The 130043-nt window shown below is 35.1% G+C and overlaps 15 protein-coding genes and 1 pseudogene across 20 annotated transcripts in view; 8 read left to right on the plus strand and 8 right to left on the minus strand.

Moving 5' to 3' along the window:
• LOC106352304 (purine permease 2) overlaps nt 1-3575 on the plus strand; it is a 4769-nt gene extending 1194 nt beyond the window's left edge. Inside the window, exon 1 of the mRNA XM_048745919.1 lies at nt 1-3575. This exon is cut by the window's left edge and continues 1194 nt beyond it. Coding sequence (XP_048601876.1) covers nt 2325-3458 — 1134 coding nt within the window. The 5' untranslated portion in view covers nt 1-2324 and the 3' untranslated portion in view covers nt 3459-3575.
• A 6373-nt stretch (nt 3576-9948) lies between these two features.
• LOC106349064 (CRM-domain containing factor CFM3B, chloroplastic) lies at nt 9949-13743 on the plus strand. The gene is made up of 9 exons (XM_013788960.3): nt 9949-10964; nt 11037-11511; nt 11594-11724; nt 11804-12163; nt 12268-12424; nt 12516-12808; nt 12897-12956; nt 13046-13144; nt 13236-13743. The coding sequence occupies exons 1-9, from the start codon at nt 10125-10127 to the stop codon at nt 13455-13457; spliced, it is 2637 nt and encodes an 878-aa protein (XP_013644414.1). The 5' UTR covers nt 9949-10124; the 3' UTR covers nt 13458-13743.
• Nucleotides 13598-16052, minus strand: LOC106349065. Its single transcript, XM_048745920.1, has 6 exons — nt 15424-16052; nt 15089-15260; nt 14704-14880; nt 14526-14609; nt 14341-14422; nt 13598-14270 (listed from the first exon to the last, which is right to left on the minus strand). The coding sequence occupies exons 1-6, from the start codon at nt 15912-15914 to the stop codon at nt 13846-13848; spliced, it is 1431 nt and encodes a 476-aa protein (XP_048601877.1). The 5' UTR covers nt 15915-16052; the 3' UTR covers nt 13598-13845.
• An 8387-nt stretch (nt 16053-24439) lies between these two features.
• LOC106349061 (phosphoinositide phosphatase SAC8) lies at nt 24440-28745 on the minus strand. 3 transcript variants are annotated; one of them, XM_048745921.1, is made up of 21 exons: nt 28483-28744; nt 28302-28376; nt 28076-28203; nt 27883-27974; nt 27698-27755; nt 27524-27580; nt 27412-27445; nt 27248-27328; nt 27063-27169; nt 26737-26742; nt 26623-26703; nt 26464-26541; nt 26278-26342; nt 26036-26134; nt 25771-25870; nt 25439-25547; nt 25270-25342; nt 25103-25196; nt 24934-25020; nt 24761-24827; nt 24440-24691 (listed from the first exon to the last, which is right to left on the minus strand). In XM_048745921.1, the coding sequence occupies exons 1-21, from the start codon at nt 28631-28633 to the stop codon at nt 24564-24566; spliced, it is 1770 nt and encodes a 589-aa protein (XP_048601878.1). In that variant the 5' UTR covers nt 28634-28744; the 3' UTR covers nt 24440-24563. The 3 variants fall into 3 exon arrangements, with proteins under 3 accessions (XP_048601878.1, XP_022550632.1, XP_013644405.2); XM_022694911.2 differs by lacking the exon at nt 26737-26742 and having other exon boundaries at nt 26623-26649; nt 28483-28745; XM_013788951.3 differs by having other exon boundaries at nt 26623-26742; nt 28483-28745.
• A 6394-nt stretch (nt 28746-35139) lies between these two features.
• On the plus strand, nt 35140-37950 carry LOC106349059 (chlorophyll synthase, chloroplastic). Its single transcript, XM_013788949.3, has 14 exons — nt 35140-35492; nt 35565-35609; nt 35694-35782; nt 35871-35958; nt 36103-36188; nt 36283-36369; nt 36451-36516; nt 36595-36678; nt 36748-36809; nt 36898-36973; nt 37052-37196; nt 37271-37347; nt 37424-37471; nt 37606-37950. The coding sequence occupies exons 1-14, from the start codon at nt 35342-35344 to the stop codon at nt 37666-37668; spliced, it is 1167 nt and encodes a 388-aa protein (XP_013644403.1). The 5' UTR covers nt 35140-35341; the 3' UTR covers nt 37669-37950.
• A 123-nt stretch (nt 37951-38073) lies between these two features.
• On the minus strand, nt 38074-40471 carry LOC106349060 (em-like protein GEA1). Of its 2 annotated transcripts, XM_048745923.1 has the most exons (4): nt 40205-40471; nt 39273-40120; nt 38986-39198; nt 38074-38686 (listed from the first exon to the last, which is right to left on the minus strand). In XM_048745923.1, exons 3-4 carry the CDS (start codon nt 39101-39103, stop codon nt 38346-38348), a joined length of 459 nt encoding a protein of 152 aa, XP_048601880.1. In that variant the 5' UTR covers nt 39104-39198; nt 39273-40120; nt 40205-40471; the 3' UTR covers nt 38074-38345. The 2 variants fall into 2 exon arrangements, with proteins under 2 accessions (XP_048601880.1, XP_048601879.1); XM_048745922.1 differs by having other exon boundaries at nt 39273-40459.
• Nucleotides 40472-43457: 2986 nt separating this feature from the next.
• LOC106349058 (ERBB-3 BINDING PROTEIN 1) lies at nt 43458-45922 on the plus strand. The gene is made up of 9 exons (XM_013788948.3): nt 43458-43752; nt 43832-43916; nt 43999-44148; nt 44257-44410; nt 44765-44980; nt 45054-45190; nt 45260-45351; nt 45432-45608; nt 45713-45922. The coding sequence occupies exons 1-9, from the start codon at nt 43659-43661 to the stop codon at nt 45787-45789; spliced, it is 1182 nt and encodes a 393-aa protein (XP_013644402.1). The 5' UTR covers nt 43458-43658; the 3' UTR covers nt 45790-45922.
• A 1512-nt stretch (nt 45923-47434) lies between these two features.
• LOC106352303 lies at nt 47435-49136 on the plus strand. Its single transcript, XM_013791959.3, has 2 exons — nt 47435-48393; nt 48882-49136. The coding sequence occupies exons 1-2, from the start codon at nt 48099-48101 to the stop codon at nt 48938-48940; spliced, it is 354 nt and encodes a 117-aa protein (XP_013647413.1). The 5' UTR covers nt 47435-48098; the 3' UTR covers nt 48941-49136.
• A 23605-nt stretch (nt 49137-72741) lies between these two features.
• LOC106349057 (probably inactive leucine-rich repeat receptor-like protein kinase IMK2) lies at nt 72742-76258 on the minus strand. Its single transcript, XM_048745925.1, has 3 exons — nt 74095-76258; nt 73361-73996; nt 72742-72901 (listed from the first exon to the last, which is right to left on the minus strand). Exons 1-2 carry the CDS (start codon nt 75878-75880, stop codon nt 73377-73379), a joined length of 2406 nt encoding a protein of 801 aa, XP_048601882.1. The 5' UTR covers nt 75881-76258; the 3' UTR covers nt 72742-72901; nt 73361-73376.
• Nucleotides 76259-77294: 1036 nt separating this feature from the next.
• On the minus strand, nt 77295-81674 carry LOC106349056. 3 transcript variants are annotated; one of them, XM_013788944.2, is made up of 10 exons: nt 81495-81674; nt 80940-81191; nt 80579-80764; nt 80334-80426; nt 79904-80086; nt 79717-79825; nt 79445-79630; nt 78166-79151; nt 77737-78101; nt 77295-77646 (listed from the first exon to the last, which is right to left on the minus strand). In XM_013788944.2, the coding sequence occupies exons 2-10, from the start codon at nt 81159-81161 to the stop codon at nt 77586-77588; spliced, it is 2391 nt and encodes a 796-aa protein (XP_013644398.1). In that variant the 5' UTR covers nt 81162-81191; nt 81495-81674; the 3' UTR covers nt 77295-77585. The 3 variants fall into 3 exon arrangements, with proteins under 3 accessions (XP_013644398.1, XP_013644399.1, XP_013644400.1); XM_013788945.2 differs by having other exon boundaries at nt 80940-81188; nt 81495-81672; XM_013788946.3 differs by lacking the exon at nt 77295-77646 and having other exon boundaries at nt 77848-78090.
• Nucleotides 81675-89800: 8126 nt separating this feature from the next.
• On the minus strand, nt 89801-91043 carry LOC106352302 (annotated as a pseudogene).
• A 1487-nt stretch (nt 91044-92530) lies between these two features.
• Nucleotides 92531-94523, plus strand: LOC106349055. Its single transcript, XM_013788942.3, has 9 exons — nt 92531-92829; nt 92911-92973; nt 93048-93103; nt 93402-93495; nt 93589-93649; nt 93850-93931; nt 94054-94109; nt 94206-94269; nt 94351-94523. Exons 1-9 carry the CDS (start codon nt 92677-92679, stop codon nt 94412-94414), a joined length of 693 nt encoding a protein of 230 aa, XP_013644396.1. The 5' UTR covers nt 92531-92676; the 3' UTR covers nt 94415-94523.
• Nucleotides 94524-96465: 1942 nt separating this feature from the next.
• On the plus strand, nt 96466-97242 carry LOC106349054 (non-specific lipid-transfer protein 5-like). Its single transcript, XM_013788941.3, has 2 exons — nt 96466-96953; nt 97073-97242. Exons 1-2 carry the CDS (start codon nt 96607-96609, stop codon nt 97080-97082), a joined length of 357 nt encoding a protein of 118 aa, XP_013644395.1. The 5' UTR covers nt 96466-96606; the 3' UTR covers nt 97083-97242.
• A 1260-nt stretch (nt 97243-98502) lies between these two features.
• Nucleotides 98503-99402, plus strand: LOC106352300 (non-specific lipid-transfer protein 12). The gene is made up of 2 exons (XM_013791958.3): nt 98503-98872; nt 99144-99402. The coding sequence occupies exons 1-2, from the start codon at nt 98532-98534 to the stop codon at nt 99160-99162; spliced, it is 360 nt and encodes a 119-aa protein (XP_013647412.1). The 5' UTR covers nt 98503-98531; the 3' UTR covers nt 99163-99402.
• An 876-nt stretch (nt 99403-100278) lies between these two features.
• Nucleotides 100279-102541, minus strand: LOC111207230. Its single transcript, XM_022705069.2, has 5 exons — nt 102162-102541; nt 101955-102084; nt 101575-101871; nt 101282-101509; nt 100279-101192 (listed from the first exon to the last, which is right to left on the minus strand). The coding sequence occupies exons 1-5, from the start codon at nt 102464-102466 to the stop codon at nt 100929-100931; spliced, it is 1224 nt and encodes a 407-aa protein (XP_022560790.2). The 5' UTR covers nt 102467-102541; the 3' UTR covers nt 100279-100928.
• A 1256-nt stretch (nt 102542-103797) lies between these two features.
• LOC106432249 lies at nt 103798-108371 on the minus strand. The gene is made up of 5 exons (XM_048745926.1): nt 105672-108371; nt 105042-105573; nt 104869-104968; nt 104392-104781; nt 103798-104312 (listed from the first exon to the last, which is right to left on the minus strand). The coding sequence occupies exons 1-5, from the start codon at nt 107791-107793 to the stop codon at nt 104106-104108; spliced, it is 3351 nt and encodes a 1116-aa protein (XP_048601883.1). The 5' UTR covers nt 107794-108371; the 3' UTR covers nt 103798-104105.
• Nucleotides 108372-130043: the final 21672 nt, after the last annotated feature.

The following is a 130043-nucleotide window of genomic DNA, read 5'->3' on the forward strand; positions in this document are numbered from 1 at the left end:
GCGTTGATAGCAGAAAATCGACGTTTGGCTACTTGTTCCTATTAGCTGGGGGAGAAATATCATGGAAGAGTGGAAAGTAGTCTCTCATTGCTACTTCCACTATGGAGGCTGAATTTGTGGCATGCTTTAAGGCCTCAATTCAGGCACTATGTCTGCAGAACTTTATCTCAGGGCTTTGGATTGTCGACACTATAGCCATGCCGCTGAGAATTTACTGCGATAATTTTGCAGCTGTCTTCTTTTCAAAGAACGACAAGTACTCGAAGGGTACTAAGCACATGGAGTTAAAGTACTTGTCTGTTAAAGAAGAAGTTCAGAAACGAAGAATGCCATTTGAGCACATAAGGACGGACATGATGGTAGCGGATCCGCTAACTAAAGGTTTACCACCCAAGGTGTTCAATGGCCATGTAGAACGTATGGGTATTATAGATAAGCTTTGCTATTTTAGTTATGGGATGCTCATTATGTATTTGACACTGAGAATTCACATAAAGTTATGTTTCTGATTTATTTACTAATTATGTTATCATTAAAGTATGTGTATATACTTATGGTTCGTAGATAACATATGGTTGGTTTGAGAAATGAAAATTCTTCTCATATAAGGATTGATATAAAATTTGAATTGATTTGTGATACATGGAAGGGGCTATGTCGTTTAATGGCATACAACCGCCATGATTCGATCAATTTAAATTTTAGTAAAGATCAAGTGAACTTGATATAAAAGTTCACATTAAAGTTAATGAACCCTTAAATCAACAGAGGGGTTACGTGGGAGAATGTAAGGAATATTTTATATTCGTTGTGACCTATGTGTCTATTGGTTTAATATAAAGTTCAAGTTCATGTTAATGTTTTTAGATTCTAATATAAAAGGTGATACCTTGATGGATCGGTTTCATGAGTTAGAATGCGGATGTGTTGATAACCCTCATACTTTTACCTTATATCTATAAATGTCCTTAATCTCATGATCATATATACGTATATGTAAAAGGTAATAATAATGGAATATATTACCAAAGTTTTGATATATATGATGATACATTATTTAGCGCTGTGCGATTAAAATAATGAAGTGTTATGTCCAAGAGTTGTGTTGGTTAAGACACATCTCTTTGATTATTATAAAAGTGACTAGTACATCATTTTACTTGTACGTATGAAAGAGTCTCTCTAAAACACAAAACAACAATACTGATTATCAAAAGGAGAGATTAAAGAAGGTTTGAGATTTCTTGTCCATCAAAGAAATCACCAAAGAGAAGGTTAAAATGGAGAAGATCAATTGGTGGAATTGCATCCAAGCATGGATCAAGGTTAGTGTTTCTACTTTCTTTAGAAATGTGTTAGGATTGAACTAAATCAAATCTAGATTAGGTCTTGGTGTAGATTTCATAATTGAAATCATAAAATTAATTAACAACACTGACTCCAATCTCTTTTCTATTTAAATCAATCAAAAACATAAAAATAGGTACTCTAAACTACCGTGTTACAAACAAAAAAAAAGTCTAAACTACCAAACAAATCTTGTGTTTTGTTCTCTGGTTGGATCCCTTAACAATCTACAGACGGGAACCACAATAAGACATGAGGACACGAGCCCAAATTCATCCTGGTTTGTGGAGCTAGCATACGCCGCAAAACCACAGTTACGCCACCATTGCGACGATATCCGACACTAAGAAGCACCAGAAACCCGATGAACACACCACATAAAATGGGGCTCATGCAGAGCAGAACTAAAAAGAAGATGAGTTCTTTCACAGCATCGCGGGAGCGCCAACGCCGAAAAGACAACGAAAAAAGATATTGCTTCTTGTACAAGAGAGAAGAAAGAGTTTTTGAAATTATAAGAGAGATGTACATAAAAGGATATCCTTCCAAATATTATATCACATCGATCAGTGGGATATTATTTCAAAGTTTAACTTCGGGTTGCACTTATACTGAGTAGCAAACTTTCAACGGTATGAAATTATTATTAAATGATTAATCTGATAATTTGTCTCACGCAACCACATGTGTTACTCCGTATCCTAAGAGCAGCATTAACGCAAACTCTTAGTGAGTTTTAAGAGCTATGGGGCTCGCAAAAAAACTAAAACCCAGCCATTTTTCCTCTTCTGCAAGAGGCGAGTACGGTGGAGTATTTATACTGTTCGCGGGCCCCACTGGCACGTGGCAGCCCGCGATTGGTCCATTTTTAATTTTTTTTTTTTTTTAATCGGACAGAACAAAAAAATAAATAATAAAAAAATAAGAACCCACTCTCCCCCTTTTGCGTTAATGCTGCTCTAAGGGCCAGCTATTCAATGGTGGGTGACTTAGGCTCAAAGCGACTTAGACGTCTATTAAACCAAAGATTACATGAAGAACCATCTAAAACGCAAACACATGTTATGAGCAAGAAGAAGATGAAGACTGGTCTTGTAATCATAAACTGTATAATCCTGGCCATTGGAAACTGCGGAGGCCCTCTAATCACGCGTCTCTACTTCAGAAACGGTGGCAAACGGATCTGGTTCTCAAGCTTCCTCCAAACCGCAGGCTGTCCCAGCATCCTCTTCCCTCTTCTCTTCTCCTTCCTCCGCCGTAAAGAAGCAACAACGACTCCTTTTTTTCTCATAAAACCTCCTCTGTTCTTGGCTTCTATTGTGATTGGTCTGCTCACTGGCGTTGACAATTACCTCTACGCTTACGGGTTAGCTTACCTCCCAGTTTCCACTTCTTCTTTGGTCATCTCCTCCCACCTAGCCTTCACTGCTTTCTTCGCCTTTTTCATGGTGAAGCAAAAGTTCACGCCATTTATTATAAACGCCGTCGTTTTGCTTACTCTGGGTGCCGGAATCCTTGCCCTTCACACCGACGGTGACAAGCTTGCCAAAGAGACACACAAGGAGTATATCGTTGGGTTCTTCATGACCCTTGCTGCGGCTATTCTCTACGCGTTTGTATTGCCGCTTGTGGAGCTCACTTACAAGAAAGCTCGTCAACGAATCAGCTACACGCTTGTGCTCGAGATGCAGTTGGTCTTGTGCTTTGTCGCCACTTGCTTCTGCCTCGTTGGGATGCTAGCTGATGGCGATTTCAAGGAGTTAGCAAGAGAAGCAAGAGATTTTAAGCTTGGAGGGTCTACTACGTATTACTATGTGGTGGTTGTGTTCACGGCCATCATCTGGCAAGGCTTTTTCTTGGGATCTATTGGGATGATCTTCTGTGCATCGTCTCTGGTCTCTGGAATTCTGATCTGTGCTCTGCTTCCGTTGACAGAGGTCTTGGCCGTCTTTTTCTTCCGGGAGAAGTTTCAGGCGGAGAAAAGTATCTCTTTGTTTCTCTCCCTTTGGGGATTCGTCTCTTATTTCTACGGACAGATTAAAGCCGAGAACAAGACTGAGACTCCGGATCAGGAGGCACAACTCTCTCAGCTTCCAGTTATTGATTCGTAGCTTAAAAGCACCTAACTTGTTACACTTAAGTTTTTCTTTACTTTTATTAATGATGTTTCTCATTTGTCTACTGTTCTGTAACATCTATGGTTTTCATGATTTGCCCTTGGTTTTCAATAACCACACGAGAGTGTGATCCATAGCAAACTCCAACCGTGACGTCCTTTAGCTCATTGCCTCATTCTTTCCTTTGCTGTAACTCATGGTCATATGTAAACCAAAAGGCTTCATGGCAGTGTGACTAAATCCGGATGTAACCCAATAAATGTGAGAAATGAAATGAAACACTTTTTTCCGTCATCTATAATAGTGTTCTGAGAAAAAAATCAATGTTCAAAAAATAGCTAAATGATAAGTCCAGAATATTGGAGTCCGGTCAACTTATAAATTTTGATAAGTCATCCATTCAATTTGGGCACAAAATTGATGAACCGTTTAAACAGGAGTTGCGAAATATTTTAGGAATCCAGAATATTGGAGGCATGAGATCTTATCTAGGTCTTCCAGAAAGTTTGGGGGGATCCAAAATACAAGTTTTTAGCTTTGTGCAGGACCGGCTAAATAATAGAGTTAATGGCTGGACATTTAAATTTTTCACAAAAGGAGGAAAGGAAGTAATTATAAAATCAGTGGTTACAGCATTACCAAATCATGTAATGTCTTGCTATCGTTTACCTAAGGCAACCGCAAAAAAACTGACAAGCGCGGTTGCACAATTCTGGTGGAGTCCAGGGAGAAACACAAGAGGCATGCACTGGAAATCATGGGATAAAGTATGTGTAAATAAGGAGGACGGAGGTTTAGGATTTAAAGATATCACTGATTTCAATACAGCGATGCTTGGTAAACAGTTATGGCGCTTGATAGAGAGGCCAAATACTTTATTTGCTCGAGTTTTCAAAGGTCGGTATTACAGGAACGCCTCACCCCTGGAACCGATTCGTTCATATTCTTCGTCATATGGCTGGCAGAGTATTGTTTCTGCTAGATCTCTGGTTAGCAAAGGACTAATTAAAAGGATGGGATCAGGATCATCTATATCTGTATGGAATGACCCATGGCTCCCAACCACTCGCCCGAGACCAGCAAATAAAAATCAACAAAATTTTTACCCAGACCTAACAGTGGATTCTCTTATTGATTCTACTTCACGAACCTGGGACTCCCAGGCACTCCGGGCTTTGATGGATCCCCATGATGTGAAAATTATAGAAAGCATACCACTGAGTAGAACCCAGATGGTAGACAGGGATGGCTGGTATTTCACAAATAATGGGAAGTATACGGTTAAATCAGGATATCAGATAGAACGGGTCTACCCAGATAGGGAAAGACCACCTTTAATGTTTGGACCTACAGTTGATATATTGAAGGCGTTCTGTTGGAAAATACGGTGCCCCCCCAAAAATGAAACATTTTCTATGGCAATTAGTGACAGGGTGTATAGCAGTAAAGAAGAATCTGAAAGCGCGAGGGATACAAGCGGATATATGTTGTGCACGATGTGGAGCGGATGAGGAATCGATCAACCATGTGTTTTTTGAATGTCCTCCAGCACTTCAGGTTTGGGCTCTCTCCAAGATACCATCAAACCCAGCTATTTTCCCCACTAGCTCCCTTTTCACAAATGTGGACCATCTCTTTTGGCGAGTCTTCCCGCATATGGAGGATCATCAGTTTGCGTGGATACTATGGTATATCTGGAAATGAAGGAATAATAAAGTTTTTAGTAATTTAGATATAGATCCTCGAGATACGCTCAAATTGGCAGAAACAGAGTCAACACTCTGGGCTAAGGCACATGTACTAAAGGAAAACAAGAGAGTATTACCGGTCGAGCCTACAACCCTTCCATTGATCCCAGGAAGATGGTGCTTCACAGATGGCTCTTTGAAGGAAAATGATACTTTCTCAGGACAAGGTTGACTTAGTACTTTAGAAGGTTTTGATGGGCTGTTGGGGGCGAGGAATGTCCGGGCTTGTCTCACTCCTCTGCATGCGGAGATAGAAGCTCTATTATGGGCAATAGAATGTATGAAAAACTTACGTCAATTTCAGGTTACATTTGCAACAGATTGTTCTCAATTGGTGAAGATGGCTTCAGAACCAGAAGAGTGGCCAGCATTTGCAAATTATTTGGAAGATATCAAGACCCTGAGAGAAAGTTTCGTTAGATCAGAGATCATCTATGTACCAAGGACGCAAAACTCAAAGGCGGATAGTCTAGCACGCAGTGTTAGGAAACAACCGTCTTTCGTCGTTCACATGGATCAGGATCTCCCGGTGTAGTTCACAGAGTCAATATGAGTCCGTAATTGATGACAAAAAAAAAAAAAATTCTAAGCCTATGGAACAGTCCTTCAAATACATATGCAATTCCAAGATATATGTTTTCTCCGGATATTCAAATGGACCGTAAGCAACATGCCCATATTTGTGTAATCACATGTAGAACTAGTAATTTCGCACTGAAGGAAAATCGATCTCTGTTCTTGACCAAAATGACAAATCCTCATTCAGTGAAAATCCATGTTTGTTAATGATTTTTATTTATATATCATATTTAAAGAAGCATAAATTTACTCGTTTCATATTTGAAAAAGCAAGTGAACAAATAAGAAAACCTTCATATAAATTAGAGAACGATGAGTTTATTCACCTGATATGAAAGAACCCAATGAAATTGAGATAAACTTAAAACCAAAATGTATTAAAAGACTTCAACTTTGGTGTAATTTGGACAAATCGTATGTACTGCTCACCAGGTCCTATTAGAGAGATGTGACCAATTGTATCATCTTCTTGTATAGTCGCCAAAACATATAAAAAATTTATAGTCTGGTCTCTTCACAAACTTCGCGGACAAAACCGTAAACTGCAAACAGCTCCAACAACTATCTTGTTAAGATAATTTTTTTGAAAATACGGCTTCACGTTCTCCGACTCTAAAGTAATTTGGTATTGTTAAGGACGAGAAGAATGCGTATCTGAGTGTCCCTGGCTCAATATAAGTTTGATTCGACCACACTTTGTGTACAATCCCTTGCAAGATATCTCCTTTTGCAGGCAAAAATATGCAGTAGATGAAGGAGACTGGAACTGTGAGGACCTGTTCTTGATGATTGGTGTCATCTTTTCTTGATGTTGTTACGGTGATTCTCAAATAAACTCCTTTCAACGCTATTGAGCGGAAGGTTTAAATCTTTTAGGGTTTTCAAAACTTCAGCGGTAAAAACCTCGATATTTTTATCTTTTTCTTATACTATGTCGGCGGGGTACATGGACATACGTTATATTGTTGTCAATTCATCCTCAAAATCTTGCAACAAACAAATAGTTGGGATAAGTTCTACCTAGTTATACCAGTAGTACAAAGCAAACAAACTAATTTTAGCTACTTCTACTTGAAACCAACAAACACATCATCAAACTATGTACATTTACTTAATTACGATCACTCACTAACATTTTTTCCTATCAAAATGAAGTAGTAATCTCTAGTTCTACCAATGTGTTTGCCAAACTATGACGAGAGTGAGGTAGAACTACTAACTGTTGTGTCTCCACTGTTTCTTGCGGTTCGACTGCTACTTCCATCTTCCTTATCTCCTTCTTCTACATTCACCTGGACTTTGTTAAAAAGTCGAGTGCCTGACCCAAAGCTCTCCTGAGATCCTCTCTCTCCTTCGCATGAGTTCACCTCTTACTCTTCTTCTGCTTCTTGTACTTATTCTTCTACTTAGTTCACGTTTCTTCTTCTTCAAATGAGTTTTCTTTTTCACTTGAGTTCACATCTTCTGATTCTTCATTGGAGTTCGGTTTTGTTTTTTCTTTACAAGATTTCAAGGTTTATTCTTCTTCTTCACAAGAGTTCGTCTTCGCTACTTCTCGAACTTTTTCTTTAAAAAAATTTATTTTCATCACATGCTTCGCTTTTTTCTTTCTCGTCTATTTTGTCTTAGTCATTTTATATTCGCTGCTATAGTTAAGGACAAACCGATTATCCACTATATACACGAATCGAGAGAGAGAGACGACATTACCTCAGATCGACTTGAGAGGATACAACTCTCCCTCATTGAAATAAGTGAACAAACTTACCTCGTTTGTTCTTTCCTCATTTCTCAGCTTTTCCTAATTCTCCATGTTTCGTGAGTTTCCTTTTTCCTTGGTTTAATTTATAAACTAGGTGGTAATCCCGCAATAGGAATAAAAAAAATTGCATTTATATTTTACTTCATTATTTCAGCTTTATATGTTGGTTACATTCTTATATTAGGTTTGTATTATTTGAGTTGTGAATTTGTTATATTCGTAAGATTTCTATCATAACGAAAGACATAATAAAAACTCATTGCAATCTTTTTTTGTCAACCAAAAAGCAATCTTTCTTTATACCTTTCTTTTTGCATATATTTTTATTTCTATTGCCCATTAAGAAAAACTTTACAACTAAAAGTTTACATGTTAATGGAATAGATACATAGGAGGTTAAAACACTCATTGCTAAGAACTTGGTTAAGGATTTAGAGTTATATAACACGAACAATTGCTCAAAATATCAACAATATTCGAAAAGATTCAATTAGACTAATGTAACAATGAACAATAATGAAGATCAGTTATATTTTCATACATGAATCATAGTGATCATAGTCATACATCACGAACAATAGTCACAAATATAATGAATGTACACTCTTTTTCAAATAACTTAAAAATATATCTAAACTGTTTTAGTGTTATTCTCAACTGTCTTTAACAAAGTGTGTGTAAAATCTACACAACAAAGCTTGAAATGCTTATGATATGATTCAGTTAGAACAGAGTAGACAATGGACCTTGTTGTGTAGTTCATTAACATAAATTTTGATGGTACATTGCGCATTATACCACATACCATCAAGGTTAATAATTTTTAGTGATTTTGTTTAGTATTATAGATAAATGAATGGACATAAAAAATTATATTGACTAAGAAATCCATAATTGCATATAACCCTAAAATCACGCCAAAAAATCCATAATTGGTCGCATATTTATTCAAAATTTTGACCATAGCGATTTAACATCTTATGTTACTATCACATATGTCACGATTGATCAATCATTACGAATATTATCCTCTAAAATTGGAAAGAATACAATAGACTTCCCATAATTGAAATACCACAAACACGAAAGTCAATCATTCCGAAAATATTTGATTGACTCAAATTTCATGACCAATTTTCATTAATATTTTGAATTGGAGCATTCAATATTTGACACCGAGATTTACTCCATTAAGGAAATATAGCTTAATCAATATCCAATGACAGTGTTTTTTTCCGATTCATTCAAATATATCATGGACTATATGTTTTATTTTCGAGTAATATCTTCATATTGTATCTAAGTGTTTATAATCAGAATAAAAATACGATTATATTGTTGATGCGATCGAGTATACACAACTATTATGCTAACATATTACTAATAATAACTAACTAATATACAATAACACATAGACAAATCACACAACATAGTATATCATCTTATTTCTGGTTTATTCAGCATAGTATATTATATAACATAAATTAGAAAAATTATATAATATGATGGCCAATGACATAATATTTTCTCGAGTTGATAGGGATGTTAAAAAGTATCGATATAACTTAACAGGGCATATAAATTATATTATCCATAGAGTTCACATTTTATACAATAGTGTCGTGACATGGATGTATGAAAAGTTTCAATATTCTAAATTTAGTGAACACGTTCATTCATGAAATGAGACTATATGTTTTTGGCAAGATGCTTAGAATAAATCCTTAGAATCAAGATGCATAAAATGAAACATATATTATATTTTCTTGGCAATGACATGACATGTAATTAGTCTAGGTCAAAGAGGGTTATTTAAAAAAGGTTGTGAAGTGGAATGTGGTGTTGACACCTAAGAAATTGCAAAGTTGTGAATCACACATGTGATAAAGGTTTATTTATAAAAGTGCTCCTCAAATAATAGGAAGGGGATAACATTGTACGTTCTCTGGTTTCAATGTAATTTATTTTTATTTCGAAAATTAAATAAATGAAAACAATATTACAATTAGAAAGGGGATATTTCATCTTTTCATTTTAGATATAGGGGTTTCCAAGATGACTAATTCTTTCAAATAGTTTTAAAAAAATTTCATCAAAATAGCCTTAAAAATGAACAAAATAGTCTTTTTTTTTAGTTTTACAAAAAAAAAAATCTGTTTTGTTTTAAAATTTTTAATATTTTTCTTTACTTTTAAAAATTTAAAATTTAAAATTTCACCCTCAAAACTTGGTCTCTAAATTATATAACCTATGATATAAGTATATATTTATCTTTTAATAAGGCTTCGTTTAGTCATTTTTAAGTTATTTTGCTGAAAATAAACTAAAAAGATTATTGGAATTTTTTGTTTTAATTTAAATGGGCCATGTTTGTTAAAAGTGTTGTGCTTGGCCTGGTTACGAAAGACGACGTATCCAAACAGCGCTCTAAATATCTATAACCATCTTTCCCCGCCATGGATAACATTGAGTTCGAGCTTCGTCTCGTAGCCGAACGAATCCACGCTGAAAGCGTTGAAGCTTTTCTGATATATTCTGTATCTCTGTGAGTACCCAATTGGAGAGTAACTTATGTCAGAAATGGCGATGAATTCAATTCGCCATCTTTATCCAGCAGCCGCCACGACGGCGACTACTGCGGTCGATTCGTTGGGAAGCTCTTTCTGTAAGCTCCACGGAAGCACATCCCTCCGATTCTTAAGGTACAGTTCATCAATTTCACTCTGGTCCCATAACGGTGATGTCAGGAGATTCGGTTTCTGTTCTACAAGGAAGGTTAAGCTATGTAGCGGTAGGGATGAGAATTGGAACATAACCCAGAAGCAGAATCAGTTTAATCCTGTGCTGAATCATCGGAAAGGAGAGAGATTTTCTGATTTAGGGGTAACGAGTGGTGAGAATGGTGATGGTGGTGGTGGAAGTAGTACAATGGAGAGGATTGTGGAGAAATTGAAAAAGTTTGGATTTGTTGACGATGATCAGTTTCAAGATGAAAATATTGAACACGAGAGGAGGTTTGTGGAGGAGGAAGAAGGGAATGTGCGGAATAGGAGAGGCAGATTCTCGGAGGAGTCACCGTTTGGTGTTTATGGAGGTGATGGAGAAGTTAAGTTTCCTTGGGAAAAAGTAAATTCTAAGGAGAAGAAGGAGGAGGAGCTAGTAAATGGAGTGTGGACAGCTAAGAAGGAGAGTAGATACTCTCTTGCGGAGATGACTCTTCCGCAAGCAGAGCTGAATCGGTTGAGGAACGTGATGTTTAGAACGAAGAGCAAGATGAGGGTTAAGGGTGCAGGTGTTACTCAGGCTGTGGTAGATGCAATTCAGGAGAAGTGGAAGAGCTCAGAGATTGTGAGGCTCAAGATCGAAGGTACAAATGCGCTCAACATGAGACGGATGCATGAACTTTTGGAGGTATTTAGTCTGCATTCTACTCTTTAGATGTGTTTGCAAAGTCTTGATGTCTTTTCTTCTTCACTGTGGCAGAGAAAAACTGGTGGTTTGGTGATTTGGAGGTCAGGGACTTCCATCGCCTTGTACAAATACAAAAACGACACTTACAGGGATGCACCAGCACAAATGAACAAGCAAATATACCGAAGAGCAGAGACGTCGCCCTCTTCCTTACCTACGAGTAGAGTGGATCATAGTGTTGAACATGTGCATCATCCTCAGATAGAGAAGGAGACAACAAATGTGGGAAATGAAGACCGGACATCTCATCAAGAAGTTGAATACGAAGATGAAATAAATGAATTGTTAGAAGGTCTTGGTCCTCGCTACACGGACTGGCAGGGAGGTTATCCATTACCTGTTGATGCCGATATGCTTCCAGGGATCGTACCTGGTTACGAACCTCCTTTCAGGGTTCTTCCTTATGGAGTGAGATCAACTCTGGGACAAAAGGAGGCAACCTCTTTAAGGAGGCTTGGCAAAGTTCTTCCTCCACACTTTGCTTTAGGTATTGGATTTTCCTTTTTAACTTTTTTTTTGTAGAGCCCTGATAAGGTCTCTGAGAAGTGAAATTTTCTTTGGATCTATAGGTCGAAGTAGACAGCTGCAAGGGTTGGCAACAGCAATGGTTAAGTTATGGGAGAAGAGTTTGATTGCTAAGGTTGCCCTTAAACGTGGTGTACAATTGACTACCAGTGAGAGAATGGCTGAGGACATCAAGGTAATAAGGTTTCACAGCAGAGTAACATGCATTTATAGAAAATGCTGAATGTTTGATATCGTGATCTTGGTGGCTGCAGAGATTGACGGGAGGTATGCTGCTCTCTAGGAACAAAGACTTTTTGATTTTCTACAGAGGGAAGAGTTTTTTGTCACCAGAAGTAGCAGAAGCATTGGTGGAGAAGGAGAGACTTGCAAGGACTTTCCAAGACGAAGAGGAACAGGCACGTCTAAGAGCATCATCGGGTCTGGTTGTCCCACGTGTTAAAGCTAACCAAAACCACCTTGTTTCTACCGGTACTCTTGGAGAAACTCTTGATGCAGCTAGTAAGTGGGGAAGGAATCTGGACGACGATGATCACGTGGAAGAAGTGAAACAAGAGGCTGAGAAACTGAGGTCTGCAAATCTTGTCAGGAAGTTGGAAAGAAAACTTGCTTTTGTGAGTTCCTGCTGCCTTGAGCCTTTACTTCCTACCTGTCAAGTTATAACTCGCATTTTGTCTTAAAAGATTGCTTCTTGAACTAGTTTGTTAACCTCTTATAGGCTGAGAAAAGGTTGATGAAAGCTGAACGGGCATTAGCTAAGGTAGAGGAATCTCTGAAGCCATCAGAACACAGAACAGACACTGAGGGCATAACTGAGGAAGAGAGATTTATGTTCCAGAAGCTCGGATTAAGGATGAAAGCTTTCTTACTTCTTGGTAAAATTTATTGTATCAATCTGTAGGCTGATGACTTATGTCTTCTCTGGGATGTGGCCTCGTCTGAGAAACTTGAATTTGATTGCTTCAGGTCGAAGAGGGGTGTTTGATGGTACTGTGGAGAACATGCACTTGCACTGGAAATACAGGGAGCTAGTCAAAATTCTTGTGAAGGCTAAAACTTTTGAGGGTGCGCAGAAAGTGGCATTGGCCCTTGAAGCCGAGAGTGGAGGAATCCTGGTTTCTGTTGACAAGGTTTCCAAAGGCTATGCCATCATCGTGTATAGAGGAAAAGACTACAAGCGTCCTTCCGAGTTAAGGCCTAAGAACCTCTTGACAAAGAGGAAAGCTTTGGCGCGTTCTGTTGAGCTCCAACGACGCCAGGTTCCGTGATTCAAACATTTGCCATTATAGTTTAATCTAATCAAACGATAATGGGTAACACTTAGTTTTGTTTCTTATAATCCAACAGGCTATTATAAAACATATTGAGGTGGTACAGGCGAGAACAGAGCAGTTGAGAGCTGAAATCGTATGGATCTACATTTGCTGATTCAACGAAAACGGTTTTTTTTTTGTTCTGCAATGAACTAACATGAGACCCTGAATCCATTCTGGCAGGAACAAGTGGAACTTGTAAAAGACAAGGGAGATCAAGTGTTATACAACAAGCTTGACACGGCGTATTCTTCAAGCGGCGAGGAGACAGAGGAGGCAGATGTATGATGGGTTTACCCTATACTTGTCTTGAATTTCACCACTGTGACTTTTGGTGTTTGAGGTCTCACATTCTGTGGTGCTCTTCTTGTAGGGAGAAGGAGATGACATCTATTCAGAGACATATGAAGAGGAGGAAGAGGATGGTGAAGAAGGTGGGGTTCAGGCCAAGGGTTCACTATCTGATGTTGAATTTGATTCAGATGATGAAGACTGGGATTCCGATGAACTAGAAACCGAGTTTGATGATGACTCCGCAACACCAGAAGCAACCGTTGTAGATCCGGGGAACAAGGAACGTCATCTGCAACCATAGAAGGTAATGACCACGAGTTAGTAGTATGCACCGTGTTGTGAGTTGATGCAGGAGAGAAGTTTTGACATTATCTATCTTCTGTGTACTCTCTGTTGATCAATGCAATGAGAGAGATATGCTAAAAGTGTATCACATGCAAAGATTGTAAGCTTTTAGGAGCTTTGTAGATTTACATTATTTAGAAGATACATGCATATCTAACTCTCCAATGTAGTAAGATAGGTCTCAAACAATTTAGACTCCGCAGCTTAATGCTACTACTATACATGGTTCACCATCAAAACCACATTCTCTTCTCATCGGAAAGAAAAATACATTTGCCTTGGTTATATGTAAACGTTTCTCTTTTTCTGTCAAGGGAAGATAATAAGAATACGACCGAGGTTTTTCACCTACGAGCAAGTCTCTGCCCAGCGCCGGCCAGTAAAGCCTTACCAATGACCCCAGTGTGCAGGCCACAAGCCAAGGCGACACCTCCTACAACTACCCATTTCCAGTCCATTCTCAAATTGTCCCGCTGTCTCCTTGCATATCCCATTGCTCTGCTTCTGTCTTCATCTCCTGTGGATGATTCTGTAGAATCCATGTTCAGTACTGTGGTGATCCTTGCCATTTGAGCAATTCGGGATAGACTAGAGTCTGATTTTCTGGCGGTTTGGTAGGCTCGTAAACCTGAGTTTAGCTTCTTGACTGCTCCCCACATGCCATGGCGCACGCCTAACTTTGCTACGTCTTTTGGGATTCCCATGTCTTCGTAATGGACTAGAGATACTTGACAAGCCGATAGCTGTCCATCTCCTTTTCTGGATTCAACTGCATTTGTTTTGTAATTTGCTTTAACATTCAAATTACATGCCAGCTTTAAAATAATAAAAAGGCTTACCTGCTCGGATAACCCAACTTGAGAAATAAAGCTCAACGCGCCTAGGCTTATCACGCTTGGGTAGAGCTGGATAAGGAACTCCCTACAATATCAACAAAAGTGTAATTTGTCTTTCTTTGAACAATGTTTGACAACACTGAAAATCTAATAAGAGAGAAATGGGTTAATGAGGCATGAAATTATACCTTTGTCACACAATAATACTTATTTCCAGACTCCCATATTCTCCGACCAATGATATACTCTCGGTCACTACAGAAAAAGGGAAACTGCATGCAAACTAATAAAATTAATAAAAGACAAGAAACAAATGGGGGCTTGGATTATAAAAGAAAGAGTAAAGAATCATTAAGCTGCAGAGACCTTTCTTCGCCAGTGAACAATCATAGTTCCTGTGCGAGTGTCGTCGTCCAAAGTTTTGAAGTTGGCAAGCATGAAATCCCATTTAGGTCGAAACTCATCATCCCAGAAGAAATCCCTAACAATATCTGGACTTGCATCCTCAAATATGGTTCGACTCCGATAAACAACAGGACCTGTCTGACAAAGAACAACACAACCTTTCAGGCTAAATGAAGCATTGCATCAAATCGGAGACAAAAAGGATAAGATAGTATCATTAAACTTGATCTTTCCCAAAGAAAAACATTGCGAACCGAACCCATAATTCGTAACAAGAAAACTATCTCTCTAAAAAAGATTTCATATTTGCCTACTAGTCAATGACTTGGATTGTTCCTTGCGTTACCTCAGGCTCATGACGCCAAGCTTGGTAACTCATATTTGGAGTAGTCTTGTCCATCATGGATTGCCATTCCCTGGTCGCATTTCCCACTTCAAGCAGCTGTAACAGATGCTCTAAATCATTCTCTGTTACAATCTCCTGCTCTCTCGCCGTCGTGTTATCATCGCTACTAGGTCTGCAAATCATTTCTCTCAGATTCTAACCAAAATCGTTCTTTACCTTAGACGTGTTACGTTTTTGAACTCATCTCTATCAATTCAGTAAACCCACAACTTCTTTAATCAAACTGGAAACAAAAACAGAACAGAGAAACAACACATTTTCTGTAATAAACTGACCTGGAAACTTCATCACTTTGAAGACTCTCTGTCTGCTGCGATGAAGCTGAACCACTCGTCGATTTGTTGGCTCTCGTGTCAAGCCTTGACCATAGGGTACGGCACACGGAGAAAGCCGAGAGGGCTGTGAAAGCGAGCCAAAGCCGCCGCGCGCCGAGCCCAGGCGGCGCAGTCCATAGAAACCGAAGCTTGGAACGGAACCCTAGATAGATCAACCCGGTCCATCTCGGACGCCAAGACCATCCGATCAATAGACCGATCATTACGGCGAGCCAAATCGGTACTGCGCAGAGTATGATGTCGACGAACGTCTCTGTAAAAACGGGGAAATACATTATATCGGATAACATCTCATCCATGGCGTTTCTTGATTGGAGAATCTTTATTCCGATCTGACGAATTTTCCTGAGACAAATGTTAGTTTCCCCAAGGAAAACCAATACTATGACGAATCGAAGACGAAGACGAAGAGCAATTTCCTTTTGCGTCATTTATTATTGATTTATTAAGTTTGGTGATGATTTATTTGATTAATGAAGGAAATTTTGATTTTTTGCTGTGTCGAAAATACGCGTTGGCGGGTGACAGAACGATAAGAAACAGCACTGTGAGAGATGCCAAGTACACATCCCACGCCTCAATTCTTGTTCGTTACCCCAGAAAGAAAGAATATCCTCAAATCTCAATTATTGACATTGTGAAACACGTTTTGTCAACACGCAGGGCCGGTGCCTAGTCAGTGGAAGCTCGTGTTCAATTAAAAAAACAAGTCAGTAGAAAGCTCATCAGGTTGAGAGAATTTTTTTTTTTTTTTTTTTTGACTCTATGTTGCACGGAAAAAATATTTGGACCCCCGTAATTATTATTTTTAAAAAAATTTACATAAATTAAATAATCTTCCTGTTTTTTTTTATATGAGTTTTTTTTTTAATGTCGGATAATTATGCTATTACAAACTATAAAAAATATTACAGACGATTCTACAGCCGAAAATTCTACCTACTTTACGAGGATTCAAGTCTGACTGCATTTACTGAGTCGCCCTATGGGATCCACGTTCGACGGTACTCTTTGTGTCATATTCCAGATCTTTTGTAAGCCTTATCTCCATTAATTCGCATATGTCTGCGGGGATCGAAACTCAAACCTCATATTGTAGAAGCATTAATGAATTCTTAATCAACCCTTATATGAGTTTTTAATCAACATTTTTATGTTTAATATATATCAAAAAGATTTAAAAAAATATGTCAAAAAGTAATAAAAAGAAAAAAACTGGAGTGGACCATAAACTGAACAATACATGGGTTCACTCCTATGGTGAATTGTTAAATTCAACTCACATTTTTATAACCAACCAAAAGGTTATGTAAAATTAATTAAAAAATGTAATAATTTTTTTTTTAAATGACTGAGAAAAAATAACACCGACATTAACACCGTTTGCAAAACCCGAAACTCTAAAAATCTAAAATCTAAACCTTAAACTTCAAACCCCAAATCTTAAATCCTAAACCAAAAACTCTAAACCCAAAATCCAAAATTCTAGCCATAAACCCTAAATCCTAAACTATAATCTCTAAATCTTAAATCTAAAACTCTAGACCATCAATCTTAAACCCTAAACTCTAAACCTTAAATCTTAAACCCTAAACCTAAAACTCTAAACCATAAACATGATCCCTAATCAAGTGATGAGTTTAGGGTTTAGTATTTAGGATAGTGTTTAGTGTTTAGGGTTTAGGGTTTAGGGTTTAGGGTTAGAATTTAAGATATAAAGTTTATGGATAGAGTTTAGGGTTTAGGATTTTGGATTTAGAGTTTACGATTTAGAGTTTTGGGTTTAGGAATTGGGTTTAAAGTTTAGCTTTTAGGTTTAGGATTTAGATTTTACATATTACATTTTCAGAGTTTTGGGTGTTGTTTTTTCTGTCATTTATTTTTTTTGATTTTATTATTTTTAAAACTAATTCTACATGGTACTTTGATTGATTATAAAACCTGAAGTGAATTTAATCATTTACCATACGAGTTAAACCTAAATTTTGTTCTTAAAACATATGCGAACAATGAATCTCACATTTTGAAAGTGGGTAATCCTCATAATAAAATTTTGAGTGTGGCCAACAAAAATTATCAAATATATATTTAAAATCCTATTATATATTACCTTTTAATCTTAAATCTTCATAATAATTAATTATAAGAACTAAATTTTATAAATAGATAATAAATACATATTAAAGTACAAACACATAAATTTATAATTCATATATATACTTTAGTTTAATCAAATAAAAAATTCTTTAATTTTATTTAAAAGGTGCATTAGCTAGAAAAAAATTGTTATGAAATTGTTAAATTAAAGGAAAATTGCACGCTATAGCGTCCAAAAAATTATAATTCACTATCTGACATTTTGACCTACTTTGTTACAATACAATGTATATTTTCTATAATAATGTAATTATGCCCTTCTCAACTACCGACGAAACCTGCAACCAGAATTAATTTAAAATAAATAATTAATTGCTGTAAAATATAAATTGTGGTTCCTCGTTATCCACATATGTCTCTCAAATTAGCTTTTAATAGGTTGAAAAGGCAACACAACCGTCTGAATTCCTGTCGGCGAGAGAAGAAGACCGCTTTCCACGTCTCGTGCACTGAGAGAAGGGGAAGCTAGCTTCCAGGATTTTGAAATTGAGACGCGCAAATAAGACAACATCGTAGCAGCGGCGAGGTGAAGTCACGATTTCCAGTTAGACTTCACAGATCCATATTCCAGAAGAGAATTTCAAGCCAGTAAGATTTTGGTGCTCTCTTATACCCTCCAAATTAGAAATAACTTTTTGTTGCATGTGTGAATCGCTATTGAAAAACTCAGAAACCCGAAAATTTGTTTATTTGCGTTTGGATGCTGTGTTCATTCTATTCTATTTTTGAATCTTGTATCTTGTACATAGAATAGATTTGAGAACACATGTAATCGAATAGACTTATGTATTCTTGTAAATAGAATAGTGTATTATTGTATGTATAACATTGAAATTTGGCGTATGGCTCGTTCTTCTATTAGAATAACACGCGTTAGAAAAGATCTTGACTTGTGTAAATTTCGCATAAATTTCTATTATTCTATTTATAATGATTATATTTTACAGTTAAATGTAAATTATTACTATGAATAATCTATATTGTATAGTTCAATATTACATAATATAGTTTAATACTACATAATATTATGTACTATTTTCCGATTTTTCAGATTTTGATATTTGGGTTTGGGTTTATTGATTAGAGTTTAGGGTTTAGTATTAGGAAGGTGGGTGTTGAAGTTGGAGTTATTATTAATTTCTTTCATACAATCATAAACATTTTATAATTTCACCAATATATACTATATTATTTATTTGGTTCCATTCTATTTGGGTTAAAGGTTTATATTTTGGTTTAAGATTTAGGGATTAGAGTTTAGGGTTAAGTATTTAGGGGTTTGGGTGGGGTTGGGATATGATTTATATATTAGGGATTGAAATATGGTTCGTGTGTTATACTATTTTGGTGATATGAAATAGAACATTTTGGTTTGACTGCGAGAAGTAAATGGAATACACCATTTATTGAAATAGTGTTCTATTTGTATCTAGATATTTTCTGAGCACCGTAAAAACATTATGATTATTGGGTATTTCCTCAGTCTTATATTATTTTAATGATATGAATATTTTTATTAAAAAGTTTTATATTTTTATCCACTCATTTTATTTCATCCCGTGAATATGGGTAAAATAAATTAATATGTTACGTGGCTGGCTTTGCATAATTTGATAGTGGATAATGCTGCTTATCTTTTTTCCATATCTTCTATCTTTGACGTAATCTACACTCTTTATCTTTTACCGGTTACTTGCAAATGAAAAGGATATAACCGACTCAAATGATGCTTAAATGTTAGTTTGTTAATAATGTCAAAATCAATAACATATTCTTAATATCTATTCAGAATTTTGTTATTCAGCAAATTAACCCTAAATTAAGTATACATAAGAAACTGCAGAGCATTTCACGCGCAAGCTTCATCGTGTTCTCCACCGCGAAAAGACATAGAGTCTGAATGTGAGGCAGAGAAAAAGCAGAACAAAAGCGGGAGAAATTGTTATGCAGTCCGATCTGCAATTAGTACTCATTCACTATTTTAAAGGGAGGACAAGAAAAACTAATAAAGGCTTCGAATGGTATGCAGATCAAGAAAACGCATAACAAAACCCAAAACGAAGATCAAGCAGAATAAATGCAGATCAAACAGATCACGCAGAACAAATGCAGATCTAACTCGCTAAGCTAATTTATCGAATTAGTGTATTTAACCAAATATTAAAAATAATTTTGTAAATTAAATATCTAAAACAAAAATACAAATTCTTATAAGTTATTTTTTTATTAATTTAATAAATATAAAGAAAATTTAAAAATTATATAAAAGGTAAACACAATTACAACAAAAAAACCATAAAACAAAAAAAAGTATTATCATTCTAATAAATATTTTGAAACTTAAAAATTAGATAAAATTCATTAAAATGACAAAGAATATTCCATTTCCCTTAAATTATTTTTATAATCCCGATTAAAATCCAATTAAGAACCAAAGACGTTAATTAGGACTCGACATAAAATCCTTAACCTGAATTTCGTTCCAAACCCTGTTTTGACTTTTTTTAATTAGTTAAATATTTCTTTTGTCTACTATTAATTAACTACGTGTTATGATTTTTCAAACTAAAGATTCTCAAAATATGGTTTAATAGTTTGTCTTTTCACTTTGTAAAGATATATTATATACTATAATATTTTCATATACAATTATTTATATTCTCATTACATATTCATAGTTTTTACATAATAACTATTTATGCTGTTATTTATGTATAATAGAAAAATATATAACTTCACTAAATAATCATATATAATATTTTGAAAAATATAAAACATATATCTTATAATTATTTTTATTTTTATTTTTGATGATTAATAAATTAATTAATTAATAGTTGTGTATAAAAACCAAATCAGTTAATGAATTCATGCATGTTATTGATATTTCATATATTGATTGCATATATTGGAAAACTTGTAACAACTAAAACTAAAACTAGAAATTTAATGAATGCATGCACAATGAAGAATATCAAACATATTGTTTACTCTTACACCCTGTTCGGGAACGCGCTAGGCGCTAGTCGGGCGGTCGGGTTGGGCATAGCGCCTAAAGAGAAAATCGGAAATTATGCGGGGGAGAATTTTTAGATTGTTTACTATGTTATAAAACATGTTAATCTTTAATTATGTATAACATTAATACATTTTCATGTTTAAGATTGTATAAAACACACAAATTGAATATATAAACTTAATATAGTGTAATTTTCATCAAAATTATGAATATAAATGATATTTATAAAATTTTAGATCAAATAAATAAATAAAATATTATTAAAAATAAAATAAAAATAATAAAATAATAATAAAAATAGATTAGGCGGCTAGGCGGTCATTTAGGCGGTTTAGCCGGAAAAAATTGGATATTCGATTTTTTAAACCGATTTGGCATAAATCAGGACGGAAGAGTGACGCGTACCGCCCAGACGGCCGCTTAGGCGGCTAGACGGCCGATTTTTAGAACAGGGCTCTTACAAATTATTTTTTTTTCATAAAGATAACTTTTTTTAATATTTTCACATATACTCAGAAAACACGTTAAATCAATAAAATAAATCTGACTATAGAAAATAATATATATTTATTTTGTATATTCACAATTTTCTTATAATTTAGTTTCAGTATGTTATGCATGATATTTATTACTTATATATAGTAAGTTGTATTTTGTTTAGATATTTTTTGCTCTTACATATTATTCAGATCGTTTTTCCAGATATTTTTCAGATTCTTCACCTGTTTGAGTCAGTACTTTCGGTTCGGATATGTTTTATAACACCCTATAAAACTCATTCATGTATTTTTTTACATTTTAGACACTGTATAAGTCAGTTTTTCGGTTCGGGTTTGGAATGAAATTCAGGTTAAGGATTTTATATCCAGTCCTAATTAACGTCTTTGGATCTTAATTGGATTTTAATTTGGACTATAAAAATAATTAAAGGGAAATGAAATACTCTTTGTCATTTTAATGAATTTTATCTAATTTTTAAGTTTCAATATATTTATTAGAATGATAATATTTTTTTATGGTTTTTTTGTTATAATTGTGTTTACCTTTTATATAATTTTTAATTTTTCTTTATATTTATTAAATTAATAAAAAAAAATTGATAAGAATTTGTTCTTTTTAGATATTTAATTTACAAAATTATTTTTAACATTTGGTTAAATACACTAATTCGATAAATTAGCTTAACGAGTTAGATCTACATTTGTTCTGCATGATCTGTTTGATCTGCATTTGTTCAGCTTAATCTGTGTTTTGGGTTGGAACTGCGTTTTCTTGATCTGCATACCATTCGAAGCCATAACCATCTTTAACATAATAATTTCTCGTCATCCACCTAGTTACCATATCCTTCTCGTATATTGAACATAATAATTCATAATTAAATTATTATTTTATAGTTTAAAATTATGTTTTATGATTGATAAACTGATTAATTCATTTTTATAAATTAATAATTTATAGTATAAAATTAGTTTATTTGTACATATGTAAATGATTGGTTTTATGTATATATTGAGTGGTTATAATTTAATTTATGGATTATAATTTAGTTACCTATTTATATTTTAAGGTTTAGGCCCTAATTGGCAGAGCATTAGCATTAGCGGAAGCAGTATGCTATAGAAGCAGTGTGCTGCAAGACCTGTATGTTTTTGCTAACTGTTTAATATGATGATTGGTAGAGCAGTATGAGTATGCTATTTAAAATTATTATAAAAATTAGTATATAATATATAATATATCTATTTTAATTAGTATATTAATATATTTATTTTTAATGAATATATTTCTAATATATATATATAAATATATTAACATATAAAACTAAAAAGATATATAATTAATTTATTTTATTTAAAAATTTAAAAATTATGTTTATATCGAAAATATTATTTAAAAATAAATTTTATAATTAAAAAATATATATTTTAAAATAATATTTCACATTTAAATTAAATTAAATTATATAAAATTAATTTATATATTTTAAACGTGAAAAACTATTTTTAAAAAATATAATTTTATTATAAATTAATTTTAGAAATCAAAATTTTATTTTCTAGATATAAAAATAATTTTATGATATTATTAAATAAAATAAATGAATTAATTATATATTTTCCTTAATTTTATAAATTATAGATGCAAATGCTTTTATAAAAGCTTCATGTGAAAGCATTGGCCATAGAGCATTTGGAGAGCATTTGCATTTAGTAAATACTTCTCTGAATACTTTTCTAACAATTGTTGATTGGATAGTGTAGAGCATAATGCTAATGCTCTACCAATCACGCCTTAGTGTTTGTGTATCAAAAAGATCATACAGTTAGTAATTTTGCAGAACCTAGCTTCTTACGATAAGATATGGTACAAATATGTATGATCAATTGAATTAAATTAAAAATTAGATCTCGATCCGCGCAACCGCGCGGATTTTGTTTTCATTTATTTTTATATAAACATTTTGTTTTCAATTTTAAATTGGTATATATTATAATATATATATGTCTATCAATTTTTAAAACATAATAAATTTACGGTATATTTTTTTCATTGAATAGATTGTTTCAAACTTTCACATATATTTGTATGTTCTTCTATATATATTTTCGGATTATTATTTCATTATTTAAATCGTAACTATATATATAAAGATTAGTAAAATATTGTTTAATTATCATATTCAAAGATATTGTAACATTTCACAAATTTATAAAGTTTTTAAAAAATTAAAATTTTCGCTTCACATATTTATATTATCGAGTAAATAATTAAACATTTAGTTTTTGTTTAATTTTTAAAATAAACTATATAGTTTAAAAAAAAATTGATTGGTTTTAGGTAGTAAAGATTAATCATTGTTAGATAATATGATTTTTGTTATTTAAAAAAAATCTTTATAGTTTTAAAAGTTAACATCGACAAAAAATTAAATATTTAGCATATAGAGGTATAGTATTACAACATTAAATTATATATATTTAATTTATAGTATCTATAAATCTAATGGATCATCTATTGTTTAAATCCAATTATTGATAGTCCAATAAAAATTTATGGTAGGCCCGAAATTTAAATGATAAGATTAGATATTAAATGTAACATGACTTTCTAGGAATAGGTCCATTAGGTCCATTTTTAAAAAAAATCACACATGAATCAAGGTTGTGACTTCTGTTTTAATATATAAGATATATATTTTCGGATTATTATTTCATTATTAAAATCGTAACTATATATATAAAGATTAGTAAAATATTGTGTTATTGTCATATTCAAAGATATTGTAACATTTCACAAATTTATAAAGTTTTTAAGAAATTTATTTTTCGCTTCATTGATTTATATTATCGAGTAAATAATTAAACATTTAGTTTTTGTTTAATTTTTAAAATAAACTATATAGTCTAAAATTTGTTTTCATTGGTTTAAGATAGTAAAGATTAATCATTGTTAGATAATATGATTTTTGTTATTTAAAAAAATATTTATAGTTTTAAAAGTTAACATCGACAAATATTTAAATATTTAGCATATAGAGGTATAGTATTACAACATTAAATTGTATATATTTAATTTATAATATCTATAAATCCAATGAATCATCTATTGTTTAAATCCAATTATTGATAGCCCAATAAAAATTTCTGTTAGACCCAAAATTTAAATGATAAGATTATATATTAAATGTAACATGAATTTCTAGGAATATGTCCATTGGGTCTATTTTTAAAAAAAATCACACATTTCATGTTATGAATTCCGTTTTAATATATAAGATTCGGTGGAAATGTTTATTTAATTATTGTAAGAAGCTTGTACGACGTTTAACATGGAAACAGAAGATATGAATAAGAAAAAGAATGTGGTGCACAGCGAATCCCTTTATATATAAAAAAAGGAATCAAATGAGATGGCAAAGACGAGGCCTTGAACACAAGTGCCTTCCGTTGGCCTTGATCATGGCCACTACTCCTGCAGTCACTCCTGCCCACAAAGCCGACGCCAGATACTGCTGCGTGTTTCTTCCCGCTGTTGTTTATATCATCCAATATCAACTCCAACCCCGTAAGTCATATAAAATTAAAAGCCTTTCTTTACCTTGATGAATAGTGAAAGATGTCACTGTGACACCACCTATCAACAATGCTGATGCTACTGGCAGAAACTGTTTATTCTCACCCAACAAACAAAACAAAACATAAACGAAATCAGATCAGTATCATCTTTCCATTTTTAACAGACTGTTTGAGTGCATTTCAGGAGGAACATACAGACGGTTGTGATCCTCCAATAGGCTGGAGTTGTGAAGGGCTGTTTGTGCCCACTGTGTAGCGACCACTAATGAGATCCAAAGCATCCTGCAACCAATTGAAAAATCTGTTTTTCTCATCTTTTACATAAAAACATCGAATCTAATCTTGTAAAAAAGACACTACTTGCCTGCCTCACACCATCCTGGAAGTTATTCAGATAATATCTCGACATAGCACTGATGCCATCTTTGATTGCTCCAGATACAGTTTGTTTCCCGTACCTGCCATGTAACTATTAACATCCTCTTTCTAAATTAATATGATAAAAGAATCTTAAGGCGGACAATTTCTCACCTGACGAGGTCGCCCTTAAGAGCATATGTCCCTGCGTATTGCAAGCTAATCTCGTCCCCTTGCTCAGCCCAAACTATCAGAAAAGCCAAAAAGGATTTTAGCTTTTTGATGAAAAGGCAGAAAATATTATACAGCTAAGAAAAGTTGCAAGTGAGTGACATTCACTTACTTGTTCTGAACTTTGTGTAATCATCTTCAAACATGGATACACACTCTGCGGAATCAAGCACTCCGATCCTTTGAAGTTGTAGATTCAGAGACTTTTGGGCCATGTAATTCTTTTCACATGAAAAAGTTTTTGAATGCAATCAGAAGCAGTTCAGTGATAATGTTATTTTTAGCAAACAGAGATGAAGTTAGATATGCAAGTAGTGATTTTCTCCCCCGAATAAATTAGTAGCAAAAGCTCTCAAAAGCGGAGGCTTGACCACTACTTGTACCAATCAAGATGGCTGGTGGAAATGAAAAAAAAAAAAGAGTAAGAAATCAAATTGAACAAACCTGGGTAACATTTGTGCGGTCAAGACAGTCGATGCAATTAGATCTAATAACTCCTTTCTGCTCTTCCAGGATGTTCCCTTCTGCGTCTACAAGGAAGTATCTGCTCAGCTTGGATTAGTGGCAGCTGAAACAAAAATAATCTCTGCACATAGCTAGCATCTACCTAACTTTAACCAAACAAACAAACAAATCTGATCCGACTGCTATGCAAATATTAACTCAGTGTCTAGAACTGAACTAAAAGAATAATAAGTTGTTTGCTTACCCTTGCATTTCAAATTCATCCCCAATCTGTTCATAAAGTATCCCCAAGTTGTCGAAGTTTGTAGTTCCACAGATGTGATGGAAGTCGAAGGCGACATATCTGTGTCAAAACAACCTCATTAGCTAATAATACCTCTGATTCAACTTGATGTAAGAACAGATTAAATAAAGAGAAAGGTGAAAGACATCCAAACAAACGAATAATTGATTACGAAGTGTCAGGAAACGGAAGAAGAATTTTACCTCACGTTTGGAAGCCTGGCCATTTCGGTGGCGTATGCTTTGCTTAATTCACCTTCAGCTCCATGCTATTTGTAGACAAGGAAAGTAAGCAAAGTGAATATTGCGTAGCAGCAACCACAAAATAACTGAAGCTAAGATGTCATAGATGTACTTATGTTATCTGGAATGAGGAGCAAGGACATCTACCTGATCTGTTAGGTTAACTACCATAATTTCTCCATATCTTTGGCTAAGATCATGGAAGTGGCGCTGCACGACCTTCGGCTGGAGGCAGAAAATAACTTAATCAAAGTTGAGGGCTGGACAGTGAATGAAAAATATGTAACGTTGATCATAAGAAATTACCGTGTCTTCATGCTTATTTATCTTAAGCTGTGGCTTATAGCTCAAATCAACGATTTGCTCCCAAAGAAGTGGAATTGAACCGATGTCAAAAAAAAAAAAAAGTGGAATTGAACCTCTAACCTAGCAAGTGAAAGCAAGACGGTTAGAATCCACAAGAAAAGAAAAGAAAAAACTTTAAACTGAGAAAAAGAAAAGCAAGGTGCGTTATATAAACCAAGAAATCTTATGTAAGCGAAAATAATGAAACAGTGAGTTTCAAGCATATCCAAAACCTTAAAACAGTAACCATTCAGTTGAAATGAGCATTTTATAGCAACAATGGAATGTAATTCCACATATATTACAGCCAGTACAGACATATATTACAGCCAGCACAGTAACAAGGAAAGATCATTTTAACAGCACACAACACATGAATGAGCTCTTAACAAAGGGTATACCTGCAATAAAGAGAACTTGAAACCATTAATCTCCACTATTTGTTCAGATTCCACAAAATTAGCAGTGTCTCCCTCAAGATTGGCTCCTCTTCTCCACATACGTGTACCTGGAATGCCAATTCCACCATGAGTTATCAAACAAGCATTTAAGTGAATTTTCCAAAAGTCACAAAACTAAAACACACCTAGACGACGTGTACATCGCCTGGAAATTAACGATATCACCGAAGTAGAATTCTTGAGCTGTAGCTCAGCAACTTGGTAGCTTAACCGTTGGTTAATTTTTAAACAAAAACGTTGAAAGACAACAGTCGAAGAAAAAGCGAAACAGAAGATAAAGAAAGGATATTTCCTTGAAGCAGAGGGGTAATAAAACCATCCAGCTACCACAAAAAGAGAAGATTAGATCTGTGAAGTTTGACATGGAATGAGAATATTCAACTTAGAATGCGACAACTTACTTTGCATTCAATCAGTTCCTCCAATAGATGCCAGTTCCAAACATATCGAGGGTCAGCCTGAGACGCAAGTTAACCTTCAGCCTAACTTTTACTAGACCAATTAAAATCAGACAAGAATATAGTAATAGAAAAAAAAAAAATACAAAATGCACAATGATCAGATGAACAACCAACCTGCTTCCACATGGGCTTACTCGTCCAACCAACAGCTAGCTTGCACCTTCTTTGCAAGCTGTAACATTGGATAAATGTATCAAATATATATATATATATATTCTTAAGTCTAGGATTCTAATTATACCACACATATAGAGAATGACACACTATTTACCCAAGATAACCAGACAGTGAAAACTTACTTGACAGTTAGATCTGTCTCATATGAAAAATAAAATCCTGGGGTAGTCTCAAGTGCCTGTAACAGAGTCCTGAAATACGCTTCGTCCTTTTTCTGCACAAGCCACCAATTCCAAGTAGTGGTGAGAAAAGCATTCCAGACAACTTAAAAAAAAGCTCCAAAAAAAGAAACTTTACAGAAGAAAAAAAACTTACTTCTTGAGCTGTAGCAAACCTCAAATTCCCATTGCAAGGAAGGAACTTCATAGCCGTGACTCGAAAAATGGGAAAACCGAGGAAAGTCCCAGCTTCCTCCCGAGATGTTATAACGAGCAAGTACGTTCCTAAACTCCCATTGAGCAGCAGCCAAAGACAGTGAAGGTTCCAATTTAGAAGAAACCAAAAAATAAAATATATAGAGAAAGGTTGAGATTAATCTCACCTGCTAAGAGCCTAATAGTTCCTCCAACGCCAAAGACAGTAGAGACTCTCGTAGCGTCTCCAGAACTAGTGTTGTCTGCACACACAAATAGTAACATCAAACAAACAGCTCGCGAAATGAATTACAGAATCCTCTCCGAAATAGTTTTCTCCTTGAAATCAAAACATAGAGAGGGTGATACCGTCGAGAGGTTTGATGTTGCCGTCGCGGCGATCGACGGAGAAGCCTTCATGAGGCGAATCTACGGGTTTGACGACGTACTTATCGGGAAACTCGAGAAGCTCGAGTTGATCGTAGAGCTTGAATCTACTTGAAGATGGAGCGATCTCCATTTGCGCGATTACGAGGATTATTCGAAAATAAGATTGAATGAATTGAAGGATTTGATTTGATTGATTGATGTCTGGAGTTTGATGGTTGGTTACGGGATCAGAGAAAAGAATGTCAAAGATGGTTCTATTATTTTTCTTCAACGTTGACTGCTGACACGTGTCTAGTGTCGAAACTAATTGGCTTTTCTTACCGAAAACCTGTTTTGTTGATCACGCAAGCAAAAATGGCAAAATCAACTCTTACACTTTGGGCTTCTTCAGGTATTCAACTATAATTGAGAATTTTAATTGTACAAATCAGAAACAATTAAAATAATTGGATGAATCAAATAAGAGTACTCTATGAATTGAGATGATTCATTTCAGATTATAAATTCACATATAATTTGGATGCAAGCAAGCAAACAAACATAATTAAAGTTTATAAATTATTCAGAAAAAATAAAATTTACATATTTCCTTTAAAAACAATATTACCTTTTCCTCGTTAAAATGTAAAACATATTTTCACTAAAAATGTAAAATTTTAAAAAAAATTCTTCACAATTGTAAAATATATTTATTTCAAAAATTATAAAATCCTATTTTTATTTTTTGCTAAAACCATATCATGTTTTCTTATACACCTCGAAATCAAATCCTAAGCATCGTACATTTTTAAACAATCTATTATGAACCAGATTGTGGATGGCTCATAACCAAGAGATTATGATTTGTAATCTTTCCATTTATCTATGACAGTGTAATCTCCTATATAAGGAACATCTATGTTATGAATAAAGATAGACTTTTCATTACTTTTATAACACGTTATCAGCACAAAACTCTAAATCCCTAAGCTAATACCCAAATCGAAAAACCCTAAAACCCTAGCCGGCGATCCGACGAACCCTAAAACCCAATCGCGTCTCTTGTTCCCGCATCTGTTCCAGCTCGCGTCGCCGATCAGCTTCAGCCCAAGGCGTTACTGATCCTAGCTCAGACGTTCGCGACCCGAGAGCAGCTCCAGCACGCGACCTCTTCCTCGTTCGCGACAGCATCAGACAGCTCGCGTCCGACGATCAAGCAACAAAGGACGTCTACGACCCGATAGAAGCGACTCGATCCATTCTAGCTCGCGTCCCGTTCGTGTCCAGCTCGCGGCTCAACTCCTTTGGTGGTCCGATTCAACAATCATCTAAGGTTAAAAGGTAATTCAAAACCTAAAAACTCATAATCAAACATAGATTGATTGATAAAGAATGAAACCCTAAAACCCTAATCTTTATGAATTAAAACCATAGGGTAGTGGATCAAAAATCCTAATTGAGTAACTCGAAGCTCTAAAATTTCGATACCCCAAACCCTAAATCATGTTCCTACATGATTAAAACCCCAAATCGGTTTTTACAAGTTAAAATCCGATAAATCCTAACCCTATATCTATAAACCCTAAATAATATAAGTATCATAATTAATTATACTATAATTATCAAATCACATATTAAAACCCTAATCGAATATTTTGAAATCAAAACTGTTTTCGGTTTTGATCATTGAGGTTTTAAATCTGATTGAATATGATGCTATGTTGCTAGAATTGTTTGACCGTTAAATTAATAGATTTATTTTCTCATCCTGCTTGGTTAATTGTTCATCTGATTTAAAATTGTTTAAAACAACCAGCCTGTTAAAACATTGATTGAATCCGATAGGTTACTAGCTTGCTTTGCTTATATAATCCGATAGGTTGATAGATTGATTGAGGTTTACTTGTTTAAAATCTGAATGATTTGATTGCATGATTCTTGAGGTTTAATATCATCTGCTAGGATTGATAGTTTTGTAATCTGATCTGTTTTAAATAGAAACCCTAAATAATCCGTATGATAGGTTATATTGATCGGATTTGGATGTCTTTAAGAATAGAGAATCCGTATGCTAGGTTGATAGATTCATGATAAAATCTAATGTCTTGAGGTTTAAGATTGTATGCTAAGTTCGATTAAATTGATTGATATGATTATATGTTTTTGAGGTTTGATAAATTCGGATATTAGATAGATTATTTACACATGGTTTATGCTAAATACCAATCAGCCTTGAAACTGATTCATTGAAATTCATGCTTGAAATATATATTCTAGTATTGCTAAAATCAGTCTTGAAACTGATTCATTGAAATTTATGCTTGAAATCTATATTTTAGTATTGCTAAAATCAGCCTTGAAACTGATTGAGTGATTAATAAATCTTTTTACTAGTCTTGCTAAAATTCATTGATTGTTAAACCCTAATTGCATGATTAATTGAATCCGTTTTTGCTAGTCTTGATAAACCATAATATTATGAGCACATAGAAATAGTATTGCTGAGACTTGCTAGAAATTGACTGATTGATTAAATGCCTTTAAGATTGATAGTCTCATTGTCCTCACAAGATTGAAATCCGAATTGATTGTTTTTAAGAGTAAGGCCGCATGAAAATTATACCTAAATATTGAGTGATATATGATTTGAGATGTCGAAAATCAACCTGGATTTTGCTGCCCTAAATCTCTCTGGAGATAATTATTTACGGTGGGCATTGGATACAAAGACTATCCTAAAGTAAAAAAAAAAGACTTGGTGAATGTATCATAGAAGGCAATAATGCCAATGAGAAAAATTGATACAAGGCAATATTAATTATTAGCCATCATCTTATTAAGAGTCTCAAAGATCAGTATCTGATTATAGAGAATCCTCTAAACCTTTGGACATAGTTAAAAATCGAGATATGATCACCAAAGAACGGTGTTATTACCAAAAGCCCTATTTAATTGGAGGAATCCCAGAATCCAGGACTATAAGTCTGTGGATGAGTCTATTGCTAGCTGGGCAAAATAATGGATTACTGATGAGAAACAATGAATTGAGACCTCCTGGATTAACCCCATTACATGATACCAATAAGGCCGCAGAAGAAAAAAAAAAATAGGTAACCACGTCCAGAATGATAGACCACACGGTCATGGCCGTGGAGGGTGGAAAGGACGTGGCCATGGCCACTATAACACATTTGGCCGTGGGAATCACTAGAGAAGAGGCCGTGGGTATCAATCCAATTTGAGCCATGGTCAAGGCAGTGGCCGTGGTATATCCTTTAAACCACAAAGCTCGACCAAATCAGTGTGTCATAGATGTGGAATGGGGAACCATTGGCCTAAGATATGAAGGACTCTCAAACATTTTTGTGACCTCTATCAAAAAGAGTCTGAAAGGGAAGAATCCTGAAACCCACTTGATCTATAAAGATGGTGAAAATAATTTCGAACATGATCAAGATGATCTTATGGAATATGAGATTTATGATTGCCTAAAAGAATCAAGTTGATAATCTGATTTCAACATCAAACTTGTGTGATTGTTTTGCTTGTATATTTTCTCTGATTTTTTATCTCCTTGAATTTATTTCTATTACATTGTCTGGTTAGATTAAATGAATGAATGATTTTTCTATATGAGTACACTGAAAAACACCAATATAAATACTAAAACAGGTATCACCAGTCTGAAAGAAGACTATGGCTAGGCTAATATATTATTGCCTAAGGGTATGCATCTAGAAATCAGTGATGCCTTATATTCACCCAGCTCTAAGAGCAAGAGCAGCCTATTGAGTTTTAAAGATATAAGAATGAATGGTTTCCATATTGAAACAATGGGCGAAGGAAACAAAGAGTTCCTTCAGATATATGTATAAAATCGCCCAAGGCCATAATAAGTCCTAAAGACTATACATGCATTCTCTACTGACCTAGACTATGCATAGATCAGTATGATAGAGGCTAAAAGCCTGCGAAAATATACACTTTATGGCACGACCGGATTGGCCATCCTGGTCCAAACATGATGCGAAAATTGATATTCAAAAGGCACACATTAAAAGATAAGAAGAGTTATCCCAAAGAATCTCACGTGTGTAGCATGTACACAAGGGAAACTCATTAGGCCATCACCAGTAAAACGGCTACGAGCCCCTTTTTCATAAATAAAGACTATATGTCTAGATAATACTGGTGAATACATGTCCCAAGCGTTTAAATGATTATGGTATGTCCATGGGGGTAAGTGTGGACAATTCTGTGATACATGTCCATACCAAGAACGGCTTGGCCGAAATCTTTTAAAACGCAAATAGCTGATTGATAGACCATAACTTATGAGGTCAAAACTCCCATTCACAGCTTGGGCCACACAAAATTTACATGCACCTAAGTTAATACGCATCAGGCCATTTAGTGAACATAGATATCCCCTATCACAATTATTAACGGGTCAAGAGCCAGACATACCCCATCATAAGACATTTGGATGTGATGTCTATGTACTAATTGCTCCACCACAGAGAACTAAGATGAGACCTCAAAAGGAGGATGAGGATATATGTTGGATATGATTCTCCCACAATAATAAAGTACCTTGAGCCAACAATGTGTGATTATATTTGAGGCCAGGTACACGGATTATTTTAAGACCAGGAGGAGAAAAATAATAAAGCTGGTAAAAGAATGGTAAAAGAAATAGAATGGAATCAATCATCAATGTCTTGGCAAGATCCTCGGACTAAAGAATGTGAAAGAGACGTCCAAAGATTATACATTTACAAAGCTAGCTAATCAAATGCCATACACATTTTCTGACCCGAAAAAGAATGACTAAGTCATATATAAACCAGCTTGTAAAGCACCAACGAATTTGATGTCCAAGAAGAGACACAGTCAAGTTGCTACAGAGTCTAGACAACGTATGAAACGTGGTAGACCAATAGGTTCCAAAAGATAAGAATCCTCGGAAACAAAAGAAAGATGCAGAGAATGATAATCAAAATCCAAATCCGAGGTTACTAAGGAAACCATCCTTGACATGGAGATAAGGCCGGCCAGCTCAAAGGTACATGTATCAAATAATGTAGCTTGGGACGCCAAACTGCAAAGTATTAAAGGTCCTGATAATAATGAATCTCAATCGATTATATCATGTCTGGAACATAATGGAACCAATAAAGAATGTCGACATAAGATGATTTATTTGCATAAAAGGTAGCACTTGAATTTATGAATATAAGCGAGGATCATGAACCCACATCAATATAAGAGTGCACACTCGTATAACAGATTGGATTGAATGGAAACGTGGGGCTAGATAGTTTAAGGAAGAAAGACGTATTTGGCCATATGATGAAGACGTCATATGATGTTAAAACCAGTGGATATAAATGAGTCTTGTGAGGAATAGAAATCGTGAGATATAAAGTTGATGTTGCACAAGTATTCTCACAAAGACCAGTAATAGATTATGAGGAGACATACTCCCATGTGGTGGATGCAACTACTTTTAGATTTCTCATAAGTCTGGCTATATAAGAGAGAAAATTAGACTTGCAGCAAGTTGATGTAGTGACTGCATATTTATATGGTCCACTGGATAATGAAAGTACTAGAGGGTATTGAGCTGAAAGTACAACAAGTTCTCGAGAACAATATTGATAATCATCAAAGTATAATCTGAATATCCTAGGAACCTCTGGATACAATTTCCCAAACAGTTGAATATCTCAAGAAAGAGTTTGAGATGAAAGATCTTGGAAGACAAAGTTTTGTTTGGGATTACAGCTTGAGTACATTAACAATGAAATCCTTGTGCATCAAATAGTATATACAGAAAAGGGTACTCAAGAGATTTAATATGGACCAGTCTCACCCATTATCTAGTACATGGGCGTGAGATCACTTGTTTTGGACACTGATCCATTCAGTCCAAAGGTGGACGATAAAGAAGTCCATTTAGTCCTGAGATGGACGATGCAGAAGTCTTGTTTTAGACACTGATCTGATTGGTCCATAAGAAGGACGATGAAGAAGCCTTTGATTTTGGTTTATTTTATACTAACCAGTCCAAAGAGAAGTTATTTGGTTTTGTTGATTTGTTTTCAGACAGATTATGTTTTACACATGGTGGTACACACATATCACATCAACATCATCCAAGATTTCGTGTGTGTGTATTTGAGGTCGATGATTCAATATGTTCGATCAGATTGTGGCATGGCCGATGGTAAAGAAGAACTAATTATCATGTTCGAGGACGAATCATATTCTGCCCAAGATCTTCATCACCCACGGATTGCAGAAAATTGGAGAGGTCCAAGGGACCTTCAGTAATGTCCAAATCAGGGGGAGTAATGTGTGTTGTACTTTTTTTCCTTCACCATGGTTTTGTCCCAATTGAGTTTTTTTGTAAGGTTTTAATGAGGCAACATTAAAGCACATCACAAGCTCTAAATGGTTATGGGGAGTGTTATGAACCAGATTGTGGATAACTCATAACCAAGAAATTATGATTTGTAATTTTTCTATTTATCTACGACGGTGTAATCTCCTATATAAAGAATTTTTATGTTATGAAAAAAGATAGATTTTTCGTCACTTTTATAACACAATACATTTTTTTAATCAAAATCCATTTCTTATTTAAATGGTACTTTATACAATGTGATTACCATACGCCCAATAGAATCACCCCACGTGGTAACACAACAACCTAGTCCGACAAGAGTTGTGACGTAGACTCTTATCGTCGGTAACTTACAACCACTGATTTCCCCAAACAGCATACTGTCCGAAAATTCACACCCCTCCCATCTCCGGCTAACAGCCACCAGAGACGATTCTCTCCGCCGTTTCTATGACTTCCATTCTCAACACCGTCTCCTCCATCCTCGCCTCCAGAGTTTCCTCCGTCGACCGAGTCGGAGCGCGCTCTCTCCGAAACCCGGTCTCCGTCGAGTTCACTTGCCAGCGTTCCGCTTGGTCGACGTTGGACTCCGAATCTTCTGGTACATTACGTTACCTTACTTGGATGCTGAACACGTTCTTCTAATTTCTAACTGGGTTTGTTACGTTCGTAGGGAGGAGATTTGTTGTGCGTGCGGCGGAGACTGATACAGATAAAGGTTTAAACTTTTGCTTGTTCTACAAGTCATTCGTTTGGACACAAGCTTATTTAACTAGGGTTTTGAAATGAATCTCTACTGCAGTAAAATCTCAGGCACCGGACAAGGCACCAGCAGCCGGTGGTTCGAGCATTAACCAGCTTCTTGGTATCAAAGGAGCAGCTCAAGAGACTGTGAGTTTCTTCATCTTCTCCGATCCGACCATTTTATTTATATTTCTCCGCTGGAAGAAGATTCACTTGTTTCTTTCTTTGTGTTCAGAATAAATGGAAGATTCGTCTTCAGCTTACAAAGCCAGTCACTTGGCCTCCATTAGTGTGGGGAGTGGTCTGTGGTGCTGCTGCTTCAGGTAACATATATATATGAACCTCTTTTGGTTTAAGGCAACACTGTTGTGGGGGGTTTCTTTACAATCTTCTTGACGTCTTCACCAAATATCTTTTTACTTGTGTTCTCTAGTGTACTTATGACTAAAATCTTCGGTTGCTGGCAGGGAACTTTCATTGGACTCCAGAGGACGTTGCTAAGTCGATTCTTTGCATGATGATGTCTGGCCCATGTCTTACTGGCTATACACAGGTCTGGTTTCAACAAAACAAGAAGCAGAGTTGTTTCTTATGCTAGTACATCTATCTTAGTGCCATACATAGTCTTAAGAAGTGTCGATTTCCAGACAATCAACGACTGGTATGATCGAGAGATTGATGCAATTAATGAGCCGTATCGCCCAATCCCATCTGGAGCAATATCAGAGCAAGAGGTAACTGACAACTGATGCAGGATTTTGAGCTTTTTTAAAAAACCATTAGTTTGTTTGGTACTGGTTACTCCTTAAATGCAGGTTATTACACAAGTCTGGGTGTTATTACTGGGAGGTCTTGGAATTGCTGGAGTCTTAGATGTGTGGGTAAGTTGGTGGTTTTTGATCTAACTAGTACAGTTAAAAGCTTACATCAAAATTGCTAAACCCTAAACCCTTTTTCAGGCAGGGCATACCACTCCCACTTTGTTCTATCTTGCTTTGGGAGGGTCCTTGTTGTCTTATATATACTCTGCTCCACCTCTTAAGGTAAGCTCTATATATACATTCCAACGCTGTTTTGGAGTTTAGCACTTTTATCAAGACATCTATTTGCAGCTAAAACAAAATGGATGGGTTGGAAACTTTGCGCTTGGAGCAAGCTATATCAGTTTGCCATGGTAAGATAGATATATTGTGCATATCATTCATTATATGCTGTGCTTTCATCTCATTGATCTGTTCTTTTATTGTTCACTTGATTGATAGGTGGGCTGGGCAAGCATTGTTTGGCACTCTTACACCAGACGTTGTTGTTCTTACACTCTTGTACAGTATAGCTGGGGTACTCTTCCTGCAAACTTTTATGATGTTTATTTTATTATCTTCTTTAACATTCTGGTTTCACATAATGTACTTGCAGTTGGGAATAGCGATTGTTAATGACTTCAAAAGTGTTGAAGGAGACAGAGCAATGGGACTTCAGTCCCTCCCAGTGGCTTTTGGCACTGAGGCTGCAAAATGGATATGCGTTAGTGCTATAGACGTTACTCAACTCTCTGTTGCCGGTATGTGGAGTTTTGTTCAGTACTTGAACTTATGAACTAGATGATCCTTAGTGAATTGTCTATTTTGGTTGCAGGATATCTATTAGCATCTGGCAAACCTTACTATGCGTTGGCGCTGCTTGCTTTGATCATTCCCCAGATTGTGTTCCAGGTAAAGACATAAAACATATTCATTAGCAACATTCTTGTCACTTGTCTGGTTTATAACACTCTTCTTCAAAGTGCAGTTTAAATACTTTCTCAAGGATCCTGTCAAATACGACGTCAAGTACCAGGTAAAGTCATCCATGTGCAGAGTGTAATTAATGAAACTGGGATTGGTAACACGTGGAGTTTTTCTTGTTTTGAAATGATCTAAAAGGAACCTATAGGGTCCTTTTTAATGAGAATACACTGGCTTTATATACAGGCAAGCGCACAGCCATTTTTGGTGCTGGGTATATTCGTGACGGCTTTGGCATCAAGTCACTGAACGAGCGTGTTATGATGGGAGTTTTGGCCACAAAGTAAATGCGCTACTGCGTACCACAAATCTGGGCAGGTTGTAGCATCGTCTAGCCTAAGATTTTGTAAACAATATGTGTACCGTCGCTAGAAGTTATTTCTGTTGTATCAAGTTTAGCCATATTGGGTGAAATTGGACAAATCGTTTCTTATGCCCCCGTTTTTGTTTAAATGTCTTCTTATCTCTCTTAAAGGACTCGTGGTGTTGAACGTCATGAATTTACTGGGTAGAGTACGTTCGGTCTTGTTACTTCACGTCTGCTTATACATTTTCTATTGACTGTTATTTGTTTTGTTTCAAAACACAACTTAACTGCAATCTCAAATATATCTCGTTGCATGTTATTGCCTCATTCGTGGTAGCAAGTAGCAATGACCGAAACAACATTGTCAAGACATATATTATTTGATTGTACCCTCACCAAAACTTCAAAAAACTTCCAGAGCGGTACAACACTGCCGTTAGTACAAGCCATGCATAGTTATATGACACATGAAAATAAGACTAGCTAGGGACGCTACATTAATCCTAGATTAAAACAACAAAAGACCTCGCTGCAACTTACGGAGCCTAGAGGCTACTTATTAAGACTATATAATACAAAACGTTGCAGCGGACACTAGTAGATAGTTTGCAAGCTAGTATCACTTGTTGGTGAACTTGGACTCATCGATTTCAATCCCTTCCTCCTCCGCACGCTCTCCACCAGACTTGTCCATGGTACTGAGTCCTCCTTTACGTCCCATCTCCTTGTAACCCTCGTGCCCCAGTTGCTCCTTCCTAGTCTCTCCTCCCTTGTGTCCCATCTCCTGATAACCTTCGTGCCCCAGCTGCTCCTTCCTCGTCTCTCCTCCTTTGTGTCCCATCTCCTGATAACCCTCGTGCCCCAGCTGCTCCTTCCTCGTCTCTCCTCCTTTGTGTCCCATCTCCTGATAACCCTCGTGCCCAAGCTGCTCCCTCCTCGTCTGCCCTCCCTTGCTCCTTCCTGAGTAACGTGTATACATTTCATTATTAAAGCACGGAGACTACTTCATATTCACGTAGAACATTTTATAAACCATCTTATATTCTAAGATATGTTAGTGCTTTAATGGGTCTTTCTTCTCAGCAAAAATAGTAAGATTACAGCGTGTATACTATTTCATAAAATCATTCTGAGATCAGAACAAACAATAGTTTATATATATGCAGGTCCAAAGGGTTTATTAGTAGCTTTTATAATCTAATAACCTAAAGAAAAAGAAGAGAGCGGCAAAATTTTAAACCGAAGTACATATATAATACCTTCAGCTAGACGCTCTTGAGCTTCGACACTTTTGCCACCGGTGCCACCTGGGACGACCGTCTCTCCTTGCTTGGCCTTCTCATCAAGCTCCTCTCGGCTTTGTTGCTTTGACGCCATTTTGAATGAGAAAAAGAAACGATATGTAACTAAGGTTTTTAAGCTCTTGTTTGGTTTTATGCTCCGACACAGATACAGACGACGTAATAATATTCCTATAAATAGAAACATTGTGGTTACAAAAGGAAAGGTGAGGAGATGTCTCGTGGAAGAGAAGACGCGGCGAAACCTGAGAGAGTTGGCTGTGTGGAGATGACACGTTGATGCTTACTCAGTAACTTACTACAGTTATTAACGAGCTGCTTGACACGACTTCAGTTTTAGTACGCAGCTTAATCCATTTCTCTGTTTCTCCAAAACATCAAAGGACTCAAAAGTGTTATGAGAAACATATATAACTATAAAGTTGTATAGAGTAGCTGTCATTACTCACTCAACTTGCTACAGTTATAAACGAGCTGCTTGACACGACTTCGGTTTAGTAGTAACTTAATCCAATTTCTAGTTCTCCAAGACATCAAAGGACTCCAAAGTGTTACAAAAATATATATAAATTCTAGGCCTATTTTGGTGTATATACGTGGTCAGTAATTAGGTAGATGGTCATAACTTTTTCATATTTGCAGATTTGGTAAGAGAATGGTGGTGTAATGACGTTAATATCCTTTTCTCCGGATCATACTAATAATAGCCACGAAAATGAAAAAAATAGATAATGTTATTCAGATTCATCACAAATTTTCCATTTCTCACATCAAACGAACAAAAAAACAAAAAGATAAAGCAAAACAACCACAAAAAAAACAGTAAGTCGCATTTCTTCCTCACCAAACGCAGTGCCGAAGCAAATCAAACATCGAATAGATATAAAATGAGAAGAAGAATGAAGACGAGGTTTCAGGAGCACGGCGGTGGAGCTAAGGATTACAATGATGACAGCAGAGGCGAAGGTAGAGGCTTACGGGAATACGGCAGCGGAGTAGAGCAGAGGCTTACGGAACACGACGGCAGAGCATATGCGAGCGAAATACTTGTATTCTTCACATTTATAGAGAGATGAATCAAAGGATATGTCACCTGAAAAATAGATATCTAAACCTTTGGATTTTTACCAAAAAAAATAGAGAAAAATTCAGTATCGATTGAAAAAATTTAGAGTACATGATTTCTTCAGAACTTTCGTCAATAAAAAAACAGTTTCCTTATTTAGGGAAGATGAATGATCACATCAGGAAGAAGAGAGAAAGAGAAAGATACAAAAAGAGAGAGAGCTAAAGAGACGAAGAGTTAGCTTCTGTTTCCAAAAAAAAAAAATCTATAGTTAATTAGAAGCATGCACGAAAGATAAAGACAAAAGTATGAGATTTATGTTTGTGCATATCTACAAGATAGAATAGGGTTACTACTGGCATTATGAAAAAATCAACAGTGACATATCCATCTACCTAATTAAATTTGTTTTTGTGGTCATCCACCGCAAATTCCCATTAAAGTTGACGGCCTGGAGCCTATCTATCATTATCACTCAGAAAAACACTGAAAAATTTTCAATTTTTTTCGCTATTCTATTTAAAGCATATCGATTTATATTTAATTAACATACACATTGCAACCTAACTGTCATTTTATTCTAACAAAATTGTATAGAATATATTATTTAATTACATACATAGACAATTATAAAAATAAAATAAATATTATATTAACTTATATAACAATAATTGTTAAAAGTTTATTTTACTGCAATTTTAATTATCATTCATTTTCTGGTAAATTTATTGTATCAATTTGTTCAAAGTTTAGTACCGGCATACCTATTATAAAAGATGACTGAATGATAATCCGCGTGCATGCACAAAGTGAGTTTTTATACTAATATTTGTTTATTAAATGGTTTTAACATTTTGCAACACTACAATAATCATCGATTATAAAATGACGAATACAAATGTTGGTTTTTTAAATATATCATATTGTTGAAGAGTTAACATATTACAACTCATTTAAATTATTTTAAAGACTTCATATGCACAAAAGAAAATTAAGTTTTACGGCTAACACAAATCACAAAAACCAGATAGGCAACCTCGTTTGTAAAATGACGAAAGGAGATTAGGTTTTCTACTCTCTGTTTGTTTACCATTGACTCTCCATAAGTGATTTCATTTTTTACTCCTATAAAATTATGCTTTCGTTCTCGTTTATGTTTCACTGATATGAGTTTTTTTTTCTAACATTTTCCGTGAATTCAGTGAATTACATAAGTGTCAATTTAAAATGATGGACATCTGTAAAAAAACATCTGTAAAAATTAGTTCTACTCCAGATACATATGTAAGAATCAAATTTTTGAAAAAGTCACCGGCAAACTCTATTCAGATGCTAGTGTTCAAATCTAATATATCAAGCTGTTATAGAATATAAGTGGATACTCGAAATATAAATGTCTGTCTAGCATATATTCATCAGTTCGGTATAAAAATAATCTAATTCTAAAACAACAAAATAAATTACTTATTTTATTAACCTTAAATTACTTAGTTTATTAACTACGCTTTTGAGGTTTAGTTACTTAAGAGTATACCAGTAAAAAAAAATATAATACTTTATCATTCTAGTATATGTAAACTATGTATAAAATAATAACTGTTTGATTTATTAAATGATAAACCATAAAATTTATAATAAATAGTTCAAATATCTCATTCGTATAATTATAATAGCTAGATAAGATATTAGGGATAAACAAATATCAGACGAATGATCAAATCTCTCATTCTTCGAACAAACTAAAAAGAAGGTGATTGGAACATTGTCATGATATTTCATTAAAAGCTTTTTAGGAATAAAAATCAAGACTAATATATTTAATCTGAATGAAAATAATATACATATTGTTTCCAATATTAAAAATCACTTCAACTTGAAGAAGTGTATTTCTGGGATTATCAGGATCAAATAACATATTAGAAACCACATATTTAAAAAATAATTTGTATACATAACAATATATACATTAGAGTAAGCGCATAAATCAAAATCAATAAAATTTTTTATTAACAATCATGTTTGGGTACATTAAACCTTAGTGATATTGACATATATATATTATATTTTAAAATAAATATTTATTATTGGTACTTTATACTCATACGATTTTATTAACATTTGTATATTTTCTGTAATTAAAATTTAAACCGTTAATCACAAAATTTTTAATAAGAGATTTATCAATACAAATTTCAACATTAAAGTATTAAGATCTCAATAATTTTTCAATGCAAATTTTAAAATTAACATATTTTTATATTTTTTATATAGTATATAAGTTAATTTAAAGAGAAAAAGACAAAAATAGCACTAAATCAAGTTTTTGTTCCTAAACTAGCACTCAAAGTCAAAAGTCACAAAAATAGCACTTAATGTTTTATCAAAAGTCACAAACTTAAGGTTTAGAGTTAAAGGGTGGGGTTTAGGATTTAGGGTTTAGGGTTTAGAGTTTAGGGTTTAGGGTTTAGAATTTAGGGTTTAGGGTTTAGAGTTTAGGGTTTAGGGTTTAGAGTTTAGGGTTTAGGGTTTAGGATTTAGGGTTTAGAGTTTAGAGTTTAGAGTTTAGGGTTTAGAGTTTAGGGTTTAGGGTTTAGAGTTTAGGGTTCGTGGTTTAGAATTGAGAAATGAGGTTTTGGGGATAAGATATAAACTTAGAAAGGTGTTATTTTGGTCATTTTAGTTTTTGAGTGCTATTTTTGTGATATAAACTTAGAAAGGTGCTATTTTGGACATTTGCCCTAATTTAAATGATATTAATAATATATATATATATACTATGAATATCTATTAATGAAGCTTCATATTTATATGATTTATGATTATTTTTATCTTGCATGAACAAAAAAAGTTAACCATTGATCACAAAAATTTCAATGTGGTGCTTTTATCACTTTTAGTATTTTATAGTCGTTTTAAAAAATTCAAAATATAACATATAAGAAAAAAACAAAATTTTTTAATTATATGCTTAATGTGATTGTTTAATTTCTTTTAATAATATAAAATTAAACAAAAAGATAGAATATACAAAATTGTTATAAAATATATATTATTTATAATCATTAATTGTTATATATATGTTAACTATATTATGTAATTCCATTACTTTTATTTATGGAAAGAATTGAGAATATTTTTTTGCACTAATAATCAATTTGATAGTTAGTTAATAAAAAATATAATATATACTTGTATAGACAAATTTATTTTTCTAAGGATTTAAGAATTATTCTAGTGATAGACACGTTGCAACAATTGTTTTTTAAAACAATTTTGTTTTGTAATTTTAAAAGAGTTGGTGAGTGCCAAAGATGGGCCAGCGAACGTATATGCTACCGAAACAGCCACCGTTTAGCCCATGAAGGAGTGAAAAAGAAAAACGCAACGTAAACAAAACAAGAGTTTTTGTCTTAAACGGTGTCGTTAAGAAGAGACGACACATAGCGAAAACCCTAGTGTCTTTATTTGAGCCAACGTCGTCTCTCGCTTCACACCCTCAATAGCTCTCTCCACTCGCCCCTTTTTACCAATTCCTTAAACCCCTGCGAGTATCAACCTTCGAGAGATGAGTTCAGACGATGAGAGAGACGAGAAGGAGCTGGATCTTACCTCTCCTGAAGTCGTCACCAAGTACAAGAGCGCCGCTGAGATCGTTAACAGTAATAATCCCCATTCACGATTTCGATTAGGTTCTGTATTCATTACTTGTATTCATTTGTTTGGGTTTGGAATTTGCAGAGGCGTTGCAGGTTGTTTTGTCTGAGTGCAAGCCAAAAGCCAAGATTGTTGATATCTGCGAGAAAGGAGACGCCTTTATCAAAGAGTTAGTTATTGTTTTTAGGTCCTTGCGCTCTGCAATAAAGTTTACTTTGCTCATATGTATGTTTGTTTTCTGTATATAAAAGGCAAACAGGGAGCATGTACAAGAGCGCCAAGAAGAAGATTGATCGAGGTGTCGCTTTCCCAACGTGCGTTTCTGTCAACAACACCGTTGGTCATTTCTCACCGCTTGCAAGTGATGAGACCCTCTTGGAAGAGGGTGATATGCTGAAAATGTAAGAGACTTTTTTTTTTTTTTTTTTTTCCTGAAGCAGAAGTAAGTTTGTGTGTGTGTTTAGATGTTTCTGTGTGATTCATCACGTTTTGTCTTTTCTCCACTGCAGTGATATGGGATGTCATATTGATGGGTTCATTTCCCTTGTTGCCCACACACATGTTCTTCAAGATGGACCCGTTACTGGACGCAAAGCTGATGTTATTGCAGCTGCTAACACTGCTGCTGAAGTTGCTTTGAGGCTCGTTCGTCCTGGGAAGAAGGTAACCTGTTTTTTTTTTTTTATGGTGCTACTGTAACTGTTACATTTGGTTCTTAATGATTAGGCTATGGATTATTATCCGTATGATGCTTTTTGTCATAGTTACTCGGATGGGAAGTTTATAATTCTCATTTCTAGTAGAGTCCTCTGTAGACAAAATTGTTAGTGAGAACAACTTTGCTGAACAGGTCTTATCGGTTTGCTTATTCTGGATATCCAAATGAGGCTTTTACATTATAGTTACTCTGACGTGGGGATGATATATTTATAGAATTTATTGTTATTGAATTTACTAGTTTCTTGGAATTTACTACAATCAAGACAATTAAAATTGTGTTTATCTTTCTTGTGGCAGAACCATGCTGTCACTGAAGCTATTCAGAAGGTGGCCGAAGCATATGACTGCAAAATTGTGGAAGGAGTTATTTCCCACCAGATGAAACAGAATGTGATAGATGGAAGCAAGTGTTTCCTAAGTGTATCCACTCCAGAAACAAGGGTTGATGATGCTGAGTTTCTAGAGAATGAAGTCTATGCCATTGATATTGTGGCAAGCACTGGTGATGGCAAGGTAAAATTGCTTTTCTTGATTTGCAAAGCTTCGTCAAATTGCCATCGTTTCTCATACTCTTTCAATTTTGCAGCCGAAGCTTTTAGACGAGAAGCAAACAACTGTTTACAAGAAGGATGCGGATGTTAACTATCAGTTGAAGATGAAGGCCTCCAGATTCATATTCAGCGAGATTAAAGAAAACTTCCCCCACATGCCATTCACTGCAAGGTGTCTTTTGTACCTTCTGAAGCACTTAATACATATTATGTCAGCTGCTAACGTTACCTGAGAATACAGGTCACTGGAGGAGAAAAGGGCACGTCTTGGACTTGTGGAGTGTGTGAACCATGGCCATTTGCTACCATATCCTGTACTTTACGAGAAGCCTGGTAAGGATTATGAATCCTTTAGCCTCTTTTAGATTGATTTTGAGAGTGAGACTCATGATATATTTTTGGTTCATCAACAGGGGATTTTGTTGCTCAAATCAAATTCACAGTTTTGCTGATGCCAAATGGATCCGATAGGATCACTTCACATTCACTTCAGGAGCTTCAACCTACGAAGACCGTTGATGACCCTGAGATCAAAGGGTGGTTAGCCTTGGCTATCAAGAAGAAGAAGGGTGGTGGAAAGAAGAAGAAAGGTATGAAATTTAGAAAATTATGTTTGTAGACTTTTATTTACCACGAAACTCAATCCACATTTGTTGAGAAAAGAATCTATAATGACTTGTGATTGTTTTTGCAGCCAAGAAGGCTGGAGAGAAAGGGGAAACCTCAACGGAGGCTGAGCCAATGGAAACAAGCAGCAATGCTCAAGAATGAGAAGGCGATGTCTCTTTTGTTTTCTTTTAAAGATTTTTTTTTTGGAACTTTGAGGTACTGCTTTATTTGTATGTTTGGGGGTTTCAGAGAATCTCTGCTTAGAAGTAAAAAAGAACAAAAAGTTACTTTATCATCTTGATTTCTCTTTTTTTGCACAAACCCTTTCTTAATCATTGGTTCTGTCGTATTGTTCTGCTCGGCTTTGCTCATGGATCTCTTGAAAGATGATCTTGGATAGTAATAAGTTCATCTTATTATCGCGAAACTTGTGTACCTCAGGTCTCTCATGAAGTTTAGCGGAAATATAATGTATATAATAAAGAAATGAAGTTAAACTAAATATACATTGTTAATTGAGAAAATAACCAGACATTTTTCTATTCTTGGAATGTCGATATGAACTTTTTAGCTTATGAAATATGAATACACATGGTTTGCTCGAAATGTAGTTTTTATGTCTTTGAAGGGTGTAAAATGGATGCTCCAATAGTTTGCATTCATATATTTGATGGACCAATAGTTTTTTTTTTTTTAAATACTTAAATCCAAGTTAACATGTAGCTAATCCAAATATTGATTCCAATCCATATATAAGAAAACAATATATAATTTAGCAGTAGCAGTATGCTGCAGAAGCTGTATGTTCTAAACTGTTTAATAAGATGATTGGTAGAACAGTATGAGTATGCTATTTAAAATTATTATAAAAATTAATCTATAATATATAATATATTTATTTTAATGAATATATTTCTAATATATATATTAACATATAAAATTAAAAGATATATAATTAATTTAATAATTTAAAAATTATGTTTATGTCAAAAAATATTATTTTAAAATAAATTTTATAATTAAAATATTTATTTAAAAATAATATTTCATATTTAAAATATAATTTAATTCATATAATTTAATTATATTTTAAATGTGAAATACTATACTATTTTTTTTAGACATATTTTTATTGTAAATTAATTTTAGAAATCAAAATTTTATTTTCTGAATATAAAAATAATTTTATGATATTATTAAATAAAATAAATGAATTAATTATATATTTTCCTTAATTTTATAAATTATATATGCAAATGCTTTTCTAAAAGCTTCATATGAGAGCATTGACCAAAAAAATATTTGGAAAGCATTAACATTTAGTAAATGCTTTTCTAACAATTGTTGATTGGATCATGTAGAGTATAATGCTAATGCTAATGCTCTACCAATCAATGCATAAGTATCATAGACTAGAGGTGTGATGTGGATGTCCTTTTAATCAAATAACATTGCATTCTATTTTGGACAATTATCTCAAATAGAAAAATGATCAAAACAACTTCTTTTTGTTTTGAAAATTTTAATTTTAATTTTTTATTTTTTAAAAAATTTGAAACCCTATCCTCAAAACTTCATTACCTTAACTAAACCTAAGTCTAGATTAGTTAACCGTGGAGTATAAATATATTTTTACTTTTTAATAAAATTTATTTTGGTCATTTTTCTCTTTAAAAACTATTTTTGTGACAAAAACTTAAAAATGGCTTTCCTAGATTTTTTTTTTTTAATTCTGCTATCATTGAATATTTTGTTTTTAATCCAAAAAGTTGGTCTCATAGATGGATTTTCTCAAATATTAACGATATATAAAAGCTAGCCGTTATGACTCGTAACAACTATATGGTGAATTCTAACTCTCAGAGATTTGAGTTTTTTGGCTTAAGTTATCAAAACACACATGGACAAGTCTCTAAAACCACAGAATAGTTATTAGTTTTATATGTATTGAATTAATCTTGCAAAATGTTCGAGATTGGCATGCCATCCCCTGGAATATTGGGATGCATGGAATCCGAGATAAAAAAAATATCAATATGCTTTAATGGTCACGTGTATTGCAGTATATGGGTACCGGTGTACCACTGACACAGCAAGTTACTAGGTACGTGTAAGAATTACATGCATGACTCTGCTTGTCTAGAACAGTGGACGTATCGTGTGTCTTTCAAGATTCGATTTGAATAACATAAAAGTTTAGTTAATTAGCTAAGATATATTCTCCTTTTCTTTTTTTTTTTTTTGGGTGTAAATATTCTCCTTTTCTTATCATCAAAGATATATTATCTCTTTCTTTTTGGATAACCATACTGTCTTCCCTTCTTTTTGGTCGGTTTTGGATGTCGATAAAATGTTTGTTCTTTTTTCATGGAATTAATACAACAATATAGTTTATTTATCACTGATTTGGCTGAATAAAGGGACTAGTTTTACTTTACCACATGTAGAATGGTACCGTCTCATGGAAAAGAATGGAACCAATGGTAAGCAAAGAAACAAAAGAAAATATGAAAGAGGGAGTTCCAGAAGCAGATAATCTCTTAAGTAACAAAGATAAAACAAAAGAAGAAGAAGAGGAGGAGGGAGGTAATGGTGGGATTTTGAACAATCTGATATCCAACTTGATGGGTGCAACAACAACAACAACAGCAGTAGATGAAAAATCTGGTGAAAATACTCAGAAATCTGAATGTGAGGATGAAGATGAGAAGAAGAAAGAGGGTTCAGGAGCTGGTATCTTAGAAAAGATCATTTCTCATCTGCCAGGTACGCTTTTGTTCACAAACGGGCTTACACAGTTTAAGCTATTGTACTAAAATGTGTGAGATGTATGATGGTCTCAGTTTTAGTAGTATATATGTTTGTTAAACAGTTTAGATATCTAAACTGTTTGATTTGTGGAAAGTAATCACCATTTTGTCTCTCCCCTCCCATAATTAGTTAGATAGATGCTTCCATGAAATACGGATTTTTTATTTGTTATCAGAGGAATTCCAATCTTTAAACTCATAGTCGTCCACAGATTTGAAATCAATTTTTAGATATTTCTGATTTAAAGAATAATCCTTAATACTAAAAAAAATGATTTGAATCTGGAGTATAAAAGAAACCAACCCCTTCCACCAACACCTTGATTGAAGTCCGGATATCTAACGTCAAATCTTTCTAAGAGAACTTGTTTTGGGGTTTGTAAAGCATTTAAGTTAGACAATTGTTAATTAGTTTTAATTTTTAACTATTTTTTGTAAATGCAGAAGATGCAGTTCCAACGACAGAGGAAGCATCCATTCTGATCCACTCTGTGATTGACTGAAGAAGACTTAAACCACAAGTCATTTTCATCGTTGTTGTTGTTGTTTATGTGACTTGTGATTTTGTTATTTCTCTTCACAAACTCTTTGTTTTCCTATCGGAATCTTTTCAAGGCTAACGTTGAAGCCATCATCGTTTTGTCTATTTTCTTAGCTCTATATTTAAAAATAATAAATAAAAAAGTCTGTAGTTAGATCTGTTTATGTTCTTGATGCCTATTCTCACAAACACAACAATGCACGTAACTAAATATCTACAGTTTAATATCTTCAAGATTGCAGCTCTAGAAATTCATAGATAAATATAAAAAATCTACCCAAGAAAAGGGGATAGACTAATCACTGGATAACAGATTCGATAGATTTCGCATACAATGAAAGAGGAAACATATGGTTCTTATAGTTACAAAAAAAAAAAAAAACATATTGTTTTGACCATTTGGACAAGAAGCTTACAACGAAAACAAAACGAGTTCTTCAACTATTAAACAAATTATGTTATACATTTCCCATTCAATAGTTATGTTCTATAGTTTTTGAGAATAATTTTTCTATTTAGTAAAACTTGAGTTAATGAAATGGGTAATCAAAACTTAAGTATTACTATGTTCTATAAGAAATATAGGTAAATTCATATAACAATTCATTTTGATTCGTTATTATTTATTATGAAAAACATATGTTTTATAAGTAGTGGCGGAGCCAGAATTTATTTTTATTTGGGTCAAATTTAAATATTAGTATATTTATATTATTAAATTTATTAATATTTTAATAGTAAAATAAATTCTAAAATATGAGATTTAAAATCATTGATGAAAAAAATACCATTGTAAAATATATTTTATAATTTGCTATTATTTTCTATAAAATTAACAAATGTAAAAAGTATAAAAATATTATTTTAGTCATTGTATTTTGATTATTTAGTTATATGTTTATCAAACAAACAATATTATACTAAATATGATGAATTGTGTAAAATTATTTTAATTTTTTGTTGTAATATAAAAAATGTTAGTATATCAATTAAAAACAATTAATTCTGCAAAAAAATAATTTGATAAATTTAATTGCTGCAATCTATTTGAAGAGTAGAATTAAAATTTTATAAGTTTTCTACATACAAAACGAAATGTATTAGTCCAAAGTCTTTTAGATACCGTAAGATATCATATGGTCTGTATGTATCACATTCATTAATTAATGTATAAAATAAAATTATAAAAATAATCTAATTAAACAAAAAAATTTAATAAATTTACTTGAATATATTATGAGATAAGACTAACTTTGGATAATGATTATCCATTAAGCAAAATATCTTGTTTTGTCTTTTTGTATTAAGTCGGTTAACTTCTTCCCTTATATATATTGAAAAAGATTCATCCTTTGACTCTTTCTTACGTAATACATATATTATAAAAGTCAGCATCTTATATCTCTCTCTCTCTCCACCGATCCACCGATATATATAAAGAAAGAAGAAGAACATCAGATCCTTACTTATTTTTCACAACACGTTATCAGCACGAAGCTCTGACCAACTAAGGTTTATCAATCCGAAAGTTCTTAAACCAGCCGAGGTAATATTTAAATTTTTGTATTTCAATATATTTAATTTATTTAAATTTTATTATTATTTCGGAGTGAGAGACTAGGCTTTCTCCGTCTATTTATCGGGATGATAGACGCTTCCTTTCCCGACTGATCGTTATGGTAGGCTATGCCTTCACGATCAGAGATCACGTGATAGGCGTTGCCTCCGTGAATAAAAAAAAATGGGTCAAAAAATGGTAGACAAAGTCTCCTCGTACCTTGAAATAAGTAAAAGTCAAAATGGTAGACCATGTCTCCTCGGACTTTGAAAAATGATCAATATGGTAGTCTAAGACTCCTCGGATCATGTGGTAGGTTAAGCCTCCAATTTTATTTATTGCTCTTTAAATTTCTGCAATTTAATTTATGCATTTATTTTATGCTTTTAATTTATGCATTTAAATTTCCATCTTTATATATTATTATTCTATGAATACGGTTATCATGTCAAATTTGACAAAGATCAAAATAAATGCCCTTGATATTACGAGAAATAATTATAAGACTTGGGCAATGGGTGCAAAGATGCATCTTAGAGGAAATGAGCTTTGAGAAATCATCGATAAGTTAAAACTATATCGGATGAGAGAAAGATAAAGCCATGGTATTTACACCAATTCAATGATGGTTTATATGATAAGGTGTATCATGAGAAAATATCTAAAAGATCTTTGATAAATAAATCCTTGAAAGAAAGGATTCACTAAATAGTCGGAGTTGATATAAATCCTCCGTGAAAACTGAAAAAAAATGAAATCATGATACTAAACCATCAAGTCGGTCCTACTAGAAAAGGACGAGGAATTGGATGCGGTAGAAGCCGCTATCATGGTCGTGGAAGAGGACGAGGAAGAAGATTCCGTCCATATGAAATAATTAGAACTTCCACGAAAATTAAAAGTGGTCGGGTGATAAAAGGCAAAAAAAAAAAGTTTGCTATAGATACGGCCAGAAAGAAAATTTGGTACGTAGTTGTCGTACGCCAAATATTTAGCCGATCTATATCGAGAATCAAAAAGAAAAAGAGAAATGAAGTATATTAAACTTCGTCTCTTATGAGCCCGAACCATTTTTCATAGCTTGAATACTCATCTTGATGATTCAGATTTTCTGGTTGGTCCAAAAAATGAAAATAAAATATCGATGTGATATGAGAATTATTTTCCTGAATAAGATTTTGAGATTCAGGATGAAGAAAAATATACCTGACAGGTATTGGGTAATCGTCATGACTACTAAAGGTAACAAATATCTTTCCTCTTTCAAATTAAATAAGTATAGTATCTAGTAATATAAACATATTATTGGCTCTAGAAGAGCTTATGATAAAAAGATATGCATAAGAAAAATATGGCAAAATTATAAATGAGTGGTAAACCTGAAGTTTACTGATATATAGCCATCTCCAATAATGTTATCGACATTATTGTGAAATGTTGAAAAACCAGAAGTTTTTCACATATAGCATGTCAAGAAAATAAATGAAAAGATCATGGGTGATGAATCATCAAACAAGTTCACAATATGTGATTTCTTTAAGCATGCCCCAAATTAAGATCTCACTCTAAAGGATTTGAAACATAATTCATTCCAAATGGGAAAACTGAATATGTTATTGGTTCTTGAGTGGGATTCAGTACGAGATTTTAGACATGGAGTGTCATCATCTCGAGGGGGAGAATTAAAGAATCCTAGTGAGTGGAACATTGAAAAATTATGTTCGCACTAGAAAAAGAACTTGATAAAGTAAATTCAAGTAAGATGATCCCCATGATCGGGTGTAATCCAGTTGTGCATGTAATAAAGACATATACAATCCAAAGGGATAAAGTATATGGATAATTAGAAATATGTTCGCAAGTTTGCTAGAAGCATATGATAAGCTGATGGAATGAGATATGTGAAATGGATTACAATGAAAAGTAGAATAATCCATTTACAAAATGCCTGCCAGACATTTTGATGAAATAATGAAATCTCATATTCCAGCTTAAAATGCTCCAATAAGAAAATGTGTCCTAAAAGGACGATATATGAGTCTATAACATGCTGGAGACGTGATAGACCACTTTGGTTCCAAAGAGTCCTCGAAAAGGAGCAAAAATATAAATAGAGGATGAATCTCATGATGAGACCGTTGATATGGTTAATATAATAGTCAGGTACCTGGGTAAATCATCGATGATGATAAAGAGATCTCGATTAACCATATCAGTACGGGTAAAAAGATGGAACCAAAGAGAAATTAGACTGTCGACAATAAATGAAAAAGCGCTATATAAATAAGGATTATGAATCTACCTCTATGTGTGAGGGTAGAGTGAATTGATTGGCCATCAATTCGATATAAAGCTCGTTAGAAAAATGATAAATGGTTGGACCAAAAGTCCAAGGTATATATTTCTCCAGAGAATGAAATGAAAGATGACCTTGAGGTATGAAAAACGGCTTGTTCCGAGGTCACTGGAGAAAAATTAAAATAGATGCAGTATATTGATATGTCTGGCAGGACACAAAATATTTGAGTTGCATCTAGTTATTTAGTAGTCCCTCGAGAATTAATGATGTTCTCGGGAAAGTATAAAACTCTGGAAGAGTTAGAACAAACCGTATATAAGGTATCTTGAACCGGTAACTGGTGATATGTTTACGGCACGATTTGCCGATTGTCATTTTAATGAGGATGAATTTCTAGCGTTAGGGGGAGGAATTACAGAAATTCCTAAAGATATTATATGGTGTACAAAATCGTTGTTACACCTTGGCCCCTCTATGAATTAAAGAGAATAGGAAATTCAGGAAATTGTGCATTTTCATAATTTGACAAACCAGTTACCAAATGGGTTCACAGATACGACATGATATACCCGCTGAAAATGTTCCATCAAGAGTTGATGTTCCTAAAGAACAAACTGATGGTTACAAAATGAATGAACCTAGGGTTCAGTTAAAGAGGGGGAGACTAGCGGGTTCTAGAGAGAAAAATCCCCGAAAGAAATTGGTTGAGAAAAGTTGCAAGGTTCCTGAAGAACCTGATACTAAAAAATGTCTGAAAGAAGACATAAGTGGAAAGGTTCAAAGAGAACCTGATACTGAAAGATGTCTGAAAGAAGGCATAAATGGTAAGGTTCCAGAAGAACCTAATATTATAAGATGTCTGAAAGAAGGCATAAGTGGAAAGGTTCCAAAAGAACCTGATACTGAAAAATGTCAGAAAGAAGGCATAGATAAAAAGGGTCAAGATGAACCAAATAGAGATGATCCAAATGACGAAAAAGGAACAGAAAAGTATGAGATTTCCATCAACTACACCCTTGATAAAAAGTTATAAGATAAAAGATGTTGATGGAATGTTCTCCTTTTCTGTCCAAAGAGATCGATCATAAAAGTGATGATCCCGATCCAAGGTCCATTTTGGAATGTTAAAAAGACATGATTGGGAGGAATGGCAGAAGGCCATTCAAATTGAATTATTCTCCCAGAATAAAAGAAATGTCTTTGGACCTATAGTCATAACACCTGAGAATATAAATCCTGTTGGGTATAAGTGGGTATTCATGAGAAAAGTAAATGAGAAAACTGAAGTAACACGATATAAAGCCCGATTAGTTGCCCAAGGTTTTTCTCAGAGACCGGGAATTGATTTTGAGGAAACGTATTCCCGGGTAATGGATGCAATTATATTTAGATTTTTGATGAGCCTAACGGCATCTAAAAATATTGAAATGCATCTCATGGACGTTTTGACTGCATATTTTTATGGATCGTTGGATAACGATATATATATATATATATGAAACTCCCTGAAGGATTGAAAATGCCAGGGGCATTGAAAGAAAAATCCAGGGAGATTTGTTCGGTCAAGTTACAGCGATCACTTTACGGATTATAGCAATCCGGACGCATGTGGTACAATTGCTTAAGTGAATATATCTTGAAAAAGGGATATGTTAATAATGTGATATGTCCATGCGTTTCTATAAAGAAATCGTCATCTGGCTTTGTGATCATTGTTGTATATGTAGATGACCTGAACTTAATTAGAACTCAAAAGGAGGTTGATGATGCTCGAACTCATATGAAAGAGGTGTTCGAAATGAAAGATCTCGGAAAGACAAAATTTTCTCTTGGGCTCCAGATAGAGCATCTCCGAGAAAGAATAATTGTGCATCAATCAAATCATACGAAAAGGTTATTGAAACGCTTTTGTATGAATAAAACTACTCCTTTGAGTACTCCAATGGTTGGTAGATCTCTCGATGTTAAAAGAGATGTTGTTTTAAAAGATCCTCGTAAGATCTTATATAAATAAGTACTTTGGAGATGCTAATGATAATAAAACATATGTGAGCTTATATGTCTTGCGAGTTGTATTTGATTAAATATACTTTTAAACTCTAATGTCTTTGTGAGATATATCTTATTTTCTATTTATGGAAATTAGAACGGCGTCGAGAACATATTCGTTCTCTCCAAGGTACGTATTGATTTAGGATTGATTTATCCTAGAAACCCCGAGTTTGGTATGGTTTTGCAGATACATGCTATTTATAAAGTCGAATGTAAACCGGATATGGTTTTACAATTGGTGGAACCGCGATCTCTTGGCGGTCCCATAAACAAACTCTGGTTGCGACATCTTCAAATCATGCATAAACTATTGCACTTCACGAAGCATGTCGAGAATGTGTGTGGCTTCGGTCAATGAGTCACCACATACAAGAATCAAGCGGAATAGTTAACGAGAAAGAGCTGACGAAAATATTTAAAAATAATTCGGTTTGGGTCGCTCAACTCAAAGAAAGCTATAACTAGAGTGAAGTACATCCCTCCAAGATTTTTCTCATACATATGAGAACTCGAGAAAAATAAAGAAGTGGACATCGAGTATGTATGGTCATACGACAATCTGGCTGACTTGTTCACAAAAACTCTTCCGACTACAACATTCCAGAATGCAGCATTTGCGTGACATGTGATGAGAAAGCTATGTCCACTATTCTCAGGGGGAGATTACGGCAGTGTACTCTTTTTCCCTTGTCATGGTTTTTGTCCCAATGAGTTTTTCCATGACCAGGTTTTTAACGAAGCACTACGTAATACAAAATGGATAATCAAGGGGGAGTATTATGAGATAAGACTAACTTTGGATAATGATTATCCATTAAGCAAAATATCTTGTTTTGTCTTTTTGTATTAAGTCGGTCAATCTAACCGACTTCTTCCCTTATATATATTGATCTCATGTTCATTTGTAAATGTTAAGTTAATAAGAAGAAAAAGACTCATCCTTTGACTCTCTCTTACGTAATACATATATTATAAAAGTCAGCATCTTATATCCCTCTCTCTCCACCGATCAACCGATATATATAAAGAAAGAAGAAGGACATCAGATCCTTACTTATTTTTCACAACAGAATACACAAAAATCAGTTAAGGAAAAAGAAAACCGAGCAAAGAGAAAATGTGCTGGGGGCAAGTAAGATATTTGATATGGGAGGAAAAAATATTTTACTCTATAATATGTACTAAATTAAAAAAAAAATTATTGGGGGCAACTGCCCCCCTTCTCAAGTACGTACCAAACGTTGAATAGATTTTTCTAATTCACTACAAGAAAACATGCCTATAACGAGGAAAAATTACGAGGAAATATATTCCTCGTAAATTTAGGAGAAAATTATTACGATTTTACGACAAAAATAAATTTCGTCGTAAAGTCGTAGTAAAGTTATAAGGAAAATGTTTCGTGGTAATTTACGTGTAAATTTACGTCGATCTTACGAGGAAAGAGAAAATTCGTTGTAAAGTCCTTGTAACTTTACAAGGCTTTTACGACGAAACATATTTCCATTATTTTTTGTAAAAACATGTTTTAAGCATGCTTTACCAAACTGATACCCTCGGTTTAGAGATTTTGGACTAACTTGATTAGCTGCTATCAAAGTTACACCTCGTGGACGAATAGTTGCTGGAGAAGAATCACATTTGCAAGAAGAAGTGTGTATCACTGAAGTCGAAGTATCTGAACAACAAACTAAGGACATCCTTCTTATTAATCTGGATAACCGTCAATATGAAGATCTTTTCGACGATATGACGGATAAAGAAGGTGAAGAAGAGTTTGATGCTAGCGATGATGATCATTGTACTGATATTGATGAAAACTCGAATGATTCATAATGATGTAATATATGTTTTAAATATTTTTTTTAAAAATATGTAAATCAGTTTAAAACTTAATACAAGTGTATATTGTTTGATTATAATAATTATTTGTTGGCTTTTAAGGATTTAATTGGAGTTTAGTGTTGAAGAGAAAATAGGATAAATGGGAGAATGGGGTAAAAGGGACATGATGTTATAGGTAAGAGACTTTGGGGTTTAGGGATTTGATTTTCCTGGATTCAGATATAGTCATAGTAAATTCGTCGTAATGGAAAACACGGGCCTGGTATATTCCTTGTAATACACGTGTCCTTGTAAATTCGTTGTAATCATTTCCTTGTAAAGTCGTTGTAAAGATTTCCTTTTAAATTCGATGTAATGCTTCCTTGCAAATTCGTTGTAACTAAAAACGCGGGCCTGGTAGATTCGTCGTAAACATGTGTCTTTGTAAATTCGTTGTAATGCTTTCTTTTTTAAATTCGTTGTAATGCTTTCCTTGTGAATTCGTTGTAACTTTACAAGGATTTTTTTCACGAAACATGTTACCATTATTTTTGGTGAAAATGTGTTTAAGTTGTTTTACCAAACTGATTTCGTTGTAAGTATTCTCAAGCCAAGCAAGTTAACTTCATTTCATACCCTCGGTTTAGAGATTACGGAATAATTTGATTATTTGCTATCAAGTGCTTGTTTGATTATAGTACTTATAACTTGTGTTTTAAGGATTCAATTGGAGTTTAGAGTTTAAGAAAAAACGAGATAAAGGGGATGATGTGGTAAAAGCGTATGGTGTAAATAGATAAGTGATTTTGGGGTTTAGGGATTTGATTTTTGGGGTTTCAGATATAGTCCTAGTAAATTCGTCGTAATAGAAAACACACGGGCCTGGTAGATTCCTCGTAATACATGTGTCCTTGTAAATTCGTTGTAATGTTTTCCTTGTAAAGTCGTTGTAAAGTTTTCCTTGTAAGTTCGTCATAAATATTCCTTGTAAATTCGTTGTAATTCTAAAAACGCGGACCTGGTAGATTCCTCGTAACACTAAAAACGCGGGCCTGGTAGATTCCACGTAAAATTACAACGACTTTACGAGGAATGTTGTTTTCTTATATAAACTCGAAACATGAATGAGGAATGCCTCCTTCATTCCTCTCAAACCACTCCTCTTCTTCTCTCAAAGGTATGTTTTTTTTTAATATTAATTTAGGTTAGGTGGTTAGTTTAGGTAATTAGTTTAGGTAATTAGATTAGGTGGTTAGTTTAGGTGGTAATTTTAGGTAACAAAACTATATTCAAATATTAGGTTGAGGTATTTAAACGACTGATTAGATTTTTTTTAAAAAATATAAATATATTTTATTTTCTTATAATTTTATGTAATTAATTATATTAATATGTTTCTTTTTTCAAGGTGGCTCCTAAAAAGATGGAACTGACGGTAGAAGCCACAAGGACGACTTCATCCTACTCTTTGAGACAGACGAGACTCTCCATATGAAGTACGAGACTCTCCAGGAAGAAACACATCCAACAACTACTTCGACGGCGTCCTCCCTTAGCTTTTTATTTTTCAATTTTTTTGTTTTCTATTATTAATTTGAATATTATTTTATGACATTTATATATTTTTCTAAAAAATATTTTAATTTTCAACATTTTATTTTATAATTTATATATTTTGATTTTGAATATTTCATAATATTATAATAATATGATAATGAGATGTAAATTTCTTATAATGTTTACAAGGAGTTTACAAGGACGTACTTGTAAAATCCTCGTAATCTTTACAAGAAATTTACTAGGAAATACTTGTAAATTCCTCGTAAATATTACAAGGACTTTACATTAAAAGACTTGTAAATTCGTCGTAAATTGTACAAGTACTTAAAGACGACTTTACAAGGAAACTATACGAATCTTTTACGATGAAGCGTAACTACGAAATTACGACGAAATACTCTCTTTCGCTTTTACAACGAATTTATTTCGTCGTAAATTTCACGTGAAAGTTACGACGAATTTTGCATTACGACGGACGTTTTATAACGAAACGCTATACATTGTTAATTCGTTGTAATCCTTTTATTACAACGAATTAACAAAGAATATGACCCTTGATAAATATGTTTTCTTGTAGTAATTAGTGATAAGTGAATTGTTCCTAACTCTTTATATATTAGTTAATATCTTATTAAAATGATGTGAGATACTTTATTTCTAATACATACTATATCAACATGGTTAAAAGCTTTTGTATCATATTCAATAAGAAATTAAACTTGAGTTTGATACTTTTCATTCATACATAGCAAAAGCCTGAACCTTTTTCTCTCGTAAGAGTAGCAAATTTATGAAGCATTAAGCTTCTTTACTTTCAGTGGATTTTTGTTGCCTAATTGCTCAAAAAATTAGTGGTTCATTCATCTTAATCTCTCTACCTATCTGTAAATTTAGTGTGACGTAGGAAAAATATATTTGTAGATTCTTCGAGATATGATCATGTGGTTAGATTGATGTTTTGATACTTGCCACCCAAGTGTCACGTCCCAACTTTTGAAGAAATAATGGGTCGGGACCGAGAGGTTTCAAACCGACCATACTTAATATTTTTCTTAAGTGTTAAGCTTGTAAAATATCTAAGTAAGGATAATATAAAATAATGACGGAAGTGTGTAGAATACTTTAGAATGAAGTAACTTAAGGGTGAAGTACTTCATAAGAAGGAAAAGATCTGAACCGTTAGATCGGTTCGATCTCCACCGTCTGTTGAGGAGGTGATTTTGTATAAATAGGGGGTGAAGCCTCATTTGTAAAATCATTCACCAAGTTATAAAACAAGTACTTCCTAAAGCTCTGACCTCTCTCTAAAAGTATTCACACTTTCTCTCTCTAAGTGCTGATCGAGTTTATCCAAAAAGCTAACTTAGTAACCACAAGGGTGAAAAGGTACTAAGACCGCACGTCCTGATTGCTGAGATAAATCAGTCCGTGATACAAGACTGCTCAATATTTCCGTTTTAATGTAAGAGAGTAAGATGCACCAAACATTCTAATTGGTGATTAGTTTCATGAGAGAAAAAAGAGGAAAATTTGCCAAAACGGAACAAAAAACAATATAGTTGTCCATTTGATATATATCCATCGTTAATTATCCTTTTAGTATATTTTTCATAATTTCAAAACTAATCCTTGATTTAAAGATTTAATTGAATTTTAAAAAGTTTAATAAAAAGGAAAAAATGTTTTAAAAACGTTAAAATTTAAAAGTTTATTTTTTTTACTAAAAAGTTTACAAACGTTTTAAACTTTTTACAAAAATAATTTTTTATAAAACGTTTTACAAAGTTTTATTTTTATTTCTTTACAAACGTTTTAGAAGTGTTAAAATTAAAAAAAAAATTTAATTAAAAATGAAAAAAAACGTTTTTAAATAACTTTTTTAATAAAAAGTCTAATAAAAAGAAAAAATGCATACACGTTTTAGGGAAGTTATAATATTACAATTGTTTTTGATATTTATGACAAGATAAATCGACATATACACGTTTTAGGGAAGTTAGAATATTATAAATATTTTTAGAATATTTTTTTAACTAAAACTGCTATAATTTTCGCCAAAATCAGGTTTTTTTTATCCGTAGAATACACTTTCTACACTGCGTAAAACCAAAACAAAAATCCCATAAGAAGATTCTATTTCATGTAGCTGTTTGAGTAGTGTCTAGATTTCACATTCTTGGAATTTTAGAATACCTCATAAAAGTAGAAACTGCATTCGTAGAAAAAGTAGTTAACTTTACAATTAGTAGAATTCGTATTCTCCATATTTAAAAGTTTAATTAAAAGTAGATTGGTCGTTCTAAAAAAAATTAGATGAACTTGTTTAGTCTGGAATTCAATTTCTACTAACCCATTTTCTGTAGAAGACAAAATCTACTTTTAGTATAACGTAATTTAAAATTTAAATTTATCAAGTTTTTCAAAAAAAAAAACTCCCAGTTTGTGTATATGAGTGTTTTATCAATTGTTTGTATTTTTTTATAATTTTTTGATTTATTTTATTAAGTTTTAGAAATAGAAAGGGTAAAAAAGAGAAAAAAAGACAAAATTTTTTTAATACCAAAGAGACAACCATGCTGTTTTTTTGTTCCGATTTGACAATTTTCTCTAAAATTTTTAACCTCTAATTGTCAACTCACGTTTTGACAAAAAGTTAACAGTTTTGATTCAGTATAATTTAGAGAAATTTCATTATCAAAAGAAAATTTATTTTCTGTTTGAAAAATTAAAAAAAATGTCGTCGTTGGGTATGAAAAAAAGGATTATGAATGTATATATCTCATTGTGGGAAGTCAAAGATTTGCTTCTTTTTAATATCCTCCATTTTTAGTCAAAATCTTTTTCCATATATTCTACGTTGTAGTCAAATAAAAATATAAACAAAATCTCAAATTCTATTTCAGTCTTTTCATTCTTGTGTTTTTAGCCAAAATCTTTTTATATTATTCTAAAGAAACTCTTGTGTTTTTTAATCAAGATGGAAGGAGAATCCTCTAACAGCCCTCTCAGGCTTGGTGGAGTTTCTGAAGTGACCTCGACATCTAGTCAACTTGGTGATGGTGCTGACAAGGATGAAAGATACGCTTTAAATATACAAGATGCAGAGAGTATGAAATCTATGCAACGGCCAAAAAGAAGAAAGAAGAGCTCAAGTTTGAAAATAGTAGAAGTTGAGCTCATCTTTCTTGGCTGTTGCATAGATTTCATACTCTCTGCATCTTGTATATTTAAAGCGTATCTTACGTCCTTCTCAACACCATCACCAAATTGATCAGATGTGGAGGCCACTTCAGAAACTCCACCAAGCTTGAGAGGGCCATTAGAGTGATTCCTTTTCCATCTTGAATAAAAACACACAAGAGTTTCTTTAGAATAATATATTAAAAGATTTTGGCTAAAACACACAAGAATGAAAAAACTGAAATGGAATTTGAGATTTTGTTTATATTTTTATTTGACTACAACGTAGAATATATGTAAACAGATTTTGGCTAAAGATGGAGGGTATTATAAAGAAACAAATCTTTGACTTCCCACAAAGAGATATATACATTCATAATCCCTTTTTTTCATACCCAACGGCAACATTTTTTTTATTTTTCAAGGGGAAAATAAAATTTCTTTTGAAAATGAAATTTCTCTAAATTCTACCAAATCAAAACTACATTAACTTTTCGTTAAAACATGAGTTAACAATTTGAGGTTAAAATTTTTATTACATTTTGATCAAATATCTTCAGAGTCTTCCACCAGAAACAAAACTATATTGTATCGCGGATGCATCCTGGAAGTCACCAACTGAAAAGAGTTTGAATAGGATGGTCCTTAACAAGCAAAGAAGGCAGTCTCAAAATTCAAGCACTCAATAAGTTCTACCATGTCACCTTTGGTAGCAGAATCTATTGTAACGTTGCTAGCTGTTCAACAAATGAATCGACTTGGATATAAACAAGTTGTGCTTCTAGGTGACTGTGTGGAATTGCTAAAAATTTTGGATCAAATAGCGATAGCTAGAAGCGGAAAGGAAGCAAATATCATGACACAACACCTATAATACAAGATATCTTAGCTCTAGCAGGATTGAATAGATTTAGTTTTCATCAAGTACCTAGAAATTTGGTTCAGTATTGTTGATCATCTAGCTAAGAAAGCCAGGTATAAAATTCAAGGATATGTAATAACCTGGTTTTAAGTATAAGCCATTGTAAAGGAATGAAATGGTAGCAAAAAAAAAACACTGAGAAAATATATAGCATAACTAGTGGCGGAGCCAAAATTTATTTTTATTGGGGTCAAAATTTAAATATTGTTAAATTTATTAATATTTTAATAGTAATATAAATTTTAAAATATGAGATTTAAAATCACTGATGAAAAATACCATTGTAAAATATAGTTTATAATTTGCTATAATCTTCTATAAAATTAACAAAATGTAAAAAGTATAAAAATATTATTTTAGTCATTGTATTTTGATTATTTAGTTATATGTTTATCAAACAAACAATATTATACTAAATATGATGAATTGTGTAAATTTATTTTAAATTTTTGTTGTAATATAAAAAAAATGTTAGTATATCACTTCAAAACAATTAATTCTGCAAATATTAAATTTTTGTTGTAATATTCTTTTGTTAATAAGGGGTTTGGCAAACATATGTTGTAGTAATGTATGTATTCTTAAGGTTAGATTTTGGAAAGCTGAAATATTTTTTTCAAAAATTAATTTTCACCTATATGTGTTTATTTCTGTGTATAGTAAACACTTTTCAAGTTTGATTTGATTTTATGAAGTTTTTAATTAGATAATTAAGTTTAGGGGTTATGTTTAGGGTGTGGACGACTTATATTTCAGTCGTCTGGTGAATAATTTTGCCCAGACGACTTATATTTCAGTCGTCCACATCGTACCGAGCCTTTAATTTTACCAATGTACGTTTTAACCCAACCGGATCATTTACCGGACATATAAAAGCTTTTTTTTCAATTTTTCACAACTTTACGAAACCCTAGCGCTGTTTCTCTCCAAGGGCGATTTCGAAGGCGATAAGAAGAAAACCCTACCGTGATCGTGTTCCGCCGTTCTCTTCGCCGGTAATCTCTCCGATTACGACAAATCTCGTTTCTCCTTCATGCCGTAGAGTATTTTCGTAGTTTAAACTGACCATCCGCTTCTTTTTTTTCAGATCTGAAATCTCGTTTGCCAAACTCCGCCGCCGGTATGTTATTTCTCATGTCTTTAGGAGTTTAGCCGCCAGAAAACCCTAAAAATTGTAGTCTTGATTCTTCTTTTCCCTTCGATTTGCAGATCTGTAACCGCTAGGGACCACATCTTCTCCGACCAAATCTTCTCCGACAATATATTCTCCGGCTGTAAGTCATTCGTCTTTTGTTTAAAAGATGGTTTTTCTATTTATTCAGATATGCATGCTCAACAAGATTTTGAGATCTGTAGGAGGTCGGTTGTGACGATTGTTGTAGTCTTTTACTGAAAGACTACTCAGACGACTTCTGGGAAGTCTTCTACGATGTTTTACTCTTTGGACGACTTACATGTAAGTCTTCTCACTTCCTGGAAGTCGTCCGAGTAGTCTTCTCACTTCCTGGAAGTCGTCTGCAAGTCTTCTATAGTATTTAGAATAGTGCACTACCTATGTGTTTGAGATGGTTGTTTGTGATTGTTTGCAGACCTTAAAATGGATTTACCAGAACTCCCGCCGGGGATGTTTACAGTAGGAGAAGAGCCCGCTGCGATCAGGAGCATTTCGTATCATTCTGATAACACGAAGTTGTTTACAGCTCTATGTGATTGTCTCACAGCTGACGAATATGAGGATCTGAAGGCGTCAAAGTTGGGAGTGTTCATCAAGTTCAAGGAGCTTGGCTTTGGTTGGACTTCAAGGCTGGTACATTTTATTCTCTGTTTCCAGCTGGACATTAAGAAGAAGTTTGAGCTCTGGAGTCTTGTCGTTTCAGAACCTGTGAGGTTTTCGCTAATAGAGTTTGAACACATCACTGGTCTGAACTGCGATTACATCAAGGACCTGGAAAATCCAAGCGGCTGGGATACCTTGCCATCTACGCAGGATACATTGAAGGGAAAAAGTTCTCAACCGCTACACGGGCTAGTCTTGCAAGGCTAGTGATGGATTTAGAAAAATTTGAGAATTATCCATGGGGGAGAGTGGCGTTTAAGGTGCTGATGGATTCTCTGAAGGCAAAAGACTTGACGCAAATAGGTTACACTATTGATGGGTTTATACAAGTTATGCAGGTGTGGGCGTACTATGCTATGCCAGAATTGGGTGCTAATTATGGGTCTCCCGTACCAAACAGACCGTCTCCACTGTTGCTGGCTTACAAGGGTGGCCAAGGACGACGCAGATGTTTTAAGTCGGCTATCAATAGATAGGTACTTAACTTCACTCCCTAAGACTACTCAGAGACTTAAAGTTAAGTTGTCTAGAAAGTCTTCCAACAAAAAGACTTCTCAGATTACTTAAGTACTTTAAGTCGTCTGAGAAGTCTTCCAACAAAAAGACTTCTCAGACGACTTAACTAAGTTTATATCTTTTATTTACTGCAGATTAACGTGAAAAACTTTGTTCAGAAGGACCTTGATGAAATGTTTCCAGAATGGGACGGAGACGTAGAGGACCCTGCCGCGGATAACATAATTAAAGTCATGTTTAATGATCCTGGATGGAAGTGGACCATGGACTGCTGGCAAGTCACCGGTACTCACAAGGTTGTGAAGATGGATGTGAGTCCAGTGAAGAATGAAGTGAGTCCAGTGAAGACGGAAGTGACTACAGTGAAGTCAGAGAGTGTTGTGAAGGAAGAAAGTAGCAGACCTCGGAAGAAAGCTCGTAAAGGATCTTATGTTTCTGCTGAGGCACCTGCAGCGGATAGTGATGGCTTTGGGATGACGAAAGAGCATATTGAAAGGGCCTTCAAGGACATATCTGATGCCTTTAGTGATGGCTTTGGGACGTGCCTTAGGGAGATCAAGTTGCTGGGGGATAGGATGAGAGCTGTGGAGACGAAGGTGGGAATCACCAAAAAAGGGAGTTCATCTAATGATCTTCAACTTACAACCACTTCAAATCCACCAAAACCTGTGCACGAACCCGAGGTTAGTACCAAAACCTCTCCCAAAATTGCAGAGAAGAGAGTCCCTGGGCAAAGTGTTAGGAAGAGTCAGAACTGATGTGCTTTGTTTCTTGTGTGCTTTGATGAACCATTGTATGCTTTGATTCGGAACATGTGTGCTTTGTTTCTAGTGTGCTTGGATCTTTGTTGTATGGATTTTGTTTCATGTGTGAATTTGATCTTTGGTTAATATTTTATAAACACATTGTGTACTCAAATTGCAGAGTGAAAGTGTGAATGAGGCGAAAGCATGACAGAATGAAGCCAAAGAACAGAGTGTTACTATAGAACCGAGTGAGTTCCTCGACAGAGCTTTGTCTTGTGAAACCTGCAGCTGACTTACCGAGTGATGAACCTAGTGTTCTTATATTGGACAAACAAGTACCCACTGCTTCAGATTTATTCTTGGAGGAAGCTAGAAGGCAGACAAAGAAGGAACTGCTATGGTGAATTTCCGTGAAAAGAGTGAGCGAGAAAGGAAACTTGCTCCCACACAGCAAACTCCTTTTAAGGGAAACAACACAGCCAAACAGATCATTCCAAACAAAAAAGTTGGCCAAGGCTATGATCCTTTTGCACCCTATGACAAAAAGAAGTCGAAGGCTGGAACAAGATCCGTAAGTTGCTGGAATGTCCTATAAAACAGCTCTTGAAAAAAATTGATTGATTATTTACATTTTGTGTTTGCAGTTCTTATAAACTGCCTCTGAAAAAAAAACCACGTAGATGTCCAAGTCGGTTTTATCATGTCCTCCGAACCTCCTTAGAATGTCTGACCGACCATGTAAGTCTTCTGCTATTTTCTTACTCTTATACGTAAGTCGTATGGTAGTTCTTCTGACTTGTATTGTTTTATATTCAGCAAATGGATGCTTTTATTAATTTACTGAGGCAACGGTACCAAGACCATCCACAACATTTCAGGAGCGAGAGAATGTGCTTTCTTGATCATATATTTTCTCGGCAGTGGAGGGCCTCCTACCCTGATTTTAAGAGCGACAAGGGAGATGCCAACGATTTAGGAAGAAGACTCCCTTGTGGGGCGTGGAATTATCATGCAGGCGAGATACCTTCTTTTTGCCAAGCTAAGAAGGTTTGGGGGGTGGATGTGGATGATATCTATGCACCTGTGAACTTCAAGAACCAGCATTGGTTTGCTATATGGATATCGATCCCTAAGAGGCACATAGTCGCCTGGGACAACATCATCAAACAAGGCCCTGAAGAACTCGATGAGGTAATGAAGCATTTTGTCACAATGGTCCCCTATCTGCTTGTTGAGTGTGCTGTCTCTGGCGAACAAAAGGTTCAATACACATTGGAGCCATACACATATGAGAGACAAACCGTTGGAGTACCTCAGTGCTGAGCTGGTGATTGTGGCCCCTTCACTCTGAAGTACATTGAATATCATACTCTTGGGATGAAATTTCCCAAAGCGTTTTGTACTAGAAACGGGAAGACTATCAGGGAGAAGATGGCGGTGGATATATTTCAAGAGCTTCTTATATGCCATGAGTGGGAAAACCAAGACAATGATGAGAACCTGGGAACGTATGAGTAGATATTGGATGTGTTATTTGTATTTGAACTTGATGCTTTTGTGTACTGTTGTATGGCAGATTAGGCTACGTTAACAGGGTCAGGATAGGATGATGTTTTTTGTAACCTATCCTCATACCAAACTAGAATTCCGTAGGAAATTAGTTTGGTAGTGCAGTAACCTTTCGGAAAATGTAATGTTTGACTTGTCTTTTTAAATTGCATTTTCGTTGGACGACTAACCAGAAGGTCTTCTGGACGATTTACCACCACTTCCAACAAAAAGACTTCTCAGACGACTTAACTTTAAGTCGTCTGAGTGATCTTTTTGTTGGAAGACTTCTCTGACGACTTAAAACATAAAGTCTACAGAGAAGTTCATAAAACAGCGAGTCTACAGAGAAGTTCATAAAACATAGAGTCTACAGATAGATAGATAGATTCGAAGACATGAGAGAATTCTAGTTAAGTCGGTGGACGACTAACCAGAAGGTCTTCTGGACGACTTACTTGAAGGTCTTCCACGTCAGTTCTTACATTGTGGACGCTTATGGCCAGTTTCTTTGCAGACTGAGCACCTATAAACCCTGTGTTGCTTCTGGGGTGTGCATCCTCTCATCCTGGATAGCTCCAACCAAGATTGCCATCTTGATTTCTTCTGTCTCCTCGGACCACGCTTTACTTCCAGAGGAAAGCTTGTGCGTGCCTCAACTTGTTGTCCAACACAAGGATGTACATTCTCTGAGTATCCTGCAAACAAAGTATCCTTCGAGTAGACCGGCCATACAAGTGTGGAGATATGCAAACCAGCTGCTGTTCCAGCTGCTATAGCATGAGAGCAAGGTATTTTCTCGACTTGATTGACACCACAATCACACTTTTGAAGTTCCAGATCAACATTACAGTCCCTATTGCCACCTTTCACAAAGAACTTCCATCCATCAATTTGTTGGAGTCTCAGAGTACACGCGATCTCCTCTCGAACAGCAAGCAAGTGTTCAACACCCCGACTATGTTGAGTTGTAAGATTCAAAGCATCTCCTCTCCTTTTCCAATACCACCTTCCTAGCTTCTCCCTTATGAACTCCAGCAGGAACTGAATAGGAAATCCTCTTGCTCGCTTCAGTGCGGAATTAATTGATTCAGCAATATTGCTCGTTTTTAAGTTGTACATGTCTCCCTGACAATGAACCCTTGACCATAGGCTCACATCGGCATCCTCCAGATACTCAGCAAGATCCGGATTTGCACTCCGTATCTCATCCATGTACCGATCAAAATCGTAAAGTGTATGAGCATAAGCAGCACCTTTCACCAAGTACAAGAGATGCTTCCCTTTATACTTTTTGACAATATTCTCATGAAGGTGATAATAACATATTTCTCGGGTTGCACAAGGAAACACCTTTTCACACGCTTTTATAATGGAGGAGTGCCTGTCGGAGACTATCACTAGAGGATACTCATCAGATACACAACTCGCCAATTTTGTGAAAAACCATTCTCAAGATTCATCATTTTCACCATCTACGATCCCAAAGCCAATGGATATATCTGAAAATTACCGTCTTGTGCGGCTGCAACCAACATAGTACCCTCATACTTCCTACTTAGGTGAGTTTCATCCACCACAATGACCCTTCTCTGATACTTAAAACCTCTGATAGAAGCTCCAAAAGAGAGAAATAGATACTTAAATCTATTCAGAGAATCAAGTTCTATAGCAGTGATAGAACCCGGATTTGCTGCCTTGATTTGCTCCAAATATGAAGGCAGTCGCTCATACCCATCTTCCACTGATCCTCTCACTATTTCTTGCGCATATAACAATGCTCTGTATGAAGTGGTGTAATCAAGTGTCATACCAAACATGTTCTTCATTGCATCTTTGATATGCTACGTATTCAACCATCAATGATTCCAACACGATCTATAAAAAGTCGACCAATGTACTTCGGAGTACAGTGTTTCCGCTGAGCGATTCTGTCTATGATGGAACATGTATGAGTTTCCACATACTTGGTTACCCAAAACGTTTTAGTCCCATGTTTCACACTTGCTCTAACCTTCCATTGACAACCACTAACACGACATGTTGCCACAAAAAGAGTTTTCGTTGACTTGTATATTTTGAAGGAGAACCTACGCCTCACCGCTGTCAACCGCAACTCTGAAAGCAGTGCATCCCAACTAGCAAAACTCTGGTTGACATAGATTCTGTCTGCAGATGATCCTTTTCCTTCACAACCATATGCCCCTTTGTAATCTTCAAAACAGATTTTATCAACTTTTTCCTCATCCTCGTCTTTAACCTTTCCATATTCACTATAATCCTCAGCATCAGCGGCAACAGGGATGTGAGCATCCTCCTCCCCATCATGATCCTCAGCTTCATCCCCCTCATCAGCTTCATCCCCCTCCTCATCTTCATTCCCCACATAGGCTTCATCCCCCTCCTCAGCTTCATCCCCTACATCAGCTTCATCCCTTTCCTCTGAAACCGTTCTCATCTTGCTAAAGTTTGATACACAAAGACGTACTTCATGCGTTTTAGTTATCTCGAGCAAGTTCCGAACTTGTCTATCACTTGTAACATGAATAGGAGGAAGGTCTGGAGCCATCTGTTGTAACGAGTAGGTTAACTCCATAGACTCTGTGTTCATGTCCAGGTTAAAATCTTCTTGAGCCATTGCAACAAGATCAGCATGTGTCGAACCTTCACTCAAAAATAACATTCTCGCTCCTTTGAAATGATCAACCACAAAATTTCAACATCCATCTTTCAACAACCATTCTTCATACACTGCATGTAACTGACGCATCATCTGAAAAGTACAAAATAAAACACATTAGCAAACATAGAACAAAGAAAACGAAAGTTTATTAAAGATCGACGCGGACGACTTCAATCTAAGTCTTCTAGACGACTAAAATATAAGTCGTCTGGTCAACGCAGAGGCTATTTTTGCAATTGACTTTGAAATCTGTTATCTGAGACGACTGAAAAATAAATCGTCTACTTTTGTTTGGTTAAAAAAACTCCAAAAAAGCTAGACGACTTACATTTCAGTCGTCATCGGTTAGTTTTGCATTTGACTGGATTATTTCAGAAGTTTGACTTTCCTTGACGACTTACATTTCAGTCGTCTGGTGAAAAATTGAAATATCAATATTTTATTTAAACTCGACGACTTACAATAAAGTAGTCATAGGTTAGATTTGCAATTGAAAAATAAAACTTCAATATTTAATTATATATAGACGACTTACAATTCAGTCGTCCGTCCGACGACTTACATGTAAGTCGTCCAGGATTTACGAGGTTTGACCAGAATCTCGGAATAAAATTTTGGACGACTTACATGTAAGTCGTCGGGCGGACGACTGAATTGTAAGTTGTCTGGATATAATTAAATATTGAAGTTTTTTTTTCAATGGCAAAACTAACCTATGACAACTTACATGTAAGTCGTCGGGTTTTAATAAAATATTGATATTTCAATTTTCCACGAGACGACTGAAAAATAAGTCGTACAGGAAAGTCAAAATTCCGACAAAATCCAGTCAAATGCAAAACTAACCTATGACGACTTATATGTAAGTCGTCTAGGTTCTTTGGAGAATTTTTTGTAACCAAACAAAAGCAAACGATTTATATTTCTGTCGTTTCAAGAAAAAAAATTTCAAAGTCAATTGCAAAAATAACCTCTGCATTGACCAGACGACTTACCTGGGAAGTCGGCTGGACGAACAGATCTGAAAAAAACTTGATTTCATACCTTAAATTGGTGAGATAACTTCCTTAGCACACATAAGGCTTCTCCAAGCACACAAAATTTCAAATGAAAGTGACCCACCCAAAATCGTTAGCTTCTATGACTCTATGAACCATAAAATATGTAGAATCAAAATCTTGGTTTTTTTTAGCTGAATGTGGAGAGAAAATGAGAGAGATGTTGTGTTTAGTTCATAAGAATGGAGAAAGAAAAAGGGTAAATCGATTTTGGGAGCATTAAGAGCTTCAAATTGGTTGTTCATGGTGGTTGGGGTATTGATGACAATGGCAATCTTGTAATTACTTGAAAATGATGAGGGTGAGAGAGTTAAAATGTCATTTTCGAAAAGAAAAAAACAATTTGATGGCATTTTCGTGAATTATATGAACTTGTGGGGTGAATAGGCAAAAATAATTTCCAAAAAAAAAATGGAGGTTAGCTTTGTGTTTGACTTTGAGTTCTAGGTCAATTTTGCAAAAAACCCAATTTTATAAGCTTTCTACGTAAAAAATAAAATGTATTAGTACAAGTCTTTAATACCGTAAAATATCATATGGGTCCGTATGTATCACATTTATTAACTAATGTATAAAATAAAATTATACAAATGATCTCATTAAACAAAGAAAATTAGTAAATCTATTTGAATACACAAAAATCAGTTAAGAAAAAAGAAAACCAAACAAAGAGAAACTGTACTGGAGGCAAATAAGAATTTGATATGAGGCAAAAACTATTTTATTCTATAATATGTACTAAACTAAAAAAAAAATCGTGGATGCAACTGCCTACCTCGACGTACGTGCTTCCGCCACTATCTAATGACAAAGATAACATCACCCAAAATATTTGAAAAACACTTCACTTTGATAAAAAAAAGTGTCATGGTTTTTTTTGGTAAAAAAGGTGTCATTGTTATTTTCTTAAACATGGTGTTTCTGTTGTCATTTTCTCTAATTACTCTTAACATGTTGCAGAAGAACATCATGATCTAGATAGCTTTCAAAGGTGTAGTGGCTCAACAGAAGAGCCAAGGATCTCATAAGCAGTGGCGGAGCCACATAGAACAAGGTGGGGGCCATTGAACCCAACAAAATTTAAAAAATTAGTGTAAGTAATTAATCCCAATCTATATGCCCCCACTGTAAATATTTTAGTTTAGTGTAGATGCCCCCAACAATATTATTCTCTGCCTCCGCCACTGCTCATAAGAATGTGAGAAAACATCGGTTGTCCTTCACCAGCTTCACAAGAACAAGAAGCTGACCAGAATCCAAATGAAGAAAGTGACCACAATCCAAACGAAGAAGATGATGAACAAGAAACCAACAACACCGAGCCTCCATGTAGTGGGTGGGTGTTTTGTTTCACACCTGATTAAAGTTGTTCGACCCATTATTTATCAGTAATGGAAGTTCCTGCTATTTCAGATTATTTGATTAATATAGAGAGGTGATTGAAATGTTTCAGTGTAATTTGCAAAATATCTTTTTTTGTGTGTTTATAATCTCTTAGTATCTTCCAGTATTTTTGTAAGTAACTTAATAAATGCATAATAACAAATTAGCAACACATAAATAAAAAATCGGGCAAATTTCCAAAATAGCACATTTCTAAGTTTATATCACAAAAATAGCACTCAAAAACTAAAATGACCAAAATAGCACATTTCTAAGTTTATCCTTTGAAAATTTTAATTTTTTTATTTTTCAAAATTTGAAATCTTATCCCCAAAACTTCATTTCTCAACTCTAAACCCTAAACCCTAAACTCTAAACCCTAAACCCTAAACCCTAAAATCTAAACCCTAAACTCTAAACCCTAAACCCTAAATCCTAAACCCCATCCTTTAACTCTAAACCCTAAGTTTGTGACTTTTGATAATACATTAAATGTTATTTTTGTGACTTTTGACCTTAAATGCTAGTTTGGAAACATGAACTTGATTTAGTGCTATTTTTGTCTTTTTCTCTAAAAAATCACGGAAATTGAGTCAATTAAAAAAAAAATTTGTTGTATTACTTCATCCAAAAAATAGATATCACCGTATTATACCAGTACATTACTAACACAACAAACTTCAAATCATGTTGTATAAACAAATTAAATGAATAATCAAAGAATAATTTCATCATATAATAAAGAGAGTATGTTTATTTTGTATATATTATTATTACTAGGTGTTTTGCCCGCGAAGCGGGCTTTAACATTTTCATAAATTTTTGAAAAAATCTTTGTAAACTAATTCATTATACTAAAATAAATCTTAAAATAACTCAATATTTTATTTTTAATTATATAATTTATGTTTTTTTAATTTTTTACTAAAAGACTTTTCAGATAACAATATAATATATATATATAGAAATTATTTTTTAAAATTATTTTTTTAGATTTTGGATGATTCAATATTATGTTTTTAACTATATAATTAAGAATTTTATTTGATTAATATTTAGTTATATTATTATGTTTTTAATTTTTCACTAAAAGACTTTTTCAGATAACAATACAATATATATAGAAATTATCTCTTTTTAAAATTATATTCTCAGATTTTGGATAATTCTTACTATTATTAATTTTAATCAATTATCTAATCAAGTAAATTATTATTTTGTATATATTATTATTATATGTCTTCCTCTTCTTTAGCTCCATCACTGCCGGATCCAATCGTCGTCGTCTCCGTCTCCGGCCTGATCTCCTCCAACTGATTGACCACCTGAATCGCTTCTGGCCTCGCCGCAGGCGACGGGTCAACACAGTGTAAAGCCAATTTCAACGTATTGAGAAGCTCGTCACCAACGGTTTGGGTCTCCCTCATAAGCTCAAGATCGAACACTTCATTGGTCCACTCCTCCTTCACGATCGACGCCACCCACTGAGGCAAATCCATCCCGCTCGTCGGCTCTCCTGGAGATTTCCCCGTCAAGAGCTCAAGTATGATGATCCCTAAGCTGTACACGTCCGTCTTCGTGCTCGCGTTCTTGATTTTCGAGAACTCCGGCGCTCTGTATCCGAGAGTTCCGGCGGTTGCGATCACGTTGGTGGCGGCGGCGGCTGTCATGAGGCGGGAGAGGCCGTAGTCGGCGATGTGTGCGTTGGTCTTCTCGTCGAGGAGGATGTTGCTGGCCGTGAGATTCTCGTGGATCATGTTCTCGTTCTTGTGAAGGTGAGCTAAGCCGCGGCTGATTCCTTTCGCTATCTTCATCCTCGTTTGCCATGGAATTAGGGTTTCTGGTCCTCGTGCTGTTGATTTTCAATTCCCAAATTCAAAATCAGAAAAAAAAATTCCCAAAATCCAATCAAAGTTAGGGTTTTTTTTTTTTTTATGTTGTTGTGCTTACCGTGAAGAAACGCAGAGAGAGAGCCTTTAGACATGTAATCGAAGACGAGGAGCTTCTCTCCTTTAGGTCCTAAGTAGTAAGCTCTTAGTGCAAGCAGATTCGTGTGTCGAATCTTGCCTAAAGCTGTGACCTCTGCTTCGAACTCTTTGACCCCTTTGGTTGTTTTCTCTCTCAGCCGTTTCACAGCGACCTCGTTTCCGTCTTCCAATGTTGCCTTGTATGCTGTGCCGTAAGTGCTTTTCCCCATGATCTCAGCCGTTGCACAGAGGAGGTCGTCGGCAGTGAACACAAACGGACCATCGAAATGGACCAGCTTTCCTCCCATCTCACCTCCTGCTGATGCTGCCGCAGTTGCGGTTGCTGTCTTCTCGGTGATCTTGTCCTTGCCGTCTTTTTGTTTCAAGGCTGCACGTTTCTTGATCAGACAGCAGAGTAATATGCAGCACAAGAGAAGGAGAACGGCTAGAAGAGCTCCTATGGCGATTAGGATTATATCTTTGACCGAGAGTTTTCTGTGGTGTTTTCTTGGTTCTTGTGGTGAGGTAGGTGAAAGGGTGGGAGGATGATGAGGTTTAGGAGAAGGGCAGGGAGACGCCGAACTGTAGCCACAGAGCTGAATGTTGCCCACGAAAGAGCTTGAGTTGAACTTTCTGGAGAGAACAGGCGGGACAGGACCAGAGAGCGTGTTGAAGGAGACGTTGAATGAAGAAAGATTCGCCAGGTTGGCTAGGGAGGGAGGGATTAGACCGGTGAAGTTGTTTTCAGACAGATCAAGTTGTCTGATTCCAGATATGTTCCCGATTCTCTCTGGGATGGGACCATTGATCTTGTTTCTCTTGAGGTTAAGCACTGTCAGGTTGTGCAGTCTATCGATGCCATCTGGGATGGTTCCGTTGATTGAGTTGTAAGACAAATCAAGGCTCTGAAGGTGTAGAAGAGCTCCACATTCCTTGGGAAAGGAACCAAAGAGCTGGTTATGGCTTAAAGAAACCTCTTCGAGCAAACTCTGCTTGCAGAGGGACAACGGAACAGGTCCAGAGAAGAGATTGTGGTCTAGGTTCAGCTTTTTAAGAGGGTGAGAGCCATTAACCGAAAAGTCGGGTATGGAACCAGAGAGGTTGTTATGCCCAAGGTCAAGAAAAGTGAGGGTGTATGATCTGGCTACTGTAACCGGAAGGGGACCGGAGAGTAAATTGAAGCTGAGATTGAGCCTATAGAGCCTGGTGGACTCAGCAAGACTAGCCGGGATGATTCCAGATAACTGATTATTGCTAAGATCAAGATTTTGGAGAAGAGGGCAGTTTCCAAGTGAAGCTGGGACTGAACCAGAGAGACGGTTGTTGAAGAGATAGACTCCATGCAGGTTCTTGAGATAGCCAAGGGAACGGGGAACCGAACCGGCGAGGACGTTGTCGTGGAGGCTAAGTTTTCTGAGATTCTGAAGCTGTCCGATCTTCTCCGAGATAGTGCCACCGAGTCCTTTCCATGGGAGCTGAATGGCTACCACTTGGCCTCGAAGGCATTTGATTCCAGCCCAGCCGCCGGAGCAAACACTGGTGGTGGAAGAGTCGTTCCAGCTTCTAAGAACTCCGGTGAAGTCGATGAGTTCGTGTTTGATTGCTTGGAGCGCCTGATAGTTCCCCTGAGTCACCACGATCCCATCCCAGGAGTGACCACCACCTGCAACAGCTTGAGCAGACAAGAGTAAGAGACACAAGAAGATACTCGTGCAAAAAGTGAAACAAATTTCATAAATCCGAAATGGGTTTTTGTGAAGCTGATTCATTTCAAAACTATCGAAGTAAAAAAAAAAGAAGGAAAAAATGAAAACAAAGAAGAAGAAGGATGAAGAAGAGCAGCAGAGTTATAGTTCTTTGTTGTGTTCTTCTTTTCGTTTGTTTTTGGATGACAGCAAAGAATGAGAGTTAGAGAGAGAAGTTTGATTATTAGTGAGAGAGGGAAAGGAATTTGTGAGTGACTGAGGTGTTGAGGCCAAGAGTAATTATGGTGAGAGTGGAGGAAGAAGAAGACAAAGACATAAGTTTTGTTTATGTTTATTGTAACGGCTAGTTTTACTTCTTCGGCAAACAAAAAAACGGGAAGCGAGAAAAACATGACCAACGGCTATAAAGCCATTTCGACCGTTTAATCTTTAATGATTTAATTAAAATGTCTCGACAGTCGTTGGATTGTACAGAGATTGTGACCGTGGGGGTCGTCCTAATAATAATTGTTCCAAACTCGCTAATCTATAATTCTATTTTTATGTTCAGACAACAACAAACTAAAAAGATTCTATCCTATGACTCGGTCAAAAGTTTGACGGCCACATCAGCCCTACCAGCAATAGTAAACACATATGTGTATACACGGTAACATTCCAAAATCCGTGGCCCAATTCAAGCCCAACTCTATCGGCTTGAAATTTCGGTGATTCGGAATAAGATGTCAAATTGGATTTTCCGGAGTATATCCAGTTGATTTGTTCGAGTGAAAGGTTTCTGGTTGTATAGTAAAAGATTAAGGACTCTTCTTGCCAGATAATAGATGGAAGAAACATCTTATGTGACCAAGGATCATGGTTGCTTGGTCCACAATTAATCTGGCTAAATACGCCGCTTCGGTGATCATGCAAACTCATAGTTGGAATCAAACCGTTTGCAAGTAGGAGAACCAACCTAGTGTTCAAGAACAATCCCAGAAATGAGAAGCAAATCTGATAGGGACATGAGTAGAAAGTGAATAACAAAAGGGAAGCTCCTATATCTCCAAAAACAATTCTAAGGTTTTAAAAACCTATGGCCATGCTTTGGATTAATTATCGACGTTGAATCGGATTTGAACATAAAAAAAAAGAATCAAGAATCAAATTTTTTTTTGAGCTCCTCCCTCTTTGTTGAATAATTGTGTTACAAGTCAAACGAGATGGATTAAAGTTAAAATGGTCTCTGCTTAACCGATGATTGCATTATGCATAACTTGAAAGTCTCTTTTTACATTAATTTACTCGAGAATAATGGTCAGATCGACTAACTCCGCCAAATGTAAACACATTTTGCTCAACTTTTTATTTACCAAATATAACACAGTTTACACCCAAAAATTTAATACAATCTATATCCTCATCACTGAGAAGAATAAATCAACTCGGAAGGCATCAAGGTGAAAAAACATGAGTTATGACAATAAAACAGGGAACGTTGAAAAACAGATCCTATAATACACTCACAAACCTGTCCAAGTATAAAATACAAAGCTCTTCAAAGGTTTTGTCCACGGAGTTTGAGACTTCGATGATAAAGTTACATAGATAAATTCTACAGCAAAAATAACATACAAGAAGGAAAGAAAAAACACAGCCCAAAACAAACAAGTTCCATATATATTTTTCTTCTGTGGGAGAGACCGTAGGAGATAAAACAAGTTAGAAAAGCTATACTTGTTCCTATAACGATCTAAAGAGCATGTGTTTTTGCGGGATCAGATCAGAGCTACAAGGGAGGGAACTCGTGATCATCCGCCAAATAGTATGACTGCGAAGGTGGTGTTCCCCTAAATATACATATACCCACAATGAATTAGACACAATGAAGTGGATTTGATGAATAGCCAAATAAAGTTGAGGGTAATAAGAGATTGTACCGATCTTCCTCCGTGGAGGAGGGTATAGATGTTGGGCGATGTGACTGATTATAATAACCTTCAACGCTCAGGTCACTCTGACTACTGCCCTCGGGAGGGGAGCGTAGCTCAGCTTCCGTAGATCTAAAATCTGGAGCCATCTCATGTTGATGATTTACAGACCCATTGGCATCAGAGAAGCTTTCAAACGAATCAACTTGACTCATATCACTAGAACCATTTGCTTGGTTGGAATGATGTTGATGATGAAGCTGTTGACGACGATGGTCTGAGTGAAAATGTGCCATGTTACGGCCATTGTTACGTGGCGACCTAGTTTGGCTTGAGTTTCTTCTTGGAGGGAACGGTCTATCTCTGTAAAAGTTCTGCACAAAAGAGACATTAAGAAGCGTTTAAAATAGATGATAGTGAGGAAGCATAAGTAATTACCGCATTGGGAAAGTATGTCCCAGTTCCTCGTGGCTTAGGCAATTCCTCGATACCAAAATTAGCATTTGGAATCATCTGAGGGTTCATATGAAAGAAAACTTGTCTCGGAACAACTCCGTTAACGTTTACTGGTCCGGGGGCATTCCGACCAAATGGCAATGCGTGTCGAACTACTTCCCATGAATTGTTGTTCGGAAGTCCATGAGGAGATAGTGGAGACAGAGGACCGTTTTGGACATAATCATACCACCAACGCCCGTACCGTAAACTGTTAAGCTGGCTCTCATGATCTCCTGTGAGGTCAGACAACAAACTTGGGGTGTCTGAAACAGAATGACCAGAGTATTGAAGATGCATATCCTCTTGTATCACAGCTACTGGATCCATGAGTGACGTGTTATGCACTGAACCTTCATGACCAACATGGTCGTTCACGTTCTCATTACTATGCACCCTTTTGGAAAAATTCCCCACCCCTTTTCCATTTAATACTTCACAATTTCTGATGTGATGATGTTTACCATTCAAAGGAGAGACACTTTCCATAGCATCTTCGGAAATTTCAAGCTTTTGAAAGCTCACACTAGCCAACTCTTCTTTTGCATCTCCAGAAGGGGTTGTTTCAACATGTAATCCGCTTACATCAAGCCTAGGTTCTGTACTCAATACATTGGCTCCTCCTGCACACAACAAGTCTTCCTGGTCATGTCTACCATTTCCAGCTGCAGCAGCAGCACCAGATGAACTAGAAGATTCCGATTCATAAGCCATTTGACCATCTTGGAAATGGTTGGCAGTTGAAACATGTGACCTATTGAACCTTACGTAGGGAACAACATCAGGCCTCTGGCCACTTCCATGTCGGTGTAGCATGTTTGAGAAGAACTTACGAAGCTCAAAACTTATGTCTTCTTCTGACTGCAAAAATATTTGCCCAAGCTTCCGAGCACCATATGTGAATGCACTTCGTATGCGATAGAAATTACCTGCGTAAGAGAAAGTAGTAACCATCCACGTTACAATTTTACCAAAACAGGGTATTCTAGATCATAAACTCCACCGACAGAACATACTAAGTTTAACGATTTAAATCAAGTTTATACAGTTCCTTTGCTGGTCAATAAGACATGGCAGAATATCAAAACCTTAATTTTAGCTTCACTTAAAATCTCGGCTCCCTAATCAAATATTTAAGGGAAACCAGTATAATATAACAAACTCTTGATAAGGAAAACAAAAAAATCTTGTGTTGGTTGGAGAAAAAGAATTAGTGGTAAACCTTTGCTAACGCTGCGGCCAAGATTATTATTTTCCTTAAGTGGATCAATTATATTGAGATGCCTCACTGGAAACACACGTGGGTTTGTCTCAAATCCTCTTGAAGGTGCAGAGTACAACTCCAAACATTCCTTGAGGAACTCACTGGTCAGCAGTAGATCTTTCCCGCCATTTTCTGGAGTCTCAACTACAATAAAAAAAAAAGAAAGAAATGCAGACACTGAAATTAAAAAATAATAATCTCAGTTTATATAAACTTGTGGAAATGCTTACCAACGATTTCTGGTAGTGACAGTGAGGAAAGGATGACTGGACCACTCAGGCTAATGCAATAGTTATCCCAGTCAAACTTGCTGAAGTAGTCCAAAAATTTGTATAAAACCTATAGAAAACAAAAGCTTTTGTAAATCAAAGATGAGACTTTAACCATGATTCCTCTCTTCAAAATGTACATTCTTACAGCCAGTGGGCCATCCAACGATGAGTGGAAGAGATGGAAAATATATAAGACCAACGTCTCCAGAGCATATGTTGAGATCAATCCATGTAGAGCCCCAAGAATACGGCTCTCGTAGTAGCACCAAGCTTTGATGAGTATGATACTTTTCTTGAAGAGATGGTCCTTTCCAATGAGGTGATCGATCTGCGTAATCAAATCGTCAACGTCAATCTTTGCCTTCTACTATTGCATCCTATGAAAATGCTCTTTAAACATGTTATTACACGCATGTGACATTGCAAAAAATTTAGAATATTTAAGAAAAACTATTGAGTTAACAGAAAACCATTCATGCAATTGATATATTGAATCATTAATATATATTTACCTTTAAAAAGGTTAGTTAAATTTGTTTGACGCAGCATGGTGATACTGAAGAGGGACATATTACCTTCTCGAGAAAGCACAAAGTACAAATCCCACCGAGCTGATTGAAAGAGATATCTACCACAATGTTCTGCACCAGACATTTAACAAGCTTAACCTGCAAACAAATAAGAAAGGCTTGCTACTTAAGAGATTACCAACAAACAAAAAAAGAAAAGATCAACATGCATAAACACTTAACTCACGACAGAAACTAGTTTATATTTTAAAATATAAATCATGAATAAGATAGAGAGTTGGTAAACGAACCTCAGCACGTATTAACTGGACATCCTTAATCATAAACTGTGCACCCACATTATGTTCCTCCCTCTCAAGTACAGTGAAAACTTGGTGGGCCAAATCTTCCTCGTGACACGGTCCACCAAAAGCTGTGAGATCAATATCTCCATCAGGAAGATACGTTTTCAATGGGACTGATCCAAAAGAATGTACCTGAAAACACACACACACACACACATACTAATTACGTTATACAAAGAGAGCCATCAACATAAGAATCACAAAACACAGTATACTACATGAATATTGATAAGAATCCACATGTCAATGCAAAGACAGAGGCCAATGTTATAACGATATTAACAGAAAAGGTTTTAAGAGAATGAACCTCACAACCAAGAGTCATACTGATTAGTCTTTGCATATAGTCAATTACATCTCTTCTTCGATCCTCAGACACAAGTGTTGGATGAACATGCTCTATAATTTCACGGGTAGCTTCCTCAACTCTGTTCCAGAACTCGGGCTGAACTGGGAGAGACCGAGGAGGCGGCTGAAATGAGGATGAAGTCTCTTCCAATACAGACCAATCATCAAGATCCGCCGCCATGAAAGAGTAGAACCAAAAAAAGAAAACCTGCTACAAAAATGTACCAAACACAAAAACTAATCATTACAGCATATGATCACTTAAACCCAACATCACAAAATAGACGAAACTCGAATAAACACCATGGTTTTTCTAAACTTGCATAGATAAAACCGCTACGAGTTCAAACACGAAATTAACAAATAATTTATGAAAAGTATGATTTGAAAATTCAATCCGATTTAACATAAGGATTCAGTTCAGATAAGCGTAAAGACAAAACTGATGATGGCAGTTTACTTAAGTTTTTTTTTTTGGCAAAAAAAAAAAAAGTTAACAAGGAGAGGCCACTACCGAAAAGAAGAGAAGAGAATCGCAGAATACGGAGAGTTGCCAAGCAGTACGAGAGCACACACAAGAAAAAAAAAAAAAGAAATCGAGGGATTTATATGTCCGGTGAAGATGAAGGCATCAAAACGAGATCTAGGGATTTATTGGTCTGATGAATGATGAACGCTTCGCAGAGAAAGAGGGCAGAATATTTTAATTTTAATTTTATTTCTTACTATTTCTTTGGGCTGGGCCTTTAAGCCTTTTTACTGTTGAATCCAACACTTGCTTTAGTTCAACTTTTTACCTATCAAATTATACACAACATGAGCAAATGAGGAGAGAACAGTGACAGTGAAACTATGTGTATAAGAACATACAACCCAAGTAAAAATTACAAAGTTCTTATAGAAATTGTAACTATCACCAAGTTAATAGCCCTATTCTATAACCCTAGAGTGCATATTATGACATGCATGCTTATTTGTTTTATTTTGAACTTAGAGTATCTCCAACTCATTGTACTTTTACTTTTGTAATAGTATTTATAAGCAAAATCTTTTCAATTTACCTCTATTTTTGCTTCTAAAATAGAAGTTGTTATATTTTCCCCTATATGTAAACGAAGATACATCATTCTTCTATATTTTACTTTATATTTATAAATTTGAGCTTTAGAAAATACACCGGAGCAAAATTCATTTTTATTATAAAAATTATCTATTTTAAAGATAAAAATATGGGAATATATTAGAGATTGTCTTAATGCAAGCTCATTTTTTTTGTGACGTGTAATCTAGTATACATATATTTAATGAACATGTAATGTGAGGAATTAATTAAATACTAGATGATAACCCGCGCGCATGTCTGGAGTGGGTTTTTTATACTTATGTTTGTTCATTAAATGATTTTAACATTTTGTAACATTAAATTTTTTATCGATTGTAAAATGACGAATACAATTGTTGGTCTCTTAAATATATCATCGTTGTTGAAGAGTTGACGTGTTACAGCTCATTTTAATTATTTTAAAGATTTAATATGTACAAAAAGAAATTAAGTTTTGCGGCTGATACAAATCACTGAAACCAGATATGCAACATGGATTGTAAAATGAAGAAAGTGGATTAGGTTTTCTGCTCTCGATTTGTTTATTATTGTCTCTTCATAAGTGATTTTATTTTCTACCTCTATAAAATTATGCTTTCGTTCTCGTTTCTATTTCACTGTTATGAGTTTTGTTTCTTTTTTTAACTTCTTCTGTGAATTACATAAGTGTCAATTTGAAAAGATGGACATCTGTAAAAATTAGGTCCACTCCAGATACATATCTAAGAATCAAATTTTTGAAGAAAATCATCGGCAAAATCTATTCAGAGGTTAGTGTTCGAATCTAATATATCAAGCTGTTATAAAATATAAGTGCAGAATTCGAAATATAAATGTCTGTCTAGTATATATTCACCAATTCGGTCTTAAAATCATCTAATTCTACAAAAACAAAACAAATTACTTATCTTATTAACCTACGGTTTTGAGGTTTATTTACTTACAAGTATACCGATAAAAAAAATACTTTACCATTCTAGCATATGTAAACTATGTAAAAAAGATTCGCTATTATGTAACACATTTTATTCAAATTTTTGCAACCTATCAAATTATACACAACATGAGGAAATGAGGAGAGAACAGTGACAATGAAACTATGTATATAAGAACATACAAACCTAAGTATAAATTACAAAGTTCTGAAAGAAATTGTAACGATCACCAAGATTACAAGTTAATAGCCCTATTCTATAACCGTAGAGTGCATATTATGACATGCATGCTTATTTTTTTAAACTTAGAGCATCTCCAATTCATCGTACTTTACTTTTGTACTAGTATTTAGAAGCAAAATCATTTCAATTCATCTCTATTTTTGCTTCTAAAATAGAGGTTGCTATATTTTCCTCTATATGTAAACGAAGATACATCATTCTTCTATATTTTACTTTATATTTATAAATTTGAGTTTTAGAAAATACATTGGAGCAAAATTCATTCTTATTATATTTTTTCTATTATAGAGATAAAAACATGGGAATATATTGGAGATTGTCTTAATGCATGCTTATTTGTTGGTGACACGTAATCTAGTATACATCTATTTAATGAACATGTAATGCGAGGAATTAATTAGATACTAGATGATAACCCACGTGTATCCGTTGGGTGAGTTTTTATACTTGTGTTTGTTCATTAAATGGTTTTAAAATTTTGCAGCACTAAATTTTTATCGATTGTAAAATGACGAATACAAATATTGGTCTATTAATGTATCATCATTGTTGAAAAGTTGACGTATTACAGTTTATTTTAATTAGTTTTAAGACTTCATATGTACAAAAAGAAATTAAATTTTGCGGCTGACACAAATCACTGAAACCAGATAGGCAACATCGATTGTAAAATGACGAAAGTGGATTAGATTTTCTACTCTCGATTTGTTTACTTGACTCTCCATAAGTGATTTCATTTTCTACCTCTATAAAATTGTGTTTTCGTTCTCGTTTCTGTTTCACTGATATGAGTTTTGTTTCTTTTTTTAACTTCTTCTATAAATTCGGTGAATTACATAAGTGTCAATTAAAAAATTGACATCTGTAAAAAATTAGTTCTACTCTAGATACATATCGAAGAATCAGATTATTGAAGAAAATCATCGGCAAACTCTATTCACAGGTTAGTGTTCAAATCTAATATATCAAGCTCTTATAGAATATAAGTGCATATTCGAAATATAACTTTCTGTCTAGTATATATTCACTAGTTCGGTATAAAAATTATCTAATTCTAGAAAAACAAAACAAATTACTTATTTTATTAACCTATGCTTTTGAGGTTTAGTTACTTAATAGTATACTGATAAAAATATATATAATACTTTACCTTTCTAGTATATGTAAGCTATGTATAAACTAAAAACTATTTGATTTATAAATTGATAAACTAGAAAACTTTTAATAAATAGTTCAAATCTCTCAATCGTACAATTATAATAGCTAGATAATGTATTATGAAGAATCAAATATTAGACGAATGATCAAATCTCTCATTCTTTGAACAAATTCAAAAGAAGATGATCGGAATCTTGTCATGATATTTTATTAAAATTTTTTTAGAAATTAAAATCAAGACTAAAATATTTAATCTGAATAAAATAATATATATATATATAAAATTTATCACGCGCAACTGAATGAAATGATCATTAAATCGTATGATCATAAAATCATATGAATATGAAGTCTCATTTAATTGATATTCATATTAAATATATATAATATATCATTTAAATTAAACTATATACCATATTAAATACATAAATATGTTAATTTTAAAATTTGCATTGAAAAAGTATTGAGTTTTTAATATTTTAATTTTAAAATTTGCATTAAAAAATCTCACATTGAAAATTTTGTGATTGATATTTTAATTTTTTTTCTTACAGGAAATATAAAAATATTAATAAAATCATATGAGTAGGAAATCTGGATAATAAATATTTATTTTAAAATATACAATATATTTATGTCAATAGCATCGAAATTTAATTTTATACTATCTAAAATAAATAAAATGATTTTTTTGATTTATTACCTGAAAATTATTGTAAATAAACCAACAGTATTATTTTTATTTGATTGTCTTAAATCTATATATTTTAAATGATCACGTTAATTACTTACGCATGCTTATTCTATTTGATTGTCTTACACATGTAGCTTACAACTGTTGGTTCAATTACATTAGTAAACAACAAACAAAAAGTACAAATAACGATTTTGTCTTATTTATATATTACTAGGGGATAGGACGGCTATATAAACAAATAAATAATATATAAACATCTTAAATTTTAAATTTTAATGTGCATTTACCAATATAAGTATAATTTGGTAACTTCAAATTATACTATTTGTTAAAATAATAATTAACCTTTAAAAATTTATAACACATATTGTTTTTACATTTTTAAATATTCTCCTATGAGAAGTAGTTTTTTTTTTTTTAAGACGTTGAAAACTCTTTTGGAGTTAGGCAATAATGGTTTGCTATTGTGAATGGACGTGTTCTTTTAAGATATACTTAGACGCGGATATGAATTTTCAGTTTTGGAGCGCGGATATGAATTTTCAGTTTTGGATTATTTATTTTATTAAATGATGTATTTGTAATATTCGTTCATATTATATTCATTAAGTAAATAATTTTTTTTTGCATCTTAAACCATCTATTTTTTTTACGAATGTGTGATATCATATAAAAAATATTTAAAAAATGAGTATAGAGTTAATTAGATAATTTTAAAAACAGAAATTTTTCTTTCGTGTGCGATATCATATAAATAATGATCCGCCCGGTTAACAAAAATCATGATTATTTTATGTGTAATTTTTTTTATTTTGACAATTTCCTTAAAATTATATTAAATTTTACATATTTTAATTAGAATATTTTAAATATCTTTACCTTTTTATTTGAAATGCAACTCAATATTTTTTAAACAATAATAACAAAATATTTAAAAAATATTTTTAGAATTTGTTTGAAAAATATAAAAATTACATTTTAAATTAAAATTATCCTAAAATATGATAAGTTTTGATGTAAACGAAAACTCAAATTATGTCAAAAATAATGACATTCAATGATAATAACAATTTTAGTTGATTATTCTTTTTAAAATACATTTACAAAAATATTGTTTGAAAGAAAATTAATTTATCTTTCAAATATAAAATTAAAATATTATAATTAAATAATAAAAAATATAAATAAAAACCATAAATTTAGCAAATGACAACTGAGTTATATTATGGTAAAATGTTCTTTCTAACAATTTATCAAATGACAAATGAGTTATGAGCAAATAATACCATATAATTTTTAAAAACATAGTCATTCTTAAATATTTTTTGAATAAATAATTATTTTTAAATTTAATCAACTGAAAATAATATCCGTACAATTGTGTGAGTCAAATTCTAGTTTTATTGATACATGTTATATATTAGTGTTGCATGTTTTAGGTAATATTTTAATGATGCACGTTTTTAAAAATTTTCATTATTAAAATTAGGCACGTAAGGATAACTCATGAGTTTTTTTGGTCTATTAAATGACATTATGTCCAAATTTATTTAAAGATATTTCATTAAGGTAACTGAAAAAGATAAACAATAAAATAGGAAGTTTAAATTCATTTAAGCATATTTCATTAATGTAGCTGAAAAGACAAGTAATAAATTAGGCAGTTTTATTCGTTTTAGGATATTTCATAAATGCAACTGAAAAAGACAAGCAAAAAAAGGAGTTTAATTAATGAAGTAAGAACATTTTCAAATTGGTACTTCTCTTTTAATAATATAGATATACTTGGTTAAGACAAGCGCTTTGCGCGGAATGAATATTAAATGCATTAAATATATTTACATATTATAAATAATAAATATATATTAAATAATTAAAATTCAATAAATATTAAATATATAATTAAATTAGGAAATATTTTCAAAAATACTATTTTCAAAGTACCAATTTTCATATTTACACTAACCACTTTTACCCTCATCTTTAATGAACGGCAAAAGACATTTATAACCTTTTGATTAATTTTGACAATAAAACATTGTTTAACTAATCTAAACTTAAAACATCAACTCTAAACCCTAAATCATCAACTCTAAACCCTAAACCATGAAACTTCAACTCTAAACCCTAAACCCCAAAACATCAACTCTAAACCCTAAATTCTAAATCATAAACCTTTAAATCTAAACCCTAAAACATTTAACTCTAAACTCTAAATCTGAACTTAAAACATCAACTTTAAACCCTAGATCATCAACTCTAAACCCTAAACCCCGAAACATCAACTCTAAACCCTAAACCCTAAACTTTCAAATCTAAACCCTAAAACACTAACACTAAACCCTAAACGTAAACCCTAAACCTTAAATCCTATATTTTTTCTGAAATTCGAACCCTAAACCCTAAAACCCTAAACCTTCAAATCTAAACCCTAAAACATCAACTCTAGTTTTAGGGTTTAGGGTTTAGGATTTAGGGTTTAGGGTTTAGAGATGAAGGTTTAGGGTTTAGAGTTGATGTTTTAGGGTTTAGGGTTTAGAGTTTACTTTTAGGGTTTAGGGTTTATTGTTGATAGTTTAGGGTTTAGTGTTGATGGTTTAGGGTTTAGAGTTGAAGTTTAGGGTTTAGGGTTTAGGGTTTAGAGTTGTTGTTTTAGGGTTTAGAGTTGAAGGTTTAGGGTTTAGGGTTTAGAGTTGATGTTTCGGGGATAAGGGTTTAGAGTTCATGTTTCAGGGTTTAGAGTTCGTATTTAAAAAAAAAAGTTTAGGATTGATGGTTTAGGGTTTAGAATTGAGGTTTAGGGTTTAGGGTTTAAATTTCGAAATAGTATAATTCGAAAAAAATTAAAAAATTTATTTTTTATTTTTTTGGATTTTTATTTATTTAAATATTTATTTATTATATATATAAAGGATAAATGCATAAGAGTCTTTTGCCACTTAATGAAGAAGATATTTTTGAAAATGTTCTTTTAGTGGTGGTAAAAATGAAAAGTGGTAACGTGAAAGTGGTAAACATGTAATTTTCCCTTAAATTAGTGCGAACATATTAATCAATTTTATTAATCTAAAAAATATTTTATTATATTTGATAGGATATGTAATTAAATTTAAATGATACTAACATACATATTATATTTTAGTATATTTTTAATATTAATGTCTATTAAATCATGATTTCTACTCATATAGTTTTTTTGAATCATTTGTATCTTTTATGGAAAAAAATGTAAATTACTGATAACAAAATTTTCATTGTGGGATTAATAGTTTTAGTAACTTATAATTTTTAAAAAAATAAGTTGTCAATGTTCGTTCAAAACTTTTATCAAAAAAATTGTTCAAAGTAAATTTTGAAACTAAAATATTTATGTATTTTATATGTTTTATAGTTTAATTTGAAATGATATATATATATATATATTAATTTTAATAATTAATTAAATTATGTTTTTTACTTATATCATTTTGTAATCATTTGTATTTTGACATGACAAAAATTTTAAACCATGGATCGTAAAATTTGAATGTGAGACTTTTAACAATTTTAGTAATTTATATGTGTTTTTAAAAATTCAAAATATAACATATACAGAAAAATCTAAATTTTTATTATATGATTACTGTGGTTGTTTAATTTATTTAATAGTTTAAAATTAAAAAAATATGATAGAAAATACACTAATTTTTATCAAATTTTTATTATTCAAAATCATTAATTGTCGCATATACTTTTGCCACATTAGACAATTCTGTAAATTTTATTTAAGGAAATAATAAAATTCATTAATGATGAATTTATTGTTAGTTTAATAAATAGCTTATTATATATTTATGGATCGACATATTTCTCTAATGATTCTAAGAATCATCCTAGTGATGACACGTTGTTACAAAAAAAAGTTGTAATACTTCTCAAATAATATATAGGAGATATATAATTCATAATATAATGTTTACATATAAAATTTTACACAACATAGTAACTAAAGGTGAGTGGGATTATGATGCTCTCATTGTAGATGAAAGATAATTTTTACCTCTGAAAGTTGAAACTACAAAGACAAAAAAACATAATTTCAAAAAATGTATGAACTAATTTAAACGAAACAAAGTTAAATAAACTCATTTTCTCTTAAATTGTGTTTTTATTATGTTTAAATAAAATTTAACTATTTTGTAGCAATTTAAATTCATTATTATTATACATGTTTTTAAATAAATTCATAAGTTTAGTAAAAAAAATTATATTACAGAATAGATTTTTATAATTTTATAAAAACGTTAAATAAATAAATAAGAAGTTTTTTGTATCAATATATTAATAGATAAGAAAATGAATAATCAATATACTTAGAATGAATTAAAGAAAAACTCAAACTTAATTTAGTGTAACATCTCTTTGGGAAAAAAGAAGGAAACCATTGAGAATCATTTTAAAAAATGCTTCAATAGCAAACTTGTTTCAAATTCTATAATCAAAGTTATGAACATTTTGGAAAAACTTCTTAACCAGAAAGCGACGTTTTTTTTATTCTGAGCACTCTTCAAAACTTCTTTTTTGGCTGACTAAACCAAAAGTCCTTAGTAACATGGATTGGATCTTAGGATGTATGATTAATATGTGAACACAAACGGTTAATGATGACACAAATTAGATTCTAAGCTTACTTACAAAATCTTACGTTTAATGAAAAATAGCAAATCTTTCAAAATATAAGTAACTGCAGTTTGGATTTTTCCCATTTATGATACAACAAACTCTCACTCTGCAATACAAAACCTAACTTATCCTTCTTCATGTCAACCATCATATATAGAGCCATGTACAAAAAGACTTAGCTGTTTTCTTGGAACGAAAAACAATCAAATATTTTTATGAGCTTTCTTAGCAGTATGCTGACCTAGAAAGCGCAATAGGATTAGCTTGCAACTCCAATAGTCTTCTTGAAAGTTTTCCTTCAGAAAGACTATTTTTTTCTTTGTTTGATAACCTGAAAGCTCTGAAAGTCTGCATTTTCATCCTTCTTGATCCCTAGTGTTTCCCAGATCGAACTTTTAATGGCTTCCCCTGGATCGAACTCTCTGCTTTGCTTTTATATCTACCAGGTGACTCGGTTCTTTAAGAACAGTTCCTGGTTCAGCAATGCTCTTGTCTTGTTGGATAGAGGACCCACCATATGGTGTTGTGGGTTTTGGCATCCAGGCCAAGCTGTTCTACTTTCCCGGAGAAACTCATGAAGAGCTCCAATATGCTGGGAGAAAGTAAATCGATACAACCTTTGATGAAACACTGTTCCAAGCGTACATCCAAGATGGTGGTGGTTTTGGAAAATTGTGGAACTATTGGTAACTGTGATTGTTCTGGCCTCCTTATTTGACATTAAAGAAACCGTAATCTGCAACTCTTTATAGGATTCTTGCTACCTGGTTTGTGTCTTTAGCATTGATTTTGAAGAAAGATTCAACCCTGATGCCATTGATTCGCAGAGGACTGAATCAGAGCAAAAGTGTGGAGGAGATTGGTGCTGTTAGGATGTTGAAGATCAGCGGTTTCTGCAGCCGCCTTCTGCAGATGTTATACTTACATTACAGTTATTAAGAGAAGCCAGATTCTTGTTCTTGCGTCTCCCTGCACCGACCAGAACGTACCTCATCGTTCCACCAGCTGTCCAATACCTCTGACATTTCTTGCATACCAGTTGTAGTAGCAGAGCTTGGTCTCCATGCTGTTGAATCACATGCAAGGCAGAATTTTCTCGGGTTTCTTTTGCTTCGCCTCTGAGAGTAAGTACCATTCTAGTAACAACTCTTCATCCGTGTTTGCAGTTTTAGGTGTTTCCGTTTTCTCAGTTATACTCGATGTCATATACTCTTTATAGATTCATCCCTCAATGACTCTTCCCCCACTCTCTTTATCTTTTTCTTCCTAGGATAACATAAAGTTGATTATAATAGTCAAATCACTATGCTAACAATATTGTTCATGCCAAACAAACATTAGAGAATAAAACAGACTGTTTATCTGGAAAAATCAGCGCTAAATCTCAACTCATAATCACAGTGAAACCAAATGTATTTATTTTTCTAGATATCAGATCACAAATTCTGGAATTTTTCAGTACCAATAAATGCTAATCACGATTTTAAAGCTTCTGAAATCAACAGAAGCAGAGAAGCTATGATTTAATTTCGTCGGTAATTAGTAAAACGGTGCGACCTAAATGTTATTCAACGTATCAAAATATCGAATGACTCATCTAATGTTTACAGTTTTTTAAATGGAAAAGAGGTGAAAACCTTGTTCCAGATAAAACATTTCAAAATCATACCTAACGTATGATTCAGAGAATTTGGGTATCTGGAGAAACAATGAGATTTGGCGAGGGGTCCGTAAATAATAAATAGTTTCTAGTGTTTTTAGGATTTCTGAAGATGATGTTTACGGGATGAAAGCTAACATTTTTATAGCTATAGAGTAAGCACCTTGGAGAGAGGGAAGATGAATTGAATGAGGAATCATGTTTGGATTTGGTTAAAGGAGTTAAGACGGTAGTTAATGACGATGAATCAAAGCATTCCATAACGGTTTGTAGTTGATGAATCTAAGACAAAACGGTTTCAATTCATAGATTTACCATGACGAACCCTCTCGAGGACACCACTGTTGCTTGAGCTAGACAGAGATCACAGAACGATGAACTGTAGATGTCGACATCCCCATTCTTAAAGAAGATTGAATGTAAGAGGCGTACATTGTTTTTTTAACAGCCCAAGAAAATAAGAACGAAGCCCAAAAATTAAACCGTAAAACCCACCTTTAAGCAAAACGAAAGCAAAGAAAACTCAATAATTAAGAGACGCATGTCACTCTCTCCTCTGACGTGACATCATCAGGAGAGAGACAAAGTCTATTTATATAATAAGATTGCTGCTTCAATCACGTCCGTTCCTCACGCGCCTTCTCTCGTGTTTTATATATCACTACAAGTGGAAAGATTTGAAGACAAAATGTTTCTTTCGTCTGATATCTCTGACACAACATGTTCTGATGTATAATCTATATAGGGGACAAAATGGTAAGTTCTCATTCACCGATTTATCCTATACCCAATTAAAAAGTTCTCTGTATAGTTACCTAAATAACTTTTATTCTATGTATTTCCAAACAAATAGATCTAAAAATTATTTATATACATGATGTTTATCTCGTGTAAGGCACGTGTGTTAACTTAGTTTATTGTTAAATTACTACAACATCTAATGAATAACTAGTCATAAATATTTTGTAAACGCACTAATTTTTAACTATTGTATCATTTATTCAAAATACTTAATAATACTAGAAACCGCAATTAACCGTATCCGCAAACTCGAGCGAGCGCAGTCACAATCACTAACCGGTCAGACCTGAGTCAACGTGTTTAGTTGGACCAACTTAGAAATTGGGCTAATGGTTGTGGCCCAATAACAAATGTGAAGAAAAGACTTGTTAGATTGCTGCTGGCTCATCATCTTTCTTTCTACCTCCGAGCAAAATCAGCGGCGGAGAAACCTGACCGATGAAGCAAGTTATGGCGAGCATGGTTACGCAGGCACCATTGAAGTCGTTAATTGAAGCTCTACTTCTGATATCGATATCATTTATGCCTCTCTCCAGCGCTTACCGACCAGGAGATATCGTGGCGATGAGCAAGATGGGACAGTACCATTCGGTTCGTATCCCTCTTTACATATTTAGCTGAGATTAACTTACAATTTGACGTAGACTAAGGATCTGTTGATTCCATGTGCAGTCGAGAACGACTTGGCATGATGTGATCGGAAAGCATTGCCCGATCTTCGCCGTTAATCGCGAGGTACTAACTGTGTATATGATTAGGTTTCGAAATGTTCCTGGGAAATTAGATTGAATTTTCATGCCGATTTGCAGGTGCTGATCCCCATAGCGAAACCAGTTGGCTACACTGGAACAGATCCTTATAAGATGTGAGAGTTTTTGATTCCTTTGAATTGAGATTGATCTGTCTTTAGCTTCTCTGCCAAGTTCATCGCTAGCTAGCTAGCTCGAATAGGAGGTTGTGAAGATAGATTCACATCTCATCTACTTTGATTAGAGTAGGAGCCGTTTTTGTATGGTGTGTTTAGTTCTGTTCTGTTGCAGATTGTTGTGTACTTCTAACGTCTTCTCTGCGATGAATATGCTGATACGGCGACATCTTTTCCTTGTTTGTTACATTAGTCGTATGCTGATTTTGGTGTGGATATGGATTGGTTTTACATGCAGAAAATTCCAAGTTGGAAGTGAGAAATTTCTGATACACTGGCTTTTGGTGATAAACCGGAAGAGTTCAGAAGTTCCAATGATCGATGTCAATTTGGTATGTGTAGTTTGCCTTGGGTTTTGAGTCTTTTATAAGCTTCCACTGATTAGGTGTGTATGAGTCCTTTTGAGTGTGGGTTGTTTTGCACAGAGATATTCTGGAGGAGATTTGCTTGGAGTAACAGCTCAAGTTGTCGATATGCCTCTTAGCTGTACGTAGAACTCCATATCTTGTCTCTTTATTATCTGGTGAAAGTTATAATCTTCTTTGTGGCATTGGGTGCTAATATATAAATGTAGGCAGTTTGTTTACTAGTCTTTATTTGTTCTGCTGTTAGCTTTATGTCAATTATACAGGCTGATACTACCCATCAGCAGTTTTTGTATAAGCTGAGATTTTATCCATGAACAGATTTGAATACACACCCGGAGATCCGCAAGCAGTTCTGGGATCCTCAACACTGGCCGAAACATGTTCTTGTTAGATACACATGGTATGCTACTTTTCTTGACCACTTTCAACTCTGTCTTACCTCTCTAAATAAGATAAATAAGATAGTGGATACGGTCGAGTCGCGATATTTAGCTAAGAGACACATAAATGTGATGCATGCAGGAAGGAGCAGTCAGAGATTGATGTTTCCTCTGGATTTTATGTCCTCTTTGGCTCAGGTAAATCCTTTTTTTTGGTTCTTGCTAATTGATAAAACGGGAAATAAATTCATACACTTAATGTATTATAATCTTATGTTGTGAACTTGTGATCAGCTCTCACATTCTCTTTCGTACTCTCCATTTACGTCTTACAATCTTCACGAGAGAAGCTGGCAAGGTAGATGACGTTCATGTCCCTCTCAAGTTCAAGTGTATATCTTTCTATCTTGGACCTAATTCTTGAAACATGTTGTTGTAGGTTTGTAAGAGAGACGGTTGTGGAAAGCAGCTCGAATGTTGGAGAGTTTGGCAAGGTTGAGTGAGAGTCATATAGTCAAAAGAGTATATGTATGTTGTTGCTGCTGCTATAGATGCTTGGACTTGGTTGGTTAAAACAAAAAACAATTCCAGAAAAAAGGAGATTTGATCGAACTTGAATTAGTCGAAAGCAAAACTCTGTTCTTGTCGTAGGTTGTTCCAAACCAAATCAATCAACTTGTAGATCGTCTTGCAAAACAGAATGAAAACGAGTCCTGCATGTCCCCAAAGGAAAGAAAGTTGAGCCAGGGAATCATCAACTCTTACGACTGGAAAAGAATTGCATGAAATAACTTAACATATAATATGACGGCTTACTTTTATTCGAAGTTTCTCACTAAACAAACAACAAATGAAAAATCGTAGACCAAAAGATATCTCCAGATGCATTCTATCTTAATGGTGTGGTGTGATCATGAGGATTATTAATGTATGATATGGGTTTATTAAATATTTCCAACTCACAGTCAATTGATAATAAATGTATTAGTTTGTACCATCTAATACTCTTTCCGTTTCATATTAGTTGTCGTTTTAGAATAAAATTTTTGTTTCATTTTGAATGTTGTTTTATGTTTTTAATGCAAAAGTTATTAACAATATTTTTCTTTTTATTTTTTTATTGGTTAAAATATGGTTAGGTGTATAGGTAATGATGTTTTTATTTTGGAAATATGCAAAATTAAATGTTTTCTTAATCTGTGTGTATAAACCTAAAACGACAACTAAAATGAAACGAATGAAGTATATTATTTCTTTTCTTTCATCAACATATCTCATCTCACATCTCACATCTCACATCTCTCACATTTCATGTTCATATACATAGGCACGGCCTGACTTTTTGTGGCTTAGAAGCAAAAAAAAAAAAAAATTGTCCCTTTAATATAACATTTGGTAAAATTGGTATAAAAAAAGAATCAAACCTGTCAACAAATTGAACAAACGACTAGTCCAAAGCCAACTGAATCAACCAATCTTTTCTCAAACTGACCCCTAAAATATATTTAACTATATCGACCCTGAAGCACATGCTTGATAGGGTTGTACTCAAGCACGGCCTGTAATCATACATAGACGTATTATCATCAATAGATCGTTCTAACAACTTCTACTAATAGTTGGGTGGTTGTGATACCATGTTTAATTTAGCATTTTAGCTCAAAACCAATCAAGAAGATTTACTTGTGACCTTTATAAGTTACTACTTCATTATTGGTTTTTTTTCATTAACAGCTAGAATTTTTGTTTCCATGGCTAAGATATCCAGTATCCACAATCTTAATTCAAAAATGAAGTCAGAATGTTTCATGATTTTATTTTTTATAAAGTTTTTTCTTCGGAATACAAAATACCAGGGACGGAATTTTAATTATCTAAGGTTTTTGTCCAAATTTATGCATTGATCCCGGTATAAATTTTCAACTGATCCATTTATTTTATGAAGTTCACGCTACCTTAATTAAAAATACTTATTTTTTATATAAGATTGACCTGGATTGTAAAAGTTTCTGCCTCCAGCCACTGCAAAATACAATCATTTAACTGAGTGATCAAATGGATGTATTTTGTTCCATTTGAATCTAACATCGTTAGATCACCATTAACCCTAGCACCTTAATTTTTTTTTTTTTTTTGGTTTTTTCTCTGATTAAAAATAAAAATATATTAAAAACGAACCAATCGCGGGCTGCCACGTGTCAGTGGGAGTCCACGAAACAGTACAAGCATCGATGCTAAATCTGGTGTTTTTGGCACCCCTTCTTCCTTTTTTACGGTGGACTCCATTACTAAACACTCCTTTAAGCATCTCCTTGTTCTTAGTTAGAATATGTTGAGTTTTAAATGGACACTCCAAATTTGTAGGTGACACAATTATGACATCTACTTTTATCTTCCAGTTTTTTACCTTCATGCCATAGTTTATAGTATACCAACGTTGACAAGTCATTGAATTGTATATATGTGGAGCAATGACTGGTCTTTTATGTGCATACAAGAATGAACTACAGTTTTTTTTATAAGAGGCAATGCATTAAATGAAACCTACCACCAACTAACCTCACACAGTCTACTCTTCATGCATTTGCCCTTTTGGATCTTTCTATATAAACACAAACTCTATTAGCTCACTTCATCATCCAAAATTAAACCCATTACTTACTTAAGCAAAAGAGAAAGAGAAAAGTTTAAGATTATGGAGGGCTTCTTAAAGCTGTCAACATTGTTGATTGTGTGCATGTTAGTGTCTGCTCCAATGGCATCAGAGGCAGCAATCTCGTGTGGCGCCGTCGCCAGCAACTTGGGGCAATGCATTAACTACCTGACCAGAGGCGGTTTCGTTCCTCGAGGATGTTGTTCGGGTGTTCAGAGGCTCCATAGCATGGCTCGGACCACACGTGATCGGCAACAAGCTTGTCGCTGCATTCAAGGAGCAGCTAGAGCCTTGGGTTCCAGACTTAACCCAGGCCGTGCTGCTCGTCTTCCTGGTGCTTGCCGTGTTAGGATCTCTTACCCCATCAGCGCAAGAACCAACTGTAACAAGTAATCTAACTCTCACTCTATTTATCTCATTTTACTTTAGGTTGTAATAATTTTATCGGGATTTTAATGAAGTACTAACCATATATGATGATGTGTTTGATGTATTTGGTTGGTTTCAGCATCCGGTGAGCATGAGAGGATATATACGTTGAAGTGTTTTAATTTCCATAAAAAATAATGTCACTACTATAATTCTATATCCTTTCAATGTTATGTGTTGTTTTCAGAATTAATGTGTTTCATTTCTTTCTTTATATACGACGGTCCATTTACGTGGCCATCTCAGTTATGTATTCCTCTAAAGCGCTAAGACCACAATTATCGGGGAGATATAAGAAGAATCCTTAACAAAAAAATAAAATAAAATATAGTGTGGATCCCACAGAAAAACAAAAAAACGGTCACAGAGGTAATTGATTAGTGACCGATCTTGGTGTGTTCCTTGTACTGTTTGCAGGCTCCGCTGAAACGTGGCGGCCCGCAATTGGTTTCTTTTTCAATTTTTTTTTAAATCAGCAAAAAAAAAAATTTAAAATTAAGAAACCCAAAAGGTGTTCCACGGATAATGATGGCCTAATGATGTACGGAATTACTATATGTATTGTTTCCACGCTGTTGCCACCGTCTGGTTTTAGTGCATCACTTCTTCGGCGCGGTGTAAATAAATTAGGACCGACGCTAGATTTTGTAGTACAGTTATGATCAAACTGACTACTACTTACGTATTGTGGTAGAAATAATAATTTTTAATTTATAATCATTATTAAGATAGTCCAATAAACTGATCAGTATGCTTTAAGAAAATAATCATAATTGGACTTCTGATACAAAGTATCTTTACAACCATTTGATGTCCCCGACTCTTTACCATTTGATGTTTTTGTCCATTGGTTTTCTTAATTGAACCACTTCCATTTTCTTTTCTCTTTTTTCTTTATATCCTTGAACTATCACTTGACCATATAAATTTCGGACTCGTACGAGTATCCTCATATATTGTGCTTGGCCTCCTTGTTTGACATGTCCAAGTAACGTAGGCCGTATACATTAATCATATTGTACATTTCTAACTGAATAATTTTACTTTTTCTAAAAATGACCTTTTGAAATTTTGTTTGATACATAATCTTTGGAATATTCATATGGTTTATTCCCTTGTTTATTATTACTGAAAAGTTAAGAGTCTCTAATATGTCGAAATATATTTCAGTTCCTATTTAAATCCAGGGGTTTGATGTTTAAATCTGCATTTGTAATCATTATTTTTGCCGTAAGCAATTTTAATTAGATTTTACCATTTTGTCAACAACTTATTATACCACATTAACTTATTTTCTAGAAAATATTTACATTCTTAGAAAAAAAACTCAAGTAACCGAAGATCGGGGAAGCAATGCATTAACATGGGAATATGTGTATTTTTTATGTTTAATTCATAGTAAATCCCGTTATTCATCAAATTTGCATGCATGCGAAACTAAGCATAATTCGCGGCTACACATGACATTGATGACGAGCTTTCCCAATTATAAAAACCGCACCGACGACCTCAACAAAGTAAAAACAATTAAAACAAAAATGGCGTTTGCTTCAAAGATCATCACATGCCTCCTCATCCTTACGATCTACATTGCAGCTCCAACAGAGTCACACATAACGTGTGGGACAGTGACAAGCACAATGACACAGTGCATCAGCTACTTGACCAACGGTGGTCCATTGCCGTCAAGCTGCTGTGTGGCAGTCAAATCATTGAACCAAATGGCTCAGACCACACCAGATCGCCGACAAGTATGTGAGTGCCTTAAATCAGCCGGTAAGGAAATTAAAGGCCTCAATATCGACCTTGTGGCCGCACTCCCTACCACTTGTGGTGTTTCACTTTCATACCCCATTGGTTTCAACACCAATTGTGACAGGTAGTTGTCCATATATAACTTTGTTTTTGGTTTTATATTAGATCTTTTTGCTTTTTTTTTCTAGATTATAGAAATAACTTTCACAGCTTTTTCCACAGAAAATATCTTGAAAGCTAGTTCTCGATCTACTCGACTCCAAAATATATAAAAGAAAATGGATTTAGACTAAACTACCAGATAAACACATAGTTCACTATAGTCGATAGTATATTGTTGTATGTTTTTTACCAGTGACATGATACATTTTTGTTTGGTTTTTGGAATGTTACAGTATATCGATTGCCGTGTGAAGGAGACTAGAGATGTACGAACGAATAATCAAAGTTGGCCCGACTTTAACCTAAACAATACTTCTGCTATTTTCTATTTTATGACTTGAGTTTCTTATTATGTGATCCATTTCATATGGTAATAAGTAATAACGATAAAGGAGCTGTCTCTCCTTTTCGACGCTTTGATGTATGTACACGTAACATACCATCAGGAATAACACTTTGTCTTTCTCTTACATGTAATATATATGATCACGAGGTTGCATGAAAAAATGAGCTTTTACTAAACCGCATATATATAAAGTTATAGCATCCATTAAAAGGATTGGCATATAAACATGTTTTGCAAGTTCAATCCAAAGGATATCATTTTAGTCTTCTAAGAATGTAAATTTCATTACTATTGTATTGTATGTTTGATACAAGAGAACCTGAATCCAAAGGATATCAGACAAAGATATCAGACCACCGGATCTACATGTACGTCAAATATTTGTTGTGAGTGTACGTTGTTTGGATTTTTTATTTATTTATATATATATATATAGAGTTATTCTTGGGTTCACCCCCTATGATGAACCTTTAGGTTCACCAACAAATAGAAAATTGTCATTTTAAATCTAGTATCTTTTAATTAAGGAAACCAAATAACTTGGCAAATTATATTATCTTTTCAAAATAAAATTTAAAAATAAATAAAAATAATATATAAAAAATGAATTAAAAAAAAATAATGTTGTCAACAAAACGCTAAACCCTAAACTCTAATACTAAACCCTAAACTCAAATCCTAAACCCTAAATCCTTGGGTAAACCCTAAATCCTTGGGTAAACCCTTAAACCCTTGGAAAAATACTAAACATGTTGTCAACAAAACACTAAACCCTAAACTCTAATCCTAAACCCTAAACCTTTGGTAAAACCTTAAACCCTTGGGTAAACCCTAAACCCTTAGGTAAACCCTAAACCTTTGGAAAAACACTAAACATTTGGATAAATTCTAAATTATAAATCTTAAACACTAAACTCTAAATCTTAAAAATAAATATATTTTTTTAAATAATCTTTTTTAGAACTATTGTTATTTTTATTTATTTAATTTTTTATTTTTTTATTTTAAAGACATAATCACTACAAGAAAACTGCTTGATACCGATGGACAAATCCGTCATAATCTCGTCGGGAAAGTAGCATACCGATGGAATACCGACGAAATATGTCCGTCGGTATCATCTCGTCGGTATACTGATATTCGTCGGCAATTCGTCGGCAAAATACCGACGAACACATATCGTCGGTAAATACCGACGAACATATTCCGTCGGTTTTTTCTAAAATTTCCGACGAAACACATCCGTCGGTATTTATAGAGAATACCGACGAAGATAATTCGTCGGAATTTTCTGAAAAAACCGACGGATATGTTTCGTCGGAAATTTTCTAAAATTTCCGACGGAATATGTTCGTCGGTATTTATAGAGAATACCGACGAAGAGAATTCGTCGGAATTTTCTGAAAAAACCGACGGATATGTGTCGTCGGAATTTTTAGAAAAAAACCGACGGAACATATTCGTCGGAAATATGTAGAAATTCCGACGGAAAACTTCATCCGTCGGTTTTCCTTTTTTAATTAAAAAAAAACAATTTTTATAATTCTTTATTTAATTTCAGGAAAAAATTGATAATTTAGAATTTAAAAACATTATAGATATATAAATTCAACATTATTATACATTAAAGTTATGAAAAGTAATAAAAAGTTTTTGAAAATTAAAAAAACAACTAAAAGTCTTCACCGAATCGGCTCCTAAACTTCTGCAACAAGGTCTGGGTGAGAACATTGTTTTGCTCCATAGTCGTTCGGTTTTGCTGCAGCTCAACCCGGATTTCAGCATTGTCATTCTTGAGGAACTCAATCTCCGTATCTTTGGTCTTAATCTGCTCCATAAGCTCATGAACCAGTGGATAGTGAGCTGAAGAAGAAGAAGAAGCCCCTCCGGTCGAACGAGCCAATCCAACATAACGGCCCTTTTTCCTTGGAACAGCCTGAATGAGAAATAACAAATACATATCACACACATACTCACGCACACACACATATCACACATACATAGCAAAAAGAAATTAGAATGTACCTCGAGAACAAGGTTGTTGAGTTGCTCTACGGTTAAGGAGTTGGAAGATGCAGAATCGCCTTCTTCACACATAGAAGCTTGAGTCGCGAGGAGATCCTCTTTTCGATTTTCCACGACCTGGATTACGTCCTGAATAAGTCCATCCTGAATCACGCCAGTCTTCTTGTTGGTATAGGCATTCTTCATCAGGGTAAAATCATCTACGGGAACTCCACCGTTTTCCTTCATCTAAAAACAATATATTTAGTATCACATATTTAAAAATGAATAAGAAAATCAGATTAGAAACTTACTAGCTGAAGTGCTCGGGTCTGTAAACTTGTTGCCCCTAAGTTGTGGACAAACATCCCTTTCCCGCCACGGCTGCTACACCGATTTTGCGAGTTGATTGTCGACAAAGACTTTGTCTCATCTTTCGTCCAATGACCACACAAATCCCGCCAAACGTCTGGGTTGATGTGCTTCGGGACCTCACCAACATCGAATTTTTGCTTCCACTCATTGATCCGCTTGGTGTAGTGCGAAGCTGCTTTGCGGCGGAAAACAATTTTCACTTGTTCGGTAATCCCTGATTCCCAAGTGAACTCTTGCTGCAAAATAAATATAAATTTTTTTTTAGAAAGTTACAATTGGTGGAAAAAAATTTATAATATTAAAAATTGAGAACATATACCGCAAATTGCCGAAACCAAAGTTCTTGATCTTCTGCAGGCATGTCATAGAAAGTTGGATAACCACGCTTTAGCATCGTGTACTCCATCCTAAGAAGGCTGTTGGTGATACCATTGCCAGACAAATCAAACCTACGAAATAAAACCAAACACAATTAAATGTAAAAGATGAATATAAAATGAAAGAACCTTTTAAAACAAATACTTACCAAGTGGTGTTTGGGACAATAAGATAATTTGGATCAAGGCGCTGAAGCGATTCTCGGCCAGGTTGCCTAACTAACTCCGCAACAGTCATCGTAGTAGGCAATCCTCCTCCTCTTGAACTTTGAGAAGGGCCGGAAGCTACAGAAGGGGGGGTGCGGGCTGCTGGAGGGGTGGGGGCTGCTGGAGGAGTGGTAGCTGCAACTGGGCTACTAGCGGGTGACGTACTCTGAGTGACTGAAGAAGTACCCCGGCGAAAACGACGTCTAACTATAAGAGGAGGTGGTTCATCCCTACGAAAAAAAAACATTAGTAAGCTTTTTTATTATTTAGAAACGTATTATAATTGTGTTTTAAAAAAAAAAAAACGTTTTATTATAAACGTAGTAAGCTTTTTTATTATTTAAAAACATTAGTAAGCTTTTTTTATTATTTAGAAACGTATTATAATTGTGTTTCAAAAAAAAAGAAACTTTTTATAATTAAATTTTTTTTATAATAATTAAAAAGTGTTTTTAAATTAATTTAACGAAATTATATAATGAAAAAAATATAAAAATATGAAACGTTTTATAATTAAAAACGATTTTTATATAATTAAAAAAAAAATTTTTAAAAACTTTATTCAAATTAAAGAAATCCAAAATCTATAACTCCAATCACACAAATCGTAAATAAAAACTTCAATCCCGGCCCTAAACTAACTTCCAAATCCCTAATCAATCTCAAAATCACATAAACCCTAAAACTAACATTGTAACCATTGAAATCCCATGAGAAAGATAAAAGAATTGAAAATCTTACATGACTGGGTGAAAGAGGAGGTCGAATTTGGGGGATTACGTCGGAAATCGCGAGGGAGGAGGAGGGAATCGCCGGAAATCGCGAGGGAGGAGGAGGGGCTGGGCGGAGAGAGAGAGAAAACGGGGAAGAAATGAGGAAAAAGAAGAGATTTTCTCTTATGTATTCATTTAATGAACCGACGGATAACCGACGGGTTTTTTCCGTCGGTATTTTATCTACCCGTCGGAAATCCGTCGGTTTTTTAATATTGGCGGTTTACCAAAATTTTGCGCGGTACAGCTTGACCCGTGTAATTTTTTAAATATCGACGACCTTATCCGTCTGTTCTTCGTCGGTATAGTTAATTCCGTCGGTAATTTGTCGGAATATTCCGACGAGATACCGACGGATTAAGTTTTAGAGTTTACACAGGGTGTCGAAATTATTTATATTTGTTATAAAACTTTCTAAAACCAATATATTATGTTATATAATCATAAAACATTCTAAAAAAATGTTCTAGATTTGTTTGAGTGCTACAACTTCTGAGAACTGGCACAAGCCAACTTAAAAGTGTATGATGTTGTTCGAACGGTTTTGATTCATTTATTATATATGGTTTTGATTGAATGATTATATATATATGTCATGTTCAAAGTTTTAAAACTGTGAGAATACAATGGGTAGATTTGTTGTCTGATGTTATATATGATATTTAATACAAGTGCAAAAAAAATCATATTTGTAAAATACCGAAACTCTCTAAGTTGATAATGTCCGTCGGTATTCTGTCGGTATATACCGACGCATTTCCGACGAACCCCTAGGATTTGAGGGGTTCGTCGGAAATGCGTCGGTAAATACCGACGGAATACCGACGAACCCCTAGAATTTGAGGGGTTCATCGGTATTCCGTCGGTATTTACCGATGCATTTCCGACGAAACCCTCAAATTCTAGGGTTTCGTCGGAAATGCGTCGGTAAATTCCGACGGAAAACCGACGGACATTATCAATTTAGAAGTATACAACGTTTAAAAGTATATCAACAAATCTAATTTATTTTTTGTAATTTAAAAGTATACAACGTTTCAAACCCATAATTTGTTTTTAGAAGAAATCTACAATGTTTAAAAGTAATTTGCATATACATTCATAAAAGAGTATCTACTCTCCATCTGAGGAATTATCTGATGATGAACATGATGAATCTGAATTGTCTTCGTCAAACTCTCCAATCTCGCCGTCCTCTTCGGTTAATTGTTGTTGTAGTGGATCAAATACTCCTTGTACTCGGCTTCTGGGATTTATTGACATGACAACGATCCAAGGATCGTTCCTTTGCCTAATCCGCGGATAACGAATATAGCAAACCTGAAAAATTATAAATTATATAAGTCGAAGTAATTATATATGATTACTTCCGATGGAAAATATATTTCAACATACATACCTGGTCAGCTTGTGAAGCAAGAATGAATGGATCGTAAAAATCCAGTCGTCGTCGCGAATGTACAGATGTAACACCGAATGCGTCAGTGCTTACTCCGCGACCAACAACGTTGTCGTACCACTCACAGTTGAAGACAATACATCTCATGCCAATCATTCCCGGGTACTGAATTTCCAAAATCTCGCGTACGTTACCGTAGTAGACATCGTCTCCGGATGACGAAGAAACCCCACAATCAATTGTTCTCCTTACAGTATTTTCCTTAAGAACTCTGAATGCATATCCTCGTGTGCAATATCTCGGATATGACTTTGCAACAAACTTTGGACCACAAACTATCTCACGTAACCAATCTTTAGGTGGGTGCCCAATAGCTAAACAATGGCTTACCTATAAAAACAAAAAAAAATGTTTTCGTTCATTAAAAGATAATAAGTAAAACGGTTAGTTACCACTAATTACTGATTAGACACTTACATAATCAGAAAGCCATGTTGCAAAGTTGTTTTGCTTGAGTTGTTCGAGTTGTTCTTCTGTCGCATCCGGGTACTTTAAGCGCATCTCTGCCAAGTAAATACTGTAAAAAACACAAAAATGTTAGATATGTTTCAAAAATATTGCAAATAATTCATATTTTTAAATCTATGTACCTCTCATATTCAAGAATGTCTTCGCAGTTTGTAAGCAAATATGTGTGCAAATGAGCATGCTCAGCTACGGTAAGTATCCGGTCCGTTGACTTTCCACTATGTCGTCCAATTTGTGTAAACATGTTTGGCACATAAACATAATAAGTTGCCCTTTCACCTCTATCATCATGCCGTGCAGGTCTTCGACTTTTTGTTCGAACTTCTGATGGAAAGTAGTATTCAGCAAAGTTTGAGGTTTCCTCATTGATGCACTGAGCCACTATTGATCCCTCCACCTTGCTTAAATTCTTGACCTTCTTCTTCAGATGAAACATAAACCGTTCGTACAAATACATCCACCTGTACTGCACGGGACCACCGAGTGCCGCTTCTCTCGCAAGATGAATAGCAAGATGCTCCATAACATCAAAAAATGATGGAGGAAATATCTTCTCGAGGTTGCATAGGATCACCGGTATTTTAACTTCCAAATTGCGGATACCATCTGATGTGAGTGATCTCGAGCATAAATCACGGAAGAAAGCACTTATCCCTACATACACGAAGAAAACAAATTCCATAAGCATATATATATATAAGCATTAAAAAATAATATGACAATTAATTTAACTATGTTAAATTTTAAAGTACCTGCGATTGCTTCGTGGACATTTCGTGGCAATAGTGCGGAAAACGCAAAAGGAAGGAGGCGCTGCATCATTACATGACAATCATGGCTCTTCAAGCCAGTAAACTTCCCTTCACTTTTGTCAACACAATTACGCAAACTTGATGCATAACCGTCTGGAAATTTAACACTGTGTGTTATCCAATCAAAAAACTCTTCTTTTGCAGTTGCATCCAGTCGATATATGGGAATAGGACCTTTACCGTGCTCATCAACATGAAGTTCGGGACGAGCACAAATATCAACCAAATCCAGTCTTGACTTCAAGTTATCCTTCGTCTTGCCTTGGACATCAAGGATGGTGTTCATCAAATTGTCGAAAAAGTTCTTCTCAATATGCATGACATCTAAACAGTGCCGCAACAAATGAGTCTCCCAATAGGGCAAATCCCAGAAGATACTCTTCTTATGCCAATTATGATTTTCCCCTACACCATAAATCGGTTCATGTCCGTTTCCACCCACGTCTGCCGTTCTATCTGCACCAAAATCTCTTAATTGTTCCTTCAACTTTTTGCCACTTACTTCTTCAGGTGGACTGTCAAACACCCTCTTGTTCTTTGTAAACAATGTCTTACTCTTACGATATGGATGATCGTGTGGTAGAAATCTCCTGTGACAGTCAAACCAACACGATTTCCGACCATTTTTTAGTTGGAAAGCATCTGTGTTGTCTTGGCAATAAGGACATGATAGCCTCCCATGCGTGGTCCATCCAGATAACATACCATATGCTGGAAAATCACTTATTGTCCACATAAGTACTGCTCGCATCTGAAAATTCTCTTTCCGCGAAACATCGTATGTATGAACACCGTGCTCCCATAATAATTGCAGCTCATATATCAATGGCTGAAGAAACACATCCAGTGATCTCTTAGGATGATCTGGCCCGGGAACGAGAATTGAGAGGAACAAAAACTCCCGTCGCATACACAAATGTGGTGGTAAGTTGTAAGGTGTCAAGATTACCGGCCACAATGAATATTGTCTTCCATGCTTTCCAAATGGACTGAAACCATCTGTGCATAATGCAAGATACACATTTCTTACCTCAGATGCAAATTCTGGATATGTTGATTGAAAATGCTTCCACGCCTCTGCATCGGAAGGATGTGTTATCTCACCATTTGTTAAGTGCTCAGCATGCCATCTCATTGGTTCTGCTGTTCGTTCAGACTGATATAACCTCTTTAATCTTTCAGTCAACGGCAAATACCACATTCGTTTGTATGGCACCGGAACTCTTCCAGTCGTATCCTGATAACGAGGTTTCCGACAGAATTTACATCTCTCCCTGTTCTCATCTGCTCTCCAGTAAATCATGCAGTTATCGATGCATACATCTATCACCTGATATGGTAAGCCAAGACCAGCGACCAATTTTTGTACCTCATAATATGAGCCAGGTGCAAGATTATCTTCAGGAAGAACATCTTTAACAAAATCTGCAATCGCATCCACACATTCTTCAGCCAAATTATAGTCAGTCTTTAGCGCCATCAATCGACTTGCGGATGATAAAGGTGAATGCCCATCTTTACATCCTTGATACAATGGCTGCTTAGCTGCATCTAACATTTCAAAAAATCTTCTGGCTTCTAGATTGGGTTGTTCTCGTTCGCCTTCCTCTTCACATGGGAAATTTTCTACATTGGGTTGTTCTTGTCTATCTCCTTCCTCTTCACCCGACGGTAAATTTTCTCCATATGCATCATATACCATCTGAACAGTCCCTATCCCAAAATCTACATCCGTGGTAGGTTCATCTAACCTATCGGCAGTTTGAGGTTCGCTACTACTACCATACTCAAATCTTTCTCCATGAAGATACCAAATCTTATAACCACGTGTAAATCCTTTCAAATATAAATGACTCCATACTTCCATTTTTTTGACACGGATATTATTCTTACAAGTAGAACATGGACATAATAAATACTTACTTGTTCTTGCTTCCGGTTGACTTTGAACCACCCCCATGAATTCTTGAATACCACGTGCGTATTCCTCCGTAAGTAAATTTGTATTTGGATCCATATGAGGTTGATCTAACCAAGAACGGAAATTATAAGGAGTACCCATAATTTATATTGTTTTGTTGTGATTTCAATGAATGAAGGAGAGGTCGTATTTATAATGAATTGGAAATCTTTCCGACGGAAAATATTCGTCGGTATTCCGTCGGGAATCATAACGGCTAAATTAACGTCCTAAACCCGTCGGCGTTCCGTCGGTAATTTAAACGGATACTAACGGCTACATAATCCGTCGGTATTTCGTCGGGAAGTGCAACGGCTGCAAATTCGTCGGTTTTCAGTCGGGAAGTATAACGGCTGTTCAATCCGTCGGTATTCCGTCGGAAAAACCGACGGAATTATGACCGAATTCTTTCATGGTCGGTATGCCGTCGGTATTTCGTCGGTATGTGTCAATTTTTTGCAACGGTCATATATTTGTCAGTTTTTTGTCGGTTTTCTGTCGGGATCGTATGACGAAATACCGACGAATGTATTCTGTCAGGATTTTCCGACGCAGTTCCGACGAATTTACCGAAATATATTTCCGACAAGTTTTCGTCGGAATTCCGTTGGAAAATCCTGACAGATTTTTTTCGGTCGGTTTTTCCGTCAGTATTGTCCGTGTTTTCTTGTAGTGAATATAATTTGGCAAGTTATTTTGTTTCCTTAATTAAAAGATACTAGATCTATATATATGAAATCAAACACGCGGAGGTAGAAAGTTGGATGTTCCTAAAATAGAAGCATCAACCATACAAGGTCTAGTGGTAGACTAATTTGGGTTGTTTAGCAACCCAAATTTGAAAGCATTCCACTATACGTTATCATGTAGCCACGTAGATATGAACCTATTGCTTATGGTTTATTAGAATTCTCAGAGATAAAGTTCTGTACGTACTTCCATTAAAAATTAGTATAAGCTTTTCCATAAGTTCGAAATACCTCAGATTAATAATAATAAAAAAAGCATCCATTGACACATGCAGTGAGAAGAAAATTGTACGTACTTCCACATATTAGGGTTTGAACTCGTGTTACTTATGCCGCTTTAGTTTTATTCGCTTTATTTTAAATACATACTTAATTAGAAATAAAATCACTTTTCTTAGACATTAGTATATGACTGTTTTATATGGTTGGATAAATGGTACCACCGCGGTTTTCACCTCAACGATCAAAAGGCATAATAATTTGTGTTTCAACTAAAATTTTTATTCCTCAGAAAATGTTTAATTTGGTTTGAAAATGCTCCTAAATACATCAGAAAAGATTTGTCACTAGCATTGTGGAAAAATAAACTCCAAAAGCCAAAAAAATTATCCGAAACTAGAAGGGTAGACCCCATAACGATTTTACGGTAGTAACTAATATCTAATACATTAACTTTTATAATTTATATGTTTAGTCGCAGATGAAAATGATGAATTCCTTGTTACATATACTTAGGGATGTCAATTGGACTATCCATGTCCAAATGGACAATTAATTTATTGGACATTATTTGTTAAAACCCAAATTGCACTAAGTCCAAATTATACTAAACCCATTTTAGATAATTTCAAATGGGTGGTCTGCGGGACCCAGTTAAAAAACCAATGTTAACCTACAAAAATTCATATTTAGCACGATTTCATTATGTTTTGTAGAATCGAAAAACGTACATTAGGTTCATACATAATCTCAAAGCATACATTAAATTCATACATAAACATTAGGTTCATACATAATTTCAAAGCATAGATTAAATTCATACGTAATCTCCAAGCATACTTATCTTCTTTAGTCATTCCTCATTTTCTTTATCTTCTCCTATCAAACAGAAACAAGAAACTGATGTTCCAAAGTTGCAAGTTAACAGAAAGCATATCAATACTTCAGACTGTAAATTACGTAGCAAAAGAATGAGACCAGAAGCCATTCCCATAGACAGAGACCGATTCTTTATTATAACCAGATTCATAAGAATGTAATGCTTTGTGAATTCAGAGGCTCAAGCCCACAATTCATGCAATTGTCGAAAGAAAGTAGAGAATAAACCAATTACATATTCATGCCTTTTCATATATATCATGTCAAAAGCGAGCACAGTCAAAGAAAATTCATTTCACATTTTGCTTATTCCAATATGTTCATAAATCCCAATAAAGAAACCACTTTTTAAGCATGAACATATGAAATACTAGCAACACCATGCCATCCGTTTCAATCACATAAAGCTTATGTGACTACATCAGTTCAAAGTGATTCAAAATAGGCTACATAAACACTTAACAGAACACAACAATACTAAACAGAAACCCAAGCAGAACTTCAAAGTGATTCAAATCACAGATAATAGAGCACAAAACACGGAATTAAGTTCAAAGTGATTGTTGGCAAGCTGAAATTATTATGGTTTGGGGAATCCCATAACAATTCATCGTTTAAAGGAGATACGTAAGGTGAATGCTCCTGATATTATCTTCTTGTCAGAGACCAAAAACCCCGATGAAGTAGTATTGAAATAACTGGAAGGCATCATGGAGGAAAAGTACTGCATTGTCTATCCACACAGCCCAGGAAGAGGAGGCCTTCTCCTAACCTGGAAAAAAGACGTCGAGATTACCATCCGCTCAACCTCCCATAATTTCATTGACACTACAGTGACGAGCAAAGGAATCACTTTCCACTCTACATTCGTGTCTGGAGAACCTGACCACTCCAAAAGACTTGCGGTTTGGAACACCCTAGCAGATCTACATCCTAACGCAAATGAAGCATGGTTCCTAACGGGAGATTTCAACGAGATTGTGAAAGTGGAGGACCAGAAAGATCAGAAGGGTCTTTCTGTGCGTTTAGATCTTTTCTCTCACAACTAGATCTGTTCGACATAAAGCACTCCGGAAACTACTTACCTTGGAGGGGAAAAAGGGGGACTCACGTAGTTCAATGCAGACTGGACAGATCTATGTGTAACAGCGACTGGGCTGAACTTTTCCCTTTTTGCAGAAGCCAGTATCTCAACTTCGAAGGCTCAGACCATTTTAGATATGACAGGAGACTCAGAGATAACACTGAAGTTCAAGCAATTATAAAAGAGGTTTGGGAAGCGTTCACTCATCTTTGTGTTGAAGCTCGCCTCAACCTTTGTAGGAGAGCTATCTGCAAATGGAGTAAAGAATATCAGATAAATAGTAGAAAAGCTATTGAAAATCTTCGGGAAGAGTTTGAGGAGGCAATGGTTAACCCAATTTCAGATGATTCCCATCTCCATGATATCAATGCGAAACTTCTAAAGGCTTACAAGGCTGAAGAGGAATATTGGCGGTAGCGGAGTCGACAAGTGTGGCTCACCCTTGGAGATTCTAATACTGGCTATTTCCACGCAATCTCTAAAGGAAGGAAAGCAAAAAACCGTCTTTCGGTTATAGAGAATGATGAAGGGGAACCAAAGTTTGAAGAGGACCAGATAGCGGAATTATCTGTAAGTATTATGAGCAGAAAATCCAAGGATGGATAGTTCCCTAATCTCCAGTGTACTCGAGCCTCAAATCTCACCAAAGTGCAATGAAGCCTTGATAAAGGATCCAACACCGTTGGAAATCAAAGAGGCTCTCTTCGAGATTCACCCTGACAAGGCTCCTGGCCCTACTGGCTTTTCAGCCAGTTTCTTCCAATCCCATTGGGATGTGATTGGTCCCTCAGTAGTTCTCGAAATTCAGAGTTTCTTCACATCAGGTGTCTTGCCTCCTACAATGAATCGCACTCATATTAGACTCATACCAAAGACCTCAGATGCAAAGAAGGTAGCGGATTAGCGTCCAATTGCGCTGTGCAATTTCTTCTATAAGATCATCTGTAAGCTTCTCTCTCTGCAAATGAAGACAATGTTGGACTCAATCATTTCTAAAAACCAATCGGCCTTCATCCCTGGGAGAGCAATACCCGACAATGTGTTAATCACACATGAAATGCTCCATTATCTCAAAACATCTCAGGCTCAGATAAATTGTGCTATGGCGGTAAAAATGGACATGTCTAAGGCATATGATAGAGTCGAGTGGGAGTTTGTTTCAAAGGTTCTACAAAGGCTAGGTTTACATGACAAATGGATTAATCTGATTATGCAATGCATCCAATCAGTCTCCTATTCCTTTCTAATCAACGATAAAGTCTACGAGTTAGTGAAACCTTACCGAGGGATAAGACAAGGAGATCCCCTCTCTCCTTATATCTTCATATTATGTGGAGAGGTCCTCTCTGGTCTCTGCAGGAAGGCGGGAAGAGAAGGCTCTTTAAAGGGCATCAGAGTTGCAAGGGGAAGTCCTCGTATCAATCACCTGCTCTTCGCAGATGATACAATGATGATCTGCCACTCTACCCCTAAAAACTGCCACGTACTATCAAAGCTCCTGCTGGATTATGAAGCTTTGTCAGGTCAGAAAGTTAACACCGCTAAATCAGCTATCACTTTCTCTAGTAAGACGCCACAAGAAGTAAAGAAAGCAACAAAACAGATCCTAGGGATCACAAAAGAGGGAGGTGTGGGAAAATATCTAGGGTTGCCAGAACATTTTGGAAAAAAGAAGAGAGACTTATTTACCTCAATTGTTGACAGAATAAGACAGTGTACAGAGAACTGGTCTAAACGCTTCCTCTCCAAAGCAGGGAAGCTGACAATGATGTTGTTTGTTCTTACAGCTATTCCCTGTTAACTTGAAGAGAAGAAGTGGAAAAACAAAGGTGATGAGTTGAGTTGGTGCTTGTGCAAAGATAGGGCAAGTCCTTCAGGGATTGTCTACTAAGGCTTCAGGAGGGTCTGAGGGTGTCCAGAAGTGATCTGATGGTTGTGCAAAGATAGGGCCAAGTCAGGAGAGGCTTAGGAGTATCTTTGGGAGCAGGTGGTCGAGTGTGCAAACTTAGGGCAAGGCCGTACGGATTTGGTACAGACGTGTACGGACCGTACGGATCCGTACGGACCTGTCCCGACCCAAAAGTTCATAACTCGACCATTTCAGAAGTTATGAAGTTGGTGCAAAAATAGGGCGTAGGTCAGCTCTTAAGAGAAGAAGACAAAACAAGCTCTTAAGAGAAGAAGACAAAACAAGCTCTTAAGAGAAGAAGAGAAAGAAGATAAGGTGCTGTGATATGATTGGAGAGTTTGGTCATGGGACAGGCTGGCTTGGACTGTAAAAGCAAGGGAAGCCACGACCATGAACCTAGACTGATCTGTGGACAAATTAGGAGGAGCCTAAGGAGAGCCAATCACAGCACAGCCCTGGTTTGAATTAAAGAGAGGCGCCAGCTGCTTCAGCCAATCAGATTCAGAATAACAAGATCAACTCATCCTCACTATCCATTCCTCTTCAGTTATTTCTATCCATTAGATATAGGTTTATGAGTTTGCAAAGTGTAAAGGCATATATAAGCCTATCATTGTCGATTTGTAACTCTTAAGAGAGTTAGGGGGATTTTCCCTTCTCCTTCATAATAGAAAAGTGTTCTTGGATCAGAATCCCTTATTCTCTCCCTTTCTTAGTCTCTAATCTTCTAATCTCTCAAAGTCTTTTGTTTCTGATCTGAGTAAACACTTAATCACTCATAAACACTTCCACTAATCTATCTCTCTCTAAATCACCTAAATCAAACTCTCTCTCTGCCCTATTGGGTTTCACACAAACACACAGCCGGAGATCTCTGAAAATCTCATATGGTATCAGAGCCAGGTTCATCTGAATCTGGTTCTTAGCTTCCGCAAAAGCTCACAAGCTCCTCTCATGTCGTTTTGAAACCAAGAAGAAGCTTAGATGATCCAGCCGGCTGTTCAACATCTCAAGTGGAAGATGGGTTCATCCCTGGTGTCCAGAAGCTGTATGTGGTCGTTTCTCACCCTCTCATGACGCCCATGGAGAAAGAAGACTCTTGGAAACAAGGCAAGAAGTGGTCTGATCAACCAAGCTTCAAAAGCTTTATCCAAGCTGTTTCTTATTCACTGTCCAAGAAGAAAGGTGATAGCTTTCATCTGGTACTGGTGTGGCGAGTTTAACATGAAGAAAGGTGGGGTCTTTGACATGGAGAGTTCAAGAGAAAGGTCCATGGGAGAAGGAGAAGTTGGGGTCGACACCAACAGCTCACTGTCTTGCCATGTTCTATGGAGTTTCAAGGAACTAACACTAGTTCCTTGGCTGTAAGAAACCTCTTTCTCTTGTTTAAAGCTTGTGTATGTGAACTAAATGATGTATTAAACAGGTTGTGATGTTGTGATGTGATTGAAAACCTGAGGATGTGTTTAAAGATTGCTAGATATGAAATGTTTAGAATCTGTCCCAGGATGCTTAAAAAGAGTTGGTTGGTGACTGAGAATTGTTGCTTGAATCTGGTTCATAATGAATGTCTGTTAGGGAGTTAGTAGTATTGTCTAAACCTGATTGCTTTCATGAATTGAAACCGAGCTTAAAGTGGAGTGTAGAGTGTTGTTGCTGCCTTAGGTTGATGCACTTTGATTCAAGTCTAAGATGCAGTTAAGGCAGAAGTTAAAAATGCCTAAGTAGCTTGTATAAATCTGGAAAAGAAAGTGCTTGTGCTTAGAGAGTTTGCTTGCAAAGATTAGAACTTGAAAGTGTCTTGTATAATCTGTTGCAATGCTTGTGATATTGGTGATCAACCTTGATGATGTGTCAAGGATTGATACCAATACCTTTGTGTCTTATCTATGCTGGAGTTTGAGTGATGTTTCAGGTTCACAAGAAGTGTTCTTTGCTCACCATCCATCCAAGTAGAAGAGGAAGACTTTGCCCATTGTTGAAGCAATGGAGAATGGCTTGTGTGTATGGCCGGTTGAGAAGCGCAGCTAGTGATAGTGATGCGCTCCTGGTTCATGGAGACACACAAGGAAAGGTCATCACCTAAGTCTTGAGGAGACCGGTGACCTGAAGGCATTGGAGCTGAAGGAAATGGGAGATCGGTTGACTTAAGCGCAGCTGTAGGAAGTGATGCGCTCCCGGTTTGGAGTCTCATTGAGGCTCACTTCAAGCTTGAACCTAGACTCAGTCAAGCTTGAGGTGGGGATTCAAGTGAGCTACCAGAAGATCCTCGAAGCTCAGTGACCTGTTTCCTCCTTACCATTGCAAGCATCCGTAGAAGGAGCCAACCCGGGTTTAGGCAGTGGCGTGTCTACTCAAGAGATTGTTCAGAGCAGTCTTGGCTGTGTATGAAGAAGGTTACTCTATCAATGCGGCCTCTAGTGTGAGGTGGTTGAAGAGGGAACTGAGGTATCTACCAGCAGTCCATCAATGGTGGCGAATTATGAAGAGAGGTTGCAATGGTTTGTTCAGTCTAGATCATGAAGCCTTCTTGCTGTCCAAGCTTGATCCTTGAAAGAGGTCTCAAGCTTGTGGGGGAGTGTTGAAGTGGCTTCAGTGATCAGATAGAGTTTCAGCAGTGAGGGATTCAAGTGGCTAGTGAAGAGCAGCCACTCCTCACCATTTAAACAAGGGAGTAAACCTGATCTTATACTTTACATACTTTCATGATAGGTTTATCTCTTGAGGACTGATACACTTGTGGAATGATGTATCAGGTACTTGTATCTATCAAGGAAGATCTGGTGTGTCCAAACACTTCAACCTAACAAGAAGTTAGGTGAAAGGGGGAGAGACCAAGATCTGTCTGAAGAAGAGTACAAGAAGTGTTGATGATGAGCAAGAAGAGTGGGTTCTATCTTGCATCACATGAGGGCCATGATCCAGAGTCTTTGTGTCCCTTACATTGTTGGTAAGGCACAAAGACTCACTGGCCAATCCCTAGGCCTTGGAGACTTTACTCTTTTTCCCTCATCAAGGTTTTGTCCCAAAGGGTTTTCCTTGGTGAGGTTTTTAATGAGGAAGTTCTTCAAGGTTCCAAGCTTGACTTAGGATCAACTAAAGTCAAGCTTGAGGGGGAGTGTTAACTTGAAGAGAAGAAGTGGAGAAACAAAGGTGATGAGTTGAGTTGGTGCTTGTGCAAAGATAGGGCAAGTCCTTCAGGGATTGTCTACTAAGGCTTCAGGAGGGTCTGAGGGTGTCCAGAAGTGATCTGATGGTTGTGCAAAGATAGGGCCAAGTCAGGAGAGGCTTAGGAGTATCTTTGGGAGCAGGTGGTCGAGTGTGCAAACTTAGGGCACTACACCAATAAGATAACTAGAAGTCTATTACCATCTGATCTATCCGTTGGAAAGGATAAGGGAAGAGCCTTGGACAGGCTGGCATAGCTGGAAAAGGGCTCTTCCCTTATCCTTTCCAACGGATAGATCAGATGGTAATAGACTTGAGTAACTCCTTCTTCCTAACCGTGTTACTCGGGTAAGTTCATGGTCGATGTTTGGCCGATCCTCTCATGTACGGATGGTACGGCCGTACGGCCTGTACGGCCTAGGTAGAGCCAAACACTCCCATTCATTCCTAAGCTTCCTCCCCTTCAGTTATCTCAACCCATCATCTCTTCTCTTCTTATTCCTCATCTCATCTCAACACTCCCCCTCAAGCTTAGCTTTGTGAAAGCTTAAGCTTGGACAGCCATGAGATCTTCCTCATTAAAAACCTCACCAAGGAAAACCCATTGGGACAAAACCTTGATGAGGGAAAAAGAGTAAAGACCTCATGACTAAGGGGATCAGCTGCTTCTCTTCCCAAGATCAATGAGGCCCAATCTAATATGAATGGACTCCATTGTCTTTGGTCTTTCAGCCTTGGTGAATACATCAGCCAACTGATCTTCACTCCTAGTATAACATGGCAAAATGACTCCTAGGACAATCATCTGCCTCACCTTGTGGCAATAAACCTCAATGTGCTTTGTCCTCTCATGGAACACCGAGTTGGAGGCTATGTGAATGGCGGCTTGGTTGTCACAATGCATTGTCATTGGAGTGGCTTGTTCTATCTCCAAATGCTTCAAGATGCCCTTGATCCAAACTAGCTCGTTTGTAAGCTTCAGCATAGCTCTATACTCAGCTTCTGCACTTGAGCATGACACCACCTTCTGTTTCTTACTCTTCCAAGTCACCAAGTTGCCTCCAATGAAAGTGCAATAGCCGGTTGTTGATCTCCTGTCGGCTCTATCACCTGCCCAATCTGCATCACAATAGCCCACTACTTCTGTGCTTCCATTGCACCCCATCCATACTCCTTGATCCGGTGAGCCATTCAGATACATTAGCAGCCTCTCCACCATACGCCAATGATGTTCCTTGGGAAGCTGCATGTGTTGACTCACCTGATTCATAGCAAAGCATATATCAGGTCTTGTGATGGTAAGATAAATCAATTTGCCAACAAGTTTTCTATAGAGTTTAGGATCATGAAATGGCTTGCTGTCTTCAATCTCCCCCTCTCTTGGTACTTTGTAGCCATCCTCCATTGGCATCCTTGCTGTCTTGCCTCCATAAGCACCTGCACCTTTCAAAAGATCAAGTGTATACTTCCTTTGGGACATGAACAAACCTTCCTTGGATCTACAAATCTCAATTCCAAGAAAGTATTTCATTTCTCCCAAGTCTTTTATTTCAAACATAGACTTTAGAAACTCCTTGGTTGCTTTGATACCTTCCTTATCACTCCCTGTGATAATGATATCATCCACATACACAAGGAGAGCAACCATACCTGAGGGAGTAGTGAGGGTAAAGAGAGTATGGTCCAATTCTGACTTCTTAAAACCTCGGCCGTTCAGAGTTGTGCTCAACTTGTTGTACCAAGCTCTTGGTGATTGCTTCAACCCATAGATAGCCTTCTTCAGCCTCAGTACATTCCCTCTTTTCACTAAATGTTCAAGACCAGGTGGAGGATACATGTAGACTTCATCCTCAAGTTCTCCTTGTAAGAATGCATTTTTCACATCCATTTGCCACAATCCCCATCCAAGGTTAACTGCCAAGCTTAGTACAATTCTAATGGTATGTAACTTGGCTACTGGTGCAAATGTCTCAATGTAATCCTCTCCATATGTTTGAGTGAACCCTCTTGCTACTAATCTAGTCTTCTTCCTCTCAATCTGCCCATCAGCCTTGTACTTGATTGTGAAGATCCATCTACTAGATACTGCCTTCTTCCCTTTTGGTAGTTCACTCTCATACCATGTATCATTCTTGATCATAGCTCCTGCCTCAGCTCCTACTGATTCCTTCCATTCCTTATCCTCCATTGCCTCTTCATAGCTTCTTGGAATGTGATTCTCATCTAAGTTTACCATGAATGCACAATGTGCTTCTGGATATTTAGCAAAAGAACACACGGCCTGAGTAAGATGCTTCACAGCTTGGGCATTGTAGTACACTCTTGTGTTTACCCAACTGGAAGGATCCTTTCTCAGCCTTGTACTTCTTCTCAACACTGGCCCTTCTTGTGTCGGTAACTCCATGTCTTGTACATCTTCTTGTGTACTAGTTTCAGATGTTTCTTCTCTTGGCTGACTTGCTTCAGCTCCTTCATCCCTTAGCTGACTTGATTCAGCTCCTTCTCGTTGATCATTTGACTCCACAGCTTGATCATGAGAACCAGAACTCTCTTCATGACTTTGAGTTTGAGTTTCTGTTCCATTCCCCCCCCTCATGTTCAAGATTGGACGTCTGATGATTCGGTATTGGTGTAGTGCCTCTTACTTCTTGCTGTTCTTGATCCATATTGATTCCAAGTCCTTCTAGTATTATCCTCAAGGTTGCAGCTCTATCTGAAGTGAGATCTTTCAAATCTTCTTGAATCTGCTCCTCATAATATCCTTTTTCTTCCAAAAACTTCACTTCTCTAGATACTAACACTCTCCTTGTGTTAGGATCATAGCACTTGTATCCTTTCTGACTTGATGAGTATCCAACAAACATTGCCTTGGAGCTCCTAGCTTCAAGCTTGTTTCTTAATTCTCCCGGTACCATCACAAAACACAAACACCCAAAGATCTTCATATGTTCCAATGAGGGCTTGTATCGGTTCAATACCTCAAATGGTGATAACCCTTGCAGAATCAGAGTTGGTGTTCTGTTGATGAGATAATAAGCTGTAGTGACCGCATCACTCCAGAACTTCTTGGGTACATTGGTTTGAAACATCATGGACCTGGCCACTTCCATCAGATGCCTATTCTTTCTCTCAGCCACACCATTCTGTTGTGGAGTATAGGGACAGCTTGTCTGATGTAGGATTCCATGCTGAGATAGATGGAGCTTGAATGCTTGTCCCGTGTACTCTCCTCCATTATCTGACCTGAAAATCTTTATCTTGGCATTATAATGGTTAGTCACATATGATTGAAAGTTCTTAAATGCATCAAGTACCCTATCTTTGGTTGGAATTAAAGTTAACCAGGTGTATTTGGATTTTTCATCAATGAAAGTTACATAATACTTTTGATTGTCTCTAGATAAGCAAGGAGCAGTCCAAACATCAGAATGAATCAAATCAAAACACTTCTCATAAACCATAGTAGATTTAGTAAAGACAGTCTTACAATGCTTGCCTAAAATACAAGCTTCACAATCATTATTCTCAAAGGAAACACCTGGCAACATCAGTTTTAAAGCCTTATTATGAGGGTGTCCTAATCTAGCATGCCACAATGCATTTTTACTTAAACTAGAACCAGAAACAGAAGTAAACGAGCAGCTATAACTAGAAACAGGAGCAAGATCTTCAAGTAAATACAATTCTCCTTTAGTCACTCCCTTTCCAATCATCTTGCTGCTTTTAATATCCTGAAACTTCACATCATTAGGACTGAATATGACATTGCATTGCAAATCAGTAGCACATTTCTTAACAGATAACATGTTTGAAGTAAATTCAGGCATATAAAAGGCTTTAGTTTCCTTATCAAACAGTTTAAGACTTCCTATTCCTCTAATAGGTATCTTATCTCCATTAGCTATCATCACATTTCCATTCATTGGTACAATGTTTTTAATCAAACTAGTGTCACTTATCATATGATGAGATGCACCAGAATCAACTACTAAAGGCTTAATGGTATGTGAACTAGCAATATGAGCAAGGATACTAGATGGTTTGAATGCATGATCATTCCTAGCAAAACTATCCGTTCTAGATTGGTTTATTATCTCTATCACACTTTCATGCATCCTATCAATTCTAGTTGGATTCTCATCATTCCCTATAGCCCTAGCACCAAAGGAATACCCAAAAATGTTACCATGCTCCTTGAAGAGCTTAATGAGAGCATCCAGGTCGGATTTCCTTAGATACTCTTGATCATAGTTCCCACGGTTGCTTGGGGCTCCAGTGTAGGCTACAAGAGACCTTCCATCACCTGCTTCACGCCCATCTATCTCCTTCCCTTTGCAAGTACCTGCTCCACTTGCGCTTGCTCCATCTGAGACATTAGCCCTTGTCTCTCTGTCCTTCATAAACTTTGCCGGCTTGAGATGGGGATGGAGTATCCAGCATTGGCTCTTCTTGTGGCCATGCTTCTTGCAGTGATCACAGTTCCCATTGAACCTCCTCTCATCATACTTCCCATGCGCAGCCTTGTGTGCTTGTGGAGCTTCCCCTCCCTCCTCTTGAGTTGCTTGATTCACGAGAGATAGCTCTCCTTTCTTTCCAAACAACCCAATAGAGCCTTGTTCCTTCTGAATCCTTGCGCACACTTCTTCAAGATCAGGTAGTGTGTCCTCTCTAAGCAAGTGTTGGATAAGACCATTGTAAGCCGGATTCATGGTGAGGAGTAGCCCAAAGACCTTGTCTTGCTCTCTTCTTTTGTTGAGCTCATCTGCATCTGTAGTGCTTGGCCTCAACATCTCCAGCTCGGACCAGAGTGTTCAGAACCTCCCTAGATGCTTGGTGAACTCCATATCCTCTTGTACCAAGTTGTTTATAGCCTGCTTCACCTCAAACACACGGCTCAGGTTTGATGTATTCCCATACACCTTCTTCAACGTATCCCACAACTCTTTAGCTGATTCACAGTAGCTGTATGCATCTAGAATCGCCGGCTCAAGTGAAGCATGCAGCACTGACATCACCAACATGTCCTCCTGATGCCACTTCTCTTCCGCTTTGCTTGCGGCTTCTCCTTCAGTTTCTCCTTGGGTGATGAGCTTTGGAGCTTCTCCTGGCGTGATGTGCTTCCAAAGCCCTTTGCTTCCCACCGTGGTTCTCACCATCCGAGACCACACCAAGTAGTTGGTTCCCTTGAAGCAAACCGCTACCTTCATGTTCATGTTCATACCACTCTCCATGATGAACGATGACTTCTCTAGACTTCACAAACTAGATCTTGAGTTAAAAGACTTGTAAGAACACTCACTGCCTCGGTCTTCAACCTCACAGCTTCAGCAACACACTAAAAACTAGTCTTTGAACTCAGACAATACCCGGAACCTCCCAAGAACGCAAGAACACCAACCAAACTCTTCAAAGCTTCAATCTTGAATCTCCAAAGAGCCTAACACGAACTCAGGTTCTCACTAACCTGGCTCTGATACCATATCATTTTTAGTAATGTTTAGAGTAATCTGAGTGTTTAGGAAAGACTAGAATCGATTTAGAGAAGATTAGAGTATGAAATGAGATTATGAGTCTAATATGGAACCATTGAGATTTAAAGACTAAGAGAAAGACTCAAAACTTGCTTAATCTTATTCATGAGTGAGGTTACATATTTATATGAAGGAACAAGTAGGGTTTTCGTAACTAGAGAGAAGAGAAAGCATGTGGAGTCAACAGCCTAATTCAAATCTATCCAATGAAGTGTCTCAAATCTATACACCAGGTGGTCGAGTTTTCCTACACGATGTCCTGCTTCGAGCTCCCTCTCAGCCTCTGTAAAAGAATACAATCAGCATTAACACATTTTTGGTGGGACTCTTCTAGTGAGAAAAGAAGTATATGTTGGGTTTCATTGGACAACTTGGCACAACCCAAGGCAGCGGGATGTCTAGGATTACGAGACATCCAATTGTTCAATCAAGCTCTACTCGCAAAGCTGGCTTGGAGAATCATAACAGTTCCAGACTGCCTCCTAGCCAGAGTCTTAAAAGGTAAATATTGCCATAAGGGGAACTTCCTAAATGTGGAACTACCCTCTGCTTGTTCCCAGGGGTGGAGAGGGATTTTACATGGCCGAAACCTCCTACGTGACAACATTGGCAAGGCAATTGGAAATGGCCAGACCACAAGCGTATGGAAAGACTCCTGGATCTCTCTGGATTCAAACCTAAAACCCTATGGACCTATCAATGAGAACACTCTAGACCTCAGGATTTCTGATCTGCTTACAAGCGATCTACAATGGAACAAACAAAGGATATAAGAAGTGCTACCTGAGTTGAGTGAGCAAATCCAATCACTGAAACCCAGCACAACAGGCGCTGAAGATGTTTATATTTGGCAACCGCTACCGTCATGGATAAACTCCACAAAGTCTGGGTACAATCTCGCAGAAAATACCCCTCGCCAAGCTCCACCTAATGCAAATCTGGGAGGTTTCAATTGGATAAAAGAGATTTGGTCAGCAAAGTGTTCCCCAAAGCTAAGAGTGTTTCTCTGGTCCATCATCAAAGGAGCAATCAACGCACGACATGCAACTCCGATGCATCTTGGAACTCGGCCACGAGGAACGCAGGCTTAGCGTGGATTATCTCAACACCGACATCAAATCAACTCCACGAAGGATCACTGTGCACGTAAAACATCTCTTCTCCTCTTATGGCCGAAGCTTTAGCGCTTCGATCGAGTCTTCTTGCAGTCGCAGCTCTCGACATCACTAATATCAGGGTCTGCTCAGACTGTCAAACGCTCATCAGAACAATCCAAAACAGTCACCAGATTAAGGAAATCTTTGGTATCGTCTCCGATATCATGCAGATCTCCTCTGCATTTGCCTCTATCTCTTTCTCTTTTTTTTCCACGATCTGAGAACCGAAAAGCCGACTTGTTAGCTAAACAAGATATGTTTTCTTCTGCTTCTGTAACTGTTTGAACCTTTTGATATTGGGCCTCGTTTTCGGCCCTATATCTTTTCCTGCTTTAATATAATTTCGTCGCACAAAAATGAGTTCAAAGTGATTCAAATCACAGAAAATAAATTATAGAACATTGATCTAAATCACAGACAATAAAGCACAGATCATCTAAAACAAGAAGTGTACCTTTAATTGAGTCGGGTCTTCTTCCTTCCACTTTCTTCTGCTTCCTCATCTAAGCCATGTTCCTTATCTTCCTCATCTAAATCACATTCACCTATAAAAAGAAAAGTTACTCAATACTCGCTTGATTCACATATCAAAAACTCAATTACTTCAAAACCACGAAGCCAATTTCTTGCAAAGATCAGAGCTTGAACATTTGATGGAAGAAGGCAACTCATGTACTTGCTAAGAACCCGACTTCCCACACTGAAGGATGACTCAGATGACACTATTTTTATTGAGATGCAGAGGACATCACAGGCCATTTGAGACAACTTCTTAAACTGGTTTGAATTGTCCTTCCAATACTTGATGGCATCTAAGCTTTTAAATGCTACCATATCTAGCACCGGTTCACTTAAATACACATCCAAAGCAGATTTACATGTTCCTGCTTGTTGAGAGAATAATCCATAAAAGCCACTGTAACCAGCTGGTAGAGTATCTTTTCCTGCTTCTTGTGAACTCTGTGCACTACTAGTATTCTTCTTCTTGTAAACTCCATACATCTTCAACATCTTTTTGCGTATGTAATCCATTTTGGATTTAGAAGTTGATGGATCAAGACTGTGGTAGCAGTACTCTAAAACCTTATCTTTAGCCTAGGATCTAATACTGCTGCAATGAATATAATATCACTATACTTTTCCCAGTACTTATCGAACTTCAAATTCATTGAAGCCACCATTTCACCAATCACTTCATCTTCACAAAACTCGTTTGATCCCAACCAACTTTGAATTTTCCATACTTCCATACAGTACAGATTCACTTTAAGGTAAGAAAAGCCAGAAATTAGCTTCGTCGTCTCATCAAAAGGCTGTAACAAACCACAATTAGCTCAGCTCTTAACCGTTTTGACTTTATAGGAAAACTCTGGTAACTTGTCTCAATTTCTGCAAGATTCCTAAACGCTTCTTTGTAGTAAAGAGCCCTAGACAACATCAGAAATGTTGAGTTCCACCGTGTAGTAACATCCAAAACTAAACCACTTTTCATAAAAAAAACCAACAGTCTCCATGCAGCCTTGAAACAACAGCTCTCTAGACTCTGTAACCTTGACAAATTTAACTTTGTCCCTGATTTTCTCCAGGACCTCTCTTATCACAGCTAATCCATCTTGGACAATAAGGTTTAGAATATGTGCAACACATCTTATATGAAAGAACTCTCCGTTGCAAACTAAATTATTTCTAAGTTTTTTCTTTAGAACTCTTTGCATGTTGTCATTGGAAGAAGCATTATCTACGTTTATTGTAATATTCTTTCACTATTGCCCAATTGAAGCGTTTAGTGTTTGAAAATTAAATTGTTCCAAACTCATTGAACATCAAGGTTGGTAACTATATTGTGAATATATCGGCATGCACGGATTAAAAGAAAAGTGGAAAAATATCAGGAGGTTAGAAGTTTTTGATACTATGAAAGATGATGAATTCTTTTTGAGAAGATTGTTACATTTACATGTTTAAATAACAAACATTTTTCAGATAATCACAGATCATGATAAAACTATCTAGATATATTTGTGCAATCTAAAATGAATTGTAGCAGAATATTTGTATATTCTATCACCATTGCTTAGTTGAGATGTTTGATGTCATGACTATTAAACTAGTTCCAAACTCGTTGAGCATTGATGTTGGTCACCTTTTTGTGAGTATTTGAACATGATAAAGAAATGAAATTTGTAAGTTCAATTTATAATACCATGAAAGATGAAGAATTCATAATAGATTAAGAGAGATGTATTCAACTGAGAGTTTCAGGTGATTTGTATTAAAATGACAAATCCACTGTTATTGAAACATGAATTTTAAAAACTCAATTAAAATCCACTGTTATTGAATTTGACATTTCTTAAAGTACTCTGAAATCCACTGTTATTGAAAATATTTTAAGTTGTGGATTGATGTTGAGCATTGATGTTGGTCACCTTTTTGTGAGTATTTGAACATGATAAAGAAATGAAATTTGTAAGTTCAATTTATAATACCATGAAAGATGAAGAATTCATAATAGATTAAGGGAGATGTATTCAACTGAGAGTTTCAGGTGATTTGTATTAAAATGACAAATCCACTGTTATTGAAACATAAATTTTAAAAACTCAATTAAAATCCACTGTTATTGAATTTGACATTTCTTAAAGTACTCTGAAATCCACTGTTATTGAAAATATTTTAAGTTGTGGAGTTTAAAAGTTTTCAGGTGATTTTACGGTGATTGAGTAGGATTTCTTAGTTAAAAAGATTAAAACCCAAATCTCATAGTTTTAGGTGATATTCTAGAGTAGTTTAACAAAAATCACTTAAATCTCTGCAACTTATTGAAATCATCTAAAACCCCATTAAAAATCAAATCACATCAAATGTTAAATTGAATACATCCCCCTAAAGTTAACTAAAGGATAATACTATGGCACTAATCCCTTATATTAATCAAACACTAGCTAATTCCGTAGTGATAATTAATTATCTAATATCAACTCGAATCAGTGGTGTTGATACTTGTTGAATGACTTTTTTCTGCTTGGGAGAAAAAATAAGAAAGATGAGCCAAACTATTATTTATTAAATGATAAAACAATTCCAAATTTTAAATCTTCATCATGACTCTTTATTCACTAAATACTAAAATCCAAATTTTAATCACAAAATTCAAACACAAATATAAAATAATAATAATTTTTATTATTTAGTGATTATTATGTTCTTATATATGGGTGTTATTTTGGAATAATAATATGTTCTAGCGCTAGTAGACAGCTTCACGGTCCTGATATAGATACACACTCATCACTTGTGCTAAACATACTTCAAGTTAATATATATTTGAATTTCATACTTCAACTTTTAAAACGCGGATTTACATGACTAAAACTGTAATTAAATTTGTGAGTTAACTGTTTATTTGGCTTTAAACGTAAAAATACAATAAAAACAACGTAGTTTTCTTCCATTTATTATAAATAAAACTACTAAAAATAAATATTTTTTCTACCATCTAGAAACCGGGTTGTATTAATATCATATCTTAAGCATAATCACTGCACTAATATAATTTAAGATTGTAGTTTCTGTGGCATCTATTTATTGTTAACAAATATTTTGTTCTGATATTTCCATTCTTGTCTTGACTTCTTTGTCTTCTTCCAGACTTCCAGTGCATGTATCTCTAATCCTACTGGTTTAAACAAATTATAAACACGATCAAGATCATCCATTGTTGAAGTTATCATTTTTTTTTTGGGAAAATTGTTCTTTCGGCCCAAAAAAATGGTAACTATGTTCCATTAGACTACTCTCACATATTTTATGTCTCACTAGACTAATTATTTTCAAAATGACAATAATACCCTCAAATTAAATTATAAATTCGAAATTATAATTAACAAAACAATTGTAAATATTAAAATTTAATAAATAATTAAAGTAATTAAAATAAAAGGAAAGATTAAAAAAATTCAAATAAAAAAAAACTTAAACTTACACTTTATAAACCACGATTTTTTTTCTTCTGAAAAATCAATTTTTTTATATATGGAAAATGAATATTTCCAAATATTTTCTCTCCATATTTTTTGTAACTGATTATTCTTATCCGTAGAATACATTAAATTTGTAGAACTCGGTTTCTACAGGTTTTTAAATTTATAGTAATGTGTAGATTTCAATTTCTACAGGTTTTAGATTTACAGTAAATCTGTAGAGCTCGTTTTCTACAAGGTTTTAGATTTATAGTAATGTGTAGATTTCAATTTTTACAGGTTTTAGATTTATAGTAATCTTTAGATTTCGATTTCTACAGATTTTAGAATGATAGGTTAAGCGCGGAATGTGTATTCTAAATATTTTTAGAATAATATTATTTACGTAGATTATGTATTCTAAACATAGTAGATTCAATGAAAAATGTAGATTTCATTTTCTACTTCGTAGAATGTCAATTCTACTTTATGTAGAACATAATTTAAAATTATAATTTAAATATTTTTAGAACTGGAAAAATATATCATTAAGTTCATATGGATATTTTATCAGTAGTTACTATTTTTCCAAATTTTTTTAGTTTGTAAAACTATTTATTTGATTTAGTTTCGAAAATACTAAAAGGCATTAAAGGCAAAAGTGGTACAAAATAGGAATTAGTCTAACAGAACATAGTTATCATTTTTTTGGTATATAAAAACAATTTTCCTTAGTGCTACAAGATTATGCAAGTAATAAACAGGAAAACCCCTTGAACCGTTCGACTATATTCATAACCAAAAAAATGATAACTATGTCCTATTAGGCTAATCTCATATATTTTATGTCCTATTAGTCCAAATATTTTTAAAATGGCAATACTGCCCTTAATTTCAATTAAAAATTTGAAATTACAATTAAAAAACAATTGTTAAATATTAAAATATAATTTTTAACTAAAATAATTAAAAAAATATTAAAAATCCCCCAAAAAACTAAAGTTTGAATTTTTTTTTTTCTCAAAGGGATCGATCGATCCCGTAAGCAATCGTTCAATCTGAACCGGTCGATCCTGATAAATATATCCAGAACAACGAAAATAGGCAGAGCATATACTGATCGACCAAGCCCAGGTCAGTCAATCGCATAAGCTTGATCCCACTTCGGTCAATCGGTCGCATCTTCGAGATCGATGGATCCCGTGCCCAGGTAAATCTTCCAAATCGATTTCGTGGTTTTTTTCATCGGTTAAATCCGGTTTGATTTTCACTTAATTTGAACCGAACAAACATGAGATGAACTCTTAAAACTCGAATTCTAATCAATCAAACCCATTTTTCTCTTCTCCTTGAAGAACAAAGTCGAGAAGAAGATGACGTGAGAAGAATTTTCCAAATCGATGATTTAATTTTTTTAATTTAAAAATTAATTTTATAAATCAGGATTTTCTTTGTTTAAAAAAAAAGATTTAATAAATATAAGGAAACTGAATATTTCCAAATATTATCTTTCCATATTTTTGGAATTGATTATCTTTATCTGTAGAATATGTATTCTACTATATGTAGAACACAGTTAACATGTTTGAAATCGATTTCTTCTAGTTTTAGATTTATAGTAATGTGTAGATTTTGATTTTTATAGATTTTAGATTTATAGTAATGTGTAGATTCCAGATTGTACCGATTTTAGAATGATAGGTTAAGCGCAGAATGTGTTTTCTAAATATTTTTAGATTACTATTATTTACGTAGATCACGTATTCCAAACATATTAGATTGAACGAAAAAAGTGGATTACATTTTCTACTGTGCAGAATGTCAATTCTGCTTTTTGTAGAACAAAATATGAAATTATGATTTAAACATTTTTAGAAGTGGAAAAAAATACCAATAAGTTGATATAGGTATTTCATCAGTAGTTACTATTTTTTGAATTTTTTTGTTTGTTTGTAAAATTATTTATTTGATCTATTTTGGAAAATACTAAAAGATATTACAGAAAAAATGGTACAAAAGAGAAATTAGTATTATCATTTTTTTCCGTCCTAAAATCTAATTATGGTTAAAGAACAAATATGGATCCTTATCACTGCTTTCGTATCATGTGGTCTATTAGGTGGTCAAGAGACGGTTTCTCTCGGTGGTCTATTAGGTGGTCAAGAGAGGGTTTTTTTCGGGGTCGTGGGAGGAATTCAATTCATTGTGGTGAAAAATACACCTATGAATAGATTGGGTAGTGTAGGATCTGACTCAGTGTTGCTAGGCGTTACTAGATCCCATCAGTTGTATGTTGGGTTTAAAATCTCTTGAGGTTGTAATCATGTATTCTTTTTTTTTTCTTCCCAAATTGTTATTTATTAGGACCAAGCCCAGAGCCGAAGCCCGAACAAAACGAGTACAAACCAAAAGCCCAGAGAAACAACGGGCCACAGAAAGCAAACACACAAAGAGCCAAAGCCCATAAAATACATAGCGGCCCAAACGGCCCACAGTACTCGACACGGGCAGTTCGCCCTAAAACGCGCCGCAAGAAAATAGGTTTGGACCACGTGTCTTCAACTTAGCCTTCTGCACACCACGTGGAACCTATCTCGACCTGAACGATGCCATCGCCGGAGATCAACCCCGACACCATTTAAAGCCGGAGCTCCTAACTTGCAGAGCCTCCGCACATCCAAAAACCGTTTATCAACGTCAAACTTTCTTCACGCCAGAGGGTTCATCGGATTACCGAGAGCGCCTCCGACTTTGGACCACCAGACACGCAGGACAGTCGAACCGTAAACCGCACTCACATCACCGTAAACCAAAACCACCGCTAACAAACTCGAAACTAGTTACCTCACCCAAACCAATGGGTTCCAAGTCGGCATCAAGGAGCTGTGTGAGCCTCCTCTCACCGTAATCCAAAAGCCGACGAAGAGAGCTAAGGGAGCCTCCCCTTCTCGGAAGCAAGAGTGGCGTCGGTGGAACTAAAGAAAACCTCCACCCCCCACGAAGAACCGACGTCAATGGAGCTAAGGAAGCCTCCATCGTCCGGAGAAAAGTCTGCGTTGATGGAGCAAAAGGGACGAGCCACCACAAGGCAATCACGAACTGCCTCAGAAAGTACCGGAGACGCACGCGCCGGACGGAGGAAGATACCCTCACCCAACTCAAAAAAGTAGACTAAAATGAAGAGGAGAAGAAGAGCCTCCCTCACGTAGCGGCGGTGAGGAGCACGGCCAACCACGGAGGGAGATCGCCGGCAAACAGAGAAGGACTGCTCTGAAAAGGGCAAAAAAGAACAGGATCGTGCGACTGTCTCCAGCCTCTTTTGGTTGTAATCATGTATTCACATTTGGATAATTTGGATAATGAAAAGTTGTAGCTTGAGCCAAAAAAAAAAAAAAACTAAGTCGCTGGCTCACGACAGCATTCTGCGATTAATGCCAGGTTCTACATCTGGACTTGTACCGGGTCTCATGTGTTTCTCTTGCTGGGTTGGTTCAAGTTTTCTCGCTGCTCGATCAGGACCTTGTATAGCCTTCAAGGTTAGCTTTTTCTCTAATGTAAATGTCATGTTTTTTGAGAAAACAAGAACCACAAATCCATTAACTTGAAGTTATATGTTTTAGCATAGTATGTTTTGATGTTGGAATTCTAGTAGACAGACGTGTGTGACACAGTAATTTATGGCCCAAGGTTTAGT

Source organism: Brassica napus, chromosome C1 (genome assembly GCF_020379485.1).
Source record: "Brassica napus cultivar Da-Ae chromosome C1, Da-Ae, whole genome shotgun sequence".
Classification (NCBI taxonomy): domain Eukaryota; kingdom Viridiplantae; phylum Streptophyta; class Magnoliopsida; order Brassicales; family Brassicaceae; genus Brassica; species Brassica napus.

Bases quoted from the DNA above. Each gene is read 5' to 3' on its own strand.
- LOC106349055 (XM_013788942.3), top strand. From the start codon at position 92,677: ATGAAGCAAGTTATGGCGAGCATGGTTACGCAGGCACCATTGAAGTCG. The intron at 93,496-93,588 runs GTATGTGTAGTT...TGTTTTGCACAG, and splicing joins CAATGATCGATGTCAATTTG to AGATATTCTGGAGGAGATTT. The intron at 94,270-94,350 runs GTAGATGACGTT...ATGTTGTTGTAG, and splicing joins TCACGAGAGAAGCTGGCAAG to GTTTGTAAGAGAGACGGTTG.
- LOC106432249 (XM_048745926.1), bottom strand. From the start codon at position 107,793: ATGGGTACTCCTTATAATTTCCGTTCTTGGTTAGATCAACCTCATATG. The intron at 104,782-104,868 runs GTAAGTGTCTAA...TTGTTTTTATAG, and splicing joins CAACATGGCTTTCTGATTAT to GTAAGCCATTGTTTAGCTAT. The intron at 104,313-104,391 runs GTATGTATGTTG...ATAATTTTTCAG, and splicing joins TTGCTTCACAAGCTGACCAG to GTTTGCTATATTCGTTATCC.
- LOC106349056 (XM_013788944.2), bottom strand. From the start codon at position 81,161: ATGGCGGCGGATCTTGATGATTGGTCTGTATTGGAAGAGACTTCATCC. The intron at 79,826-79,903 runs GTAAGAATGTAC...TGTTTTCTATAG, and splicing joins CGTTGGATGGCCCACTGGCT to GTTTTATACAAATTTTTGGA. The intron at 79,631-79,716 runs GTAAGCATTTCC...TTTTTATTGTAG, and splicing joins GTCACTACCAGAAATCGTTG to TTGAGACTCCAGAAAATGGC.
- LOC106352300 (XM_013791958.3), top strand. From the start codon at position 98,532: ATGGCGTTTGCTTCAAAGATCATCACATGCCTCCTCATCCTTACGATC.
- LOC111207230 (XM_022705069.2), bottom strand. From the start codon at position 102,466: ATGTTTTTTTTTCGTAGGGATGAACCACCTCCTCTTATAGTTAGACGT. The intron at 102,085-102,161 runs GTAAGTATTTGT...TTTATTTCGTAG, and splicing joins ATTGTCCCAAACACCACTTG to GTTTGATTTGTCTGGCAATG. The intron at 101,193-101,281 runs GTACATTCTAAT...TTTCTCATTCAG, and splicing joins TCAACAACCTTGTTCTCGAG to GCTGTTCCAAGGAAAAAGGG.
- LOC106352303 (XM_013791959.3), top strand. From the start codon at position 48,099: ATGGAACCAATGGTAAGCAAAGAAACAAAAGAAAATATGAAAGAGGGA. The intron at 48,394-48,881 runs GTACGCTTTTGT...TTGTAAATGCAG, and splicing joins GATCATTTCTCATCTGCCAG to AAGATGCAGTTCCAACGACA.
- LOC106349060 (XM_048745923.1), bottom strand. From the start codon at position 39,103: ATGGCGTCAAAGCAACAAAGCCGAGAGGAGCTTGATGAGAAGGCCAAG. The intron at 38,687-38,985 runs GTATTATATATG...CACGTTACTCAG, and splicing joins TCAAGAGCGTCTAGCTGAAG to GAAGGAGCAAGGGAGGGCAG.
- LOC106349054 (XM_013788941.3), top strand. From the start codon at position 96,607: ATGGAGGGCTTCTTAAAGCTGTCAACATTGTTGATTGTGTGCATGTTA.
- LOC106349058 (XM_013788948.3), top strand. From the start codon at position 43,659: ATGAGTTCAGACGATGAGAGAGACGAGAAGGAGCTGGATCTTACCTCT. The intron at 45,352-45,431 runs GTAAGGATTATG...GTTCATCAACAG, and splicing joins TGTACTTTACGAGAAGCCTG to GGGATTTTGTTGCTCAAATC. The intron at 45,609-45,712 runs GTATGAAATTTA...TTGTTTTTGCAG, and splicing joins TGGTGGAAAGAAGAAGAAAG to CCAAGAAGGCTGGAGAGAAA.
- LOC106349061 (XM_013788951.3), bottom strand. From the start codon at position 28,633: ATGGAGATCGCTCCATCTTCAAGTAGATTCAAGCTCTACGATCAACTC. The intron at 27,756-27,882 runs GTAAGTTTTCAC...CCAATGTTACAG, and splicing joins GAGACAGATCTAACTGTCAA to CTTGCAAAGAAGGTGCAAGC. The intron at 26,135-26,277 runs GTAAAATTCTTC...GTTTTGACACAG, and splicing joins GCCAGGCTTCCAAACGTGAG to ATATGTCGCCTTCGACTTCC.
- LOC106349065 (XM_048745920.1), bottom strand. From the start codon at position 15,914: ATGACGCAAAAGGAAATTGCTCTTCGTCTTCGTCTTCGATTCGTCATA. The intron at 14,881-15,088 runs GTAACGCAAGGA...GTTCTTTGTCAG, and splicing joins CTTGGCGTCATGAGCCTGAG to ACAGGTCCTGTTGTTTATCG. The intron at 14,610-14,703 runs GTCTCTGCAGCT...GTTTGCATGCAG, and splicing joins TTGTTCACTGGCGAAGAAAG to TTTCCCTTTTTCTGTAGTGA.
- LOC106349059 (XM_013788949.3), top strand. From the start codon at position 35,342: ATGACTTCCATTCTCAACACCGTCTCCTCCATCCTCGCCTCCAGAGTT. The intron at 36,189-36,282 runs GTCTGGTTTCAA...GTCGATTTCCAG, and splicing joins GTCTTACTGGCTATACACAG to ACAATCAACGACTGGTATGA. The intron at 37,197-37,270 runs GTATGTGGAGTT...TTTTGGTTGCAG, and splicing joins TACTCAACTCTCTGTTGCCG to GATATCTATTAGCATCTGGC.
- LOC106349057 (XM_048745925.1), bottom strand. From the start codon at position 75,880: ATGAATCAGCTTCACAAAAACCCATTTCGGATTTATGAAATTTGTTTC. The intron at 73,997-74,094 runs GTAAGCACAACA...GAAAATCAACAG, and splicing joins TCTCTCTGCGTTTCTTCACG to CACGAGGACCAGAAACCCTA.
- LOC106349064 (XM_013788960.3), top strand. From the start codon at position 10,125: ATGTCAGAAATGGCGATGAATTCAATTCGCCATCTTTATCCAGCAGCC. The intron at 10,965-11,036 runs GTATTTAGTCTG...TCACTGTGGCAG, and splicing joins GGATGCATGAACTTTTGGAG to AGAAAAACTGGTGGTTTGGT. The intron at 11,512-11,593 runs GTATTGGATTTT...TTGGATCTATAG, and splicing joins TCCTCCACACTTTGCTTTAG to GTCGAAGTAGACAGCTGCAA.